The sequence below is a fragment of the Lynx canadensis genome, chromosome C2 (genome assembly GCF_007474595.2).
Source record: "Lynx canadensis isolate LIC74 chromosome C2, mLynCan4.pri.v2, whole genome shotgun sequence".
In the NCBI taxonomy this organism is placed as follows: domain Eukaryota; kingdom Metazoa; phylum Chordata; class Mammalia; order Carnivora; family Felidae; genus Lynx; species Lynx canadensis.
Genome location: NC_044311.2, coordinates 43,972,666 through 44,116,844, shown reverse-complemented (window position 1 = coordinate 44,116,844; position 144,179 = coordinate 43,972,666). Strand labels below are relative to the sequence as shown.

Sequence of the window (144,179 nt, the reverse complement as noted above, 5' to 3'; positions counted from 1 at the left end):
CTCAGCAATTAGACCCAGAGTTCAGATGTCAACAGCAGTTTTATTTCAATGGAGCCATCTGAAAGTGCTGAGATAAAAGCATTTTTTTTCTAACTCCTATCTGAGAATCAATAGTTGAGTTTTGATTTATTTAATCAGAGTCAGGTTTAAACAAAACTATGCTCATATAGAAAAGACCCACTCTCTGTCCCATGTTTGTAAGAAAGTCACCTTGAAAATACTTTCTTTAGCCATGGGGCTCAAGTAGTAGTTTCTCCTGTGAGAGAGGGAGCAAAGAGTAGAAAAGCTGTAACTTTTAAACAGTAATCTCCATCTCTATAAAAAGAATTGTTAGAACAAAAATGGCCTTCTTTCTACAACAAGCAAAATTCCTTCTTCTTCAATTTGTCTTATCCACCAGGAAAGTGATCATGTCAGGAATTGTGGAGTGTTAAAGGGAAAGTAAATTAAAACTATCACGAAGTAGAAATACTTATTCGTGGTCAGGCAATCAATATGTCCTTGAGGAAGTTAAGAGCCCATGTAGTCCCACAAACGGACAGTAATAAGTTCTTAAGAAGTATTAGAAGATGAACAAAATGTAACCAATGTGGCAGGGTGACTCTCTTTTCCAGCTCGGAGTAGTGAGCTTCCCTCACCTATCAAAGTGGGAGGCGATCACACTTCTGGTTTTATGATCTCTCGTGCCCAAGTGTCTTCACTGGCCCCTCCCAGGTCTGTTCTCTGTCTCTCTGTCTCTCCATCTCTCTGTCCCTCTCTCGTCTTGCTGATAACCAAAGGTGATTCCATACAAAAAGAACAAATAAATACTAGACTATTTCAAGCCTTTCCTCATCAAGCCCTGAAATTAACGGTGGAGATCACACTAGTCCTGTCCCAGCTGCCCTCCAGCAGGCCGCAGCCACATACGCACACACTTTAGAATGCGTGCATAGTGAAGTCTCAGCATCAGTGCCTTGTATCAAAGGGAATTTTCCTATACATGGTGGATTGGAAGCCCTTTAAACTGCTGATGACCTCGATTATGGTAAGCAGACAAAGGATGTGATCAAGCCCAACACAGTCCATGCGCTTGGGAAAAGTCCAGGGAGAAAATATGCAAATGACTTTGGACAAGGAGTTAGACTGCTTTAGTTGTAAGAAACCTCATATTCTTTGTGTTATGGGAGATTTAGGTAATTTTCAAGATGAATTTTCAATATATGCAACTTTCATCTAACGTGATGACTTTAGAAATCAGTCTGCCCCTCCCCATCTGTCATCCCCATCCATCTTTATGATGTCCTTCCCCCATGCCCTACCCCACTGTTTCAAAGTTATTTATTAAAGGGGTGGGTAAATAGCAAATGGGTATTTCAGAACAGGAAAACAAACATTAAAATGCTTGCAGACTGAGAGAGTTTTGTGCCTTATTAAAAAAATAAGCTCTCCTAGGGGTTTTTATTTTACTTTTCTAAAATATATTTATTTTATTTTTAGAGAGAGAGAGTGCATGAGTGGGGTGAGGGTCAGAGGGGGAGAGAGAGAGAGATAGAAGAAGAAGAAGCAAGGCTTGATCCCATGACCCTGAGATCATGACCTGAGCCAAAATCAAGAGTCAGATGGATGCTCAACAGACTAAGACACCCAGGTCCCCCCTAAGGACTTTTAAAGGTCTTTAAAGGATGGGTGTCCTAAGATCTACCTGTTCTCCCACCTGTTTTTCTGTCCTCAAATCTCTTCCCCAGGCTCACGTACAGCTCTTCTCTCCTTCAAGTCTCTCATTCTAATGATGCCACTCTGTCCTTCAAAAAACCCTACTGTGCCCCACCCCTCCAGCGCCCCACTGGTGCCTCAGCATTTCTTTGCATCCCTATTGCTCGTCTCCAAAGGATATGGCCTCATGCCATGAATGAGGATGAATGCTAGTCTCTCACTCCCATGCTGGCTCCCCTCCAATTAGAATGTGTTCCCATGGTGCAAAGCATTGCATTTCTGTAGAGGTACTTATTTGCTTTAGTGGCATAGGTTTGACCTATTTGTAAGCAAAGTTTTTACTTTTTACTTTTTTATTTTTTTATTAAAAAAATTTTTTTGATGTTTATTTATTTTTGAGAGAGACTGTGAGTTGGGGAGGGGCAGGGAGAGAGAGATAGACAGAATCTGAAGCAGTCTCCAGGCTCTGAACTGTCAGCACAGAACCTGACGTGGGGCTTGAACTAATGAACTGTGAGATCATGACCTGAGCTGAAGTTGGACGCCCAACTGACTGAGGCACCCAGGCGTCCTTTTACTTTTTATTTTTTTAAAGAGCTTGTGATGATGCCATCAAATAAGAACTTAATCCACAGGAAACAATTATTTTTTTAAGTTCATTTATTTTCATTTTAGAGAGAGAGAGAGCGAGCATGCACAAGACGGGGAGGGGCAGAGAGAAAGAGGAAGAGAGAACCCAAAGCAGGCTCCACGCTGTCAGCACAGAGCCTGACATGGGGCTCAAACTCACAAACCCTGAGATCATGACCTGAGCTGAAGTCAGACGCTTAATTGACTGAGCCACCCAGGCATCCCTCCCAGGAAACAAATTTTAAGTACTCAAAAGAGAGAGTTAAAATGGAACAGTGTTTTCTACCTGTGCTTGAAGTTTGAAGTGAGAGATTAGTGACCTTAAGTGGAAGTTTAGAATCATTGTAGTCACAGAATTCAGAGCACAAGTACTCATTTTATATGGGCTCAGCAAGAGGCAAGGAGAGAGAAAGACTGCAACACAGGTCAGTGCTTGTTATTTGCACAGTTAGGACCAGACCCAGAACCAGAGGAGACAGTTGGGGAAGCCAACTTCCTCAAAGACTACAATCTTGCATTCCCATCACATTGCCTTCCGGAAGGACAAACAAATGAAGAAACCGTGATTTCCCCCATAAGCCCTAAAAATCCTCAGGCTGCTTTTCTGCTCTTTCCCTATACAAATCTCCATGGTGGAAAATACTTTAGATTCCAGTTAGACCTAGGAACACATAGTCACAGTGTAGGAAGACACATATGTTTTACTGCTGCTAAAAATAAGTAGAGCAAGCCACACCTCAAGATAACTAGGAAACAGGGAGTTTAATCACCTCAATGTTTTCTAAGAAAAGCTAATTACTTCCTTCTCTTTAATTGCTTATTTGTAGCCTTCACTTACTACAGAAGGTTGGATTTTAAAATGTCATGGGGCTTGGCTGGCAGAATGTGCCACATGAAACAAGATGGTTTGAATGGAAAAATCTTTCTAATCAAGATCTGAGAGAAAAGTGTGTCGAAAACACAGAGACACAAAATTGGCGGCCTGCAGATCCCAAAGCGTAAGCTAAGACTTTAGCTTATTCTTGAGTGATTTGAATGTAGTTATAAAAGCCAAAGTCTTTATTTTGGGAGAGGTGGTACTATTTTTAATAAAATTCTAAATTATCTTTGATCTTATTACTCCCGGTTGAGAAGTTTGTGCTATTGAACAGAATCAAAGTAGACATATTAAAACTTTAAGATGCAAGGATATTTTTTTTGGTGGGGGGGCTTCTATTGTTTAATAGTAGAATCTTCCTGTCACATATATTCTGTGTTCCTTCCAAAGAAACATCCATAGGACATTACAAATGTAGAGAAACTATGGTTCTACACATCAAAACTAGCATACAGAATTGCTACCGTATATTTTCAGTATCTTCAGGAAATTTATTGTATGTGGCAGATTTCAATTATATGTAGCATAAGGCTACTTACTGTGAGTTAGTCATATACTTGCATGCCACCCAATATTAAGTCATAATTTCTAGAGCTAAAACTCTGTACCAGAGGCTGAACCCTTGTGACACTGCAGCATTCTTATTTTGGAAGTGCCATGATTTGATCTATAATGATAAAACTAAGTGTGATTCGTGCACTGGAAAGTAGCTGGCTCTCCTATCCAGCTTGGAAGTCTGTTCCACTCCTCATGTGAAGTACACATGAGGGACTAGGGAAAGAACCAGTGGAAAAATTAAATGAGTTGACAACATGTATAAGAAAAGATAAAGAGTTGAGATGGTTAGGCTCAAAGATGAGAAGGCTAAATAGGAAGTAAAATTTTATGAAGGCTCTATCATTTTGTTGTTGTCTGTACTGGGATAGTCACTTTGTTTTTGCACAACTGTGTGCCTCCTGAAAGCCATGGTTCAAGGAAACTACCATCTTGCTCTGGGGCCTTATAGAAGCAGATTATTACAGCTGTGTTGTATTGTGACATCAAGTGCCAAGAATGATGGGGGCCTTAATATGCAAGAATAGATGTAAAGCAATCTACTGGCTTGAATAATGATTTTGCAGTGGCTTAATGGATTTCATGTCTAAGTTTGGGCTGTTTCATGTTCATTGCCATCAGTATTACTGAATACCTACTAAGTGCATAGCATTTGGGGAATGTCATACTGTCATTTAGCCATCCATTAAATGAATATATTAAAGGAATATATAAAATGCCAACATTTACTGAGCATTTTTCTTTATGTTTTTTATTTCATATGTATTAACCCAGTTAATAATTGTAATTACCTTGTGCAATAGGTACTATCATTATTCCCATTTTATGGATTAAAAAACTAGAAAGGCTAAATAACTAAATTACTAAATTACTTCCCTAAACTCACATGAATAGTAAATGGCATAATCTGGATTCAAACACAGATATTCTAGGGGCGCCTGGGTGGCTCAGTCGGTTGAGCGTCCGACTTTGGCTCAGGTTATGATCTCACAGTTTGTGGGTTCGAGCCCCATGTCTGGCTCTGTGCTGACAGCTCAGAGCCTGGAGCCTGCTTCCGATTCTGTGTCTCCCTCTCTCTCTGCCCCTCCCCCACTCACACTCTGTCTCTCTTTCCTTCAAAAATAAATAAACATTAAAAAAAAATTAAAAAAAAAAAACCAAACACAGGTATTCTAAATCTAATACTTGTACTCCTAACCACTCAGCTATATGTGATTTTTTTTAATGTTTATTTATTTTTGAGAGAGAGACACAGTGTGAGCTGGGGAGGGACAGAGAGAGAGGGGGAGACAGAGACTCTGAAGCAGGCTTCAGGCTCTGAGCTGTCAGCACAGAGCCCGGCATGGGGCCCAAACTCCTAAACCCCAAGATCATGACCTGAGCCAAAGATGGACACTTAACCAACCGAGCCACCCAGGTGCCCCTATATGATTTTTTTTAAGTATATATAGAAAGCCATTGAAAATTTTACAAACAGAATTTGATAAAATGTAGATGAAGTGTAGATGACTGTTCTGAAAGCTGATATTAATTAATAATTGTGAGGAAAGAATCTGTGAATTATCTTTTGAATAACCAACAATTACCTGTTTTTTTCTCTTTTTTCCCCCCCAATAACCTTTGTGATTCTTGTTTTACTTGTGAGACATAGTCTTTGTGTTTTGAAACAAAATATCCTACCCTCTTCTATAGTTATGTTAAAGGGTGGCAATGTCTATCAGTGTAAATGTCATAGAACATGGAAGTGTTACGGACTGGGTGGAGATGACTCTGACATTAGTGTAAAACCGCAGTGGGCACATCACACGACTTCCTGGGATAATAAGGTTTAGAGATGAGACCTCAGAAGACCATCCTTATAGATAGAAATTCAAAATGGTCATAATAAATTGTGAGATTACTCAGTACTCTCTATTTTTAGAAATCCTTTTCACTTTCCTACTATAGTAGTCTGTGAATTTTATCCATCTTGACATCCTTGCGCTGTTAAAGCAATAGTAAGGCGAGAAAACACAAAGCATATAGAATACAAGCAGATATCCAACAAAACCAGCAATTCACATTATGTCATATATATTTAACTTTCTTGTTTTGGGAATGAAATAAAATTTCATGAATACAGTTGCATCCCCTTTAACGTTTTCTGCACTCCTAATTCTCTTTTTCGTTTTCCAGAGTGACTGCTATCACAAATATGGTAGGTATCTTTTAGGTCTATGCTTTCAAATATTTTTCTGTTTTTATATGTAATAATGAATAACATATACAATCTTCTGATTTGTAACACTTTACATAAATATGTTATACATCTATTTTTGCACCTTCCTTTTTTTATTCAATATTGCTTTTTTTAAAATTTATTTTGGGAGGGAGAGAGAGAGCACAAGCAAGTGAGGGGTGGAGAGAGAGGGAGAGACAGAATCCCAAGCAGGCTCTGCACCATCAGCATAGAGCCCAATGTGGGGCTTGAACTCACAAACCATGAGATCATGACTTGAGACGAAATCAAGAGTCAGATGCTTAAACAACGGAGCCACACAAGTGCCCCATTCAATATTACTTTTTAAGATATCATTATGATAATATAGAGTTCATTCATTTTAATTGCTGTATGAGATTGCCACATGAATAAAACACATTTTATTAATGCATTTCCTTAGCCATGGAAATATAGAATGCATCTAATTTCTTTTTTAAAAATTGTATTTATAAACAGTTTTGCCCTGAGTTCTTTATCCTTTTGCACAAATGAGGGAACTTTCTAGAGTATATAATTAGAAATGGGTAGGCCAGGGAATAAGATATGTGCAATTTCGATCTTGTTAAAAATTGTCAGGAATGCTGAGTGGCTCAGTTGGTTAAACATCTGACTCTGGGTCAGGTCATGACCTCGCGGCTCATGAGTTCAAGCCCTGCTTCAGGCTCTGTGCTGACAGCTCAGAGCCTGGAGCCTGCTTCAAGATCTGTGTGTCCCTCTCTATGCTCCCCGACTTGTGCTCTGTCTCTCTCTCTCAAAAATAAACATTAAAGAATTTTTTTTTAATTGGCAACTTGTTATCCAAAGTGGCTGATCTAATTTATGCTCTCATCATAAGTATATCAAAATTCTTGTTTACCCAGCGTTACTCATATTTTCAAGATTTTGTCAATCCGGTGGAGAGAAAATGGTATCTCAGAGCCTAACTACATTTTCAAGTGAATATAAAACCACCACAGAATTAACACTATTATATTTACAAAGTATTATGAGGTAGGAAGTTAGAATTTCAATTCCCTTTTGCTCAGATTTTCCCATGCTTTGCATTCTGATGATTTTTGACAAACTATAAGGAGACATATTAATTCTCTGCTAAGAACATCTGTAAATGACTATTCAGCTAGAAGTAGTAGTAAAAAATGCAGGATAGAACTCAAAAATTTTCAAGTGGAAAAAAGTAAAATATGTTACTTGTGCAAACATTAGAAGATGCAGAATGCAATGAAGAGGAGAATGGCAACCACTTATAACCCTCCATCCAAGATAAGCACTGAGAGCATTTTTCAGGTTTGGTTTTGTTTTGTTTTTCCTAGCCATATAAATGCATGGAAAAGTTGTTTTTTTTTTTTCTCACAAAATTTGTATCATGAGCATGTTCTTTTTAAATCTATATTTCCTTTTTTTTCTTTTTTTTTAATTTAAATTCAAGTTAATTACCATACAATATAGTCTTGACTTCAGGAGTAGAACCCAGTGATTCATCTCTTACATATAACTCTCAGTACTCATCCCAAAAAGTGCCCTTCTTAAGGCCTATCATCCATTAAACCCATCCCCCCCCACCTTAAATCTGTATTTTCAATTGAACAGTGATTGTACTGTGAGCATTTCCCATTTCATTATCTTTAAAAAAAACTTTTTTTTATGTTTATTTGTGTGTGTTAGAGAGAGAGACAGAGTGTGAGCAGGGAAGGGGCAGAGAGAGAGGGAGACACAGAATCCCAAGCAGGCTCCAGGCTGCCAGCACAGAGCCCGACGTGGGGCTCGAACTCACAAACCATGAGTTCATGACCTGAGCCAAAGTCAGATGCTTAACCCACTGAGCCATACAGGCGCCCCTTTCCATTTCATTAAGTTATCTTACGAGACGTTGTCTTTAATGACTGCATACTTCTCCATCAGGCGCAGGTAACATTTTATGTAATAAATCCCTTAGTGTTAGACATCTCTGCTTTTTCCTCAGGATAAGTTTCTAGAAAAGGCATGAATGGTTTAAAGAAGGAGTCAGCAGACTTCTTCTGCAAAGAGCCAATAAGTATTTTAGGCTTTGCGGGACTCTCTGTCATAGCTATCGTAACATGGAAACAACCGTAGGTAATATGTAAATAAACGAGCATGGCTGTGTTCCAATAAAACTTTATTATGAACACTGACATTTGAACTTTGTGTAATTTTCACGTGTCACAAAAAGTTATGTTCTTTTGATTTTTTTAACCACTTAAAAATGTAGAAACCATTCTTAGCTTGTGGGCTGTTATGGAAATGATGGCTGTGGTTTGCCACAGATCTTGATCTCAGAAGATTCTACTAGAACATCAGAACTGGGTGAACCCTTACGAATGAATGAGTACAACTTCTTCCCTTTTTTTAAGCTTATTTATTTATTTTGTGAGAGAGAGAGAGCACTTACACGAGTGCATACATGTGTGCATAAGCACAGGAGGGGCAGAGAGAGAGAGAGAGAGAGAGAGAGAGAGAGAATGAATCCCAAGCAGACTCCACACTGTCAGCACAATGCCCGGCTCAGGACTTCATCTCACAACTGTGAGATCATGACCCGAGCCAAAATCAAGAGTCAAGTCATTTAACCGACTAAAGCACCCAGGCACCCTAGTTCTTCCTTTTAAACATTAGAAAATGAGGTTTAGAGAATGTAATTGACTTAGTTGTCTGCATTATTTATGCACACATAGAAAATCAATAGTACATGTCAGAAGAAAATAATTTCATTACATAATTTGAAAGAACACCAATCCCAAACCACTTAAATAGATATTCCAAAGTGAATGAAGGATGCACAGGATCTCTCTGTTATTTCTTACAACTGTATATGAATCTACACTTATCTCAAGGAAAATTTCAATAAAGAAAGATATATTTCAGTGAAAGAAAATCAAATTTTCTAGAAGCCACATCCTGCTCTAGGAAGAAATCAGGAAACAATCTTTCCCCCAAATAGCATTTCTGAATGTTTCATTAGCGATCATTTAATTTCTTGATATAGAAACCGATGCCTGCAAGAGTTAATGATATAGAAATCACAATACCAACGACCGTGCCAAACAAATTCACGTCCACTTAGAAATAAATGTGCCAGAGAACTTGAAATGTTCTTTATACATTCGGCTCTATAAAGTCTGCTACAGCGAAGTTTTACAGCTAGCTAACTCTTGTCTTTAAGGATAAACCTGGTCATTGAGGGCCACTCTTAGGGCTCTTGGAGCCAACAGGGATATCTCTGCACTGTTGTCACTATTAGTGGTCCAGGCATTTGCACCACAGTAGCGGCCAGTCATGTCTACAGTGGGGCCCACCCCAATTCCCAGCCATCTGTAATGGAAAGAAAATATCAGATCCTCATCACTATTGGGGCATCTCTTGTAGAGCACATAGGCTTGTGTTGGAGCTCCCAATGGTCAGATATAGTTTGGAATTTTAAAATAATACATCAAAGTAGGAAGAGGGCTGTGTGATTGCGGATTTCCTAGCATCCAGCTGCACAGATTTCACTCTATCCCCTTCTTTTTAATGGCTGCCTTTGTGTTCAACCCCATCTGCCACTCCTCTAGTCCAGACAACCTGTTGTATTTTTTCCAGAGCAGCGTGTCTAATTGCATGTTCTACAGTGATGGGAACGCTCTGTTTCTGTACTAATAAGAGAGTCACTAGCCACATGAGGCTTTTGAGCACCTGAGTGTGGCTGGTGGCACTGAGGATGTTTAATTGTATTTAATTCGATATCATTTTAGTTAGTTTAACTTTAAACTTAATTAGCCACATTTGGCTAGCGGCTACCCCACTGGACAGCTCAGCTCCAGAGAATTAGCCTCCGGCGGAAGTGGGATAAATTCAATTTCTGAGGTGTTTACACAGCTTTGATCCCATCTTGCTTATTTCAGTCTTGCCCCTTTACCCCACCTCCAGAGACAGCTCGTGACATGTATTTGTGGGAATTTGCGAGATTCCATGGTATAAATTGCCTTGGTTCTCAGATTTCCTATGGCAGGCTCATTATCACAGGTGGAATTGTGTCCTCCCAAAGTTTTTATGTTGAAGTCCTTCTTCTTGTATCTCAGAATGTGACTTTATTTGGAAATAGGGTCTTTGTAGCTATAATTAGTTAAGATGAGGTCATTGGGGGGGGGCGCCTGGGTGGCTCAGTTGCTTAAGCATCCAACTCTTGATTTTGGCTCAGGTCATGATCTCACAGTTCATGAGATTGAGCCCCACACTGGGCTCTGTGCAGACAACTCAGAGCCTGTTTGGGAGTCTCTCTTTCTCCCTCTCTCTCTGCCTGCCCCTCCCCCCCCCACTTCTCTCTCTCTCTCAAAATAAATAAATAAACATTAAAAAAAAAAAAGATGAGGTCATTAGGGTGGGCCCTATTCCAGTATGGCTGGTGTCTTTCTAGAAAGGAGGTATTTGTACTTAGGGACGTGGACACAGGGAAAATGCCATATGAAGATGAAGGCAGAGACTGGGTGATGCTTCCACAAGCCAAGGAACTCAAAGATTGCCAGAAAACCACCAGAAGCTGGGGGAGAGGCATGGAATAGATTCTCCTTTACAGCCCTCAGAAGGAACCCACCCTGCCCAAGCTCTGATGTCGGACTTTGGGCCTCCAGAACTGTGTGAAATAAATTTCTGTTATTTAAGCCATTCACCTTCTGGCACTTTGTTACAGCAGCCCTAGAAAGTGAAGACCCTCCAGGTTCAGTTTTCTCTCCGCCACTCGTCCTGCTTTAGAGCTTTCCTGCTTTTGTTGCAGTTACCTTTCCTATTCTCCACATCTTTGTGGGCATATATCTTAAAAAACCAAAAACCTTTACTGCTGTGTACGTGAGAATTTAGGAGGGGTGAGATCAGCTGTGTCCATTTGCCATTTTGCCTGAAAGTCTAGATTTTATTTTATTTTATTTTTTAAATTTCTTTAATGTTTATTTATTTAGAGAGAGAGACCTGGGGAAGGGCAGAGAGAGAGAGAGGAAGAGAAAGAATCCCAAGCAGGCTCCATGCTGTCAGCGCAGAGCCCAATGTGGGACTTGAACTCACGCATCGTGAGATCATGACCTGAGCCAAAATCAAGAGTTGGACACTTGACTGACTTAGCCATCCAGGCACCCCTTCCTGAAAGGCTGGACTTTAAAAATTCCTTTTTAACTAATTAGAAAGTAAATAAAAAATTTGAAAAAAATGCAAAATGAAAAAGAAGGGAAATAAAAAAAATTGCCCCCCCCCGCCAGTTTTGGATTCAAAAAATTCCTATTTGCAAGCATAAGCCCTGCTTTTCCCCCTCAGTATTTCCTTAAAGCAACAAGATGCCCTTGTTGAGAAAACAAATTAAAATTTCTCCCATGGGGCTCAGCACTGGTTGGAGGAAGAAAAGCAAATCATTTTTAGTGGAGACATGTCTCCACTAACATCTCTACTTTATTTAAAATAGATGAAGGAAGTTAAAACTCCAGATGTGTGTGGGTGGCCGGGAAGCGGGGAGAGTGGAACATTCATATTTTTGCCTACAGAAGATGCTATATCACCCAGGAAGGAGGTTCAGACCTGTAAATCTGATAAATGAGTGCTGCAGTGTCTGTTTAGACAGCAATTACAGAAAGATGGGAGTCAGGAAGAAAAGCAAGAATGTTACAAGCCATGTATTTATAAACTATTTGATGGAGGCAAGATTCCAGGTCAAATAAGAAATTAATGATTGAGTGTCTCAGATTCCATCTTGGAGAGTTCAGCAATCATAGCAACAAGGATTCTCCAGGGTGGAATGAACTGAGCTCTTATTTTACATTTTATTTTATTTTTATTTATTTTTTATTTAGTTAAAATTTTTTTAATGTTTATTTATTTTTGAGAGAGAGAGAGAGAGACAGAGCACGAGCAGGGGAGGTACAGAGAGAGAGAGAGAGAGGGAAACACAGAATCTGAAACAGGCTCCAGGCTCTGTGCTGACAGCTCAGAGCCTGATGCGGGGCTTGAACTCACAGACTACGAGATCGTGACCTAAGCTGAAGTCGAACGCTCAACCAACTGAGCCACCCAGGCGCCCCTCTTATTTTACATTTAATTTTATTTTTTAATTTTTTTTAATCTTTTTTTTTTTTTTTTACATTTTTTATTTATTTTTGATAGAGAGAGACAGAGCACAAGCAGGGGAGGGGCAGAGAGAGACGGAGGCGCAGAATCCGAAACAGGCTCCAGGCTGGGAGCTGTCAGCACAGAGCCCGACCTGGGGCTCGAACCCACAAACCACGAGATCATGACCTGAGCTGAAGTCGGACACTTAGCCGACTGAGCCACCCAGGCGCCCCTTAATTACATATAAAAAATGAAAATCCAGGGGTGCCTGGGTGGCTCAGTTTGTTGAGCCTCTGACTTGGGTTCAGGTCATGGCTTCAGGGTTCCTGGGTTGAGCCCTGTGGTGTGCTCTCTGCCATCGGCACCAGGCCGCTTTGGATCCTGAGTCTCCCTCTCTGCCCTTCCCCTGGTCATGTGTGTGTGCTCTCTGTCTCAAAAATAAATAAACATTAAAAAAAAGAAATGAAAATCCATGAAGGATTCAAGAGAATTTTCTTTACCATCCTACCCTGTTCCCATCTCGCATGTAGCAAACTTTTTTTTTTTTTGCCAATTTTGTCTGAATAAATACCATAACAACTTCTGAATAATAGTAATATTGAAAGGTTATCTTTATTGAACATTTATATGTGACAGCATTTCAGTTATCTTCTGCTGATTGAGCCACCTCAAATGTGGTGGCTTAAAACAACATGAATTATTATTTCTTACCATTTGACTATTGGATGGACACTCATTTTGCTGGTCCTGCCTAGAATTTCCCATGTGGTTGCATTCAGCTGGCTGACTGCAGTTCTCTGTGTGGCTAACTTGGGCTTCCTCCTGGCATGACAGCCCAAGGGGAATCCTTTTAACAGCAAAGGCGTAGAAACTGCCTGTCCTCTTACGGCACTGGCTTAGGAGCCCCAGGATGTCATTTTCACGGCAGTGTGCCCATCATAAGCAAGTCACACTTAAAGTTTCAGTTGATTGCCAGGCTTGCTAAAGGCCATCTCTGTATTTAGATTTCAGTAGATTCACTATCTACAGATGCGTGGGTCAATATTTGTCTTATTATTCTTAATAGGGGAGAAAGTACTTTGAGTTCAATAATTATGGTGATATTTCAGAAGTGTCCTTAATACGTGTGCCAGCCAAATTAAGGGTTTTCACAGCAATAACTAAACATGCCACTTTCATCCCGCCAGCGTTTTTAAAAAAGCCTTCATGCAAACTTTAGATACTAGAAAAACAGTCAGCAAGCCAGCCCACGATTCAAGGGGAGGAGAAACAGACTGTGCTGCTTGGGGCAAGGAGCGGCTTGTGTGTACAGAGATGGGAGGAATTATTTGGAGACTGTCTACCAAAGGCATGCACTGGGTTTAATGCTTTACATGCGTTCTCTTGTTTAGTTTGCACTAAACAGACCTGTCACAGACGTGACACTACTTGCCTCGAATTCTTTAACGCCCAACCAAAGCCAGGGCTTCCCCCACACCAAGTATCTTGCCCTTTTCACCAACTTTGAACGTGAAAAGAACTCCAGAATTAGTTAGAGAGCCAGGGGTCTGAATCTCACTCTATTACTCGCTGGGAGCATTTCTTAGCTTTGAGTCGAGAGCACTTCATCTGTGAAGTGGGAATTATAGATAGAGTCTTGCCTCAAGGGCTCTGGCAATATAACATATAAGCCAAATATACAGTTGAAGGAACTGGAATATTAGGAATGAAGGCCAGTGGTTTTACAAATGAGGATTAAGGAATCAAGAATACTTTTCAGTGCCTCTCATTAGCATTTCTGTTAATGAATCATATCCATTGTTTATAAAGAGGACAAATAAAAATTGAGAGTGGTTTGGAAAGACAGTTCCAGTTATCTGTTGCTTTGTATTCAGCCACCCAAATTTTCAGGGCTTAAAACAATAGTTTATCGTTCCTCACAGATCTGTGGAGTTACTGGGTTAAGAATTCCCTGAGGATTTATTGTTATGGTACTTTTGGAAAACACAGTCTGCCACAAAGTCCTGCCTCGATTCGTTCATAACAGCCCAAAGCGACGTTTTTTATGAGCCCTATCCCTGTTGTCTAATCTGAGTTATTTTAGCAGATTCCACCACCTGTAATATCTTTGACGAGGAATGTTAACTACAGTAGTTCCAGTATGTTAACTACACTGGAATTTAAATAAAACTTAAAAAACAAAAAAGCATTAGGCACTATATAAGGTATTTCACAATCTAATTTTTGCAGGATCCTCAAAGGTTAGGAAAATATATACTGACCACAATACCCTACCACAAAAACACACACGCAATATAAATTTTGGGTTTGTATGGAACCTGAACAACTTTGTAACGTGCGCTACTCTAATTTGATAGAAAATATCAGAATAGTATATATGAGAAAATAAGATGACTTATAATGGTCTCTTTCTAATTCTAAAAGCTTCATTCCGTGTAAGTTTGATTTACATCAGAGACTATTTTAAGAATTTGTAAAAATACTAAATTATAGGGGCACCCGGGGGCCTCAGTCGGTTAAGCGCTTGACTTCTGATTTCGGCTCAGGTCATGATCTCGCAGTTCTTGAGTTCAAGCCCCGCACTGGGATTCTATCCCTCTCTCTCTGCTCCTCGCTGGTGTGTGCATGTGTGTGCTCTCTCTCTTTCAAAATAAATAAATAAACTTAAAAAATATACTAAATTATAATCAGTTTTATAGAGCAGCAGCACAAGAATTAGAGTATTGTCTCTTGTGTACTGCAAGCCATTCTGTAGATAGGGAAATAAGGAGCTAGAGAGAGACGTTTCATTAGGAACATTAGATTTGGGTATGTTTAGGAGAGAATCGTCAAAATAACGACGAGCTTGGAAATTATAGTAAATGAGTGCTTGAAGCAACTGGAATGTGGGCTTGGAGAATTTAGGGAACTATGCTTTTCTTCAAAGATTTAAAGGGATGTCATCTGCTGGGAAAGACATTTTGGGTAGTTGCGCCTGATGGAACTAGGTAGAAGTTACGAAGTTCAATGTAAAGATGTTAGGTCAATAAAAGGCATTTTCCAATAATTACAGCCCTTATTCAGGGCTAACGCTCCTGAAACATTGACAATTTCCATTACTAGAAATGCTTAAACAGAAGCCAGATTAGCATCTTGCCAGAGAAGTGGCAGGAGTGGTTCAGGCAAACTATTGAAGGAGAGGGTGGATGTGGGACTGGATGACTCTGGGAGGGTTTTAAATTTCAGATTTCTTTCTTTTTTCCTTCAATGACATTCTAAGGTTCCTGACAGCGCTAAGTTTCTACCAAGCAGCACATGGGAAAAAGACTCACCACATTTCTAACAAAAGTTCATGCAAATGTCTCAGTAAAACATTAAGATTCCAGTTGCTGAATGCTCAAAGGCCAGGAGTGGACAGTGTGCAAAAGACGAGGCATAAATAATTCATACGCTTTTAAAAAAATGTTCAGCCCCACTGGTAATAAAAGAAATGCAAATTTCACTATTCACAAGATACCATTTTTCATTTATTAAATTGGTGAAGGTAAGAAAAATAACATACAATTTTGATGGAAGTACAATGAGCAGTCTCAACATGATTGGTGAAAATAGAATTTTAGACTTTCCAAGAAGCAGATTAATAATGTGCATCCAAAGCATTTAAAATCTTGATGCCACTCTATATGAATATTTGGCCATGTTAAAGAATTATTATTATTAGATGTAATTATGGTGTTATAGTGAAGGCTAAAAACAAAAAGTCTTTTTTGTATTTTAGAATACATTTTGAAGTATTTACAGATGAAATAATGTCTAGAATTTGTTTCAAAATTATCCGTTGGAGATTGGGTGTGTTTGCATAGGAGTGTGGATGAAAAATGACTGGTTATATACCCATCATTGTTGAAGCTGGGAAATGGTTACATGGGGATTCGTTTTGCTATTTTCTCCATTTTTTTAATGTGTGTAAAAATTTCCACGATGAAAGTAAAAACAACAACAATAAAACCACTTCACCTCCTCCGACCTAAATAATTTTCCATTTAGGAATATATCCCAAGGAAGTAATCTGAATGGCGTACACAGTTTTATGCAGAGAACTAAATGTTTTCTAAACGTTCCCAGGCTCCTATTGTGCAGCGTCTCTCATCTGTGTAAACCATTCCGTGGCATCCCATTGCTGTCAGGATTAAAACCTGGCAGAACTTGAACCTACTTGCAAGGTTTGGAGCCTCTGATCTCTATTTACCTCCACTTGCCAGGTGCCCCAAAGCACCCTGGGACCCACCACTTAGCTTCTCTCAGGAAATACCCTCCCCTGCCCATCACCCTCCTTTAGGTCAACTCCTACTCCTACTTCAGAACCCCGGTCAATACTGCTTCTTTGGGGATGCATTGCTGCATTCCCCAGAAGGGGTTAGACCCTCTGTCCTGTGCTCTCACAGCACAATATATTCCTCCTTTTTAGCCCTCCTTTCAATTCAAATTAAGTAGCTAATTAGATAATTAGATACTAGCTGCTTAATGACCTCCCAGCCCCCCATCAGTGACCTCTACCCTCTTACTGTGTCTTCTAGAATTCCCAAATATAGCAAGGACTCAATAAGGACAGACTGAATCAATTGACTCACAAAATATATAATATAAACCCAATCCAGCCAACCAAACTCTGTGATTAGCTTTCACTCCTTGCTTATATTTCTGAGTGTTAAAACGGAATGGCAGGTTTTCCAAAGGCAATGGTAGGATGAGAGGCTTAATTTAAGAAAGGTGCCTCCTGCTCTTCTCTAGACTTCTGACGGTGAATATATCTTAGAACTGGTGGGTGCCTCCTTTGCCTTATGAGAAGACCACATCTCAAATGTCCCCCAAACCAAAATCACCTTCATTCATAGGACCACTTTGCACAGCAGTGCTTGACAGAGTAGAGAAAAACTTCAAAATGTCAGTACCTTATCAGGTAATACATGCCTGAGAGAGGTGAGATGATTGGGAGTAAAAAAGAGAAAACTTCAAACTGCACGGTGTGACTCTGGCTTTTATTTCATTAGCTCAGGAATATATGTTCTAGGGGCAGCTGCATTCTCTTAGGGCTTCTGGTCTAAGATAATGAGGTCAACCAATTTTACTCAAGGAGAGATGTTCCTCTTAATTAGGTAATGAGTAGGACTTTGCCATGATCTATATTAAATTAATTTAATTTCCAGAGCAAAAGAGTCTACTTCCTGGCTAGCTCACTTTCATAATCTAGACAGTGGAAATCAGGAGGCAATAGAAAAAAATGGCATCTCTAAATTCTCCTGCAATTCCTGGTGGTTCGCATATACGTGCTCGCTTACGTTTTAAGAGTCCAGGCCAGAATGCCCCTCGATCTGGATCTGTCTGATTGTTTCCCACGATTAGACTCAGATGAAATACCTCTTGGTAGAAATTCTATATGGATGATGGCAGGAGACACATGGTGTTCTTTCAGTCTCCCACCCCACTGCACACACGCTTTAAAAATAGACAACACTCAAATAACCGGAAGGCTAAGCCTTTGGGAATTCAAATGGACAGCTTTTTATTCTTTTATATTCTGATCAGGCCACAAACTCAAAGATTTTGTTTATTTCTGAATAAACAAAGATCTGGGCTCATCTCTGGCTTAGCTTTTTCCATTAAACACCATAATCTTTGGCTGGAGACCCTGGACATGCTCACCGTAAAGATTCCAAAGCACTTTTCAAAACTTCCCCCAACAGGGAGTCAATACTTCGGAAGAATTGCCCGTATGTTGCACAGAGGGAAATCTTAGACAAAGGCAGAGGATACGTGGCCAAAAGGACGTTCTCAATACAGAGCAATTATCTTGTTTTTCAGAGTGATGTTATTTGCTTTCATTCATTCATTCAAACAAATAATTATTGAACCAAGCCTGTCCTAATTGCTGGGTTATAGCTAATGAACTGAACCACGAAATCATCTTTCTCCTCCTACTCTAGCAAAAATGTTGCCTCTTTTAAAAAAAGTAAATGTTTGTGACAGATTAAAGATGTTTCCCTTTGAAATGAGTCATTGCTATTTCTGTACTTAGATAAATAAGTCCATAGGGGAAAAAAAGCTCCTGGAAGAATGTTGGTGCTTGTTAGCTTTTCTCATGAAAAGGCAGTTCTTTCAGCATTTGTATTTACCTGATTGGCATTTTCCTGTGTTTTTCCTGTGCTACCATGTTTCTGTGTAGCCATGAACTTGTATTAGTATTGTTACCTAAAAAACAATAAAGCTTTGCCCCTGGTGAGCTCCCAAAGCCCAAGCATGCTGGCCTGAGGCTGAATGGTGTAGATTAAAGGAAAGCCCTGGTATTTATGGGGGTGGGGGGAAGAAAGGCAAGCTTTGAAGCAAAGGCTTTCTCTGGAGGTCCTGTGGAATTGGAGAGATAAGGAAGTATATATATATATATATATATATATAGAGAGAGAGAGAGAGAGAGAGAGAGAGAGGAGAGAGAGAGAGAGACAGATATCCTCAGGCTCTAGTTCAGGTGAATATCACAAAGAGGCCACTTAAATTTTTATTTTTATTTGTCAATGAGCTATTATCTTTAGCTTTACCTTTATTGAGCAAATGAAGGCATGAAGATACCCTAGTATAGCTATGTATTTACTCACTTTCGGAGAAAATTCTAGTATGGAGTAAGGAGAGAAGAGGTAACCACATTACTGCCTAGCGTTCCATTTACCCTCCCAGAGACCCCATGAGAGAGTTAGTAGACTGATGGAGAACTGATAAAGGCCTGAACTGAGCATGTCTGGAGAAACTTCAAGTATGTGTCCTCATCAAATACAAAGGGGAGCCAGCATGAGAAGAGGAGAGTCAATCTGGAGATCATTGATTTGAACTGTTAGCTTACCTTGGAAGGTGTCTTAGTCCACAAGTGTGCCTGCAGGAGGTACACTGAGCCTGCGTTGGGCTGGACCCCGAGCTGGGTGCTGGGGTAAATGGTGCTAAGGCGTGTGCTCCTGCCCTCATGGGACTTCTGTTCCTAGAAAAGGGACAGATGATGCAGGGGTGTGACACAAATAAGCAATTTTGAATGTTTAAATATGAGAACCAAGCAGAAAGTGGGGGACAAGGAGCTACTGAGAACCAAAGGGGGAGGCCTCCGAGGCAAGACCATGGAGGCAAGATGCGAGTTGGATTAAAGGGTGAGAATGAGCAGCATTTGCTTGTGAACGACCAGGACTGCAGTACAATTGAGAGATGGCTTTTGTTTCTGCAAGAAGATCCCGAGTTTGCCTCCTATTTCCATTTTCTAGATTCTGAAAGCAAGCCGGCCAGGAAGTTTTCTCTTATACTTTAGCAACGTGAGAAGTCGAGAAAGGGGAGAATGAATTTTGTTTTGAACTCCAATTTTAGTACCATTTTAATTCATTGAAAGAATTCAAATCAAGCTCACTGATCAAAATCTGGTTGCTCATTCCTGTATTTGAAGCAACCACAATATGCCGTGAGACATCTCATGTTGGATTTTTATGCGGGAACAAGTACTTCTCCATCCATCAGCCATTGCTATGGGGATCCATCCCAGACATTTCTTCTCCACCTCATGGACAGATAAAAGCTACTGTGCCGTTTTTTATTGACTTCCCCATACCCATCTATAGCTAAGTTCCTTGGTAGCTTTGAATATTTGGAAGTTCATCATGCAAACACTAATTTATTTGATCACAGTAATACCTTTTTTTTTTTTTTTTTTTTTCTTCCATTGTTAAGTGGGTAGCTAATCACTTCATCTAGGTCCTTTATCAGAAAAACTGTCACTAGGCTATGACCAGACAATAATAATCACTTTCTGGTTCTCTTTGTAATATTTTATCACAGTTCCATAAAAAGATCAAAGTTAAGTCTACAGAGAGCAGAATTTAAGAGGGCTCATGGTTGTGGGGCTCCTGGGTGGCTCAGTTGGTTAAGCTTCTGACTTCAGCTCATGTCATGATCTCATGGTTCATGGGTTCGAGCCCCGTGTAGGTTTCTGTGCTGACAGCTCAGAGCTTGGAACCTGCTTCCGATTCTGTGTCTCCCTCTCTCTCTGCCCCTCCCCCGCTCATGCTCTGTCTCTCTCTGTCTCAAAAATAAATGAACGTTAAAAAAATAAAAAGAGGGCTCATGGTTGTAAGGATTTGATAAAGGTGCTGGAAAAGTAGAATCACAGTGTAACCTAACACAGGAAGACACTCTGCTTTGGCATCGCATTAGATGATCCCAAGAACGGAGCCATTTATGGGGTGCTTGCCGTGTATCAGGCCTGGGACTGAACACTGCACATGCATCCTTTCATTGAACTCCCATGAAAACCTGTAAGACCGAGCATTCCCGTTTCACAGAGAAAGAAACTGAAATTCAGAGAGGCGCCATGGTCCGCAGATGCCCTGCCAGCTAGTAACCAGGGACTGTGGGCTTTCTGACTCCAAAGCTCGTAGCCTTTCTTAATCACTATGAAATGCTGCTTTTCTTCCCATTTTAATTCACTGAAAGAATTAGACGTTTCATAGACAAACCACACAGTTCATCTGCTGCTCACCTCTCAACCCTTGGCATTCCATGAAGAAAGCGACTTTCTAGTGGCATTAGTGAAATGCCATACAATAATAATAGTAGAAAATCTTCAACGCCAGTGAGAAATAAGGAAAAGAATACCTGGGGTAAATACTGAAGCATGAAATAAGGATGCTGCTGCTGCTGCCTGCTGGCATTTAAAACATGTCCTCAACAGGGGCGCCTGGGTGGCGCAGTCGGTTAAGCGTCCGACTTCAGCCAAGTCACGATCTCGCGGTCCGTGAGTTCGAGCCCCGCATCGGGCTCTGGGCTGATGGCTCGGAGCCTGGAGCCTGTTTCCGATTCTGTGTCTCCCTCTCTCTCTGCCCCTCCCCCGTTCATGCTCTGTCTCTCTCTGTCCCAAAAATAAATAAAAAACGTTGAAAAAAAAATTTAAAACATGTCCTCAACAAAGAAGAACATATATAAATACTTACAGGTATTGTCATTCATCACTGCAACATGCAGATATAATATCATAATAACTATAGAGGTTTGGCTGTTCCCAGAAAAAAAATTACATATTTTGTGTTTATTTTTGTATTTTATTTAAAAATTTTTTAAATTAAAAACATAGGATCCAGATGGCAGGTAAATATTAACATATTTAATATTTTAAAATGTATTTCAAGTTAATAAAAACAGATGATCATAACAAACAAAAGAAAAAAAGGACCTGACTATTTCAGAGTGGAAATATACATGACTAATAAACCCATAAAAACGGCTAACCTTGAAGATAACCAAAGAAATGCAAATTAAAATCAATAACTCTGCATCCTATTTTCCCTATCAAATTGGCAAGGATGAAAAAACTGATAACACCACAGGTTGTAAAAATACGGTGAAGTGGGACTGATCTATTCCTGAAGGGAAAGGAATTGATATAATTTTTCTAGAAAGCATTCGGAATACATGTTTCATTAGCCCCAAAACTTAACAATCTACATAAGGGATTATTAGGTGTTAACATATTATTTTAAAACAATATTTAATGACGTACTAAAATGCTACAATATTAAGTGAAAGAGATCACATTACAAAAAGATCCGTTTTGTACCGAAAACACTTTGTATAAACATGTGGAAACCAGACTGGAAGCAGAAGCTGAAAGTGTGATGTACTATCCACAAGTGACGGGTGACAAGGAGATGCTCTTGTTCCCTGGAGTCTGGCTTCCTCTCTCGCCAGGCCCCAGTTTTCTCAGCCTTATCACATCTAAGATAGCCTGATCCAACCAGGATCTTTCCATTCCCAGGCTCCTTTCCCTGGGGCTGTAAACAGGCACAAGTATCCCCAACTTGAAAGACTCTTGCAGGCCCCTCTAGCCATGACTGTGTGTCCTTTCTGCTTTTGAACCCCAAACGTCCTTATTTTTCTCCTTAAATAATTTTCCTATTGAAGATGTATAGTCAATACATGATGAATCTTTAAAGTTGAAATTAAAAAAGATTTTTTTAAGTTTTAAATTTTATTTATTTATTTATTTATTTATTTATTTATTTATTTATGAGAGATAGAGACAGCATGAATGGGCAAGGGGCAGAGAGTAAGGGAGACACAGAATCTGAAGCAGGCTCTGCACTGAGCTGTTAGCACAGAGCCCCAGGTGGGGCTCGAAATCACAGACCATAAGATCATGACCTGAGCTGAAGTCGGTCGCTCAACAGACTGAGCCACCCAGGCGTGCCCCGATTTTTTTTTTTTTTTTTAAATGCTGCATGTTCTTTTCAAAAAGTTCCTGTGGTTTGTCTGTTCCTGGGTAAGGGCGGGGCTGACGTTTTTCTCCTCACATCCAGGCAAACCTGTTCCCTGCAACTTGCCCCTCCCGGAGCCCTGCTCCTCTCAGTTAAAACGATGCAGCCTGAGAAAGAAAAAAAAAATGAAGTCAGAAAATGAAAGTTACCTATAATCCTGCTACTCAGAGACGGACACAAGTAACATCTTGTGCAGATCTGTCCAGGGGTTTTCGTCATAGCCGAGCCTCTTGGAAAACTGGCCTTCCTTCGCTGTCTTCACTTCCTCATCTCTTTCTTGGTCCTCAATCTGCAGAGACATGGCCAGAGCCTCTCCCCCACCGTCCTAGGCAGGGTCAAAAATTACCCCTCTTTGGCCGTGTTCAGTGGATAACTTGTCTACTGGAGCTCTCTGCTGTGTTTAAATTTACTTCTCTGGCAACTCAACTTGCTTAGTGTCTTAAACTCCCATCTCTCCAGGTTCTCCTTGAACATCTCTGGTTCTCAAGGCCTTTTCATCCACTGCCCATCTCTGAAAACAGGAACACAGCTCCATCTTTGGCCAAATACTCTCCTCTCTCCGCAGGCCCTCCTTGGGCAATCTAAAACAAATTTTCATTTCAAATCATTGTCTCCATCCCGACCTGTGATTCAGCTCAGGCGCTACTTACTGCTTGGGTATAAATGGACTCAGCAGCCACTAGAGCAAAGAACAAAGGCTTTGGAGTTAGGTGTGCCTGGGTTTAAAACCCAGATCTGTCCTTTAGTATCTGTGTAAATAATGGCAAATGATTTAATGTCTCTATAACTCAGTTTACTCATTTACAAAATGGGCCTGATAATAGTAATTCCCTCATGAGGATGTCGTGTGGATTAAATTAAACGGTGCCTATAAAGCACTGGTGTAAAGGCTCAAAAGATTCAGTCACCGTTACTGTATTGTTCCAAAGGCATTTCAACCTTATCAGCTAAAACTGAATTACACTCCTTCTATCCAATACCCCAAGCCAAAGACTTAGAAGTCATCTTCCTGTAGTAAGAATGACATACACAGATTCCTGGGTCCCACTCCAGACTTACTACATCAGAATCTCCGGGGGTGTGGCTGGGAAGTTCGTATGTCTATCAACCTCCCCATTTGCTTCTCAGCAGAGAAGGGGAAATTTCTTTACGCTCCTCCCTCTCCTTCCCCATTTCGTACCAATATTCCCTACAGATATTCTCTCCATCCCTGCCACTTCTATCATACTTCAGGCCTTAATTCATCTCCAGCCCGACAACTGGTCTAGGCTTAATCTTATCCGTAGCCGATGTGCCACTGAGTGTCATTGGAAGTGGTCATCAGAGAGTCTCTCTCTCTCTCACTCTGATGAGAGGTTCACCACAGCCATCCTCCTCAGGAGCAAGCACCACTCTGAAACTCAGCCCTCGGGCCCAGTTGGTTGGGTCCCTGACTTAACTATTCCAACTCTGCCTTTCTGAGCTTGGCCCCAGCCCCTGAACTCCACAACTGGCAGGAGTCCTATAAAGTCAGAATGGATGTGTGGACTTATCAGGCCCACTGACTTCCAAGTGTGTAATTGCCCCCAGGTTCTGCTCTGCTCCCATGGGGCTGCCTGCCTGTTCAGACAACCATAATTAATATATAATATATGCATATAGATAATTGAGTGGCATGGATCATTAGAAACACCGACCCCAGCCAATTCTGTCACTTAGCTTAGTCATGTATGGTTTTTTGTTTTACTTTCCCGGAAACTAGGTCTGTGACTTTAGAAAACAGCAGATTGCACAAGTATCTGCTCAACTTGTGTAAAAGGTGGGGAGAGCCATGAGAAGGGAAGGGTTCGCAGGATGTTTAGCCACGAAATTAAGACAATGAACACCTACTACAAGCTTCTCACAGTATCTGAGTATTTGACACATAATAGCTTATGATCCCCCATCATGAGAATTGATCTCATGAGACGTGACAAGGGCCTGCGCTGTTTGAAAACTGTGCATTCCTTTCACAGTGGGAAAGCATGGCTAAGGAAAACTGATTCATAACTGTTAGCGTCCTCTTAAATGTTGAGATTCACTATGATTCAGAATCATGGAGCCAAACACTGCTTCTTGATCTGGTCTATTTTTAATAGCACATTGGTATATAACCCACATATCATAAGCTACCTGTATTTTAAAGGCAATCTGATAAGTCTTGACACATGTATACATCCACGGAACCACTACCACAACTGAGACAACAAACATTTCCATTTCCAAACAGATCTCCTTGTTCCTTTGTAATCCTTCTCCTACATCCCTCACCAGGAATCTGCGTTCTGTTAGTTTATTGGTTTGCATTTTCTAGAATTTTGTAAAAATGTTTCACATGGTATAGGCGCTTTTTAATCTGGCTTCCTTAACTCAGTATAATGATTTTGAGGTTTCTCCATGTTGCATATATCAAGAGTTCATTTCTTTTTTTTTTTAATTTTTTAATGTTTATTTTTGAGAGAGAGAGAGAGAGAGACAGTGTGTGAGTGGGGGAGGGGCAGAGAGAGAGAGAGAGAGAGAGAGAGAGAGAGAGAGACGGAGACATAGGATCTGAGGCCAGCTCCAGGCTCTGAGAGCCCAGCACGGGGCTCAAACTCCCTAGCTGCGAGATCATGACCTGAGCTGAAGTTGGATGCTTAACCGACTGAGCCACCCAGGCTCCCCAAGAGTTCATTTTTTTGTCACTGTATGTGCCATGATACAAAAAGCTAGGATTTGTCTATCCCTTCATCTGCTGATGGACACTGGGTTGTTTCTGGCAAACCACCACTGTAATTTTATTTCCTCAGAACCATCTCATAAGTCATTCTTTCTCCCCATTTTATAGATGATGGAATGGACACTCAGAGAGGCCAAGATGCATACACAGGAGTTGGAGCACAGCATCATAAATTGTTAGAATGTTTGAGCTGACCGGGTCATTAGGACACCTCTCTCTCATTTTAAAAACTTTTTGGTGTTGAGATTTGAACTGTGGTCAACAAGAATTAGCCGTTTCTCTTTATTCAGAGCGAAGTCAGCAAGTGCTTGTTTGTTAGCTAAATGCTGATAGCCTTTTATTGGAAATCAGTAACATGCTTAACATACCTCTATAGGGAATATTCTGGGATGTTCTATCAGCCTCAGGTGACCTCTTCCCATAGAAGCAGCAGCATCCGAGAGCTGACTTGTACAGGCTCACGAGAGCTGATTGTTAAACTTGCAGAAGATAAACAATGCAAGTATAAAAATTAAATAATATAAAAGTGCCTCTACCTGGGACACACAGCTTTCCTTTCCTCCCTCAGCTCATGGCTTTTCTGACCTCCCAAGTCTGGATCAGATGTCCTTCCTAAGGGCATCACAAGCGTCTTCTTTATAGCACTGCCACTGTCAGGTCAAGGGAGAGGAAACTGTTTATGCCTCATTCACAGTTGCATCCCAAGCCCTCAACAAATACTTAGGGAATGAGTGGATGAATGAATAACCACTGAGGCAGTAAGGGGGAAAAACCACCTGAGTGAATGAGGGCCCGCAGAAATTCTGCCCGCATTCTCTTCATTGGTCTTCATACAACTGTAGGAGACAGGAATTACTATCCCTATTTTACAAGCTCAGGAGGTAAAATGATATTAGAATCCAATGCTGACAGACTGAAAAAACTCTCTCTGCAATATTACTCTGTCCCGGGGCGCCTGGGTGGCTCAGTTGGTTAAGCAGCCGACTTCGGCTCAGGTCATGATCTCGCGGTCCGTGAGTTCGAGCCCCGCATCGGGCTCTGTGCTGACAGCTCAGAGCCTGGAGCCTGTTTCGGATTCTGTGTCTCTCTCTCTCTGACCCTCCCCCGTTCATGCTCTGTCTCTCTCTGTCTCAAAATAAATAAACATTAAAAAATTAAAAAAAAAATATTACTCTGTCCCTCCACAGTATCAGTCTCTCCCCAGTGCAAAGGCAAACACTGATAATTACCATGGCCTGTCATGGGTGTCTGTATCATCTTATTCTGTCTTCACAAACCACCCTAAGAAATGACGTAGATGGTGTAAGGAAATAGGACTGCCAGACTTCACCAGAAGTGAAGTTAAAAAGTGGCATAAATTTCCCAAAATGAAAAATCCCTCTGAGCAGGAGTAGGCTGAGAAGACTTTGTGGTGGAAAAGATTGGAGTTGATACTTGCAGAAAGGGTAGTATTGAGGTGGAATCAAAATTGTCAGGAGCAGGGCTTCCAGTCAGGGAGAGAGAAGTATGGCCTAAGTGAGGACAAACCGTGAGGAGGCCAGAAGACAACAGTGAAAGTTCATGATTAAGAGTTAGGAGGACACGGGGTGCCTGGGTGACTCAGTCGGTTCAGATCCCACTTCGGCGACTCCATCTCAGGTCATGATCTCACAGTTCATGAATTTGAGCCCCGTGTCCATCTCTCTGCTGTCAGCATGGAGCCTGCTTGGGATCCTCTCATTCCCCCTCTCTTGCTCTCTGCCCCTCTTCATGGCGCGCGCTCTCTCTCTCTCTCTCTCTGTCTCTCTCTCAAACATAAACACACACACACACACACAATCTCTCTCTCTCTCTCTCTCTCTCTCTCTCTCTCTCTCTCTCTCAAACATAAACACACACATACACAAGAGGAGGACACAAAGGTGCAGAAATTGTTTGGACCATGTTATGGAAAGTGTGGAAAAATAATGTCTCTGAAGTCATATTTTAAAGGAAGTTGGAATAATTTTGTAGACATGACTTGATTAAGGGTGTATTGGATCTTTCCTTTTCTTTAAAAATAGGATTTAGATGTGATTTATCTGACTTCCCTGAATATTTTACTTTAGCTAATTTCTGTTTTCCTTCATAAGAATCATGACTCATCTATCTGAGAGACAGAAACTGTGAGAAATGCGAAGCGGAAAGAACCTTTGAACTCTACTATTTCAGGGCAGAGCAGGACGTACGATTCCACTCCGTGGAAGACTTTCTGACTTCTTGGAGTGGAGAAAACGTTGGAGTCATGTGTGATTTGTGGAGCGAGACATTCTGAATAAATGAAATGGCTCAAGAGGGAAATTATGTTTTCCTCACTGTCCTTAATTGCTTCCAAACTCAGGTCAGAAGCTCTCAGCAAGGATCAGCAATGCGCTCCCGTGATTAATTTTTTTTTTCTTATAGTTGGCCTTTTTTCAAAATCCTTTTTTGCTCATGTTTTCAAAATTGGGTTTTCGTGGGATTCCTACGTGCTTTTCATTGGCATACTTTCTTTCATTCTCTTTACTTGCATGGAGATCTGCTACTGGAACACAGCTCTGCCTACCACCTGCTCTTTAATTAATGAGACTCAAGGGTATGTGACCTGTATCTACTGTAGATTTACAGTCCAGCCTTGCAGAGACAAAGGTTGACCAGTATTTCTTGACCTCCTCTTTGTGATAGAGCCATGCACCGAGGGAAGCTTTAGTAGAAGGATGCTTTAAATGCAGAAAGCCTGAGACCAGGTAGGAGCTGAGCATGTGTGCTCCTGAGGCCTGACTTCCATGGAAGGGCTCCCAGCTGGCTTGGTAACCCAGAAATTTCAGTCCCTGCACTTTAGACTCATTCCTGCCAGGAGACACTGCCCTGACTAGGGTGATTATCTTATTTATCATACAGACTGGGACATTAAAAAAAAATGTTTTTTTTTAATGTGTATTTATTCTTGAGAGAGACAGAGAGACAGAGCATGAGAGGGGGAGAAGCCGAGAGGGACAGAGACACAGAATCTGAAGCAGGCTCCAGGGTCTGAGCTGTCAGCACAGAGCCTGATGCGGGGCTCGAACTCACTAACCTCAAGATCATGACCTGAGCCGAAGTTGGATGCTTAACCAACTAAGCTACCCAGGCGCCCTGGGACATTTTTTTTTTTAAAGTTTATTTATTTTTGAGAGAGATGGAGAGAGAGAGAAAGAGAAAGAGAGAGAGAACGCAAGTGGGGAGGGGGGCAGAGAGAGAGGGAGACAGGATCTGAAGCAGGCTCCATGCTTTCAGTGCAGAGAATCTGACAAGGGGCTTGAACCCACAAACAGGGAGATCATGACCTAAGCTGAAGTCAGACCCTTAACCTACGGAGCCACCTAGGCACTCCAGTCTGGGACATTTTTAAGAATGAATGAGGAAAGCAAAAAAGAATAAAAGAGATTGTTAAAAATAATTAAAGCTATACAGTTTAAAAATTTTTTGAGTTACAAATTAGTTTTATTATAATATTGAACTTATAAGGTAGTTTTATTCAGAAGTGGTTTAATGAATATAGGTGCTGCGGAAATGTGGACATTTTCCATTTCATTCTATTGTGGTACAGAATACAAATTCAGGCAATTAAAAATAAAAGGCCCATCAAATATTTCTTCATGTTAAAAATAAAAAGCCCACAAACATTTCTTCAAGTCAAATAGTCCAAAGTATAGCTGTGGAATTTTAAAATTAAATCTTGTAAACCATTTAAAGTTTCCTTCTTTATTTTGTTCAGTTCTTCCCTTGTTTTTGTATGGCTTATTTTCATTATCTTCCTGTTTGCAAGCTTTATTTTCAACGATTGCAATTTGCTAGAATGGAAAAGCTGAAGTTTGGGAGTGCTCCATTCATCAGTTTCATTAGAGATTTGCAACTGATTTTGAACAAAATGCAACCAAAATTTAAAGGATACACTTACAAAAAATGTTCAATGCTATTATAGGGCACTTGTTAGACTCCAGTGTTTCTAAAATCTAATTAATATCGGACACAAAGAGTAAATTCACGGACTGCCAGACTAAAGTATTTTCTTGCTTCAACATCCGTATCTTCATGAAAATTATGTAGTTCAGTAATTTTATCTGTGTATTTGTAAAAATATTTGTAAATGTTGATAATACAGTTTCTGATACAATCGGTAGAATATCACAGCTTGTTTGAATGCATTTATGAATCATGTGCATGGCAATCAATTTCAGGACATTTCTGCCTCATAGTTTCAATTTACTAAGTGCATTGTTTTTTTTTCCACAAGTCTATATACCACCAAAATTTGTAAGCATATTGTGGCTGCAAAGAGCAATAATATAATCCTTCGTGTTGAACTCTGGAACTGAATTTATAAGAGCATTCACAATAATTGAGGATGTTTTACTTTCTTTTCTTTTCTTCATTTACATCTAAGTTAGCATATAGTGCAACAACAATTTCAGGAGTAGATTCCTTAATGCCCCTTATCCATTTAGCCCATGCCCCCCTCCCACAACCCCTCCAGTAACCCTGTTTCTTCTCCATATTTAAGAGTCTCTTATGTTTTGTCCCCTTCCCTGTTTTTATATTATTCTTGTTTCCCTTCCCTTGTGTTCATCTGTTTTGTGTCTTTAAGTCCTCATATGAGTGAAGTTATATGCTATTTGTCCTTCTCTGACTGACTAATTTCACTTAGCATAGTACCCTCTAGTTCCATCCACGTAGTTGCAAAGGGCAAGATTTCGTTCTTTTTGACTGCCGCGTAATACTCCATTGTGTGTATATATACCACATCTTCTTTATCCATTCATCCATTGATGGACGTTTGGGCTCTTTCCATACTTTGGCTATTGATGATAGTGCTACTATAAACATTGGGCTGCATGTATCCCTTTGAAACAGCACACCTGTATCCCATGGATAAATGCCTAGTAGTGCAATTGCTGGGTCGAAGGGTAGTTCTATTTTTAATTTTTTGAGGAACCTCCATACTGTTTTCCAGAGTGGCTACACCAGCTTGCATTGCCACCAGCAGTGCAAAAGAGATTCTCTTTCTCTGCATCCTTGTCAACATCTATTGTTGCCTGAGTTGTTAATGTTAGCCATTCTGAAGGATGTTTTACTTTCAACAAAATAAAATGCTAAAAGTTTCACTTTGATCGCAGGAAAAATTGAATGAAAACGTTCAACTATTAGAGTTAGCTGTATTTTTATGCCAATCACCTGATGACATTGATATAAAATTGGCATCATTTCATAGTTTGGCAAATTCTTTGTATACTAATGGAGTAATTTTCAGCTCTCACTTTACAAGTGTATGTACATGAGCAAACTTGGAGCTAAAGAAGAACAAAATTAAAATAGGACAGTGATCATTTGCTCTAAATCCAAAGACATGCTTCAAAAGGGGTTGTGTAGATAGACTTACTGAAGCTCTACCTGCTCAACTATTGTTATCAATTCCAATCTTCTTAAATTATTAACATTTGAGGTCGAATCTGATGATTTTCCAGGAGATTTATATCTCCATACTTTCGAGTGGTTAGTGATATCACTATGGTCCCATAAGTGATGGTAGATGTTTACATTTTGTGCAAGATTTAATTTCTTAACTAACTTTCTTGTGCAATGGAAATTTTGTACTTAGGTTTCCATTCAACTCATTTCCTTTAGGTCATTGCTATTGAAAGCATCTATTGAAAAATAAAAAAGCATTGTCAAACAATAAAATAAGTAGTCGTGGCTTTACACCATTCAGGAATTGGCCAAGGCACCACAGCATTCACATTACACAATGAGTTCTAGGCAGGACTGCTCACGTTCTGTTTCCTGGACGTAATCTGTACATACCTAACCCATAATTTGACATGTTTCCCAATAATCTGGTGAGTTGATGACTTGGTGACTTTGTACATCTACACAGAATGTCACAAGCTGATACACCAGGTGGCTGGCAGGGTCAGCAAGCAGAACATTTCTCCCACCACCACCTGAGACTGGAAGGGATTATTTGTCCCTAGCAACTCATGACTGCTACACTTCATTTTATCAGCGGGAGCCCTGCACGGTGGCCCTGACAAGGAAACATCAGCTCCCTTGCTTCTGGGAAGAGCTGGGAAAAAAGAAATGGGTCATTGCTGATTGTTTTCAGATCTTCCCATACATTAGAGTGAAAATTCAACGTCACCCAAGCATCTCATATGCTACTCACTGAGACTATGGCAGAAGCTGGATGTATAAAGTGGCCGTCTGCCCAACCCATTCTGGCTCATTTTAACGCAACTACTAATAAAAACACTTCCCTGAAAAATGAAGTACTTGAGACAAATGCTACACCAAAGTAATGCTGAGAATATAGATGCAACCTGGGACTCTTCTGAGCAAACTGGTACGTGCGATCACCCTAGCCTGACCCATTTTTTTCTCATTAGATTTGGCTACATGACACTGTCATCTGCCTGAGTTGTCATTAAAATAAACCCTCTCATATCATTATTCTTAAAGTAAAACAATTCACCGACTTGTGAGTTTATTTAACTTCTGGCACAGGACCTTTAGTAAAGCATTATTACTTTATCACTATCACACCCTGAAAAAAAAATCCCGATTTATGGCCCACAAGATCTTGTGTAGGAGCCCCTGCCCCTGAGTCTTCAGCCTCATCTTTTTCTCCTCCTACATCAGCACGCTCTGCCGTGCTTGCCTTCTTTCTATTCTTCAGATATACCAAGTCTTATCTGTCCTCAGAGCCCTTGGAGGCTGCGCTCTCTCCTTGGTTTGTCCTTCCTCCCACGATCCCAAGCTTGGCTCCTCCATGTGTTCCGGGGATGATCTCAGCTGAAGCATCACCTCTCTGGAGCGTTCCTCCCTGGCTGCCTTCCTAGAGGAGGTGTCCCTTGGTTTTTCTAAACCTCAGCTCATATTTGTCTCTTTCATAGCACTCGTTGCTTTTGGTTGTAGTTAGCTTTATTTTGGCTTATTTATTTTACTGACAGCCCTGCCCTGAGAATGTAAGACCATGCTCTTTTCATCTTCATAACCCCAGAGCTGAAAGGGTGTCCGGCACCAAACACTGAATAAATATTTATTGAATGTATAACATACATTAAGGTGCAAAACACATCAAAAGATCTACAACCAGTTGGGTCAAGTTTACTATATATGAAAATGTTGATTGTGATATCAAGTTTCTAAAAATGTCTTATTTTCATAATGATTTCTATTATGGATTGGCAAGTTAGCCCCAAGGGCCTCACTGTGCTCGCTGGAGAGGCACCTCCTCAACCTTTCAAGTCTGCAAACAAAAGGACAGGGTCTGATCTGCTCAAGTCCCATTTGCTGAGATGGTCCTGAGGACCTTAGCGTTCCTTCAAGTGTGTGGGGTTTAGATGCTGTAGAAAAGAAGGAATTTAAGTCTATCAACTTCCTTTCCATTTATACCTTCATAAACCTGGCCTTGTATGGAATTGTGGTTTGTGAACAAATGGCTGAAGTGCCTTTGTTAAACACAAGAATTTGTCGTGTTGTTTTCATACGCTGAAAACCACGGCTAACCTTATTTGCATTGTTTGATAAACGCGCTCTATTTCTCCCAGCATTTCTGCCCTGCAAATGTTCTGGTTTCTGGAAAAATTTACTCTAACTTTATTATGGCTTCTGTAAAATCAGAGGAACATGTTCCTATATTTTAACATTTAAAAAGATAACCTCTTCAATTTAACATTTAAAAAGATAACCTCCGTCCAATTGATGTCATAATCGTGAGTAAATCATTTGCAAAATAGTTTTAATGCCCCGCATTGTTTTCCAGGTACTCATTCCTTCTGCAAAAGGCTTCTTTACAAATAAAATATTCCATGTGTGATTTCAGCTAAGGGAGGTACACTTGTGAGAAAGTAGAGAGAGCTGTGTTAACTCTCCATGAATGAAGTTGACTACAAGGGAAAGAAACTCCTACCTCAAGTCACACACAAAAATCAGTTTCATTATTATAGTCCATAAGTTTTCAGCTCTAAGCAATCGCTCTGCCTGCCTAGGTATCCAAGGGAGCAATTGGATAATTTATAGGATATCCATGGTCTGGAGTACAATATAGCATTAAAACATCATATTGTAGAAAAATATTCAGTGACACAAAAAAACTGATATATTAAGAGAACAAAGCAGGAGATACAAGCATATGTGCAACATGAAGCCTTTTTTTTTTTCTTAATTTAAAAGGCAGAGAAATATTTATGTGGAGAAAAAAGACTGAATGGTAATGTCAATATGCCAAAATATTAACCCAGAAAGTTAATGTTGGCTTTCCCTGTGTGGTGGGAGTAAGAGTGATCCTCCCTCCCTCCTTCCCTCCCTTCCTTCCTTCTTTCCTTCCTTTCTCATTAAGATTAATGAAGAAAAGGAAGTAGGACAGAGAACAATTAGAATAAGAAAATGGTTAATTTTCTTCATTTAAAAATATACATGAACATGGTTTAAAAAAGTGAAAAAGTAGTGAGTGGGAGAGTAAATATCTCTTCCACGCACGTCTCCCTGCCCTCCACTTTTTTCCTCCCATGGGCACCTCTGTTAACACATTTTTTAATTTAAATATATCCTTTTTGTGAACAAATAGACATATATATTTTGTGTGTATATACTTCCTCCTCTTTTTTATACAGATGCTAGCATAATAAATCATTTTGCACCTTTATTAACAACTTATCATGAAAATTTCCCTTATATAGCACTACCTAGACTCTTTGCCGTTACTTAGTGTTCCATTGTCTGAACGTACTATAATTTATATAACCTTTTCCCCAGCCATGGGTGTTTAGGTCACTTCCAATCTTTGCTATTACTGATGTTTTTGTGACAAACATACCTCAACGTACATTTGCTCGTGCGTGCTTTTTAACACCTGCCAATCTGTATGTAAAAAAGTGAGCCAGTGGTTTTAATTAATTTACTTTCTCTTATTATGAACTAATCATGATATTCCAGCTGTATTATTTTAAAAGATATCTAAATTATTGTTTTAAAGTCCTCACAGGAAGGGAGATCATTACAAGGATGAAGGTCTGCTGGGTCTGGGTAAATGAATACCCAGAGTATGGATGCCAGCCGGGTTAGGGGTGGCTGACAAAAAGCATGAGTCTTGCTCTGCTCCCTTCTGGTCAATAATCCATTATGTCAATAACACATCAGAACTGACATCTTAGCTTATACTATTTGCCATACTTGTTCTGGATAGCTTGTAGTTAAATAAAATATAAAGGCAAAACCCTGAGCTATGGGACCCACATGACAACCAATTTAAAAGAGAAAATTCCAGCTCCATGAATCTCTGTAGGATTCACCCTGTGCCATAGAGCCAGTTTGACTTGTTTCCCTTTTTTCACAGAATTATTGGAGACATCCTAAGCTCCAGCAGCACCCAGCAGCACCTGCTTCCGGACACACATTTCAGGGGCTGCTGTCTTTTCTAGCTTTTCTCCCCTCCTCCTTGAGTATTCCCTTCACCTTCCAAATAAACAACTTGCATCCAAACCCGTGACTCAGGTCTTTTCTGGGGACCCAAACCAAGACACAAACCTTATCTTACTTAGTTTTTATAACGATCTGTGAAGTTGGTGTTAAAATTTTCATTTTACAGGTGAGAAAACCAAGTTAAGTAACTGAGTCAAGATAGAGAGTGGTAGCAAAAATTCTTTACCAGGTAGACATGTGCTTTTTTTGGTTTGTGTGTTTCCATCCCTTGAGTTCTTGCTCAAGGTAATAAACAGAGCACCTGACTTGAGAGGCTACAAACCTGGGGATGGGACCCGGCTGGAAAGCAAGGCCTGATACTGGTTGTTGGGGAGCAAACACATAGAGCACAGGAAGGTGCCACTCTTTTCTGTGATCCCAGGCTCCTGCTTTCATGCTCCTTCTGGTCTCATCTTCTCATCATAACCATCGCTAATGTAATGTCAAAGTAATTCCTTGGAGACATTAAACCTTTTAAGATGTGCAACTTTTGTCCTAGAAAGTGCAACTTTCAGAAATTCCATTTGGATGTAGATACCCCTACCTTGCATGGACAAACTCATCTGCCTCCAAATGAAATGCCCACAGCTCTCCTTGCTTAAATGGATTGGCTTATGGCTTTTCAATTCCTCTGAGTGGTCTGCTATCTACCTTTCTCATTACTCAGGATATTGACAACTGGGAAAATGCACACACTTGCTAACTGATGAGGACCCAAGAGCAAAGAATAGAGAAACAAATTTGACTCTGATATATTTTTTCTTCTTTCCTCCTTACACATCCAAGGAACTTTTACTCTGAAAAATTTGCTATGAATGAGCATAGGAGTTGGCTAGGTGGGGTCTCATGGACGTGCCTCATCGGGGCCTCTCATCCCTTCACACTGAACCCCACCTCACACCCATTATATAGAGCAGAGTAACTCCTTCAGACACAGTCAGTAGATACTACAAATGATATTTATTACTGTTTTTTTTGTAGTGATTAAATTTCATCATTAAAAAAAATTTTTTTTTGTTTATTTCTGAGAGACTGAGAGAGAGGATGAGCGGGGGAGGGGCAGAGAGAGAGGAGACAGAATCCGAAGCAGACTCCAGGCTCTGAGCTGTCAGCACAGGGCCTGACACGGGGCTGGAACCCATGTACCATAGGATCATGACCTGAGCTGAAGTTGGATGCTTAACTGACTGAGCCACCCAGGTGCCCCTCATGATTTTTTTTTAAGTTTATTTATTTATTTTGACAGAGAGAGAGAGAGAGAGAGAGAGAATCTCAAACAGACTCCGAGCTGTGAGTGTGGAGCTCAATGCGGGGCTTGATCTCCTGAACCATGAGATTATGACCTGAGCTGAAACTAAGAGTTGGACACTCAACTGACTGAGCCACCAGGCGCACCCAGAATTTCATGATTTTTATAATCTCTTTTCCCTAAGAAATTCAGAACATTGGGTACATCTAAATATGGTGATAAGATGACTCCCTCACAGTCCTTTACCCACAATCAAAGTACATTAGAGGCAATACTCATAGAAAAATTGTTTGAGACCCTGGGAAATTGAACAATTTCCTGTAATTTCTTAAGTGTTAACATGTTTTGGAATGATAAACTATTTGCGGGATAATTGCACCATTATAATGAAATGGACCTAAGTCATCTAAACTACATTGTGTTTCCATGCATTTAGGCCTTTTTTATCCAATATTATTCTACTATGTCTCAAAATCAAACACACACACATATACATATATATATAATATCTTACATATTATATTATATGTACACATATTATAATTATATTATATGTATACATATTATGATATCTTACATATATATATATCTTAGAGGAAATAGTTATAAGATCAAAGAATTACAGACATAACTATATAAAATGATTTGGAGATTGTCATTGTTGTAGACAGTCTAAGAAAATAATATTAGCTGATAGGCAATACTGAAGTGCAGAAAATGGTGCTGTGTACTAAAGACTACAGACAGATGCTCAACAAGTTCTTAAATTTTAACTTTTATGGAAAAATCAAGGAAAAAGTACAAATAGAATGATTATTACATTGAAAAGATGTCAAAGGGAGAAAATCATTTGGTTAACCATTCAGAGTTGTCCAGAATACATATATTCATCAGTGTCCCAGGATGAGCCCACTGATGAGCATAAGTATTTCTCGATGGTATGTTTGAATTTTCAAAAACTCCATTAGTTATTTTCATGTTGCTCAGGGGAAATCAGAGTCTGATGGAACTGGCTTGTATTAACTAAACTTACAAGGGCTTGATTGATAAAACAGGTTTCCAATGAACTAATTTGAGGTGGAAAAAAAATAGAGCTATTAAGAGGTCTGGAATTTCAATGTTCTCAGGAAGATATTTTCTCTTATTTGTAGGGAAGTCTACCAGAAGTCAAATAACTATGAAAAAATGCTTCGTAAAAACAAAGTCAGAATAAAGGGAGCTGGATCATCTTAATGAGAAATGCCATTATAAAGAGTCAATGAAAATTGAAACAATTTGGATAAAATGTGTCTTTTTCAGCGGCTCAAGCTGTATATTTTCAGCAGAACTTTAAACCTTCTCTTTTTAATACATTCTGGTGGGTAATTCTCAACTCCCCATAGAAAAACTTGCCTCTAAATTCTATTTTAAAGGTCATTTGTTGCTGATTTATTTGCTAGAGCCAACTATTTTGGTGTGGCTTGACTCTAATTTCTTTTATAACAAAGTCCTACCAGTATAATTAAGACAGGTTTCCCTCATAATATTTTTCTATCAGCTTTCACTTCTTTCATTAAACATCGTTATCTACTTCCCCTGCCAATGACCTTTACCTTTATTGTCATTTGAGTCATTATGCTACAGACTGGATGCTTTGGATGGAAATGCTGAAATATTATGTTCTAATGCAAACACAATGTTTTAGTTCCATTTTGGTGGCATTCAGGACTTCGTCATGACCAGCAAACAAGTTGGGAACCGAAGAGCAGGATTTCTGGGTGGTGGATCCTCCATCACTTTTCTCGATTATAAAAATCAAGTTAAGGAGGGACACCAAACAAACTATACTTCCCACATTTTCTATGAGCAGAATTCGATGGTTCAATTTTATGGGTGAATTTATTAGCAATAATATAGGCTTATCAGGAACAAGATAGCATGTTCTTTCTTCTCATGTTCATAGCTTTAGTGTCTACCAAGTGTCTGGAGAGGTAAGTGTCAGGAAACGATTCTCCGCGGATTTCTCGCATTTCTGCACATCTTTTGAATAGAGGCATTGTCGGGAGCGTCTCCCTCAACAGCATTAAGCAGGTGTGCTTACTGTTCAGGACAAAAGACCTGATTTCTCTAAGCTTAGCAATGCTCTCAAACGCAGACACTGAGTACTGCTCCTGCTGTAAGTAAGGCAGTCCTTTGTCTCTGACCTAGGAGTTTCACGACTCCTCCCAGCTTTCAAACTGTCAAAGTTAACTTGTTAACTTGAAAGTAGGGTAAGATCTCATACCCTTCATGGTTCTTGGGAAAAAGTGTTCAAAAAACAAAAAGTTTGTTGAATGAATGAATTAAAAAAGTGTTTAGGGAACTTCATACCCTTATGACTAATAAACAGTTACCCAGAGAAAGAGCCCAAGAACTTCTCTTGGCAAGGAGCTATTTCACAATATTTTTTCGTTAGAGTACCAGTGTGTGTTAGTCACCCTGTGTTTATTTTAGATATCAGTGTTGACTTAAAATTGTTGGCAGCAGTATGTTTGGAATTGGCTAAACACTGAGTTGTATGATGGGAACTGATTATTTATTCACGCATTACCTACTCATATAGGAACTATAGACTTTGGATAGTTTCTACTTTGCTTCTGCATCAGCGTCCCTAATGGATGAAGCCATAATTTTGGTACAGAGGGCTGAAGTTTTAATATCTCTTTCTAAAAATAATAACTAATTATCTTTAGAATGACACTTTCAGTGGGGACCCAAAATACTGACTTTAGTGTTTATTTTTCCATTTGCTTTAGAGGTGGATTTGTTTTTCTTTCTGTTTTAGAATGCCTGACAAAGGTGAGCCTGGAAACCCTTTACCAAAAAGAAGTGACCTAGTCTTCATTTTCTTTCTTTCTTTCTTTCTTTCTTTCTTTCTTTCTTTCTTTCTTTCTTTCTTTTTTTTATGTTTATTTATTTTTGAGAGAGACAGAGTGCAAGTGGGGGAATGGCAGAGAGAGAGGGAAACACAGAATCAGAAGCAGGCTCTAGGCTCTGAGCTGTCCTCACAGAGCCCGACCCGGGGTTCGAACTCACAAACTGTGCTATCATGACCTGAGCCGAAGTCAGACACTTGACTAAGTCACCCAGGCACCCGAAGAAGTGACCTGGTCTTTATACATGGCAGATGATCAAACTGCCACCTGTTCCCCTCCAGTTAATCATGACTCCAAGAACTTGAGCAGAGGGCTGGTGCCAGGCAGCTGGGGATCATGGGAGAAAATCACTTTCTGAAGGCATAGCTATCTTAGAAACTACACGGCATGCCAGGAGAGAAAATACTAGGATCCAGGAGACATAGGTTTGCTTCTAGACTTGCCAATTTTCTGTGATCCTGGGTCAGTCATGTGACCTCACAAAGTTATAGTTTTCCCAGTTGTAAAATGGTCACAATTATACCTACTCTGCTTATATCATAATAGTGTTTTGAGCATCAAATGAAATAGCTCAATGCTGGTAAGTAAGTGTAATAATTTATATTCTCAACATTTTGGTTATGAATTTAGAAGGGACTTGAAAGATCTACACAAATGGAGGTGTTATTAGTGAGGAGTATGTCTACTTTTAAGTTCTTCATTTTTTTTTTTAATTTTTTTTTCAACGTTTATTTATTTTTGGGACAGAGAGAGACAGAGCATGAACGGGGGAGGGGCAGAGAGAGAGGGAGACACAGAATCGGAAACAGGCTCCAGGCTCTGAGCCATCAGCCCAGAGCCCGACGTGGGGCTCGAACTCCCGGACCGCGAGATCGTGACCTGGCTGAAGTCGGACGCTTAACCGACTGCGCCACCCAGGCGCCCCTTAAGTTCTTCATTTTTATCTATCCATCTATCTATCTATCTATCTATCTATCTATCTATTTATTTTGCACTGAGCAAAATGTCACTGTCGGGAATCAAGCAAATATAGCCTTGAATACTACACACACATGATTAAACTGTTTAGACCATAGCAAAACTGACTTGTTCTTTGGACACTTTTTATGTGATAAATTGGATCAAAGCACTCAGAGTGGAATCAAAGCACCATTTGATAAAGACGTAGAAGTTGTGATTTCTTTCTGACTCATGAGGCTTTCTTACAGAAGTTAAAACTTGGGCAACTACCCTTGACCCAATTTGCCCCAGGAAGATCCTGAACAGGATAAAGAAAGGTTGTCTAACAGCTTGTTTATTTCTGTAATGAATCGGCTCCCTGGGTGCAGAGAGACTTTTCCCCATTCTCAGAGGAGGGGGACCAATGACACAGGGAGCTGGTCTTTGTGGTAGCAGTCACCATTGCCGTGATCACAAGTGTTCTTTTTTTTTTTTTTTTTTTTGCTTTTATTGTATCGCATGATAAAATAATCTTAAAACCAGTTTTTGTGGAAATATGGAACCAAATTCACAAATACACATTCACAGAGACACTTACAAAAGTGACAGAAGAAATATTCCTTTTTTTATAACTTAAAAACTAAGAAACCAAGTCATTTCCTTTTGCTTCTAGCGTTTACTCCTAAATGTGAAATATTCATCCTAATGTGAAGTTTTAATGATCCTGAGGAAAATAGAAATGGAACAATTTCCAGGGGGCTATTTTGAAAACTTCTTCAAGTTTGATCGTCAGGATCATGTGTAAATAGGTTACGGCCACTTTACAGTGTTGCCCTGTAAAACTGTAATCACCACTCTCATATTTCTTACGAGATAACTCTTTTCAAAATGGCTCTATGGCTTAACCGTAAGATAAAGTGGTGAATTACTTACGTAAAGATATATTATCTCAGATTGTGGATTCACCTATAACTTGTTGAAAATATCTTTATCGCACTGAGGCTACCATATGTGCCTCATGAATTGAAGATATGATGATGCCCTCAAGCATTCAGTATGTAATACAGTGTCTCTATTATGAATCATATTTCTGCTTCAAATATATACTGTGTTTTTGACACAAGGCCCTTAAATTGATCACCTTGTTGACCACCCACATACATTTTTAAAATAAATAGTTATCTTAGTCTTTAAAAAAAATTTTTTTTAATGTCCATCTATTTTTGAGAGAGAGAGAGAGAGAGAGAGCCAGTGGGGGATAGGCAGAGAGAGAGGGAGACACAGAATCGGAAGCAGGCTCCCGGCTCCGAGCTGTCAGCACCGAGCCCGACGCGGGCTCGAACTCACCGACCGCGGGATCATGACCTGAGCCAAAGTCGGATGGTCAGCCGACTGAACCACCCAGGCGCCCCTGTTTGCATTCATTTAACATAAACACGGAATACCTTTGTTTTTTCTTTTGGACAGCTAAAGCTTCTAAATATTTTTATGATGGAAAAATTCAAATGTACAAAGACAGAAAAAATAGTAGGATAAAACTTCATGCACTCATCATGCATCTTCAATAAATATTAACTAGTGGCCAATCTCATTTCATTCCAAAATACCGCAGCGTGTTTCTCTAAAAGGTACATGTAAATCTTAAAATAATAACCATTCCCTTGAAATGAGATATGGCTTCAGTATTTGTAGAGTTTGGTGGAGTATAGGCTGAAGAGCAAGAAGGGTTCCCTGGGATTTAACAATTTCGCCCACAAACATTTGTAGGTTTAAATATTTATTCCAAAACAGAAGGGCCATTGTATTCCCCGGTGGCTCTACAGTTGCAATTGGTTGGCACCTGCAAAGCCATTTCTAACATCCTCTCATTATTATTTATGGGTTGATGGATAATATGTATTTGGTTAAAGCGACCTGGGGGAGCTTTTCCTGTTCTCATAGAGGCTGGTGGGGCCGGGAGTGTTTATACAGTCACAAAGTAGCAGGGAGCGCAGCTCTGAGATGCTCCAGATGCAGGACAAAACGACTTTTCTCACGCTCTGTACCAGGTTCTGGCCAGTGACACCACTTCCTTAATGTGCTGTCAGTGATTTTGCCTTTTTCTGGCCCCAGTGTCTTGTACAACAGCGAGAAGAAGATATACAGGAGACCGTGTCCTCCATAAACGCGTGGTGGCCTTCCATTGTGTTTGCACTGCTCATCAGAACTTACAAAGCATTTCGGAGATGGTGTCACCTTTGACCATCACCATAACGTGGCTAGGTGGGTATTATTGTGCCGGTTTTATGGTGAGTGAACCAAAGATCAAAGTTAAGACACTTTTATCAAGGTCATGCAGGAGATGAGGCTGGGACCGAGCCCTCTGGAAGGAACATGGTTGTTGTGTTTTTCTGGGCTGTTTCTGGACTAAAGCTTTTATTTTTATTTCTTAAATAAATTCTGAAATTATAAAGGATAAAGGAAAAATGTGTGGAATGAGTTTACAGTGAAGCATTTTAAACTTATTTTTTTTTAAATGTCTTATTTATTCTTGAGAGAGAGAGAGAGAGAGAGAGAGAACAGGAGCAGGTGAGCAGCAGAGTGAGAGAGGGACACAGAATCTGAAGCAGGCTCCAGGCTCTGAGCTGTCAGCACAGAGCCCAATACAGGGCTTGAACTCATAGAGTATGAGATCATGACCTGAGTCGAAGTCGGACCCTTAACCAACTGAGCCACCCAAGCGCCCCTACAGTGAAGCATTTTAAAGGAACAAGGCAATAGTAGACCTTCTCTTCCTTCTTGTACCTCCTAACTGGAAACGAAGATGCCCTTTGTCTTCTCATGGAGGGATGGGTCTTATTAGGATGATCCCTATATTAACAGTAGAAATAGAGTCAATGTGTTGATTCCAGGGTAAAACAAGTGTTCTTTGGGTGCAGGGATAGAATTCAGCAGCCCATGCACTTGGATGAAGAAAAAATACTGTTTTTTTTTTTTTAAAGATTAAAAATATTTTAAGTGTATTTATTTATTTTGACAGAGACAGAAACAGCATGAGTGGGGGACCGGCAGAGAGAGAGGGAGACAGGGAATCCCAAGCAGGCTTGAACTCTCAGCATGGAGCCTCATGTGGGGCTCAAACTCACAAACCACGAGATCGTGACTTGAGCTGAAACCAAGAGTCAGATGCTTAACCAACTGAGCCTCCCAGGCACCCCTGAAGAAAAAATATTTTTTTAAAAATTTCTTGAGCCTCTAGTAGTCTCCACAATTATAAATGTAGATTCTGAATCACAATTATTAACTGTTCCTGTGAATCTGCCACCAGGAGAAATCAAAGACTTGTTCCTATCACATTAGGACTGTTGCAAATATCTTGAAATATCCTTTATACTCATCACTACTTCAAAATATGGTAGCTATGAGACCTGCAGCTGGATCTTTTTATTTAATGTGTTAATAAAGACACATATTATTTTTATTACGAAGTTTAGAAAGCCATTTTGATAATTGTATTTCTAGAACAGAGGGTTGCTGGAGGGGAGCTAGGCAGGGAGATGGGCTAAATGGGTGATGGACATTAAGGAGGGCACTTGTGATGAGCTCTGGGTATCATATGTCAGTGATGAATCCCTAAATTCTACTCCTGAAACTAATATTACACTATATGTTAATTAACTAGAATTTAAATAAAAACTTGAAACAAAAAAAATAGAAAAATTTTTGAATCTTGAGCAAAACATAAACATGTGGATTATCTATTTTCAGTGTAATCATATGTATTTTATTTTATGCATTTAGAAACAGTACTCTGAGAAGGGGTATAGGTATCACCATGTTGTCACAGGGGTGCGTGGTACAAGTACAAGTTTTAAAAACTTGCTTTGAAGGAACAAAAAAATCTTAAATTATTCCCAGGCAACAAAATTTTCAAAAAAATTTTGGAGGAAGGAACTAAGTTGAGGCACCAATTCCTCAGTCTCATTGCATTTTCTGTCTCTACTTGGCACACTGAATTCCTAAAAAACGTGTCAATTTGTGCCACAAACATTCGTAGAGAATGATGCTCCTTTGTCTTCATGGAGGAATGAACGGACTGCTAACACACATTAAGTTTGGTTCATGGGACACTTCCCAAAAGGAGAGATGGTTTAAGATGGAGAGTAAAGCAGAAGGGGGGGAATACCTGCATCAGGGAATTAGCCGAGGACAAAATCTTACATGATAGACCTTCTGCACTGAGTCTGAAAACCACATTTCTCTTCATGTGGGAAAGCATGTCATGACCTAACCTTTCTGTGTCCTCTCAACCAGAGGTAATCAAATTATGCATGAAATAATTTAATAATTTTATTTTCAGTTGGCAAGCACTAAATTTCATGTTAAATCTGTCCACATATGGGAAGATATTTGTGGCAGTAACATCTCCTATTATGTGCTATTCTCAGAATCTATTATATTACAATTCTTAACCTAGGTATGGAAGTGAAAAGGTCTAAGCCTCCGACTAATATAATTTGATGATTCATATATACCGGGAGGAATTCAGGACTTCCATATGATTTTTCTGATTAAACCCTCCTGATAGTGTAGTCTTTTACTTTGCTACTGGAAATCATTTCGCTTGGCTTGCTATTTCTTCTGACATATGTTCCAACTGAGCAGAATCTTTGAGAAATTAGATAACCATTAAGGACAGTATGTAGAGCATAATGTGTAGAAAGAGCAATAGGCAGAACCAATATGTGGTTGCTTCCTTTATAGCTTATATATTTTTTAAATTTTTTAATGTTTATTTATTTTTGAGAGAGATAGAGAGACAGAGCGTGAGGGGAGGGGGAGGGGCAGAGAGAGAGGAAGACACAGAATCTGAAGCAGGCTCCAGGTTCCGGGCTGTCAGCGCAGAGCCTGACGTGGGGCTCGAACCCACGAACTGTGAGATCATGACCTGAGCCAAAGTCAGACACTCAACCGACTGAGCCACCCAGGCGCCCCTATAGCTTATATTTTTATGATGCAAACTCTATGGTTCATAAATAGACCATATTTTTCATATCCCCAAAGATTTGCCCTGGTTCCTCTCCCAGGAACGTTATTCTGCTCTCATTTACCCTCTGCAAACTCAAGATCTGCTAAGTCATCATTTCTTGCAAAAACTTACCCTGATCCTTCCTCTCATTCCAGGTTGGGTTACCTGCCCCTCTGTACCATTAAAGTCCTCTGTCCTTCTAGAGACATGAACTGTTGTCACTTCCCCCTACCCATACCTTCCACTCTGTGCTCAACACTATGAACATCTGGAGGACTGGAATCCCACCTTTGAGTTATAGGCAAATATTAGGCACTCAATAATTTTTTGTAGAATTAATTGAAATAATAAGTTAATGTAGCCAACAAATAAGACTAATGAGACAGGAAACTTGAAGACTGAAGGGTGGATAGGTAAGGGTGGAGAGGCAAGTCAGTCCTAGGCAGTCTCATTTCCAAGATGCCAATAGAAGCGTGTGTGTGTGCGTGTGTGTGTGTGTGTGTGTGTGTGTGTGCGTGTGTGTGGTGTATGCACACATGCACAGGCATCCATGTTTGCATGGGAGTAGTGGTAGTACGGGGGAGGTGAGATTTATACTTGACTCTAGATACTTCCAATGTAGCCATACAAATGTCACACTGCCACTTTCCGACGTGCAAATGCTACATTTCTCTAAATCAGAGAAGTTGGTTCTCTACTTCCACCCACGTGACTGGCAGAAAAACTCAACCTCAGTCGTGTTTGGGAATTCTCTCTCCTCCTCCAGGGGTTCATGCAAGGATCTCCTGGTATTTGAGATGCCATACTCTGCAGAGTCCTGATCGCCTCCTCCGTTTGCTGTGACTCGTCAGTTTCCAAGGTATTGGTCAGGCAGTGTGTTCCAGGAAGACCTGGATGCTTGTCCTGCTGGTCCACTCCTCTACCACACACAGGCCCACAGAGGCCCTCAAGACCTCAGAGTCTCCAAAAAGACTGAGGAAAACCAGCCTTCCTTGATTAGGTGGTTTGTGTGCCTTCAGCTCCAAAGCCCTAACCTCCATGCTCTCCTCTGGGGAACACATTCTGGGGACATTTTTTGTACCAGGTGTAATCAGGGGAAAAAAGGAACTGGAAATGTCACTTGTTCCTTTCTTAACAACTCACCTGGCTACACAGTTTCTTCAGAAGCAACAGGAAGTTTTATCTCCCTCCTTCCTCCCGAAGTCCCCTGGCCCCCTCCCCAATCCACTGGCCATCCAGCCACTTTTTCTCTTTCAGTGTCGAAGAGCTCAAAGCACAGAGCCTTGGCAGTTGTCCCGGTTTTCTTCATCCTGTTCATGACTCCAAAGAAAACACATTTCTGACTCAAAAACAAGCCAGGGGTTTCTGTTGAGACCTCAAATATTTTCCCAGAGTCCGCCATGAAAATAAGGTTATGTTGTAATTTTTAAGTGATTTGTTCGACTTCTTGTGGCAAGACTCTGCTATAGTTTTGCTTGTCGTGCAAATAGCCTCGAGTCTGCTTCTAAACAAAATGTTTTCCAAAAACAAACGCAGGCTTCCCTCTGCTGACCCAGATCTCAAGGAGAATGAGCATTTGTTATCATAATGCTCCACACAAATACTTACAAACACAATTGTTTTGCAACTTGAATGCTGTTGGCAGTCAACACTCATACCAGTATTGTTACTTGGACTCAGCATTAATATTTTCTTCAGAATATTTTACTTTGGTAGTATAAATGTTCCCTATATTGCTGAAGACACACGAAAGAAGCGTGGTCATCAGTGTATTGTACTGAAACTTGGCTTCATTTCGAAAACGGTAGGAAATTCACGACAGAAGTTTTGGGAAGAAGAAATCTTTTAGTGATCTAATTCCATAATATTTGTGCTTTCTTACAAATAGTAGTAATTAGGCTGCACTTGTGACAACACTAAAAATCTACCCCATTCAATGAGTAAGACTCCGTTTTAAAATAAGTATATTATGAAACGTGAACAAGTAATATTGGAGACTAAAAACGCATAACTGGTGAACATTCATGTGCTTCTCTTCACTGCCCAGTAGGAATAATTCTGCCAGTGCCAGCTCGCTTCGTGAGCATTTGTGATGCAGCAGAAGTAGAGACGAGACCGCAGTGCCTGCTTTGAATTGGAATAGGCTAGATTTTACTTCTGGAATAGCAAATGCTAAAGGTATAAGGAAAGGCAAGAGCCAAGGAAGTCTTGGGAAGGTTTTTAAAATTTTTATTAAATTACTTTTTTTTAATTCTTATTTATTTTTGATAGAGAGCGAGGGAGCGAGCGCATGCGTGTGCAGGGGGAGGGGCAGAGAGAGGGAGACACAGAATCTGAAGCAGGTTCCTGGCTGTGAGCTGTCAGCACAGAGTCCGACACAGGGTTCGAACCCACTAACTGTGAGATCATGACCTGAGTCAAAGTTGGACGATTCACCGACAGAGCCACCCAGGCTCCCAGGAAGCCTTGGGAACGTTTTATTGGGGGTTTGGACAGAGTAAGAGGTTAAAATGATAAAACCTTCAGGGCTTCGCTCCAGGGCAGGCTGTGTGTGGTTCCAAAGACAGGGTGGGGACTGGACTTTGAGAAGTTCTGTTGTGGCTGTGTACAGCAACCCCCTTGACAGACGCTAGCAAGGAATTTTTAAATGCCGGGTTTTATTTAACTTTTGAATAGATGATACCATCACAACATTCAAAAATTAAATGTAGTATGAACTGCATCAGGGAAAAAAGTCTCCCTAACACTCCAGGCCCTCAACCACCCAGTTCACATCCCTGGAGGCCACCAATATTTCCAGCTGCTTGCCTGTCTTCCAGAGGTATTTTACACACATACAAGCAGATAGGCATTTATATTATATAATGCCCCCCCCCCCACTTTTTATACAAGTGGTAGAACACTGCACACATTGTTCTGAGTGCTGCTTTACTGTCTTTCTTCACAATATTTGGGATATTGTTTCATTTTATTAAAGAGATTTTTTTTTTTTTTTTTTTTTTTGCAGCTGCAAAGTATTCCACTATAGCAATGCACAAATATTGTTTAGCCAGGTCACACTTTTGGAAGCCTCCCATCCCATGTTATATATCACAGCAAGGCAATGCTGTTCAATGCAATGCAATGAACTGCTCTGTTCTTAATTTACTTTGTGCCATGCACCCCTTTGGTCACCAGGTAAAGCCGATGCATTTCTTCTCACCATAATGTATAAAACAAAATCCTTGAGATTAAAAGGAAATCAACTACACTGAAATACAGTTATCAAAATATTTTTTTTATTTAAAAATATGTGCACTTATTTATTAATGAGTTAAGACACAAGATCTAGTGGTGGGCCTAATAACTACTCTAATATCAAAATATGGACGAAATAAATGATATTGTAGAATGGCTGCAACAACTGAAGTATGCATAGAAGATCTGATTTTTACTGGTAACAAAGGCTCAGGTTGACACTATTGTGGCTTCCTGCCTACTTTCATAATGAAAGGAAATGATAAATTTCGGTTAGAGTTTAATGAAAACCAAAACACAATTTCTCCCCCTTCCAATCTGGTAAATCCCCTAGATTTTCCTGTGCAGCCCTTATCAAGAAGCCCTAGTGTATACATGCATCATTTTCTAAATATTCAAGTATCCTTGTATACATTTGTAAGTTGCCAGAAGTGTTTTAAATGAGCAGATATGAACACATTTGTCATTGAATGCCTGCTGTCAAACTGCCGGAAATACAGGCATTTCACCAGCATTAAAGGAAGGTGTGTGAGCAAGCATTTTCATCTTTGCCAATCTGAGAGATGAAAAACAGTATCCTGGTGTAGTTTTATTTTGGGTTTGTCTTATTAAAAGCAAACCTGAGCATCTTATCATATATTTAAGAGCCATTTCCTATCTGTTCACGTCTTTTGCTTACGGTTTTATCGGTTCCTTTGCAGGTTTGTTGCTGCATCTATCACCACGACGAGGATGTAAACAGCGCCCCCTGGAGTTAAGCACGGAGACCCTACTTACTGGTCAAGGTGAAGATTTACATTGCTATCCGTTGTATTTTTACCTCAGATTATTGTTTCTTTGAGTCATCCAAATAGATTAAAATAGAATGTGGAATCCTTAGGGCACTAGTCTTATTTAGGGAACAGTGTGGTCTAAGATGAAGTCTGAAAGAAGTCACAGCAATTTCATAAATGCAGTTATTGCTGGCAAGGGAAATGTCATGGAAAAGGTTTGATAGAATGTTTACTTCGACTTTTTTTTTCAACTCTGTAATTATGTACTATTTGTACGCAACAAACAAATGATAAGAATGAATACACGTGGTGAAAATTCAAATAATACAGAGGAGTATGAAAAGAACAGTAAAAGAATCTCTTTTCCCAGTGTCACTCCAACATCGGAATTTTAAGAACAATTACACTGGGGATGTTCCTTGAGCCCAAATTGTGATTTTGAAATACGTTTTCCCACTACAAAGATCCAGGGCTTCTGAGACAAATAACGGGTTCCAGGTCTAGGGCAGGAAATGTACAAAATGAGCCTGGTGCTTCATGTTATACCAGATAGCAAGAAGTTACCAAAGACTAGTAGATCATAGCAAAAGGACACAGGACTCAACTTGACCTGAGAGGGAACATCTTGAGCATCCGTACGGATAATAACTGCCATGGCCTGAAGTGCAAACCAGAATACTAGGCTGAAATAGTATACAAAATAAAAAATAATTGGTCACACTGGGGGGACAATTGGTCACACAGGGACACAGCAAAGGCCCAGCCAGGAGCATGACTTTGATAGGAAAACTAGCCAATCTAGAGCCTCTTCTCTCAGGTTCATGATTTCGGGAGGCCACATTTTTCTGCCTTGACCATCCCAGGTTGCCAGGCAACCCGGGACCATTCCTACAGCTGAGAGCTCACCGAAATTATTCAACCTAGCCACATTTTAAATTACTTAACCAGGCCTGCTTTGACTTGCCCTTAAGCTTCAATAAAGGTGGCCTAGGCTCTGCTGACTCCTGCCCCTCTGCCTTGTGTTTTTTCCAGGTGGCCCTGTGCTTCCCATCTCTAGGGTTGTGAGTATAATCTACTTTGTTTCCCCAAACTTCTTTGTCTCCTCTGGCCATATCCGACTGACCATCGCATAAAAGAACACAGAACACTGGATAAGACATCCCAGAATTATCTTGTGTTTCCCTTGCTTCAGTTCTAGAATCAACCATTTCTTCAAGGAGTCCTGATTCCTTTTATTGCAGAATGGTGTTTAGAAACCAATATCTGAGCACTAAGTATATTTTATGTACAGTGTACAATGCTTTTTGTCAATATTTGCTCTCATCTGACCAAGCCCACCAGGTTGGAGGCGGTATGATGTCGCGGTTAAGAGAGGGGGCTCTGGATTCAGACTGCCTGAATTCAAATCCTAGCCATCAGGTTCAAGGTTTGAGGACTTGGGAAAGTCATTTAAGCTCTTCAATTTTATCACCCGTATGATGATGTATAGTACCTACCTCAAAATGTTGTTGTGAAAATTTAGTGAGCTAGACAACTAAAGTTCTCAGACGTGCATGCATGACACACAGGAATTACTCAATTGATATTTGTGGAATGAATGATCCTCATTCATTGATCAGAAATTCTTTCAGAAGAATGAAAATGAGAGGAAAATTCTGATTCATATCCTTTCCAGAAAAATGAATAAAAAATGAATTTGTCAGAGATCCTTAAAAATGTTTTCCTTAAAAATTCCCCACAATAATTGTATTTTATTTTTTGAGAGAGAGAGAGAGCGCATGCGTGCGCACATGAGTGGAGGAGGGGCAGAAGGAGAGGGACAAGGAATTTTAAGCAGGCTCCATGAGCTAGATCTCACCACCAGGAGATCACGACCCCAGCCGAAGTCAAGAGTCAGACCCTTAACTGACTGATCCACCCAGGCGCCTCTCCCACCTCCAACAATAATGTTGTTGTTTTTTTTATGTTTTATTTGGTTTTGAGAGAGAGACAGACAGACAGACAGACAGAGCACGTACAGGGAGAGGGCAGAGAGAGAGGGAGACACAGAATCTGAAGCAGGGCTCAAACTCAGGAACCATGATATCATGACCTGAGCCGAAGTTGGACACTTAGCCTACTGAGCCACCCAGGTGCCCAATAATAAGTTTTAAATTATCTTTCATATATTGTGAGCAGTGAAAGGACATGCCTATGTAATGTCACATACATGATTTTAGGGAAAAAATGCTTTCCACTTGTCTATGTTCATGTTCTTTTTTCTAATTATAAAAAAAGTTGAAAGAAACACACAAGCCTGGTGCCAACGTAGATGTGATGCTGTATCTGGGCTTCTGATTCCTAAAAGTATCAAGTCATGGCAGAACACACCGGGAACCCTGGAAAGGCAGTCAGGAAGGTGGGGGAGGAGGGCGGTCTAGAAGGAGCAGGCCCTACAGTCATTCTCCCCAGTGTTGTCTTGAGGGGGCGTGAGAGCTGCCAGAACCTGCATGTGCAAAAAGAGATGCAAGGCAAAGCAGGGATTCCACATCCCCAGCTTGCTTTTAATAGCATTCCCTCCACAACTGGTATTTCTATCCCAGATTCCTGATTCAATGACTCATAGGGAGAGCCACTCTAAAGGATCTCACCAGAGAAGCTTATTTGGTTCCTACTGGGCAGGAATTAATGCATTACAGGTAGTCTAGATAATTTTTAGGCTTCAAGTTGGTGTTTTAGCCCCTTTGCAATTCTTGCTCAAGTCTTTTCCTCATCTTGTAAATCTGAAAAAGTAACTTCCAAACCACTTTTTTGAAAACCCATGACTCTGCAGAATCTTTTAGTCATTTGAAATGGGGCAGACTAATTATTTAACATAAAAATGGAATGGATTTCACATCAGCATTCCCATAGTAGGCTACTACTGTGTTTTTGTAACCTAACACAATGAAAGGCGTTGTCACTAGATGATTCAGCTGTTAGAATCTCAGCTCCCTTTCTGGGGAGGAAATTTGAGGCATGGCGTTTATATTAGATGCTAGGGTAGTGCTTACCCGGACAGTAATGCTTCAATTCTCCTCCATCAATGCCAGGCAGAGACTATGAACAAGGAGATAGGAAGTTAGGTCAACCAGCCACCTTGGCCAGAAGCAAGCAAGCATTGTAGCCAACCCAAATCTGTCATGTTTCCTTGGTATCTGTCTGTCCCTCTCACACACACAACACATGCACACACACACACACGGAGTCTCAATTGCTCCATTGCTGTAATGCCCTTCTCAGTAAAATTCCCTAGGGCAAAATCAACAGTTACCTGAGTTCTCAGCTCATTCAGTATCAGTGGGAAGCGTGCCATGTTGGACTTTGACTGACAGTCACAAAAAACCAGTTTGACTGAGAGTGGCAAGGCCACGAGGTCTGAGTGGAGTATTAACTCACCAACTTGGAATGGTTCCTTGGAGAACGCTCACATTGCCTCTTATTTATGCTTCAGCCTAAGTCTCCAAGAGTGTCGAAGTCATAGAAACGACTAAACAAATGTACAGCAGGAAGATTTGTTATTCAGAACTCAACCACACACACACACATAAAAGCTCCTCTGTCACCAGGGATCCCTGGAAAGTGGTATCTAAAAATCTGCTCTGAGTCGACTGCCTTCACTTCTCATCTGTGTGTGATCTTTGACTCCCAACTGATAGAAGCCCCATGGAACCAAATTCTAATTGGCATGAGAGCAAGAGGGGGAGAGTTTCACCCCCACTTTTCTGAAAAAAGGCAAGCATATTTTTTTATCTAAGGTCCAAGGCCAGGTGGGGGAATCCTTTTCCACATTAGACTGGAGTAAAGAAAATGAAAATAAGCTTTATTGTTTCTTTCCTGTACTCAGTGTAGGAAAAAAATTACTCTTTTTTTTTTGTTTTTACTTTTAATTGTGCTCATATCTTAATTGTTGACAGTTCTATTTTGCTACAGGAAAACCAAGTTTATTGAATACCACCATAGCCTTAGTACTGTGCCCACCAGAGTTCTGATAATTTCACTCAGATTGGTGTAAAGTCTTCCTATTTGAAAAACACTGGATTGATTTTTAGAAAGATTTAAAAAAAATTTTTTTTAATCTTTATTTTTGAGAGAGAGAGAGAGAGAGAGAGAGAGACAGAATGCAGGCAGAAGAGGAACAGAGAGAGAAGGAGACACAGAATCCAAAGCAGGCTCCAGGCTCTGAGCTGTCAGCACAGAGCCCAATGCAGGGCTCAAACTCATGCAGTGAGATCATGACCTGAGCCGAAGTTGGAGGCTTAACTGACTGAGCCACCCAGGTGCCCCCAGATTGATTTTAAAATCATTTATCTAATTAAAGTAGAGCCCAAATGATTGGTGTCTTGGAATTGTGTGATTCAGAAATATCAAATAAAAAATCCTGTAAGTCATTTTTCATGGGTGACAGTGTTGGGAAGTAGTATAAATAAGCCAAATGTGTGAAGGAAGAATATGAGTGTCTGAGTCAGAGAGATCCGAGTAGGAATCCAGAGCATGTCACCCGCCAGCCTTGTGACTTTAGCCTATGTACTTAACCCATCTGAGTCTCCCTTTCTTAACCTGGAAACGGCTCCACACAGAAGAGCTGTAAAGTTCAGTTACAACATGGGAGAAACTGACACATCTCTATTCTGCATACTATTTAATTGTCCTCTCTTCCTTCCCCTAAATGTACAGAAGCTGGATAACAGTTTTGTTTGTTTGTTTGTTTGTTTGTTTTTGTTTTTGCCATTCTCCCCAAAGGCAGCTGGGATCTGGGGAAGCAAAAGAATCACAGAGAACCACCTGGTTGACCAGGTTCAAAATACACAAGCAGAGGAATGAGTTTCCATGTTTAGGGTTTGTTTTTGTTTTGATTTAATCTGTGGCTTTGCTTCTGAACTGAAATTAATCTCTCTAGACCTCAGTGGTCTCATTTATAAAATTAGGAAGTCAGACCATCTACCTCAGTGGATTTCAACTTTGGCTGTGCAAATAGAATCACTTAGAGAGTTTTCTTCAAATGAGATTCCTGTCCCCACCCTTAGAGATTCCCTGTTTCCTTAGGGCTGAATCAGCGTGTGTGGTTTTAGAAACCCACAGGCCACTCTCCATTGAGACTCAGGTGATCTTTGAGGCCTTCCACCATTTCACGTGTCTGACTCTATTATAAAACCCAAGGAAAAGATACTCAAACTAGAAAACAAGTATTCATGTGCTGATTGTCACAGGCATGTTCTGGAAGTCCTCAGCTCCCCTATCCCTCAAGGGAGCAAGCCAGCCCTTTGGAGCAGCCAGACCCACATCTTGAGCTTCAGACCATGGGGCAGGCATCCCAGGAGCTACCCTTGTCTGAACATGACAATGAGACCTAGGAGATTCCCTGGCTTGATGAGGGGGTAAATGGCCACTGTGAGATGCTGAACTACCAACTACCAGATGGGGATGGGAGCACGGAAGGAAAGGGCAATGCAGGTGAAGGTGAACTCTGGTTTAATCTTGGGCCAAGAAGCATATTTATTTTATTTTATTATTTTTTTTGAGAGAGTGGGAGTGTGTGTGCATGCCTACATGTGCAAGTGGGGAGGGGCAGAGAGAGAGAGGGAGAGAAAGAATCCCAGGTAGGCCCTGCTGTGTCAGTGCAGAGCCCCATGTGGGGCTCGAACCCATGAACTGTGAGATCGTGATCTGAGTGGAAACCAAAGAGTTGGACGCTTAATGGATTGAGCCACCCAGGCGTCCCAAGAAGCTTATTTTTAACCCAAGAATAAAATTAGCCACAGTCTAAAGTGAGGAGAGAGCCAGGAGATTGTAGCTAAGATGACTTAACACTGCTCCTTCTCTCCACCTTTCTTTTCCTGCAGTTGTATGTCCTGATTATAGTTTCAAATAAAGCACAGCTCCCAGCCTCTCTGCCTGGTCCTATGCTCATGTTTCCTTTAGAATGCCTGTTCCTCCATCTACATGGGTGCAGAGATGGCTCCCAGCAGCCATGTTTATTCAGTCCCCACGTATGTGAGCGCATCCTTGTCCAGTGTAACTCCCTTCCTTCAGAATCTGAGGTTGATGAGTCTCTTGAACAGAGAAAAATGTAAACTTGGTAACTGCCAGTAGCCATATTCTTTTGTGTGGACTGTGAAAGAGACAAATGAGTCTGCATTAAGAAGAATGAAGTTACAGACAGAAGAGTCAAAAAGAGGCCAAGATGGAAAGTAAAGACATTCTGGATTTCCTATGGAGTTTGGTTCCCCCTGTCCATCTGCATTCTTACTTTTTAGTTCATAATTAATGTCCCTTTGGTTAGGGCAGCTAGAACTGGCTTCTGCTACTTATATAGTTGACCCTTGAACAGCCATGGGTTTCAACTCCATGGATTCACTTATACTTGAATTTTCTTTTGATAAATATAGTACAATATTGATAAATATTGATTTTCTATTGATAAATTTCTATTGATAAAATTTTCTATTGATAAATATAGTACAAAATTGCAAATGTATTTTCTCTTCCTTACGATTTTCTTAATAACATTTTCTTCCTCCAAGCTTACTTTATTATAAAAATACAGCATATAATACATATAACACAAAATATGTATTAATTGACTATTTATGTTATTAGTAAGCTAGTGCTCAACAGTGGCTATTAGTATTTTAGAGAGTTAAAAGTTATATGTGAATTTTCAATTGTATGGGGTGTCAGCACCCCAAGTCCTGTGTTGTCCAAGAGCCAGCTATAATAAAAAAAAAAAAAAAAGCTCTAACAGGTATGGTTACTATGTATGGATCATTATATTTTTCATGTCCAAATGAGTGAGAAACTAGCATTTTCCCAATAAGGAAGGGCAAAGCACATTTGGAAAAAAGCAACCAGGAGGCAGGAGGTCTGGGTTTAAATCTTCCTCTTAGAATCCCACAACCATATAGAATCATAGACTATTGACATTAGTTCTTAAAGGAAACTGATTTCCACTGCCCACTAGCTAGATGATACTGGGAAGAGTTTTTAACGCTTGTGAACTTAACTATAAAGTGGCCATAAAGATTCTGTAAAGGGGTGAGAGCTGAACCATTCACTCTACTGAGGCTTCTTCCAACATTTAAAACTACGATATTATCAAAAGGAGTTTCCCCTGGAATTATTCTTGAAGCCACATTCTGCACATCAAATGGTTAGGAGAGCTAACCATAAGGAGCCATACCAGCTGCTGTTATAAATGACAGGTAAAACTGAACATTTAAAAATGTAAATGTAATAAGTGCCTATTGTGCCCAGCTTTCCATAAGACATTTTGGCTTTGCTTAAAAGCAAATAACCTTAGAACTGAACGTATTCAGCTCCCCTATTTATTTGAACAAAATTTAGCAAGTACTTATTGAGAGCTAGCGAAATGCCTGCGACTGTGCCTGCTGTTGTATCCTCAAAGGAAAGATAACCTGCTCTCTGGGACCTCTGCCGAGCCGGGGAGGCTGATGAGAATGCTCACTAGTATATAGTGATCTGATTGGTGCCGAATGGGGGTGTGTCCAAGGACGATGTGGGAGTGACCAGCAGGTCTAGGAGGCCGGCAGGGGTGTGGTAGAAAGTGTCATGGAAAAAGTGATGAGTTCAGCCAAGGGAACAAAGCTGGGTGGGGTGGGCTACTGTGAGAAGGAAGATCAGGGCCTTTCTGGCAGTGGGGCAGCACGCCCAAAACACGGGGTTGACAACCACTGTCCAGAGCTCAGAGGCCTGCAGTCCTAGGATGAAGTAAAGAACACTCTTTTCAAAGGTGTTGGTGCATTGGGGCTAATTCTAGAGAGAATGATGGAGATAGAAGTGACCTTTTCTTTTAACGTTTATTTATTTATTTTGAGAGAGAAAGCATGAGCCGGGGAGGGGCATAGAGAGAGGGAGAGAGAATCCCAAGCAGTCTCTGCGCTGGAAGAGCAGGGCCCGACGTGGGGCTCGAACTCACAAACTGTGAGATAATGACCTGAGCTGAAATCAAGAGTTGGTTGCCTAACCAACTGAGCCACCCAAGCACCCCAAAAGTGAACTTTTAATATAACTGTGGGAGCTCCAGTGTCTAAAAATTAGTCACAAATGATAATAAAGGGATCCAGTACATAATGGAGTAATGGAATCCTAGAGAAGTAGATATATCATAAAGGGAGTAGAGACATCTTGCCTGGGACAGGGGGCTGATGAAAATAGCAATAACAAGTAACATTTATTGAGTTATTACTAAATGCCAGGTGCTTCATGCTTTGCAAACATTGACTCACTTTATACATCACAACTCTGTGATGTAGGTTCTATTATTATCCTGTCTCAGGAGGCCGTCTCCCTCCCTCGTCTATTCCCCTTTCCTGCACTTATCACCACCTAATGAACAAGGTATTATATTTATTTAATATGATTTTGTATGTGTCTCTCATTTTCTGATAGAACAGACTCTCCTTAGGGCAGAGATTTTTGTTTCTTTTGTTTCCTGCTGTATACCCAAAACTTAGAAGACACAGTAGGAGCTCAATAAATATTGGTGAACAAAGAATGATAGAAACTGAGGTACAGAATGGTTAATGCCACCTCAGTCAGTTAAGCTTCTGACTTTGGCTTAGGTCATGATCTCGTGGTTTGTGAGTTCGAGCCCCACGTTGGGCTCTGTGCTGACAGCTCGGAGCCTGGAGCCTGCTTCAGATTCTCTCTCTCTCTCTCTCTCTCTCTCTCTCTCTCTCTCTCTGTGTGTGTGTGTGTGTGTGTGTGTGTGTGTGCCCCTACCCTGCTCATATTCTGTCTCTGTCTCTCTCTCTCAAAAATAAATAAACATTAAAAAAAAATTTTTTTAAAGACATTGATTCACGTATTTATTCAATTTTTCAGCAAATATTTACTGAGTACCTACCACACACCAGGCATTGTTCCAAGCCCTGGGAAACAACGGCGGGTGAGGCAGAAAGGGTTCTGCACAGACAATAGAAAAGGAAACTAGTGAATACATAGGTTAACTTCAGGGATGATAAATTCTTGGATGATAACAGAGCAGCACGATGTGATGAAAAGTAACTGGGGGAGGGTGCATAATGTCATTAGATGGGGTCTTTGGAGAGGGCCTCTTTGAGGGGATGTGTAAGCAGAATCCTTCAGCAGGAAGCTCCAGAAGGCAATGCTTAGAGCAAGGAGGACAGGGAGGCCCGGGAGGGAGGGGGGTTGGGGGGAGGGCCCGGGGGGGGGGATTTGGAGAGTGGGATGAAACCCAGAACGTGCCCATGGAGATGGCAGCTCTGTATAGGAAACTGAGAGTTCACCGCCAGGAGAAAAAAGCCAGGGTCATCTGTGGGACAGAGTCTGGCTAGGACCAGAACCAAGTAGTTAAACAATTGTCCAGAAAAGCATATCTGATTATTAAACGAGGAGCCCAAACCAGAAAAGACCCTGGTTTAGGTTCCCAGATGAGGGGCAGAAGCAGAGGGTACCATGCAGAATGACAGGAGTGTGGGCAAGGTGGACAGACTCCATATTACAAGTGAAGCCTGAAAGTGGCCTACATCGAGTGGCACTTTGTCCCCCCACCATTCATGCATATGCTGTATGTCTGTCTAGAGCTGTGGGGCCAGTGGAGGTGACAGTGGCCTCAGGGAACATGTAATACAAACGGTATTTACCCGGCCTGTGGACCAGTGATCCCCAACCTGAGCTAACATAAGACTCATTTGGAGTACTTGTAAAAACTTCAGATGACTGGGCCTCATCCCTAGAAATTCCTGTTTATTCTGTTGAGGGTGGACCAGGTATCTGCATCTGTGATGCAAATGGTCTCCAGACAGGATTCATCCGGAGAAATGTGGAAGAGAATCCACTAATGGGCTTCAGGGAGTCCATGAAACCCTGAAAGTGAGTGAAAAATGTGTGTGCTTGCATACATACACATTCTCTGGGCAGGGAGAGAATCCATACCATCACAAGAGTCTCAAAACTTAAGACCCACTGGTCCATTCCTGTCCCACACTTTAGAGAGGAGGAACCAGAGTCCCAGGAATGTGATGACTTCCCTGATCCACAAAACTGGAAAACGGCAGAGGTAGGCTGTCACTGCAGACTTTTTGCATGACCCTCACTCTCTTCTCCACACTCTGTTGATCGTAGGGGTGGGGGAGAAGGGCAAAGGTGATTAAGCACTCAGGAGCAAAGTCGTCAAACGATTGCTCACCCTCATTTTGGCCCCAGGTGGGGTGGATCAGCAAGAGAGGAGGTTTGCAATGATGATGCCGTAACAAAGGGCCCAGGCATTCACCTGTATGCCTCCCCAGGCCTTGCTATCTGTGGAATCTCCTCTCCATTAGGACCTAAAGCCAGGGACAGAGGGTGCATGTGCCCAGTTGTTGGATGCACGGTGGAAACAGAGCAACGTTCTTGTGAAGATCTGCCCCCCTATGCCCGAGCAGCTGGGCAGTTCCAGGCTTCTCCACCTACAGTCAGTTTTCCATCCCTCTACTTCCTCAGGCCAGTCTGGATCATGACCCCACCTTTGTGAGTATGTTCCTCCCAGTCCAGATTCTATGTGACTAACCCCAGCTCGCCTCCTCTAATTTGGTATGCATCCTGCCCTCCAGTGTTGGCCTAAATCCTTCAGACTCTGGTCTCAGCCTGAGCTGCTGGATTCGACAGCCTTGCTCACCTTCCTCTTCTGAACTAACAGTACCCCATCTTGGACTTCTGCCTCTTTTCTGCACTCACTATCCTGTCCCGGACACACGTCCCCTCCAGTCCTGGCCCCACCTGGCCACCCCGTCCTTCCCCAGCCTACCTGGCTTGCACAAGCTGCTCTTCAAGGGCTAGACTTACAGTCCGACCCCTCCTTCTGTAAGATGGAAGTAACACCCTTTCCCTGTCTTCACATGTAAGCCTGCAACAGCTGGTTCAGGAGCTGGCTGGGTAGACCACAGGTAGACCCGGGCCCTGATCAACAACCCTGGCTCTCCGGCTCATTCTGCATTCTCTCCGTCCTGTTTCCCTGCTCTGCTTGCCGAGTCCCTTTCTCTTCTGTCTCTTTCTTCTTCCTTCCTGTCTTTTTCTTTCTATCCTTCTCCCATGCTTTAGGCCTCCCTTGGCCTTTCCTGGCATTGCTTTGCCTGAGAATAATACTCAGGAATAGACAGGTGCCTGAGCCCTTTGTGTTGACTAACGCCACCTTTGTTTTGGTACCAGATTTGTTTTGGAGGCAGATATCCAGGAAAGCTGGACAGTCGGATCGGTCCTGCAGAGCAGGCAGTAGGCAGAGGAAAGAAGCCTGCTTGGTAATTTTCCCAACAGCCACCTCAAATCTGTGGGTGATGGCTTTTAGACACCTTACCTTTAACAGACAAGGAGACAACCGCAGAGCTCAGGAGACTTGCCCCAGGTCTGGAATTAAGTCAGTGCAGCAGGGGAAGTGAACACAGAGCCCTCACACTGGAAGCTGTCCAGACAGCTGCATGGAGCAGGATCACAGCTCGCTGCCTTTCAAAGCCTCAACCGGCACGGTCACACTACGGACACTTGACAGTTACTGGAAAGTTGTATTACGCGTTCCTGTCAATTCTTCATCCTGTGAAGGAGTAGCACTGTGAATTTCTCGGTGAAGATTAATCATTTTCTTTCTTGCTTAAGACTGAGGCTGTTTCCCACATCCCTACCCTGGTTTCGCTTGTCTCAAGGATTTCATTGCAAGGGCGGGACATTCCCCCTACCTCCCCCCACCCCAACCAGAGCCCGCAATCAGGACCAATGAAAGCCAAGTACCTCACCGCCTCCCCCTCCCCCAACCCGGTGACTAAGAACTGAGTATTTAAGAGGTTGCAGGAATGGGCTGAGAACTGCTTTTGCTTTCTCCACAGACAGGCATACTCTCTTCTGACTTGGCCATCACTGAGCTGCAGAGTGAAGAGGGAAATCCTCGCAGCCTCTGCCACCACCATGTGTTATGGAAAATGTGCACGGTGCATCGGACATTCTCTGGTGTGGCTGGCCATCCTCTGCATTGTAGCTAATATTTTGCTTTACTTTCCAAATGGGGAAACAAAATATGCCTCCGAAAACCATCTCAGCCGCTTCGTGTGGTTCTTTTCTGGCATCGTAGGAGGGGGCTTGCTGGTAAGTTGTTCAGAATTATTACAAGCTTAAAAAAGTCTCTTCCGTTAAAGAGGTGTTTTCATGGAAAGTTTTCTACAATGCCTATTTCCAAAGCCAGTTATTTTTGTTCATCTTCTTTTGAAAGCAGATTGCACAAAAGTTGAGCTACGTCTAGTGTATTAATTTTATCAGACGTTTTACAAAGTCCTCTTTCAATCAACAGCGAACTACCTTTTTGCTAAGCTCTCTCACTTTACAGCTAGAAAACAGATATTAGCTTTTCAATCAGATCTGAGAGTGTCTAGAGTTTCTAGAACTGAGGTGGGTAGGCATTTAACATTTGCCCTAGGGAGCTGGGAGGGCGTCACTGGTTCTCTGTCTAAATCAACAGTTTTGGATCCAAATTATCTGCTGTTTATTCTCAGACATCTGTGACAGGAAAAATTATCAATTATGAGCGTATTGCTACTTAAAAAGAAGGATACATTTTCTCCTTTATGTAATCCTGGGTGTGGTGTCTAGGAAAAATCCTCCCGTTAGCAGCAGATCAGGATCTGAAGCTAACAGCGGAATGTGTTGTTTTTTCCAAGGTTTGTTTTTAATTGAAGTGAGAGGAATTTGCCTGCCAACCTGGGAGCTGAAAGTATTAGCTTCAACCACAGCACGGAAAGAATGTGGACAAACTCGAGCTTGCCACTTTAAATGCTGGGATTGAGAAGTTTAAAAAGACATTTTGTGGAATTGCTCATACCACACAGAATATTTTTCTTAGTCAAGAAAAGACCTGAAAACATTTAAATTTAATGCACTAATTATGGTATGGCAAATCGGCTTTGAATTTAAGTATTGTTACCATGTTAACAACGGTTTGTCCTTAATATAATGTCACCCTTGTTTAGGCTTCTTTTGATCAAACTCAGAGTATTTCGTACTTACTTTATTTAAGGAGCTTTATTGTGAAGCAACAACCATACAATCGCATCATCAAAGAAACGGTTTTTATATATTATATGGTGCTTTCATCTCTCCCACTTACAAAAACGTTTCAATTATTATATTAAAGACTTGTATCATCTATGTGTACAAGGGGGGAAAAAACGAATTAAAGGCAGGGTTTAACAGAAACAGAGTTTGCCTCTGGGACTACGTGAGGGAACTCTTGTGGAAGAAACATATTTATGGGTTATTATTCTATCCCTCACCCTAAAGAATGCATTGACACATTACATGAAAACAAGCAGATATTTCATTTAGAGGTGTTGTTTTTTTCCCCCTCATAGTTTTACATTCTTTGTGATACTGGGCCGACCTAACCCAAAGCCATTCCACATTGTCAGAAAGCAAGGTATTTTACCAAAAGATGCTTAGCCTGACCCTCATGACAGGCTTTAATGTGGGGAAAGATGGTGATTTTAATCTGATTGTTTTCTAACCAGATGTTCCTGCCGGCATTCGTATTCATTGGGTTGGAGCAGGACGACTGTTGTGGCTGCTGTGGCCATGAAAACTGTGGCAAGAGATGCGCGGTAGGTGCTCCAGCTCGGTTGGTGAAAAGGGTCCCTGGGAGGCAGGTGCGACTCTCGGGCTCACTTCTGCCGTCTCTCCTTTCCCTAGATGCTTTCTTCCGTCCTGGCGGCCCTCATTGGGATTGCAGGGTCTGGCTACTGCGTCATCGTGGCAGCCCTGGGCTTGGCCGAAGGGCCAGTATGTCGTGATTCTCTTGACCAGTGGAACTACACCTTTGCCAACACCGATGGACAGTAAGTCATTCATTGTTCCCTGTCCGACCACACATTCTTGTCCACCGCATGGTATAGGGGCAATCCCATCGAGTTGGAAAGGCATCAATTATCCACGTATCCGTGCACTCAGCCAGGCGGTGACTCAGGCACCAGGCAGTGGTGTCAGAGGGTGGATGCCCAGTCTCTGACCTGGAGAAGCTCTAAGTGCTTTTAAATGGATTCACTGATTCAGCCCTCATGATACTCTAGGAGTTGACTTCCACTCTTGCTCCTGTTTTACAGATGAGGAAAAAGAGGCACAGAGAGCTGAAGTAATTTATCCAAAGGCACATTCCTAGGACATGACAGCCAGGCAGCTGGGCTGTAGAGTTCGGGCTTATGTAGTGTGTGCACTATACCAAAACAATTGGCTGGTTTTACTATTTTATAAGAAAATATTGTGGAATCCTTACATACTATGGATGGAAAGCATCTGAATTTAACCAACTCCCCGATTGATCATACTATCCTCATACACACACTCACAATATAACATAATCGCTATGTACAACAAACCCTTTATTTAAAGTGATCAGGCGGGGCACCTGGGTGGCTCAGTGCATTAATTGTCCACCTACAACTCAGGTCATGATCTCACTGTTGGTGAGTTCGAGTCCCGCCTCAGGCTCTGTGCTGACAGCTGGGGGCCTGGAGCCTGCTTCAGATTCTTTGTCTCCCTCTCTCTCTGCCCCTCCCCTGCTTGGACTCTGTTTCTCTCTCTCTCTCTCTCTCTCTCTCTCTCTCTCCCAAAAATAAATAAACATTAAAAAAAATTTTTTTAAATAATAAAAATTAAAAGAAAAGTAAAGTGATCAGGCTACATAAGACAGTCTTATACATGATCTTAGCGTCAGGATAATTTAAGCTCCGTTGTTTTATGTCGGTACTTATTTCTTATCTATTACTGAGAAAAGAACAGAAATAGCTCATAGAAACTGATGTACATGACAGCAAATGAATGACATCCTTCGTTGAATTTTGAAAGGCTTCGTTATGAGATTCATGAGTGGAAATAATATGAATAATGAATTTCAATTGCCCTTACCCTATCGAGACTGTCCCCCATGAATTGTATAGCATACAGTGAGTTTGTAAAATTGTGAACGTGGAATTATGTGGACCTGGATTTTATCTCAGCTCTGCATTTCTCCCTCAGCAACCAGGAAACAGTGAACTGAGCTCTGTGTTTCTCAGTTACTTTGTAAAATAAAACCAATGGCAGTTGTCATAGGATAAATGAGATAATAAATGTAAAGTATTTATCACACAAGCTGACACACTCTGAGGCTGGCCTCTGTTGGCTGTTAATATTATCTGCTAACTGACAATGAATACAACCCAATAGTAGCCTCTGAACAAATGTTAGCTTTACGGGGGTTTGAAATTTGGGTGGCCAGTATAGTTATGGATCGTGATTCAACTTTGTTCAGAACATACTGAAAGTGTGAGTGGAAATTGGCTATATATGCACAGACATTCAAGCTACTGCACAAACCCACCTCCAAAAAAGATCATGATGGATGAAGCTGGAATGCAAGGAGAAGTGAGAATATCACTCAGCATTTTACAGCTGTTTGATTCTATGCCCCTCCCACCAGCCACCCCAGCTTCTGTAAGAAGCCTTCTGCTTCTATATCATTCCTCACTTCAACCTGTCCAGGGATTTCAATATGAGGAATAGCTAATGGTCACAAGCCAGTGATTAATTGCTCAATAGCCAGATGGGGACAAAGGAATTTTTTACATTGTGTCCTAAAATTACAACTTCCCCCCACCTCCTGATATGCAGAAAGATGGGGTCATAAGGACAGAATTCTTTTTTTTTAACCAACACATTGAGTTTCTGATTGGCTCAATGAACCATTCAAAGTTAGGTCTCTAATTCTAAGCCCCTTTGTTCTGCTGTGGTAGGAAGAAGTGATAAGAAAAGATTTATACCAGACCTCTTTGTGGGATTAAGTCAGTTGTAGATTTTCCCACGATTGAATCCTATTTCATTAAGAATCCAAATACTTTATGATGTAGCAAAGGCTGAAAGTCTACAAGAGCAATCAGAGATAGAATTTTTCAGACTGTAAGAATATCCAGGTACTTAGAAAGTCTCCTAAGTTGTATATATACGTGTATATGACTTCTGTGTGTGTGTGTGTGTGTGTGTGTGTGTAGTCAAATGTGACTTCAGTGTGGTTTGCTAACATTTCACAGAGTGACTTCAGATTATTTATCGTTCAATTACTTTTAAAATGTGTTCAGTACCTACTAGGTACTAGATACTGATCTAGGGTCTATATATATAATGATGAAAGGTCTGGTTCCGGACTTCATGGAGCTCAGACTTGTGGAATAGTTACGTAAGCAGGTACTCTCCTGGCCTAGGGGAGATGCCCTTCCTCACACTTGGTCTTCCTGATCAGTGTACTGGTTACATTGAGATTGCATATTGTCTCCTCCCTTAGTTGCTATGCTCTTCCAAGGCAGAACCCATGCCATGTTCACCATTATATCCCCAGCCCTGGCTTGAGGTCTAACTCACAGTGAGTGCTCAATAATCTTTGTTGAATTTTATGTTTATCATTGCAGCAAGATCTGAATTTGTCACTTTGTGAAATGACAGACTAGAAAAATTTGACACAGGTCATTGAATTAATTTCCTTTTTTCTGAACAAAAAAGCACCACACAGAAAGTTGCTTATGAGACATCCCCTTAGATGTGGTCATATATCAGAAGTTTCTTCTTTTCATCCACAGGTACCTTCTGGATACCTCCACATGGTCCCAGTGCATAGAACCCAAGCATATTGTAGAATGGAACGTCTCTCTGTTTTCCATCCTCTTGGCCCTGGGTGGAATTGAATTCATCTTATGTCTCATTCAAGTAATAAATGGTGTGATGGGAGGCATATGTGGCTATTGCTGCTCTCGCCAACAGGTAAGAGCTGTGAAGATGTCACAGCCTGGCCCTGGGGTATTCAATTACTGTAACACACTGTTATTTTCATCATAAAGAAAAAAAAGGCAAAATCAGATTCTGCTCCAACTACCAACGTTTGTTCCTATATCATCTTTGTGGCAAAGCATTTACAGCATTCAATTTTGCTTTCAGTAATAAGCTTCCTGAATATCATAGTTGCTGGGTTATCTTTTTTTTTATAGTTGGCTCTGTGTATATAGGAAAATGCTGCCCGTACCCAAAGTTTCCTTTCAAGAGCAAACTCACTGCCCCTTTCACTACCCCTGCTCTGGCCAAAGAGACACAATTTTGCTTGCTCTCGTGTTCCCAACTAGTATATGCAAATAGTGGTCAATGTTCATTGCACCAGGCACGGAGCTAAACTCACATTTCAGAAGAGACTATGAGTCAGACATTAAGCAGTATGTCTAAGAAGTAGGAAGTAACAGGCTTCAAACCCTAGGTCATTTTATGCGAGCTCCTGCTCTCAACCTGTCCGCAACACTTGCTGTTCTGTTGGATTTTCTACAATGCCTTCTAATAAGGAGTCACAAAAATACCCAAACAGCTAAGCACAGAGAATCACTAATAACCTTTGAATAGCAGCTCATGAAAAAAACCTTTCATGGTGAAAGAAAACCAGGAAGCACTTGTTTCCTGGGGATATGATTTCAGAGAGAAGTATGCATTTGTTAGTAGCGGGGAAAGTTCTTGTTTCTATATCCTCCTAAAAAAAAAAAAAACAAAACACATAGTAATGAATTGATGGAAGTCCAGCTTTGGTCCAATTTTGGGAGGTTAGTTTTATGTCTTATTCTGTAAAACAGGATTAGGTAAACAGAAACTTATTTAATTTATATTTTCCTAATCATTTACTCCTTTGGTTCAAGGTCTCTTAACTGTCTTTTAAAATAAGACAAAATCTAATTAAAACTGAAAGCATGTGGCTACCATGAAAAACCTTGCTATGAATAAAAGGAAACTTTCTAATTTTTGAGGGGACGTTAAAAGAAAAATCTAGTTTTCCTTATCAGGCAAGTACAGCAAGATTAATAATTTCCTTGGGAGCCTGCCAAATTTCCAAGAAAACAGCGCAGTGGGAAACCTTCAATATGAAGTTGTTTCCAGGCAGTATGGTTGGGGAGAGGCAGAGGAGAGTCCTTTCAGACTTACTCTAATGTGACCTATCTTTAGCCTTGGATTTCATACAAGGCAGAGTTTAAATTAGGTGAGGCCCCTTTGGACATCAGCACTTGTGCATTTTGGGGACAGGCATAATATGTCAATGACCAAAATTGCTGTAGTGATTTGCCAGAGTGACCCTCTTCTCTGAGCGGGGGTGGGGAGCAAGTAGTCCCACGGGATTTCCCGTCTGAGTCACCAAAGAGATGGCTTTTTCACAGACACCACAGTGCAGATCTGCTATTTTTGTTTCTAAGACAAAAGACGCTTTCAGAGGGCAAGGTTTTTAGTGTAGATGAGTCAAATCTGTAACTTGGTAGCACTTAATTGGGAAGGTTACCCACATTGAGCCCACTCCTGTGTGAAACTCCCATGGCATTATCTCTTAAATCCCTAAGATTAAAAGCCTACCCCAAACGCATTCAAAGCCAAGCAAACACCAGTAAGCTGTGGTTTCCATGGCCCTTTCCTGCAGCTTTTCCTAAGAGAGGACAATGGATCTGGTTTGTTTAGGAAACATTTCAGGAACATTGTCCAAGCTCTCAGTGTTGTTGGCCAAAAGCTCTGGGTAGTGGAGATCAGCCCACTTTATGTTTGCTTAAAACAGGAATTTTTAGGACTAACATGGCATTGTTGTTTGTTTAGCCTGATTGTAACGTAATGCATATTTCATTTTCTTTACAGCGATACGACTGCTAAAAGAACCACCCTACGACAGAACCACGATCTTCCTTTATTTCATTGTAATTTATATATTTTACTTGTATTAATTTGTAAAACTTTGTACTAGTGTATCATACTCCGTATATTCTACTTTTATAAATGTGTATAAAAGCTGGCATCTTCATGTGATGTCAGTGTTTGAGCGTAGCAAACTGTTTTTTTAGGAATGAGAAAATCCACGAGGTAATTTACAGACTGAATGACGGTCGGTCCTCAGCATAGCTGAGACAAACTCTGGCCTGAGTGATGTTTTTTAGAAACATTATAAGGATAAGTATCACACTCCAATTACTATTATCTATGCCTGGGTTTATTAAAGGAAAGATTTCTAATTGCTTTTTTTAAGATCGTGAAGGAGAAAATCCAAAAACTTGAAAAGATGTGTCTTTTTTCACTGTTTATATGGTGTTTCCCATTCATATGCCTGCAAATCTCTGGCAAGAGGCCTTTTTGAAGTGTTTCATGTTTCATAAGAGACAGACTCTTGCCCAGAGAGGGAGGGCTGGTTGAGAGTGCCCTGAGCTAAAGGAAGGCATCAAAACATGCAATGCTGCCGAGAGTACTGGCAGGTCCTAAGTTTCTCTAACAGGTAGAACACTTTTTGTCCTTCAGAGACAAGCACCAAGGATCATGTATTGACAAAGAAAAAGGCCTGGATAGTTGGATGAGGAAAAGATGGGAAACGGACTAAAGCAGTTTCATCAGCATTATGGGAAAATGGGGCAGGGGGAGGAAGGGCAGAAGGACCATGGGGAAACACCCCCCAACTTTGATGGTTTAAATACAACAAAATAAAGTATCCACTACAAGTTTTTTTTCTTGTTTAGTTTCACTGTCCTTTGTTTAAGGTTCCCCCTTTTGGGGTGCCTGGGTGGCTCGGTCAGTTAAGCGTCCGACTCTTGATTTTGGCTCAGGTTATGATCTCACGGTTGTTGAGTTCGAGCCCTGCATCGGGCTCTGTGCTGATGGTGCATTTGCTTGAGATTCTCTCTCTCTCCCCCCCCCCCCCGCCCCTCCTTTACTCATGTGCATGCTGTGCATGTGTGCTCTCGCTCTTTCTCTCTCAAAATAAATAAATAAGCTTAAAACTTTTCTCCCTATATATATATATATATATATATATATATATATATATTTTTTTTTTTTTTTTTTTTTTTTTTTTTTTTTTACAGCCTGAGGGGTGTGCAGCCCTTATTGCTTAGGGCTTTGTGTCTTCTGGGTTTTTTATCCCACTTTCTCTCCCTCATCCTCTCCTTCTTCTACGTTTCTCTGTTCTCCGTGCATTGCTGTTGCTGTGCCATTACCTTGGGGTCATTACACCACTTAGGTCCTTTCTACTGGATGCCCGAGGCATCAGGCTCCTGGGGAGGGTAACAGACATTTTCTCCCTTGATATTTTATATCTGTTATACAGAGTTGGGCCCTTTCAAGAGACAGGATTCCCTGATCTATTGGGAATTATCTTCAGAAGTTTTCTGCTTTTCGTGTTTATTGGTCTGGGAAATAGATGAGTTAATAAAGGAGCTTCTTAGGCTGTTGGACAGCAGAGTCCCTCCTGTGTGCTGGGTGCCCTACAGTGGCTTCCCGACGGAACGGTTCTAATCTTTTCTGTGCTTCTGTCTCCCTCTGGCAGTCCTATGAAGACTACGGACTTCTTTGAAGAATGCCATATAAAAGTGCATAAAATAAAGCATGATCTTTAATCGAATTGTGATATTTCATCAAAATGTTTTTGATAAAATATTGTGATATTTTTATCAAAATATTTTTGAAAATTATAATACAGTTTACCTGACAGCCAGCTCCATCACACCAGCCTCTGTAGACAGGAAGGCAGGCAGTGGTCTAGGGGGTGGGCCTGACAACTGTACTTTTGATACAGAAGTAACATATAATTTATATATTGTTTATAATCATATATGCTTTGTATTGTTAATCAAAGCATGATCAGCATTGCTGATACTACTGTGAATTGTTTCATGTAGTCATAACAAAGGAAATACTATATTTTCCTTACAGGTTAGTAAAAACATTGGCATTTTTTTTTTCTCTCTGGAGTTTAACACCCCTTCTCCCAGGTATCTATCCCTGGGCCTCTTGGGAATTCTTGGGCACCAGATTAAGAGCCCCTGAAAGAGAAAATCCAAACAAGAGGCATAATGATCAGGTATAAGCACCTCTTTTTCTTAAGTCTATCCTCAAGGCAACAACAATAATAATGATTAATCATGATAGTAACAATAGCAACCATTTATTGAGTTCCTTCGATGGGTCAGTTACTATACTTAGTTTCTACACATATTATTTCACTGAAATCTCTCAGCATTCCTAGGAAGTGTTTCTTGTCTCCACTGTACAGAGTCAAAGCTCAGAGAAGTTAAGTAATATGCCCAAGGCATATTATGATATAACTTCAGGTCACTCTAACATGAAAACCCATGCTTTGCTGGTTTCTGTCCTTGGCCCCCTCTTCCTCCTCTGTTACTCCTGCCCAGGTGCTGGGGTCTTGTCTCCTCCAACACTGACTCAGCCTCTCCACTCACCCAAGGGGGGCTTTGACAGGTCCCTGTGACCCTCAGTCATCCCACCCCAGAGCTGAAGTTTGAGTGACTCAAAGTTTTCCCTAGTTTGTAAATTCTTTAATAGTAGACATTGCCATTTTCCAGAGGAAATAGCAAAATAAATCACCTTCTACCCTAGTTTATTTATATTTATAGCTCACATGGTGGGTCTATAATATTCCAAACCCTTCAATTTGGCTGGAAATTCCCTCAGAGATTGTATCAAAACAGGTTATTATATCACCTGGCAACATAAAAGCAATACAATTACTGTAGAATCTGAGTCACCTGAATAGCACACATGGCCCAAAGGTTAGATAGTTCCCTCCGAGTATAAATTTACCATAGTTGCCAAATTTATAAATAACTTGCTAGATATAGGGAATCTCTTGAAGTAAAGTCTGAGGAAATTGATGGAGCATTACCTTCACCACAATTTGTTTCTTGTATGTATGTGAGACCCTTTTGACTATGTTTCCTCTGATGCTTACCCACCATGGGAATAGGTATGGGATTTGGTGCAACTTTTCAGAAAAGCAACAATCTGTAAGGTCTGCATATCCTTTTTAACCCAGTGTATGTGTGTATGTGTCTATCTGTCTATTCTCTCTATCTACCTATCTATCATCTGTCTACCTACCGTCTACCTCCCTATCTATCTATCTATCATCTATCTATATATCTATAACTTCTAGTAATTTATTTTAGGAAAATCATTAAGGATATTTGATTTTAGCCTTGCAGATGCCACCACCCGGAGCCCCCTGAGCCTCCCAGCCACAGTCAACTCCATCTAGTTCTTCAACATTGCTATGGATGGCGAGCTCTTGGGTCAAATCTCCATCGAGCTGTTTGCAGACAAAGTTCCCAAGATAGTAGAAAACTTTCATGCTCTGAGCACTGGGGAGAAAGGATTTGGTTATAAATTTTCCTGCTGTCACAGGATTATTCCAGGATTTATGTGCCAGGTGACTTGACTTCATAATCCATAATGGCAAGTCCATCTGTGGGGAGAAATGTGATGATGAGAATTTCATTCTGGATCGCACAGGTCTTGGTATCTTGTCCATGACAAATGCTGGACCCAACACAGTTCTCAATTTTTCACCTGCACTGCCACACCTGAGTGGTTGGGTGGTCGGCATGTGGTTTTTGGCAAAGTGAAAGAGAGCACGAATATTTGGAAGTATAGACTGCTTTGGGTCCAGTAATGGCAACACAGCAAGAAGATCACCAGTGCTGATTGTGGACAAATCTAATAATTTGGCTTGTGTTTTATCTTAACCACCAGCCCATTCCTTCTGTAGCTCAGGAGGGCATCCCTTCACCCCAATCAACTAGAAATATCCTATAATCTTTGTGATTTCACTGCAGTTCTATGGGTTCCATATTTTCCTTATTCCCCTCCAAGTGTAGCTTGATTGCAAAGTTAAATTTATGATTATGAAATAAAACCTAAACAAATAAACAAAAAGATGTTCAGTTCCAGGGATAATTTTGGGAGTAGTATTTATACCAAGAAAAATAACAAGAGCCTAAATGTCCAACAAGGAACTGGTTTGGTAAAATGTCAGCACAATAAAATTTTATTTATATTTATATTTATATTTATATTTATATTTATATTTATTATATATATGCACTAAAAAGTAATTTTGGTTAGATTCTGGGTGATTTTTGTCTTGATTCATTTTGCCTATCTATACCTACTAAAGTTTTACAATAAACACATATTACATTTGGAAAGAAAGCAAAAATGAGAAAACAAATATTCATTCCTGAAATCATTCAGGGAGTCGTCCACAGTCTTTGAAGGAAAATCCCCAAGTGTATGAGAAAACCATTGTTCCTTTCGGTGGACAGAGGAGTCATTCTTCAGTGAACTCTGGAGAATAATTGTGCAGGAAATTAGCTGAAGGGCTGGGCCAGGTGAGACAGGCAGTAACCACAGGCTAAAAATATTGTGGGGAGGCCATAATTCCCACTCTGTGTTTGGGAAATGTAAGTACGTGGTGTCTACTTAGTCTAGCTACCAAATAAGATTTTTATAAATATCAGCTACATATCTGTTTTTCCATTCTTAAAAATGAAAGCAATGAAATGCTTTTACTTTGAGAATTGGCCTTTTATCAGGGCTTTTTGTAGCACGGCTTGAATTTTCCTCATTTTCCTCTTCTGAGATGAGAGGGATGGTCAACAATGGGGTTATAGGACATGGTCCAGCCTGGTTTGTGGAGATGATTCACAGCACATCATGTAGAGAAATTGTCACCCACCCCAGGCTAGTAAAAATGGTCCTTCCTCCCCTTTTAACACAAAATAATTTTTGTGTTTGTTCATCTTTGTCAATTTAGATACTTTTTAAAAAAGTGAGCCAGGTTGGGATCTCACAGAATACTTAACTCCCTATTGTTTAAGGCAATCCCTTGGCTAAAGTAGATGTTCTAAAACTACACTCAGTTCTGTCAATAATCTCTGACACCTAGGTTAAGTTTTTAACTTTTTAAACTTTTATTGAAATGTAAATTTTTTACATGTAGTAAAATGCACACAAAAATGTGTAGCTCAGTGAATTTTTTTAAATTTCAATTCATTTTTGAGAGAGACAGAGAGAGCATGAGGGGGGGGGCAGAGAGAGAGGGAGACACAGAATCCAAAGTAGGCTCCAGGCTCTGAGCTATCAGCACAGAGCCCAACGTGGGGCTCGAACTCATGAACCCCAAGATCATGACTTCAGCCGAAGCCAGATGCTTAGCAGACTGAGCCACCCAGGTGCCCCTACCTCAGTGAATTTTTACATATGTTTATACACATGTAACCACCATCTAGATCAAGATGTAGGACTCCCAGCACTCAGACAACTCTCTCGTGTCCTCTCCGAGACAGTATGTACCTACCATCACCACACACACTCAGAGTAACTACAGTTCTGATTTCTATCACCATAGATTAGTTCTGTCTGTGCTTGAACTTTATAGAAATTGAATAATAAAGCATGCTTTCCTTGTGTCTGGTTTTTCTCACTGAACGTTATGTTGTTGAATGTTGACTCCTGAAATATCAGCAGAACGATCTGTTCATGAGACAACGCTGAATGTATTGCTTACGGCCATCAGGGAGAATACCACCTTGAAAGAACTTTCATTGGAGGGAGAAGGAAAAGACTGAATTTGAGATTTTGATTCTGGTTCAGGTGAGTCTTTCAGTGTGAAGACTTGAACAGGATTTGTAGGAATTCTATCATTTAGGACTGTGGGAAAGCATGGCAAGGATTTAGAGGTGAAAGGTTCAAAGACTCCTGAGATATGAACTCTTGATGTTTTCTATTGAAGAGATGATGGGGTCTTTTGGGAAGTTCTATAATGAAAACTAAAGTTATTTGCCTGGGCAAGAGTATCCTGGAATAGTAAAGCTATATTAATGAAGACTATTGAGTAATAAAATCATGGTAATATAGACAGTAAGCTGTGGAGCAGTTTATGGTTTTAGTCCTCAGTGTCCAAGTGGGGGTTGGAAGGTAGGTGGTTTCAATTTGTAATAATTTTGGTATTCATCTGTGTTGTCTTATGTAGCAGGAGTTTGTTCTTGTCCTTTGCTGTATAGTGTTCCATTATTTGAAAATAATACAGTTTATTTACTCTGATTCTATTAATGGATATTTGGGGTGTTTCTAGCTTTTGTGTCTTTGGAAATATGTTCTTATGATCATTCTTGTACGTGTTTTTTTGGTGCATATAGTACAAGTGTTGGTTTGTTTGCTTTTGCCTTGGTAAGGACTCATACTGCCAATAGAGGTTCTTTTGTTGTGCTCTAGTTAGCATCCTAGGGAGCCCAGAGTTTCTCCCTGGCCCAGCACCCCGAAGGTTTGGCTCATCTCTTCATCCAAGGGATTTTCAATCAGTCACGAGTTCAGTATATCTGAACTGACCACTACGTGCCCTGTCCTGTACAAGGTGCTGACGACCCAGCTGTAAACAATATTTTACAAGCTCTAGTAGGCAGAGTCCTTGACCATGTGGCTCACCATGGTATTCATGGCTCCTAGAATAATGCCCGGCAGGTAGCAGGTACTCAATGATCAGTGGGTCAGCAAATCTGGTCTGCTGCCTGTTTTCGTAAATAATGTTTTGTGGAAAGACAGCCATGCTTATTTGTTTACATAGTGTCTATGGTTTCCTTCCTGCTGCAGTGGCAGAATGGATAATTGTGAAAGTTAACTTATGTTCCCACAAGACCTGAAATATTTACTATCTAAATCTTTACTGAAAGAGTTTGCTGACGTCTAGTCTAGCTGGCCATTTGTCTCACTGAAAATTGACACTTCCATTACAACAGGAGAAGAATGGGTATTTTTGTTATTTTTAAGCTTATTATAGAAATTAAAAAAACATTTTAATAAGTAGAGAGAGAAAAAAATGAAATTGGTTTACCGGCCAACCAGCTAGAAGAATGGATACTAGGGAATATATTAGTTTCCTAGGGATGCCATAACAAAGTACCACAAACTGGGTAGCTCAGAGCAACAGAAGCTTATTTTCCCCCAGTTCTGGAGGCCAGAAGTCCAACATCAATGTGTCAGCAAAGCCATGCTCCCACTGAAGTTGCTAGGGAAGGATTTGTTTCAGGACTCTCCCCTAGCTTCTGAAAGTCTCAGGCATTCCCTCCACTTGTAAAAGGACATCCTTTCCCTGTGTCTCTTCATGTAGACTTGTCTCTGTGCATATCTATATCTGTGTCCAAATTTCCCATTCTTAGAAGGACACTAGTTGAATTGCATTAGGGTCCACCCTAATAACCTCTTGATTAATTTGATTACCTCTGTAAAAACTGTATTTCCAAATACAGTCACATTCTGAGGTACTAGGTATTAGGACTTCAACATATCTTTCTTGAGGGGACACAATTCAGCCCACAACAGAGGAAATACTAGCTGTCTCTGGGACTTCATTAGCATCTTCTAAACTAAACAGATGTCCTATGAGACCTCTTTGGAAAAAGTCTGGGAAATAGTACACACAAGACAAATCTTCCTGAAGATTCACCACACCCATTAACATTCCATAAACTCTGAGAAGTCTTCTTGTAAAACCTGTTTAACTCAAAACTTCCCAAATTATTTAACTCACAGACCCTAGGGCTGCAGCTTTGGAAAGAAAGTAAATAGCAGATAAGAAGAGAATCACGGATTTGGAAACATGATAAACCTGTAAAGGGACAATAGATGATAGAGGTCAGAGGAAATTTTTAATGATGACCAGGAACTTAGGATGAAAGAAAAAAAAATTCTCAATATAATTAGCTGCTGCCTGTTCAATGTACAGAAACTCTGATGTGCTTTATCTACATCTGCTGTTCTTGAATAGCTATGCAGGGTTACCACTCTTCTGGATCTTGCTCCACTTCCCTAGGAGAATATTATGTGTCCTTCAAGGACCCCAGCTCCCTAGGTTTGTAAGGAGTGCTGATTTCCAATGTCACAATTTTGGAAACGAAAGTTTCTACTGTAACTGTCTTGGCCTCCAAGCGGGAGATGTCTCTGAGTGGGACAGACAATAGAATTTCAGAGATATAAGTAACTTAATTATAAGTCATTTCATCCCTCCATAGTTTAGGGTCAAAGCCAGATCTTCTACCAACTCCATTTCCAAGTCCCAATGTGTTTATCGTGGGGTGTGCTTGTATGTGAATGTGGGCACTGGTATATGTAACCTACAAACCCTTGCAAAGACTGAGAAGAAACTTCCCTCTGCATTTACCTATGCATCCTCTTGTGCATGGGTGTAGAGGTATGGGGAGCAAGGACATGCCACGGATGTGAGGCAGGCAAAGCTTGAGGTTAGAAAGAGACAGAAATGAAATGACATATTAGTAACCAGTTTCTGCAAAGGCAAGTTGGATGATTCAGTCTTTAGCACCTCTGGCTAGAGGGTTAGGGTGTCCTGTGAGTCAGGTAATCTGTGAGCAATTAGGCGTTTCTTTGGCCCAGGGAAGCGTCACACTAGAGGCAATGGTGAGTCTCATCTTGAATAATGAGAGAAGTATTCATATTCACATCTTCAGGACTCCCTATGCAGATGAGAACATCAGGGTTTGGAAGCTTGTAGATGTGCTAGGTGGGAGAACTGCACCCAGATACAGAGAAAGTATGAGGAGGGCTGCAGAGGCTCCCGTGACCTTCCCTGAGCACCGCACTTTTCTTGGCTCCACACCTTTTACTCTCCCATCACCTCTGCTTCTGAGGGTAAAGCAAACTAAATGAAATGGTTTCCATAGACCACAAGGGGGTGGTTCTATTTTCCTTTCTGAAGTTCTTTTTTTCTTTGAAATTCATCCCCCCTTTTATTAAAAACAAATTTTTTTTAAGTTTGTTTATTTTGAGAGAGAGAACATGAGTTTGAGCGGGGTGGGATAGAGAGAGGGAGAGAGAAAGAATCCCAATCAGGCTCCATGTTGTCAACTTGGAGCCCAGTGTGGGGCTTGAACTCATGAACCGTGAGATCTGACCTGAGCTGAAATTGAGTCAGCCACTTAACCAACTGAGTCACCGAGATGCCCCTCACTCCCCCTTTAATGCCTCAGGGAATTAAATGACAACTGGACTCTGACTTTGACTTTTACCAAATAACAAGCACATTTGAATAACTAAAGGTCCACAGAAATTTGATCAGCCAAAGGACCATGCAGAACAGGTGTTGGTTTTCACTCAGGAACCTGGGATTTGGGTTATGACTGGTGATCTTGGAGAAGTCATTTTTTTCTCTCTGAGCCTCAATTTCCTAATTTGCAAAGTGGAGATAATAATGTAATCTCTAACTGCCTATCAGGATTAGGATGGTCAAACTAGATCCTATATGAGATCATTGTAATTTATAAAATTTTGTGTCATATTATTGTTATTTTGTCCATGAATAAAAGGATTAAAATAGTAGTTCCATTCTATTATCACTCTCATTAATTCTTGCCTCATCATCATCTTCCTCACCCAAGTCATGAACTCTGGGATTCAGGAGCCACCCAACATGTGAAGACTTTGCATATAACTTCTTCTTGCTTTGAAATTTAGAACAGGAGCTCAACTCTGTATGTTAAAATCACCCAGCAACTAGGCACCAATATCTCTCATGATCATAGAGGTAAGAATTCTCAACAATCTAGTAGCAAATCAAATCTTAACAATGTATAAAAAGAATTATCTATCACAGCTAAGTGGGATTTAGCTCATGAATGCAAGTCTGGTTCAACATTTAAAAATCAATTAATGTAATCTGCCACATGAACAGACTAAAAAAGAAGAAAAATTACATCTCATACCAATATATGGACAAAATCCAACACCCATTCATGATAACAAAACAAAACAAAACAAAACAACTCTTGTCAAACTAGGAATAGAGGGAATTTCCTCAACTTCATAAAGAATATCTACAAAAATCCACAGCTAACATCTTACTTAAGTGAATAACTAGAGTGTTTTCTGCTAAGATCAAGAGCAAAGCAAGTATGTCCCCTCTCATCACTCCTTTTCAACATCATACTGGAAGTCTTAGCTAATATAACAAAACAAAACAAAAATGATATAAAAGGCATACAGATTGGGAAAGAAGAAATAAGCTGGTTTTGTTTACAGCCGACATGATTGTCTCTGTAGGAAATCCAAAAGAATCAACAAAAAAACTCCTAGAACTAATAAATGATTTTAGAAAGTCGCTCACTGATCTGTAGCAAGAAGGGCAAATTTCTGGAATATATGCTGCAAACTCACTTGTCCTGTCACCCATGGTAGACCTCACTGACCTTTCCCAAACTCTTTCCCACTGAGCCCAGACATGGCCTTAGGATCCTTCTCAGCCCATCAGGTGGGCATCCAATAATTGATCAGAGTTTGCCAGTGGAATCCCCTTTGTCATCTCTGCTTTATAGATTCACCCCATCTCCAAACCAGGGTCGGCTTTGCTGGATCTTCTTCCCCCTAGTCCTGCCTCCTTCTCCATGACTTGAAAAGTTTGGTGTTTTCACAGGAAAGCTCTCCAACAGAGGCTGAACAGACTCTGTGACAGCTGCTCAGGCTCTAGGACAAAGCTGTACCTTCACACTGTGCTTAGTCTTTAGCTCTCAAGGACTTTCTGCAAACATTAACTCATTTATTTGAAAAGTCTGGGGCTATGAGGACTAATGAGATAATGCTGATGAAACACTCTGTGTTCCCAAGATGAAAGACAGCAGGCTATTCATATAAAAGGCATTTTTAGAGGCTACTGAAAATTCTCACAGGGGTTGCTGCCTTTTTTGCTTTGCTGTGAATATCGTTTAAGGCCAGGAGACAAGGCCTCACTACTGTTCTTTAGAGAAGGCTCGGTGATGTGGGAGGGGTAGCGGTGAGAACAGCTTGGTAGCACTCCTGCATCTATCACTTTCTAGTTTTATTATCTTAAGCAAGTTTCTTAATGTCTCTTAGCTTATTTTCCCTCCTATGTCCAATGGGAATGATAACGTCTGGTTCAGATAATGTATGTGAGAATAGACACTTGATGTCAGCTCTTCTAAGGAGTTGGGCCAGCTTGGGCTGATTTTATAGAGCCACACAAGCAGTATATTTGCACTTTAGTAAGAGGAAATGTAGAGGATGGTGATGATTAAAAATCCAGAAAAGAGCCTTTCTCTGACTAACACGAGAATTAGGAGTGCTCAACTCTTTTAGAAATTCCCCTTATTGATCTTTAATTAAAAACAAGAGCCATGATGAGCCCAGCATGGCTCTAGAAGTCAGGTTGTATCCATTCAGACAGCTGACCTCTCTATTCAAAACATACTAAGTGGTTACTCCACACCAAGCTAAATAATGGGGATGAAAAACAAAGCTGTCATTTTCCCAATGTGTGAGAAGAAATCCCTGCTGCAAAATACAGATAACACATTTCATTAATTCTAAGATGCACATTTTCATCACACTGTAACATACCTGAAATTGGAGTGCATCTTAGACCTATCACAGTTTAAATAACAGCACTTCCTTCTTTTATTAATGCATCACAGAATAAATGGAGCATCTTGCAAATGATGACATCAGATTCAGTGAAATACAGCAATAGCTATCTCTCAGGACTATTTGCGGGTTAAAGGGAGTAAATTGGAAAAGCACCTGTATTTATGATCTACTGCTTCATAGCAGATAACCCCAAAATTTAGCAGCTTAAAGCAATAAACTTTTTTTTTTCCTCATGGTTTCGGTGGCCAGGAATCCAGGAGCAGTTTAACTCAGGTTCTAGGTCAGGGTTGCTTATGAGGCTGCAAAGGGAACTGGGTCTACTGTCATCTGAGGTTTGACTGGGCATGGAGGATCCACTTCCAAGATCATTCATGAAGCTGTCAGCTGGAGGCTTTAGTCTCTGCAATGTAGCCTTCTCCATTGAGCTGCTTATGACAAGGCATCTGACTGATCCTAGAGTCAGTGGGGTGTGTGTGTGTGTATGTGTGAAAGAGAGACACAGAGACAGAGAGAGAAAGGCCCAAGATGAAAAGATTGAAGCTGCAGGTGTTTATACCTAGTCTTGGAAGTTACATACTGTCTCTTCTGCCACATTCTGTTGGTTACACAGACCAACACTGGCACAAGATAGGAGGGTGAGGAACACTGGGTGCCATCTTGGAGACTGACTATCATAGTACCTAACACACTGAAGGATGAAAAGAAAGTCAGAAATAAATATTAGTTTTTCTCCCTGTGTAGTACTCTCCTTTTTACCTCATATAAATTCTGTTGGAAGAGATTGGGTCTTCATTTGGGTTAATACCACCATCCAACTCATACTTTCAGTTTGCACAGCTATCTAGCTGGAGTGGCAAATGTAATGAAAGTGAAAAGATGTCAAAGAGAAGTTTCTGTGTTTGACAACTTGGTGTGGCTGGGGATGGAGACCTTCCCTTCTGGCTTGTGTTCAAAATGGAGAATCTTAGGGTTTTACTGATCTCTCTTTATAAAAAAAATGCATCCAAATTTAGAGGCTAATCATCCAAGAGAACTCAGCCACCTTAGGGCTTCTCACCTTCATAGAGGGATGGTTTGGCACCACATGATGGCCTAAATACAAGAGCTCACAGGATCTCAGACCTAGAATCTTTTGTTAGGAAGTAAGGAAACTGGCTAAGCAAATCATCATTTGCCAGTGTAGTGAAAAAAATAAACAGATGATTGTAAAATTCTGGAGCCATCAAATCCTGATTTCCAAGTATTATTGGAAATAAGAAGCCTGGTTATTCACAAATGATTTTAGAGCAGGCCTGGATACTGTCCCATGTACCCTAAGTCTATGGTTCTGGAAGTGTGGTTCTGGCCCAGCATCATCAGCGTCACTTGGGAACTGGTTTAAAATGCAAATTCTCAGTCCTCACTTCAGATCTGCTGAATCAGCCCACATGGGAGTGGAGCCCAGTGAGGCTTCTGTGTTTTAATAAGCAGGTGATTCTGATGCTTACTCAAGTTTGGGAACCACTGCTCATTGTAAAATCCTTTCCTTTGATGTAAGATATATCCCAACTGTCCCTCCATCTGCCCTCCACACACACACACAAAGCAAAAACTAAATTACAGTGTTTGGGGATGCACTTGGGTAATACAATTATGAAGAAAAGTAAGGAAATGATTACTGTAAAATCAGGAGAGTGGTTACTTTTGGAGAAAAGGGAGGGAGATATGGGTTGTGTAGGAAGGCGCACATGGAGGGCTTCTGGGATAGGAATGTTACCCATTTGAAGGAGTGTGGGATCACCCACTATGTGTCCAGCATGTGCTTTAGGAAGGTAGAGACAATGCAAATATGATGGCTGGGGATGGACACATTCACACCCCTAGTTCCAGCACAGAGTAGCAGTGCTATTCTTGTCATAAAAGTAGAGTCTCAAACAAATGAAACCCAGTAAAATATAGTGGTTTTCCCACACCAGCAATCAATTTTCCAATACTCTGAACATCAACAGTTGCCTGACATTTTTCTCTAATTTAATTCTGATTCTAATTACCTGGAGTTAGTGTCCGATTCCACAGATTTAAGAGCTCAGTCCCATAAGACTGTGTGATCTATGTATCTCCTGGCTGGGACAGCCATGCCTGGGGATGATATGACCTGATAAGATGGATGCTGGCTTCACTATACATAGATTTGGTGGGAACCCCTTATTGGGTTACTTTGCACCCAAGATGGAGAGAGGGACAGGGAAAGTGTAGAGCAGAGTGAGGTGACTCCAAAGACCAGCAGCAGTTTGAACTCAGCAATCGTTGGAGAAAGATGTGTGTTCAGTGTGGAAGCAGATATTGAGGAGTCCACCTTAACCATTCGCTTTGACTTATTTCTATCTCCCATCCAGCTGCTACTTAATCCCTTGGCCCTCCTAGCCTGGTAGTATCTTCAGAAATGGAGATGCAGGGTAGTGTTGCAGAAAGAGCACTAGACTAGGGGTCAGGGCTTTCATCCCAGGTTTGCCCCCTGACTTGAGTAAGTTCACTCCCTTCTCAATGCCCGTGACATTAGACCAGACCATATATAAGCAGATTATAGTAAAAACACGCACAGGGCTGGAATTGGAATTGGAAGGATAAAATACCTCTAAGGGCATTGGATGTATTTCCCATCATGCAGATATTATATTACAGATCTATAACTTCATTGAAAAATAAAGATGATAGAATGAAAATGTATTTGGTATTATTTTATCGTAGCTTTGTAACAGGAGTTAATCTTTCTTGTATCTCTTTGTTTCTTTAGTGAGAGAAGTGGAAGTTACTTTTCCTAGTGCCAGGGTAGAAAATGGCTACGTGGACTTCCCCAGGGGAGTTTTCCCTTAGGAGGATACATATCAATTTACACTGTAGAAGACAGGTAAGTAAAGGGTGAGGAGCCCTGAACATCCAGGGAAAGATGAAATAGAGAGGCCCTTTATGTTTGGAGAGTTGGGGGGTAGGGGATAGGTGGTGGAACTAATGCCGCCACTCCACCTCTTGGGGATCACTGGAGTGAAAGGACTGAGAGAATTCTGTAGACAGTGGAATCCATTCCGACTCAGAGATTTAGGGGCCAGCTCTGCGTGTACAGAGACTAAAAGAGCTGGGTTGAAAGGGTGGCCATATGAGGGCCTCTGACAGAGCCGGGTGCTGCAGGGCACTGTCCCTGAAGAGCCCTTATGGCCCCTTCAGAACAGAGCATGCTATGGGCTCCTCACAGCAGAGGAATCATTTTAAGGTGAACCAACTGGTCTTCAACAGCGACACCATGTGGCTGAGAGAAGTAAAGACAGCACTGGACTTGAAAGATCCAGGGTCAGCCTGCACCCAAAGAAACAGTGGGTGTACGTAGGTCAGGAGGAAGACTGACCTTTTTATTACTAGACTAGGTAAGGACTACAGTGATTTTGTTTGGTATTGGTACTTTGAGTTTTGGGAGCAGTTCATACTAGTTAAATACATTCTATGATAAATGTTAAAAATAGATTTTACATTTCTGGAAATGTAACTACATCCAGAAATGATTACATTTCGGGAATCTGTAACTACAATGTTTGACTTTTGCAGGTTTTGCTGGAGCCTCTGAGCATCACACTGCAGACTACTGAACACAAGCATTGTTTGGTTTCCTCTTTCACTGCACGGTGTCCAACCTGTTTTTTGAAAAGGAAGAGGGAGAATGGAGGACTCAATTTTTGAATTTCAAATGAGATTACATCGGGGTCATTACATTTTTCTCTAAGGTACCTTTCAGCTCAAATGTCTATAGTTGTATATGGAACTTTTTAATGTTTTAAGAATCTCCTGGAAAAGTTATTCATGCTACTCACTGTGGACTTCTAGTTGATCAAATGTTTCATTTCGCTTCCAGCTGAATAGCACAGTATTGGTTTCTCAAAGCATTTATTTGTAAATGTATTAGGAATAAGACTGTGTTAACTAGTCAAATGGGTATAGTCCATGTGGTTTAGAGTGTCATTCATTCAAACAAATAGGTAATGTGTGAGTCCCACTGTGTGTCAGGCATTGTTCTGGTCATGGAAGATAGAATGGTATAGAACAGAACATGGCACCTCCCTCAAGGAGTCTCCCTGGCTAGAGAGAATCACAAGATGCTCTAAGAGCAGAGAGGAGGAAGATCTGAGCCAGTCTCAGTTGCCAGCACTGATTTTGAGGGGCATAAAGGCACAGATAGATGAATGCCAACAACCAAGCATAGAACCAGCCCATGGAATCAATAATTTACATGTAGGCGGGGCTGCTCAGAAGTTGTAGTTGAATGTTGGAATCAAGACTACTTGGGTTTGAATCCCAATTCCACCACTTAGCAGCTATATAATTTTGGGTATGTCACTAAAGCCCCAAGTACCCCTAGTTCCTTACCTGTGAATTGGAGAGAATACCTACCTCAGGAGAAGTTTAAATTAGAGAATATTGGTAAAGTGTAATGTTGAGCAGCATTGCTGTATAAATTGAGCTTTATTTTAATAATAATAATAAATCAAAAATTTGTAGACCAATCAGATCATCAGTGAATTTTTGTTATATTTAAATCAGGATTGACCCATTTAATAAAGACTTGCTGGTTTAGACCAGATGAGATTTACCATATTTCTCTAATGCTCTCGATATTGACCTTGGCTGCATATCAGAGTCACCTGAAGAATCTTAAAGCTGATGCCTGGACTTCAACCCCAGAGTCTGATGCATTCAGTCTGGAGTATGCTTTGGGCTTCAGGGTTTTTAATCATGCAGCCCAGGTCTAGCTGAATATGGAAAGTGAGCAGATCTGTCCTTGGGTCACAGGCAACCAAGGCAGTTACTGATGACTTTCCCCTTATATACCTGCATTCTGAGCTAGAAGTTGTATTGGAAACAACCAGTGGGAGAGGGAGTCACCTCCACCAACTGGTGCTAAAAATTGACAGAGGCACCTGTACTTCTAACCCCATGAGGCATTTGTTAGTCCTAACTGTACCAGGACGTGTTCCTCAGCCAGCAGCTATGGGATGCCTGGAACAGATGCAGTTAGAAAGGTGGATTCCAGGGACAGCTTTGCTATAGCCCAGGCAAGAGACTATTGACAAATCATTCTTCTTGTTCCATCTCGGTTTTGTTATCTGTGTCTGTTTATAGAGACGAGAATATTCTTTCCACATGCCCATAGACCTGTTCTTAGGTCCATGAGTTATGCTGGTAAAGCACTTTGCAAGTCATAAAATACTGTATGAATGAAATAAAATACCCAGTAGAGATTAGACATTGCACTTTTTGAAACTAAAAACTGCTATTTTGTATAGTTTCTGCTGTCCAGAGCTAAGTTTTTAAATACCTTATACAAAGCTGTGATGATTGAGACCATTTTCTTTAGCAATTCTATGTCCTAGGTTTCACAAAAACAAAACAGCAGTGAATTCTATTTTCTATTCTAATCAATAATTTATCGTGATAAACCTTTTGCAAAACACCATCTAAGGTGTGGGCCTACAGGGTAAAATGACTTCTTTTTTTTATGGAAAAGTAATTACTGTAATGAGTTTTTATTATGTGTGAGGCTCCGTAAAGGAAATCTAATTCAAATGGAGTCAGAGAGCTGAAGGTAGAGCTCTCAAACCAAACCACTGGCTGCAGCCCTTGTATTCCCAACAGGAAGAAACTTATACTTTACAACCCCAGCAGGAAGAAAGATTTTCACCTTACGTAGCAACAGCCAAGCCAATGAGAGACTGTTGCAATTCAGCCAATGAGAAGCCACTACCCTTTGAACTCCCAGTTTATTCAGATGGACTTTTTTGTTTATAACAGCCTCTCCCAACTCCCCCAACTTTCCTCTATAGAAGAGCATTCCTCTCCTTTGTTCTCTGAACTTGGAGTATGGTTTTGGCATAGCTTGCCTGTCCTGAGTTGAAATTCTCTGCTATTCCCAAATAAACCCATTTTTTGCTGGTAAAATAACTGTCTTTTTTTTTTAAAGTTAACATATGCAAATATAAAGCACTTGGGGCCATGCAATTTTATTGAGGATAAAAAGTAACCAGAATTCAAATTAAGGGTTCTAATTAGTAATGTAAATTAGCAACATAAATTAGTGAGGGGTTTTTTTTTGTTTTGTTTTGGTTTGGTTTTTGGGATTTTTTTTTTTTTAGTAGAATTATTTCCTTTCAGGTTATGGAGACATTAGAAAACATTTATTTTTCTTAAAAAACACAATTCAACTAAGTAAATTTTAAAGATCTTACTAACTTTATTCAGAGATTCATGAACCTGGCAGCACCCAAGCTACCAAATTAAAAGGAGCCCCGAGTAGTTGTACAATTCAAGAGGGCTGATAGACCAAAGTGAGCAGGAACAGAAAGTTACACTGGGCAAAAGCAGATTGGTTATTGCAAGGTTACCTTCCTTACAGCTAAGGGACATGTTGGAGCTGGGTCAGGTTAGCTGCGCTGAGCAGACAAGCACTGATTGGTTGACCTGGGCCTTTCTTTCTTGGGAGGGCTGAACGTAGAAACTTAGTTAAAAGTTTTGGTTTGCTGACATCAGACTGAATGTGAGTGACTCCACCTTGAGCCCAAACTGGTCACGTTACCACCTTCCTAAATCTGATTTGGACCGCCTAGCAAATACGCATTGTTGTATGTTCTTCCAGAGCTGTGTGTGCTGTGCTGTGAGCAGCTAGATGCCGATGTGGAGCTGGTAGGTAGGGACCACTGGAGAAATCTGCAGGCTGATCTCTTAATCTCATGCTGCAGGACAAGGTTATATGAAAAAGACAACTTTTCTATGGAAAAGTTAAAAGTATGTTGAGAGGCAGCCTAAAGTACAGATTCCATCCAGAGTCACATTGCCCCCTTTGAATCCCAGCTTCAATTTTTACCAAGTGTGTGACTTCGGGCAAGTACTTTAACCTCTCTGTGCCTCAGTTTCATCTTCTATTAGATGGAGGTAATAGTAGTAACTACATCATTAGGTTGTTATGAAGATTAAATGAGTTAATAAAGGTAAAATGATTAAAACAGTAGCTGGGACATAAAAAACATCATATAAGTTTTAAGTAAAATACACTTTTAACCCAGTGTTACAGCATCTGTAATTTACTCTAAGGCATATTGGTATAGACAAACTATAGGAGTATAAATAAACTTTATTCTACATCTTCGTGGTGAAAAATTAACAATGAAATGCCCAATTTGAGAATCTACTTTCTGAGGATGGTTAGAGCAGAGCTTTGAATATTGCCAGACAAATCTATATCAGAAGGTAAGTGATTTGATTTAGTGTTAAAAAGAAAAAAATAGCGGGGTGCCTGGGTGGCTCAGTTGGTTAAGCGTCCAACTTTGGCTCAGGCCAGGATCTTGTGGTTCCTGATTTCAGCCCTGCGTCCGGCTCTGTGCTGACAGCTCAGAGCCTGGAGCCTGCTTCGTATTCTGTGTCTCCCTCTCTCTCTGCTCCTTCCCTGTTCATGCTCACTTGTGCTCTCTCTCTCTCAAAAATAAACATTTAAAAAAAAAGAAATGGTAACAGCAAAAAAGAAATTTGTTGAATAATATGCTTCATACACTGTCATTTACATTTATTCAAATGTACTGTCAAGTACATTTATTCACTGAACATATATTTATTAAGAATCCACTACATTCCAAGTACAGTGAGAGGCGTGAGATACACATTGGTCTAAAATGGACGTGAAGCCTGCCCTTTGGGGCTTCAAGATGAGACCTAAAGGATGAGGTGGTGCCCACCAGCCAAGGCAGGTGGGGATAGAGTTCCAGGCAGTGGGAACAGCAAGGACAGGACCTGAGGGCAGGATACTCAGCAGGTTTGGGCAAACGAAAGGCAACTTGGGTGGTCGGATAGTGGGGGGCAAGAGGATAGCAAGCAGCAGATGACTCTCTGGGAGTGTTCTGCTTGATCTTCCCAAAGCACTGGACCTATTGAACCTTGAAATTGTATCCCCCTTGATTTCCACGTTGCCTCTACCACTTGATTTTCTCCCTTCTTATACAAGGTTGAATAGTGTTCCCCAAATTCATATCTACTCAGAATATGACCTTATTTAGAAATAGGGTCTTTGCTGATGTAATTAGGCAAATGATTACATGGATTACATGGATTACATGGATTAGAGTGGGCCCTAAATCCAAGGATAGGTGTTCTTATAAGAGGCCCATGTGAAGACGCATAGAGAGATGAAGGCCACGTTATTACAGAGCCAAGATTGGAGTGACGCAGCACAAGCCAAGGACCGCCAAGAATTGCCACTACCACCACTGCTGGCATATAGGCATGGAAAAGTCTCCCTCAGAACCTCCAAGGAACCAAACCTGCTGGCACCTGAATTCAGACCTCTAGTTTCCCAAACTGTGAGACAGTAAGTTTCTATTGTTTTAAACCACCTGGTTTGTGGTAATTTGTTATGGCAGCCCTAGGAAACTAACATACATCTCTTTGACTGTACATTCTCAGTCCTTTTCCTGGTTTCTCCTTCCCGTTCATACCCTTGGTGTGATCCAAGGCTTCTATCCTTGTTGATACTCACTCCTTACATCCTGTCCTTGGCACCTATTGGCAAACAGCCTTACTCTCCACCCAAGGCAAACAGGAAAGAAGTCTGGGAGTTAGCCAATAGGGTTTCCTCTATTTCAGCTTCCACATTCAGTTAGTCACCAAGTCCCATGAATACTGCACGCTTTTTAAAAATTATTTTTCAAGAAGAATGGGTGGGTAATACTTGCATGTGATTTTAAAAGATATAACATGAATAGATAAATACACAGACCAATGGAACAGACTAGACATTCCAAAATAGATCCAAACATATATAGAAATTTATTAAAGAATAAAGATAGTCACTAGAAAAAAATATTTACTTAAAAAACTGGTGTAGGGGGGGCACCTGGGTGGCTCAGTCAGTTAAATGTCTGACTTTGGCTCAGGTCATAAACTCATGCTTTGTGGGTTCAAGCCCCACAGAGGGATCTGTGCTGACAGCTTAGAGCCTGGAGCCTGCTTCGGATTCTTGTCTCCCTCTCTCTCTGCTCCTCCCCACTCGTGCTCTGTCTCTCCCTCTATCTCAAAAATAAATATTAAAAAAAAATTTTTTAATGGTGTAGGGACAACTGGATAGCCATTTCAAAAAAAAGATAAAATTAAATCTTTTGTATTTTTTTAAATTTTATTTTTTATTTTTTAAAACTTACATCCAAATTAGTTAGCATATAGTGAAACAATGATTTTAGGAGTAGATTCCTTAATGCCCCTTACCCATTGAGCCATCCCCCCTCCCACAACCCCTCCAACAACCCTCAGTTTGTGCTCCATATTTATGAGTCTCTTTTGTCCCCCTCCCTGTTTTTATATTATTTTTGTTTCCCTTCCCTTATATTCATCTGTTTTGTCTCTTAAAGTCCTCATATGAGTAAAGTCATATGATATTTGTCTTTCTCTGACTAATTTTACTTAGGATAATACCCTCCAGTTCCATCCACGTAGTTGCAAATGACAAGATTTCATTCTTTTTGATTGCCGAGTAATACTCCATTGTATATATATACCACTTCTTCGTTATCCATTCATCCATCAATGGACATTTCGGCTCTTTCCATATTTTGGCTATTGTTGATAGTGCTGCTATAAACATGGGGGTGCATGTGCCCCTTCGAAACAGTACACCTGTATCCCGTGGATAAATGCCCGGTCATGCAATTGCTGGGTCATAGGGTAGTTCTATTTTTAATTTTTTGAGGAAACTCCATACTGTTTTCCAGAGTGGCTGCACCAGTTTGCATTCCCACCAGCAGGGCAAAAGAGATCCTCTTTCTCTGCATCCTCGCCAACATCTGTTGTCCCCTGCATTGTTAATGTTAGCCATTCTGACAGGTGTGAGGTGGTATCTCATTGTGGTTTTGATTTGTATTTCCCTGATGATGAGTGATGTGGAGCATTTTTTCATGTGTCAGTTGGCCATCTGGATGTCTTCCTTGGAGAAGTGTCTATTCATGTCTTTTGCCCATTTCTTCACTGGATTATTTGTTTTTTGGCTGTTGAGTTTGAGAAGTTCTTTATAGATTTTGGATACTAATCCTTTATCTGATATGTCATTTGCAAATATCTTCTCCCATTCTGTCAGTTGTCTTCTAGTTATGCTGATTGTTTCCTTCACTGTGCAGAAGCTTTTTATTTTGATGAGGTCCTAATAGTTCATTTTTGCTTTTGTTTCCCTTGCCTCTGGAGACGTGTTGAGTAAGAAGTTGCTGTGGCTAAGATCAAAGAGGTTTTTGCTTGCTTTCTCCTCAAGGATTTTGATGGCTTCCTGTCTTACATATAGGTCTTTCATCCATCTTGAGTTTCTTTTTGAGTTATTATTTTCTTACAAGAAAGTGGTCCAGGTTCATTCTTCTGCATGTCGCTGTCCAGTTTTCCCAGTCCCACTTGCTGAAGAGACTGTCTTTATTCCATTGGATACTCTTTCCTGCTTTGTCAAAGATTAATTGGCCATACGTTTGTAGGTCCATTTCTGGGTTCTCTATTCTGTTCCATTGATCTGAGTGTCTGTTCTTGTGCCAGTACCATACTGTCTTGATGATTACAACTTTGTAGTATAGCTTGAAGTCTGGGATTGTGATGCCTCCTGCTTTGGTTTTCTTTTTAAAGATTGCTTTGGCTATTCAGGGTCTTTTCTCATTCCATACAAATTTAAGGATTGTTTGTTCTAGCTCTGTGAAGAATGCTGGTGTTATTTTGATAGGGATTGCATTGAATGTGTAGATTGCTTCGGGTAGTATTGACATTTTAACAATATTTGTTCTTCCTATTCAGGAGCATGGAATCTTTTTCCATTTTTTTGTGTCTTCTTCAATTTCTTTCATAAGCTTTCTATAGTTATTCAGTGTATAGATTTTCCATCTCTTTGGTTAGATTTATTCTGAGGTATTTTATGGGTTTTTTTTGTGCAACTGTAAATGGGATCAATTCCTTGATTTCTCTTTCTGTCACTTAATTGTTGGTGGAATCTTTTGGGTTTTCCATGTAGAGTATCATGTCATCTGCGAAGAGTGAAAGTTTGACCTCCTCCTGGCCAATTTGGATGCCTTTTATTTCTTTGTGTTGTCTGACTGCAGAGGCTAAGACTTCTAATACTGTGTTGAATAACAGTAGTGACAGTGGACATCCCTGTCTTGTTCCTGACCTTTGGGGGAAAGCTCTCAGTTTTTCCCCATTGAGGATGATATTAGCGTTGGGTCATTCATATATGGCTTTTATGATCTCGAGGTATGATGCTTCTATCCCTACTTTCTTAAGGGTTTTTACCAAAAAAGGATGCTGTAAAAACTAAATCTTTATCTCATACCATGGACCAGAATAAATTCCAAATGAATCAGTAATCTAAATGCAAAAAAAAAAAAAAAAAAGCATGAAAGAAAACATAACCGGGTTTGGAAAGAACTTCTTAAAGCTATAAAACAAGATCCCAAAGCAACAATAGAAAATCTTGATAAATTCAACTACATATACATATATATATATATATATATATATATATATTTTTTTTTTTTTTTTTTTTTTTTTGGCAAGGCATACAACATCACAAAGAAAGCCAAAAGGCAAATGACAAATTGGTGGAAAATACTTGCCACTTACATTGGGACTAATCTTTTTAATATATAAAGAGTGCTTAAAAGTAAAAAAGAATGGAATGTAAGACCTGACACAAAAATGGACAAAATCATAAACAGACAATATGAGAAAGGGATATACAGTTGACCCTTTTTTTTTAATGATTATTTTTGAGAGAGAGAGAGAGAGACAGAGTATGAGAGGGGGAGGGGCAGAGAGAGAGGGAGACACAGAATCCAAAGCAGGTTCCAGGCTTCAAGCTGTCAGCACAGAGCTCTCTGCGGGGCTCGAACCCATGAACCGTGAGATTATGACCTGAGTCAAAGTGCCACACTTAACCGACTAAACAACCCAGCCACCCCATAGTTGACTCTTAAATATGTAAAAAGATGTTGACATTTACTCAGAATAAAAGCAAATTAAAATTATACAGAGATATAATTTCTCACCTACCAGATTGACAACAATTCAAAAACTTGGTAATATACTCTGTTGGTGAGGCTGTGGGGAAATAAACACTGCCATACAATGCCCATGGGACTGCAAAATGATACAGTCCAGGGTGAAGGGAATTGGACAATTCTTAATAATAATTATGTATTTACTCAGGAAAACCACTTCTAGGAAATTACCTTGAAAGGGAACTTTCATAAATATGAAAGAATGTGTGTACAATATTCCTCATTACAATATGACTTGTAATAGTAAGATAGTGGAAACAATCCATATGACCACCAATAAATTAAACTGTGGTACAGCTACAGGAGTACTATGCAGTCATAATTTTAAAAATATGAAATATTTCTATAACCTGATATGGAGTGGTTTCCAGTATGATATTATTAAGTGAAAAAAATGAGGTGTAAAAAACAAGGAAACATAATATAAATATATATTTATATATATACATACATATAAATATATATTTATTTATTTATATATGTACACATATATATGTTTTTGCTTATTTTTTGCAAAAAAAAAAAAGGGAACACAAGAAGGATAAAACCAAGACTAATGAAAATATCTACTTCTGGGGATGGTAGGAACAGAGTGAAGAAAATGGATGAGGGTGGCATTTCTTTCCTTTTTGTATTGTTCTGATTTTTGAACCAAGTAAAAGTGGTCCATAAAACAATTCAATAAAATGTAATAAAAAGATTTTTTTTAATCAAAACCTAAAATCAAATATAAAAAGAAACACATGAATCTCTATCAAATTACTATCAAGATTTCTTTGCACTCCCTTTTGTTCTCATGTATCTTAGTAAAGACGTACAGAGGACTGTGTTCAAAGTTATTTGAATTACCCTGTTCTGTACTTTACACAGTACCATGATTGCCCGTCCTTGGTGTCCTTAATTGTAAAGAAAAAAGGAGATTACAAAACATCTAAACTCTACTTCATAGATTTAAGATGGTATTAACATTAGAATTGAGATTCTCAAGCTATTTTGTATATACAATATTGTAGAATACAGCAAAAAGGTAAATATGTGAATGCAATTAGGAGCCAAGATTTTCAGAGTGGTCATGTAGAATATTCTTGGTCTTAGAAGATGCCTACTGAAGTTTTTCCAGTGAAGTTCATGATGTCTACAACTTTCTTTTAAATGATTCAGAAATAAAAAACATGTGAGAAACATAGAGCAAAGAGAGCAAAATATGAGCAATTGACGAATCTAGCTGAAGAATAGTGATCTTTGGATAATTCTAATTTTTTCAATTTTTCTAAGTTCAAAATTGCAATAAAAATTTTAGAACAAGCAATATATCTCATTGGCATTTTATAAAACACGTTTTGCTATTAACTCTAATCAGAAATACATCATTTATAGCAATAAAAGTAAGCTAGATTTTTGCTCCATTAAAAATCAGCAGGGGTGCCTGGGTGGCTCAGTCCACTGAGCATCCTACTTCGGCTCAGGTCATGATGAGTTCGAGCCTTGCATCAGGCTCTGTGCTGACAGCTCAGAGCCTGGAGCCTGCTTTGGATTCTGTGTCTGCCTCTCTCTCTGCCCCTCCCCCCCACTCATGCTCTGTCTCTCTCTGTCTCAAAAATAAATATAAACATTTAAAAAAATTTAAAGAATCAGCAGTAAAATATCAAGGGCTTAGAAAATCAAAGGTTTATTTCTTGTTCATGCCATCTACCCATCACCCAGTCTGTGCAAGAGGAGAAAGAGAACTGTGGAAGGTCTCCCACAAATAATGAATTGCTTGACTAGAAATGGCACACACAACTCATTAATCACATGACCTAACTCACCCCTATAGGGAGTGAGACATTGGGAAATATCTGATGAGCAGTATAAATGATTATCATCTCGCTCGTTCACTATGTTTCATGCCACAGTAAACATTGATAGATGTGAGAAATTAATACAATGTAGAGATTAAGAACACAGGTTCTGCAGCCAGATTACCAGCTACTAGCACAATCACTTGCTAGCTAATCCTGGGCAAGTTACTTAATCTCTTTGTGCCTCATTTTCTTCAGGTGTAAAAATTGGGCCTAATAATAAGTAACTGAGGAAAGATTAGGTAAGTTAACATAGTTAAAGCATTTAGAACAATGGCTGACATATAACTATCATCAACATTATTATTTTATAGTATGAAACTCAAGATAATGCATTAAAGAAATTTCGCAATGTCCCTCCTCCAAAGCAAACAGTGCAAAGATTTACAGTGAAAAGTGAGTTACTCTCTCACATCTGAGCCTCATCAATCAGTTTTTCTCCCCAGATATGATTGTTACCAGCTGTGGCATTTATTGGCTGGAATTTATTGCCTTCCAGCTCCCATCTCCCCATCATCTCTCTGCTTCTGATAAATGAAGTATCTTTCCTTGCCCCCTGACAGAATGTTAAGCTTTGCCAGTAGAGGACACTGGTGGGACTCTGGAGGAAAGATGGGCTTCTCTTCCTGGTTCTGGTGGGTTTTCTGTTCTTGCACGCGTGGCTGGGAAGGTGTGTGGGAGACCCAGTGATGGTGGGGGCCCTAGCTGCCTTCCCCAGGGCCAGCTCAGCAACGCTCCTGTAAGCTGTTTATTTCCTGGCAGGTTTCCACCATGGCCAGCTAGTGGCCCAGCCAGCTTCTCATCAAGTTCAACAGCACTCTCCGTGGCAGTTTCCCAGAGAATTCCATCAGTAACCCCCAGCAAGTGATTTCTTTCCTACCAGCCGCAGATGACTGGTTCCTCACTGGAGGTATTTCCAGCTTGTCAGCCCTGGATTGTCAACCAGCTCTGACTCAAGACAACCCAGCAAAATACTGCACCATGGCAGGGAAGGGGCTTCTTTTCTTTTCTCCAAGGAGGTCTCTGGGTCCAGCCTTGAGACTTCATCTTCCAAGTTCCTTCCTTTCTTGGGAACTCTTTCTCAGCTCTAAGAGTTCCCTTATTATCATTTAGTAAACTACCTGTAAATAACCACTTTTTCTCCAAGAACAATTTTGTGATTTATTCAGAAGACTGGCTTCCAGATCACTGTGGACAAGACCCAACTTGGCTGGAAGACACAGTCCTTGGCAGAACCACACGGACAGCTCAGATGGCCAAATTTTATTCTCAGAAAGGATCAGAGATGAAAATACTCTGATTTCCCTAACACCTTGTTTCAGTAGCCAGGAGGGTGTAACTCTTGTATTGAAAAGCAAATCGTTTCAAGAAAAAAATTCCACTATAGGGACGTTCTATAATATATGCAATTATGCCATGCAAATTCAACAATAGGCATCCAGCAGAATAGTAAAAACAATAATAACATGATAATAAGAGAAAATACTGGGTAAATGAATGAAAGTGCCAGGCAAGCTTTTACCTGCCATTCTTCTCCCAGGGTGGACTTGGAGGCCATTCTGTAAGCCTCTGCCTCTGAGTGCCTCTGTGCCCCAAGCATGAGTCCAGTGCTTAAATATCTACTGTTTTCATATAATATATCTTCTAAAAGCTGGCCAGCTTCTTCATCTGGTGTTCAACTGAACAAACAATAACCTTCTCCAACACCATAGAAAACCTGGCTGCTCTGGACTAATGGAAAAAACACAACAGTCTCCAATTTAATGTCTCTCAAGGGTTTTCACAGGTCATTTCTGACCATAGAAATGTGTGTTCCTCTCCAGAGTTCCACGAACTATAGAGCTGCCCTACCACATCAGATAGGACTACCCTGGAGCCTCAAAGCTGACCAGAGTCAGGTTTGGTCCATATTGTCAAGGCAAATATTTTCTGGAAGCCAGGACTAACCCTATGACTGGGTTCAGTAGGGGCCACCATGGAGGTAAGATTAAAGGCAAGTCAATCTTAACCATGCTATACCCCTTTTCTCATTCCCTTGACACTTGCCCCCCTGTAAAAAAAAATGAAAAGAAAAAGCCCTAGAGAAAACATTTTTAATCTGATTGTGCTACCTGAATGAGATAGCTCTTTAATCCTCAGTAGACTAGCAACAATCAGTTTATTCCCTTAGCCAACAGCCCGCTAAAGATTGGGGGTTGGGGATTCACAGATCCGGAAGGCTCAGCATCTTGGGGAACACCGAATCAGTTCTTTCTCTCAGCTTCTTCCCCACTGCATACAAACTTCCATTGCCCACAGAATGATGTCCAGTTTCAAGAATCTTTGTCTGCTGGACCAGGACGAGCTGAGTCCCCCAAGCAGGGTCTGGTTCTCACTCACCTGCAGGTATGCCCAGCACTGAGCACAGTTAATGGCACATAAGCCAAATGGAGCTCATGAATGAATGGCAACTGAGTGAAAATGTAACCCATAGAAAACACAGGCACCATATGTGCAAGTCTTGGTACAGTCTCATGTCAAAGTAAAAAAACAAAAAATTAACTGGAGAGCCCTTTATTATTTTTTTAAGTTTGTTTATATTGAGAGAGAAAGAGACAGCATGAGTGGGGAAGGGGCAGAGAGAGGGGGAGGGAGGGAAAATCCCAAGCAGGCTCTGTGCTGCCAGAGCAGAGCCTGTTGCAGGGCTTGAATCCATGAAACCGTGAGATCATGACCTGAGCCAAAACCAAGAGTCAGATGCTTAACTGACTGAGTCACCCAGGCACCCCAACTGGAGAGCCCTATACATCTTTGCCAAGTTTCTCAAGGAATACCAAAAAACTCTGTTTATAATGTAAAACAAACTTATGAACTTATATCTCACCTCCATGGCAGCTGGCCCCAAATCTCTCTCAAATTACCCCCCATTTTCTTAACTTTCCTCATTCCCTTCCCAAGTCCCTTTCCAAACACAGCTTCCACTCTTTCCTAGAAGTACAGAGTAGCTGCTTAAAAACGCAAGCTCTGGGGCTTACCTTGATGGTTTCAAATTTCTGTCACCATTTAACTGGAACCGGTGCTTGGCATGTGGTAAGTGCTCAATAAATGCAACTGGTTATTTAAATCCTACTGGCTTCTCCAATATCTTTTCTTTCCTTCTTCTTTTTTTTTTTTTTAACTTGGCCTCTTTTTCCATTAATACAAAAGAAATGTCTATTAGTTTTCCAGGGCTTCCCAAACAAATCGCCACAAACGTGGTGGCTTAAAACAACGGGAATTTATTCTCTTGCATCTCTGGAGGCCAGAAGTCCAAAGTCAAGGTGTTGGTAGGGCTGTTCCTCTCCAGAGCTCTAGGGGAGACTCTGTTCTTTGCTTCTTCAAGCTCTCATGGGCTTTCAGCATCCCCCGGTTTGTAGCTGCATCACTCCAACAGCTGCCTCTGTCTCCACATGGCTTTCTCCTGTGTGTATCTCCTCTGCGTGTCCACGGGAGTTTTGTCATTGAGTTTAAGGCCCACCCAGATGATACAAGATGATCTCATTTCAAGAATTCAACCTGCTGTGAAATGACCCTGGGTCCTTCCTCTTGTGGGTAGTGAGTGGGGAAGGACTGGATATACCTGTGATTTAATTTTTTTTCTTTTACCCTTGTCATGATGAAGATATCAAATCAGCAGCCAGCATCAACTACTTGGGAACCTGGGATGAAGCCCTGCATTCAGCCGAACACGATTCAAAGTGATCTTCCAGGGCCATGAAGAGGTTCTGGAACGCCATAGCTGCCCGGTGGAGGAAGCGCTCCAGAAGTTGCCTGCAGGGTTGCGTGCAGGAACACGCAGTACCCGAAAGCACCGCAGGAGCCGTTGGGCAAGCAGCCGTCCCAGTGGTACTGCTTTGTGCCAGGCAAGTTGATGTTACAGCAGCCATGCCTTTCTTTCACAAATGTAGTCTAGCTCATCTGTGATGAGGTGCTTCCCTTGGATGGAGTCCCGGCACCAGGAAGACTGCTGCTACCCAAGTGAAAACGAACTTTCTACAGAATGGGTGGTCATGGTCTTGAACCTGGAGGAGATTCCAATCTCTCACTGCCCTCTCCTCCTGCCTGAAGGTGCTGGTGAGGAAGTGGAGAGACAGCGCCAGAAGACCAGGGTCAGAACCTACCTCTTCCAGAGGAGCCAGTGCCACACCGGCTGACTATTCAAATTATTGGGTCATTACTGTCTCCTGAATGGACCCTGACAGATAAAACAGCTTCTGGTCATAGTCTTCCAGAGATATTCTATGGCTGTGCTGTGTGTGTGTGTGTGTGTGTGTGTGTGTCTGTCTGTGTGTGTCTGTGTGTATGTGTGTGTGACATTTCTTTTGTTGCATAATTAGCAATATTCTGTACAATGTTTTCTTTTTCTTTTTAAATTTCTTTTAATGTTTATTTTTGAGAGAGAAAGAGAGAAAAAAAAAAGAGAGAGAGAGAGTGGGGGAGGGGAAGACAGAGGGAGACACAGAATCTGAAGCAGTTTCTAGGCTCTGAGCTGTCAGTACAGAGCATGACGCTGGACTCGAACTCACCTACTATGAGATCATGATGAAAACCTAAGTCCTAAGCTTAACCGTCTGAGCCACCCGGTGCCCCAGTTTTTTTTTCTTTCTTTCTTTTTTTATAACTTGCCATCATTGCATATAGGCACACATATATTTGTCTCATGTTTAACAACTACATAGTATTCTGTTGTACAGATATGTCATCATTTACTTAACCATTTTCCTATTGGAAAATTAGATTATTTCCACTCTTTTCTCCTTACAAATACTACAGTAGTATTTTTTTTTTATTAAGAGAGAGGGTGAAAGTAAGCAAGGGCAGAGAGAGAGGGGGCTCACCTGAAGCGGGACTCATGTTCTCCAGAACCCAGGCCTGAGCTCACCCAATAGGGGGCTCATGCTCACAAACCAGGATATCATAACCTGAGTGGAAGTCAGATGTTTAACAACTGAGCCACCCAGGCACCCGCACAGTAGTATTCTTTTTTTTGGATGATAGGTTTTTTTTTTAATTTATATTTTATTTTTTTAATTTACATCCAAATTAGCACATAGTGCAACAATGATTTCAGGAGTAGATTCCTTAATGCCCCTTACACATTTATCCCATTCCACCCCCCCCACAAGCCCTCCAGTACCCTGTTTGTTCTCCATATTTAAGAGTCTCTTTTGTTTTTTCCCCCTCCCTGTTTTTATATTATTTTTGCTTCGTTTCCCTTGTGTTCATCTGTTCTGTGTCTTAAAGACCTCATATGAGTGAAGTCATGTGAATTTGTATTTCTCTGACTGACTAATTTCACTTAGCATAATACCCTCTAGTTCCATCCACGTAGTTGTGAATGACAAGGTTTAATTCTTTTTGATTACAGAGTAATACTCCATTGTATATATATATACCACTTCTTCATTATCCATTCATCCATCAATGGACATTTCGGCTCTTTCCATACTTTGGCTATTGCTGATAGTGCTGCTATAAACATTGGGGTGCATGTGCCCCTTCAAAACAGCACACCTGTATCCTGTGGATAAACACCTAGTCATGCAATTGCTGGATCGTAGGGTCGCTCTATTTTTAGTTTTTTGAGGAACCTCCATACTGTTTTCCAGAGTGGCTGCACCAGTTTGCATTCCCACCAGCAGGGCAAAAGAGATCCTCTTTCTCTGCATCCTCACCAACATCTGTTGTTCCCTGTGTTGTTAATGTTAGCCATTCTGACAGGTGTGAGGTGGTATCTCATTGTGGTTTTGATTTGTATTTCCCTGATGATGAGTGATGTGGAGCATTTTTTCATGTGTCAGTTGGCCACCTGGATGTCTCCTTTGGAGAAGTGTCTATTCATGTCTTTTGCCCATTTCTTCACTGGATTATTTGATTTTTGGGTGTTGAGTTTTATAAATTCTTTATAGATTTTGGATACTACCCCTTTATCTGATATGTGGTTTGCAAATATCTTCTCCCATTCTGTCGGTTGCCTTTTAGTTTTGCTGATTGTTTCCTTCACTGTGCAGAAGCTTTTTATTTTGATGAGGTCCTAACAGTTCATTTTTGCTTTTGTTTCTCTTGCCTCTGGAGACATGTTGAGTAAGAAGTTGCTGTGGCCAAGATCAAAGAGATTTTTGCCTTCTTTCTCCTCAAGGATTTTGATGGCTTCCTGTCTTACATTTAGGTCTTTCACCCATTTTGAGTTTATTTTTGTATATGGTGTAAGAAAGTGGTCCAGGTTCATTCTTCTGCATGTCGCTGTCCAGTTTTCCCAGTCCCACTTGCTGAAGAGACTGTCTTTATTCCATTGGATATTCTTTCCTGCTTTGTCAAAGGCTAGTTGGCCATATGTTTGTGGGTCCATGTCTGGGTTCTCTATTCTGTTCCATTGATTTGAGTGTCTGTTCTTGTGCCAGTACCATACTGTCTTGATGATTATAGCTTTGTAGTATAGCTTGAAGTCCGAGACTATGATGACTCCTGCTTTGGTTTTCTTTTTCAAGATTGCTTTGGCTATTTGGGTCTTTTCTGGTTCCATACAAATTTTAGGATTGTTTGTTCTAGCTCTGTGAAGAATGCTGGTGTTATTTTGATAGGGATTGCATTGAATATGTAGATTGCTTTGGGTAGTATTGACATTTTAACAATATTTGTTCTTCCTATTCAGGAGCATGGAATCTTTTTCCATTTTTTTGTGTCTTCTTCAATTTCTTTCATAAGCTTTCTATAGTTATTCAGTGTATAGATTTTCCACCTCTTTGGTTAGATTTATTCCTAGGTGTTTTATGGTCTTTTGTGCAACTGTAAATGGGATTGATTCCTTGATTTCTCTTTCTGTTGCTTCATTACTAGTGTATAGGAATGCTACCGATTTCTGTGCATTGATTTTATATACTGCAACTTTGCTGAATTCATGAATCGATTCTAGCAGTTTTTTGGTTGAATCTTTTGGGTTTTCCCTATAGAGTATCATGTCATCTGAGAAGAGTGAAGGCTGACCTCCTCCTGGCTGATTTGGATGCCTTTTATTTCTTTGTGTTGTCTGACTGCAGATGTTAAGACTTCCAATACTGTGTTGAATAACAGTGGTGAGAGCGGACATCCCTGTGTTGCTCCTGACCTTAGGGGGAAAGCGCTCAGTTTTTCTCCATTCAGGATGATATTAGCATTGGGTCTTTCATATATGGCTTTTATGATCTCGAGGTATGATCCTTCTATCCCTACTATCTTGAGGATTTTTATCAAGAAAGGATGTTGTATTTCGTTAAATGCTTTCTCTGCATCTATTGAGAGGATCATCTGGTTCTTGTCTTGTCTTTTATTGATGTGATGAATTACATTGATTGTTTTTGTGGATATTGAACCAGCCCTGCATCCCAGGTATAAATCCCACTTAGTCGTGGTGATTAATTTTTTTAATGTATTGTTGGAGCCGGTTGGCCAATATCTTTTTGAGGATTTTTGCATCCATGTTCATAAGGGAAATTGGTCTATAGTTGTCTGTTTTAATGGGGTCTTTGTCTGGTTTTGGAATCAAAGTAATGCTGGCTTCATAGAAAGAGTTTGGAAAATTTCCTTCCATTTCTATTTTTTGGAACAGCTTTAAGAGAATAGGTGTTAACTCTTCCTTAAATGTTTGGTAGAATTCCCCTGGAAAGCCATCTGGCCCTGGACTCTGTTTTTTGGGGAGATTTTTGATTACTAATTCAATTTCTTTCCTGGTTATGGGTCTATTCAAATTTTCTATTTCTTCCTGTTTCAGTTTTGGTAGTGCATATGTTTCTATGAATTTTTCCATTTCTTCCAGATTGCCCATTTTATTGGTGTATAATTGCTCATAATATTCTCTTCTTATTGTTTTTATTTCTGCTGTGTTGGTTGTGATTTCTCCTCTTTCATTCTTGATTTTATTTATTTGGGTCCTTTCCTTTTTCTTTTTGATCAAACTGGGTAGGGGTTTATCAATTTTGTTAATTCCTTCAAAGTACCAGCTTCTGGTTTCATTGATCTGTTCTACTGGGTTTTTTTGGCTTCAATAGCATTGATTTCTGTTCTAATCTTTATTATTTCCTGACTTCTGCTGTTTTTGGGTTTTATTTGCTGTTCCTTTCTCAGCTTTTTATGGTGTAAAGTTACGTTGTGTATGTGAGACCTTTCTTCCTTCTTTAGGAAGGCCTGGATTGCTATATACGTCCCTCTTATGGCTGCCTTTTTTGTGTCCTATAGGTTTTGGGCTGTGGTGTTATCATTTTCATTGGTTTCCATGCACTTTTCAATTTCCTCTTTAACTTCTTGGTTAGCCCATTCATTCTTTAGTAGGATGTTCTTTAGTCTCCAAGTATTTGTTATTTTTTCAATTTTTTTCCTGTGGTTGATTTTGAGTTTCATAGTGTTGTGGTCTGAAAATATGCATGGTATGATCTTGATCTTTTCATACTTTCTGAGGGCTGATCACATCCCAGCATGTGATCTATTCTGGAGAATATTCCATGTGCACTGGAGGAGAATGTATATTCCGCTGCTTTAGGATGAAATGTTCTGAATATATCTGTTCAGTCCATCTGGTCCAGTGTGTCATTCAAAGCCATTGTTTCCTTGTTGATTTTCTGTTTAGATGGTCTGTTCGATGTTGTACATGAGATGTTGAAGTCCCCTACTATTATGGTATTATTATCAATGAGTTTCTTCATGTTTGTGATTAATTGATGTATATATTTGGGTGTGCCACATTTGGAGCATAAATGTTTACAACTGTTAGGTCTTCTTGGTGGATAGACCCCTTAACTATGATATAATGCCCTTCCTCATCTCTTGTTACAGTCTTTATTTTAAAGTCTAGATTGTCTGATAAAAGTATGGCTACTCCAGCTTTCTTTTGTGGACCATTAGCATGATAGATGGTTCTCCATCCCGTTACTTTCAATCTGAAGGTGTCTTTAAGTCTCAACTGGGTCTCTTGTAAACAGCGTATAGATGGATCTTGTTTTCTTATCCATTCTGTTACCCTATGTCTTTTGACTGGAGCATTTAGATCATTGACATTTAGAGTGAGTACTGAAGATATGAGTTTATTGCCATTATGTTGCTTGTAGAGTTGGAGTTTCTGGTGGTGTTCTCTGGTCCTTTCTAGTCTTTGTTGCTTTTGGTATTTATTTATGTATGTATTTAATTTATTTGTTTAGTTTTTTCTCCCCTCAGAGAGTCCCCCTTAATATTTCTTGCAGGGCTGGTTTAGTGGTCCTGAACTCCTTTAATTTTTGTTTGCTGGGGAACTTCTAATCTCTCCTTCTATTTGGAATGACATCCTTGCTGGAGAAAGAATTCTTGGCTGCATATTTTTCCAATTCAGCCCATTGAATATATCCTGCCACTCCTTTTTGACCTGCCAAGTTTCTGTGGATAGGTCTTCTGCAAACCTGATCTGTCTTCCCATGTAGATTAAGGACTTTTTTCCCTTTGCTGCTTTCATGATTCTTTCCTTGCCTGAGTCTTTTGTAAATTTGACTATGATATGTCTTGCTGATGGTCTATTTTTGTTGAATCTTATGGGAGTCCTCTGTGCTTCCTGGATTTTGATGTCTATGTCTTTCCCCAGGTTAGGAAAGTTTTCTGCTATGATTTGCTCACATAACCCTTCTACCCCTTTTTCTCTCTTTTCATCTTTTTGGGACCCTTATGATTCTGATGTTGTTCCTTTTTAGTCAGTCATTGATTTCTCTAATTCTTAAATCATGGCCATTTGCCTTAGTCTCCCTCTTTTTTTCTGCTTCATCATTCTCCATTGTTCTCCACATAGCTGATTCTCTGCTCTTCCTCATACATCTTTGTCACCGTGGCATCCTTTCTAGATTGAAGCTTGGTTATAGCGTTTTTTGTTTCATCCTGACTAGATTTTACCTCTTTTATATAGGCAGAAAAGAGTTTTAATCAATTTTTGACTCCAGCTAGTATTCATATTATCGCAATTCTAAATTCTGGTTCAGACATCTTGCTTGTAACTGTGTTGGTTAAGTCCCTGGCTTTCCTTTCTTCCTGCTCTATCTTTTGGGGTGAATTCCTTCGTGTTGTCTTTTTGAAGGGAGAAAAGGAATTGATAAGGTAAAAAAAATTAAAATTAAAATATTAGAAACAACACACACACACACAAGTGAAATAAATGATGCTAGATCCTAGGTGTGTTTTAGTCTGGGTGTTGAAAGGGGTTTGATAGATTAGAGAAAAAAGGGGAAAGAAAAAAAAGGAAATCATTTGAAAATTTGAAAAAATACATACACTGAAATAGAATAAAATGAAATGATGGAAGTAAAATAGAGGTTGAACAAATTTACACAAAAGTAAAAAATATAGTAGGAAAAAATTTAAAGAAAAATATTTAATAAAAATTGAAAATAATAATAAATTTTTTCTGTTTCTGTATTTAAGAATAAAAAAGGAAATTGAAAGGATGGATCAGCGAACAGACTGAAATACTATTGAAATTACTTTGTTTTCCCCTAGAAGTCAAACTATGAAGCCATTTATAGTCCGGAGACTAAGCAGCTGGAAGGATTTGTGTTCCTGAAGAGCGAGGTCGGCCCAGTTGGGCGGGGCTTAGTGTAACAGCTCTACTCTCCACTAGATGGCGCTGCTTAGCTTACTGAGGTGGATTGTTGCGGTGGCGCTTGTAGGTGTGTGTGCGCATGCACAGGAGTGGTAAATATGGCGTCACCCAGCCTCTAGTATCAAAATTCTGTTCTCTTGGATCAGCAATCGCGCACCCGTCCTTTGTTTCAGCTTTCCTCCACTCCTCGTTTTTACACTTTCCGTGACCAAGCCCCAGGTAGTACCTCTCTCCCGAGTTTTGTCTCAGATGCGGCTGTTTTCCCCGGCCTCTTACTTCTGAGGGACTGTGGCTTTGAACTGTTCCGCCCCTCTGCGGAGGGTCTCACCAAGCAATGGCCGGGTGCCGGCCGCACCCAGGAACGTTCACAGGACCATGCTGCTTGCCGGTGACCACTGTGTCTGGGTGCCAGCCCGCCTCAGAAAAAGTTCACGCGATTGTGTGGCAGCCGCATTTCAGGGATTATGGCAAATCACAACACACATCTGGCAGCAGGCTTCGCCCTCAACGACCTTGTCCCAGCACCAGCAAATGTGGTTGTTCTCCCGGGTCCACTGGGACCTTTGCCTGTGGCGGTCTACACAGCCTCTACCAGATGTCCTCCCAGCAGGGGAACCGCCTCTCCCCATGTGGCCTGAAGACCCTGGACTTCACTCTGCTCCCGGGGATTTGCCCTTCTCACCAGAGCACCACCAGGTATTGAGCTGCAGAGTTTCAGACTCTGCGCTCCCCTGTTTTTAGAGTCTTAATGGAATTTAAACCCTCTCCTTTCTCCCTTTTTAGTTTAGTCTCTGTGGCTGTTTCCAATTTTCCACTTTCTCTCCAGCTGCTTTTGGGGGGGGGGTGCTTTTCCTGTACTCTCCCTCCCACCCCGGTCTCCGTCCTCTCTCTGCAAGCAAAAACAGCTCTCTGCCCTCCGCAGCTTCTCTCTGCCCCAGTTCACCTTTCCGTGCTGCGTTCCTGCTGAGTTCTGTGGTTCAGGTTGTGCAGATTGTTGTGTTAATCTTCGGATCAGTTTTCTAGGTGTGCAGGATGGTTTAGTGTTGGTCTGGTTGTATTTCATGGATGTGAGAGGCAAAAAAAAACTTCCATGCTGTTCTGCTCTCTTGGCTCCTCCCCCCACCCCCAGTAGTATTCTTATTTGCGAGGTCCATATGCCCACGTGCAAGCATATTTTATCTGGAAAATCATTTCCTGGAAAAGATTCTACCTTCTTAAATTCTCTCCAAACTATCTCCATGCTGACTTCTTCCACCATATCACAGGTATTTTTCATTAAAAAAAAATAATAATATATATATATTTAGTGTTTTTTATTAATTAGAATTAAGAAAGCATTTTGCATGTAAAATCCATGAAAAACATAATCCAGGGAAAATTATCATCAGATATTTGAGACAGGAATGCCTACACACACACACACACACACACTTTTTCCCAGAATTTAAGTTTCTTCTTGAGAATCCATTATGCACTTTCTAAAGTTAATAACATTTTCCTCATACTTGCATCAAACTGACTGCTAAAATAATAACATAAAAACAGATGAAAATATTTTAGTACATTCTGAATTCCACCTATATATAACTTGATTGATCATTTTATTCTTGTAGCAGTTAACTGGCTGTATTAGGTGCTGTCTCTGACATTTACACTTCTTGTATTAGTGTATCTGTTTTCTTGATCACCAAAATATCTTTCACTTTGCTTTTTCCTATTCTTTATCCATTCAATCTTCATGTCCTATTTTTCTTTTTTATTTACCTTTTTAAAAAATATTTATTTTTGAGAGAGAGAGAAACTGAGCAGGGGAGGGGCATAGGGAGAGAGAGAGAGAGGGACAGAGGATCTGAGGTGGGCTCTGTACTTATAGCAGACAGCCCAATTTGGGACTCAAACTCACAAATCATGAGACCATGACCTGGGCCGAAGTTGGACACTTAACTGAGTCACCCAGGTGCCGCATTATTTTCCTTTTTTTGAATTGAGGTATACTGAGATATAATTTCTATCCAGTGAAATTCACACTATTAGGTGCACAGTTTTGATAAATATATGTAGCTCTGTAACCACCACCATGATAAAAATACTATATAAAATATTTTCCCATACCCAGAAAGTTCCATGTGCCCCTTTGTAGGCAACTCCTTCCCATACCCTAGCACCTGGTAACTATTGGTCTGATTTCTGTATCAATGGCTTTGACTTTACCAGAATGTCCTATCCATGAATCATACAGTGTGTAGTTTGACTTCTTTCACTTAGCATAAGGCTTTTGAAATTCATCCGTGTTGTAGTATCGGTTTATTCCTTTTTATTACACGGTGTTTTGTTTATGAATGTACACTTTACCAGTTTACTAGTCAATACTCCCAAGTTTGGTGATTATGACTAATGTTGCTCTAAACATTCCTGTCAGAGCATTTGTGTGGACTCCTGTTTTAGTTTTCTTGAGTAAATACCTAGTAGGAAAATGACTGGGTTGAATCATAAGTATATATTTAATTTTGTAAGAAATCGCCAAACCCTTTTCCAAAGTGGCTTGCTTGGCATCCTCCCCAACATTTGGCCTTTTTTATTTCTGATGGAATTACTGCACTTGTCTCTGCAATGATCTCTTAGTTCTATGCCTTCCAAACTCTGATCCGTCCCTCAAATGAGCCTCTAAAATGCTCTCCACTCTTAAGTGGCCTGACTTCCTGGAGATAAAGTCCAAACTTTTCAGCCTGACACACACAAGGGTCTTCAAGCGCTGAGGTCCTTCCTCACCCACCCTCCCTGCCACATTCATTTCCACTCAGGCAGCTGGACACTGGCTCCAAGTTGCAGAGTTGGCCCCTCTTTCCTAACTCAGTGCTTCTGGGTAGCCTAATGCAGCTGTTTGGGCAGAGCATTTATTTGCTATTTTGAATTCCCAGCATGAATACACTCCATGAATTTTGGGTAAATTTATCCAACTGAGTGTGTCTACCAGGTACTTTTTTTTTCCAACTATTTTTTATGAAAATTTTCAAAAACTCGAGAAAGTTGAAAAACTAGTACAATGAACATCCAGATTCAGTTCAACAGTTGTTCACATTCTGTTATGTTTGATCCCTTTATCTATCTACCATGCATTCATTTTTCCTCCCCCTGCCCTCCTCTCTCCTCCCCTTCTGATTTCCCTCCCCTCCCCTCCCCGCTCCCCTCCTCCCCCTCCCTCCTTCTTCTTCTTCTTCTTCTTCTTCTTCTTCTGCTTCTGCTTCTGCTTCTGCTTCTGCTTCTGCTTCTCCTCCTCCTCTTTCTCCTTTTCCTCCTCTTCCTACTTTTGCTAAGCCGTTTCAGATTTCAGATGTTTGCTAAACCATTAGCAAAATACACTTCAAGTGTATGTATCTCCTAAAAATTAGAGCAACCTCATTTGTAACTACACCATTACTTTACCCAAAATAAATTTAAACCCCTTCTAATACTGTCTAATACTCTCTGTATTCAGAGTTTTGTAATTATCCTCAAGATATATTTCACCTCATTTTCCAAGCCAAGCTCCAATCAAGCATCATACAATGCATTTATCTACCAGTGAATGTTTAACTTTGATTGAGTCTCATTTTGCCCAACTACCCGTTTCTTAACCTTGGTGACTCAATTCTTTCCCTGCCCTTTTAAGAAATCTCCCATGAACCCCCAGTTCCATTCAAGTTCCCTTTGCCTTGCTGTACTTGCATGAAGCCTATGCTTAAATCTACTGGAGATTTGACATTTTGTATCACAAACCTTTTGTTGAACTTTTCTATTTCCCCAATTAGACTCTGAGCAGAGTGCATGTTGAGGGCAAAAAATGGGTGTTCTTTGCCTTCCTGCTAGATGACAATTGCTCAATACACATTTAAAGACTAAACGATGGAATACAGTTCTTTAATCCCTCCCTGTGAAGAGCTGCAATAAATAAATGGACACTGAGGCCTGGGGCCAGGAAGAAGAGGGAAAAGGGCAGGTAAGATAAAGGTTTTAGAGGTCATTCCAAACATAGAATACTGCTTGGAGAGCTTTGAATATGAATTGTATACTTCTTCCCCTCTCTCAGTAGGTGAAAACTAGGTGTTTACCTTTAACTAGAGATAAACATAGAGTCTACCAGTCCCATAAATACTTTTGGCCAGATAATTCTCGAGAAAGAATTATAAACACAAAAATCAAGGCTACTGCAAGCCAGTGGTCCATTTCTGTTTACACAGCTGTTCTGCTGCTTTTAATGTATTTTTAAGGAAACATCCACTCCCAGTGGGTCCCTAGATTGGGCCATGACTAACACTTTATGCCCCTGGTCACTGAAGAAAATCACAATTCATCCACTTTGAACTTTAGGGATGAAGTTTCTCCCTGAATATTAGCCTTTTCGGCAGTTAAATTTTCATCTTTGTGGCAAACTTTTTTCAGTAAACTTGTTTGAGATATTTCCTTCTTCTCCACTTCCCATCATCTGTAGGATTACTTTCAGGATCCCACGTTAACTTTGATTCCAAAGTGACTCAGAAGCTGCACACCAAGACTATTTTAGGTGGAGTGTTTCCTCCTGAGTCACCTTGTCCCCTGGTAGCAAGCATCCTGCGGATTTCCTCAGCTCTGCGTGGAGAACAGGAAGCCAACGCCAGAAGCAGCCAATAAGCACAGCAGCCAGAGACTCTTCCTGGTTCCTGGAGAACCAGCAAGAAAATCCTGATTTAGTAAGAATTCCTTGGCAAGAAAATTGGGAGTTTACTGGAGACAAATGGCTTCAGGAATATTTTTTTTTTTTTTTTATGAGTACACATTTTTTTCAGGAGGCAGGTTATAAAAGAGTGTTCTTAGAAATGAACTTAAGTACATTTTTTTTTTTTTTAGTTGTCCAGGGAGACTTCATTAGATGTTTGTATTAATGGGATAACCAAAATAAGGACATTACTCAACTCCCCCTTTGACAATTTTTAAAATGTTTATTTATTTACTTTGAGAGAGCAGAGCGTGTGCGGGAGTGGGGGAGGGGCAGAGAGACAGGGAGAGAGAGAATCCCAAGCAGGCTCCGCACTGTCAACACAGAGCCCTACATGGTCACTTAACTGACAGAGCCACCCGGGCGCCCCTCCCTTTTAAATAATTTTATCAAGTTTTCCAGACTGTCATATTCTCTTCATTCACTTCTGTCACTTTTACTGAACAATCTTCCAGATGACAATTAGCCCTGCACTTCCTCAAGTCTTCATAACTACCTGTGACATAAAAACATCACTGGAGACATCTTTCTGGGCTTGACTAAGACTGGGGAATATTAGTCATGCCCTTCCATGTTAGTGTTGCCCTTCCATGACCCTGTCTCCACAGCAGACATCAATAATCGATCTAACTAACCTATCTGGCCTGTGTATCTCTCTAACTGAAACCAGCGTGTCTTTAAAATAATATTGTAGGCAGCCACTACCAACGAATCAGAATATCCAAATTCAAAACCCATTTGCAATGAAGAGGGGATTGATGCACAGAAGTGTATCAGGCAAGGGTAGGTGAAGAGTCCAAAGAATATAAAAGTCTTGGACTTAACGTCTAATAGTTGAGCAAGTTTAAATTTTTTTTCTTAGATCCATTTTTTTTCACATGCAAAATGAGATTAATAATGCCTTTGCCTTAGTGCCGTTGAGCTCATTTTTTGTTTTAATGTATGTCAGAGCTTCTAACACTGTTTCTAGCTCAAAAAAGAGATATTCATTAGATACCAATTCATTATTTTGAGGGACACCCTGTTTAGGGGTGACCATTCAGCTCAGACACTAAAATTTACTGGAAGCAATAGCATTGAAACAAGATAGAAATTGGTCAACGGTTTCTATTCTCTGTAAACTTAAAAAAAAAGGTATTCCTAGTTACTCCTCTTCAAAGTGAAAAATATGAACAATAAAAACCTTTACAAAATCTCAACTAAACCTTCTTTTTTCCAATCCTCTTGCCTCCCACCCTGCCTCACCACTCACTCCCATGGCCACACCTTGTGTTAATCTGCTGGGGCTGTTATAACAAAATACCACAGACTAGTGGGTTTAAGCGACAGAAATTTATTTTCTCACAGTAATGGAAGACAGAAGTCCCAAATCAAGATGTTGATAGGTTTGCTTTCTCCTGAGACCTCTCTCCTTGGCTTACAGATGGCTGCCTTCTTTTGTCCGATGAAGGTCTTTTCTCTGTGCACCTGGGTATCTCTTTGTGTGTTCAAATTTCCTCCTTTTATAAGGACACACGTCAGATTGGATTAGGGCCCATCCTACCAACCTTGTTTTAACTTAATTACCACTTTAAAGGCCCTATCTCCCAAATATAGTCACAATCTGAGGTTATAAGATTTAGTGCTTCAACATATGAATTTTGAGGGGACACAATTCAGTATATAATACACTGTTAGACTTTATCTTCATCAATTTTGGAAACATCTTAATCTCAAATTCCAGTATCCCACTTCTCAATCACTAAATTCTATCTTTCTACCACTTTCTCTTTCTGCTACCCCAAACCAGTAATTCTTCAGCCACACTGGGACACAATCTCCAAATCCAACCTTTTTTATTTGAACTGTTCTTCACATTCTCTTATGTCCTTACTTGCCGTCTTTCTTGCACTAAGTTCCACAGTCCATCAATGTAATCACTCTCTTACATACATTCTTGAGTCCTTTGCCCCTCTCTCCTCATGGTACTTGTCTAGCAGAGTACCAATCCTGGTGATTCCAGCTTTCTTTCTACTCTCCCCGCACCTCTGGAGCTAAAAACTTCACTAGAAAAAACACTCAGTTATGTTGCCTAGTCTCACCATAAATTCATGACCTCATTGGGCCCTCCCTGCCTGCTGGTGATCCTGCCACATTGCTGTAGACTATTCACCATCCTAGGCAACTGTTTCATACCTTTTTCTCTCTCTCCAAACCTTTAATAGTCTCTCCCACTCTCATTCTTGGCTGATAAACCTGCTTCCTGTTTCACTGAGAAAACAAAAGCAATCAGAAATTCCCACTGCTTTCAATCCCATCTGTTCAGTCTTCCCTTCTGTGAGTAGGACTGAAGTGTCCAGGCTGTTAAGACCAGCTCCTCTATCCATGTGTATGCTCCCACCCCTTCTCATTTACTCGAGGACACGTTCCAACAATTCTCTCCTTTCTCTCTTGCATCATCAAACCCTACCTCCCCTCCCCCACTCTCAACAAGAACATGCCCATCAACGTACGGACATGCTATAATTTTTCTCATTAAAATTTTCCCTTGACTTCCACTTTACCTCCAGCTATTGCCTCATTTTTCTGCTCTCCTTGGAGTAAAACTCCAAAAGAGCTCCCTTTGACTCTCTTTCCAATTCCTCTCTTTCCATTCTCTCATGAACCCATTCCAGTTACACTCCCATGTCTATTGTACCACCAGAGTTTCTCTTATCAAGGTCATTGGTGACCTCCACGTTGTTAAATCCAATAGCCAACTCTCAGTCCTCCCATATTACTTGCTCTATAGGCAGCATTTGACTCACTTGATTACTGTTTCCTAAGCTAGAAACTCAACTTCTAGGATAAGCTTCTGGTTTTTCTTCTAACTCACTGGCCACTTCCCAGTCTCCTTTGCTGGCTCCCTGTCATTCCCTCAAACTGAAGTCACTGGACTACCCAGGACTCAGTCCTTGGGCCTCTTTTCTGTCTACACTTATTCTTGTACTGTTTTATGGCTTTAAATACCATTCAAATGCTGACAACTGTCATATACTCCATCCCACATCTCTCCCCTAAACTTCATATTTGTATATTTACTGCCTAATTGACATCTCCACTTGGATTTTAATAGGTATCTCAGCACTTGGAATGTCTGAAACTTACCACCTCATCTTCCCCCTCCCAAACCTGCTCAACCTGTTGTTTTGTTCATTTCAGTTAATGACAATTTCATTTTTCCAGTTGCTTGGGCCTTGAACCACGTAGTCCTCTTTTTTTTTTTTTTAATTTTTTAAAATGTTTTTTATTTATTTTTGAGAGAGAGAGAGAGAGAGAGAGAGAGAGAACGAGTGGGGGAGGGGCAGAGAGAGAGAGGAAGACACATAATCCAAAGCAGGCTCCAGGTTCTGAGTTGTCAGCACAGAGCCCAACGCAGGGCTTGAACTTGTGAACCACCAGGTCATGACCTGAGTTGAAGTCAGATGCTTAACTGAATGAGCCACCCAGGCACCCCCCCCCCCCATATAGTCATCTTTGATGCCTCTTTTTCTCTTATACTCAATCCAGTCTGTCACCAAATACTGTTGATTCTGTCTTAAAAACATGCAGGGGCACCTGGCTGGCTCAGTCAGTAGAGCATGCGACTCTTGATCTCAGGGTAATGAGTTTGAACTCCACATTGGGTGTAGAGGTTACTTAAAATAAAATCCTTAAAAAAATACATACAGAATCCAACCTTTTCTTACCATCTCTGCTACTTCTGTCATGGTCTAAGCCACTATTGTCTCTTACCTGGATTATTGACATGACTTCAGAACTCATCTCCTTTCTTTCAGCTGGATCCTTTACAACCTATTCACAACACAGCAGCCCTGGTGAGCCTTTTAATATAGCAAGTCATTTTCCTACTCAAAACTAATCTCAGATGTTACTACTTTTCCCCTCTTGCACTTGGCTCCAGCCACAGTGATCTCTTTGCCAGAATTAACTTCTACCTCGGGGTTTTTGCACACTTGCCATTCTCTCTGCCTAGAATGCTTTCCCCCAATTTCCCTGTATGTCTCACACTCTCTGCTTCCTTCAAATCTTTACTCAGATGTCACCTTCCCAGTAAAGTCTTTCCTGACCACTCTGTTTGAAATGATATCCCCAACCCCATTCTCTGGCACTCCTACTTGTCCTTTTCTTGATTTATTTTAGCCACACTTATCATTACCTGACAAGCTGTATTTTTTTTTTTTTTTTTTTTTTTTTTTTTGTTAGTCTTCCCACAGTAGAACATAAGCTCTACAAGGACAAGGATTTTGGACTGTTGTGCTCATGGATCCATCTCTCCCCACCTCTTAGAACAGTGCCTAGCACATAGGAGGTGCTCAATAAATATTCAGCCAGAACTGTTGCTTTCCCCATCATCTTAAGAGTTCGAGTTAATATGATTTTAGTTTGCTTCTATGTCCCTGGGGAAAAAAAAAAGATTTAATGACCAGACTTTGTGATACACTTTGCTGGAGAACACTGTACAAAACAGAATACAACAAAACAAAACAAAACAAAATCACATTTACCAGGGGGTACCAAGTAATCTCTTTGGAACCCATCATAGAATAAGACTGTTAGTTTCTAGGTTTGTTTTATTTGAATCCAAAAGTGGTTCAAATATCTCAGTTTTTGAAAATAAGCACTGTTTAAATATAATATAATTTAAACTTATTTATATAAAAATAAGTTTTTATTCTCTTGAGTTAAAAGTATATATATTGCTAGAATATTAATACTCTCTGGAGGACACCAGAAAATTACTGTAAACACTCTGGGATCAAGATTTTAAGAGCTCATGATACAGATATTATTTGGGTACCAAGAGAAGATAAATAAACAGACTTTACTTCTGATCTCTATACTATTTTGACAATTAAGTCCCTCTAACTTCCCTTCTTCTTCTTCTTCTTCTTCTTCTTCTTCTTCTTCTTCTTCTTCTTCTTCTTCTTCTTCTAATGTTTATTTATTTTTGAGAGAGAGAGAGAGCATGTGCATGTGTGTGCACAAGTAGGGGAGGGGCAAAGAATCGGGGAGAGAGGATCCCAAGTAGGCTCTGAGCTGACAGTAGCAAGCCCCATGGTGGCTCAAATTCATGAACCATAAGATCATGACCTGAACTGAAGTTGGATGCTCAATGAACTGAGCCACACAGGTGCCCCATTTCTTTTTATTATTACTGGTGGCTCCTACTTATTTCCTATTCCTTCCATATCACCTGACACTGTGGGTTGCACACATAATCTTGTTTAATCTCCACATTATTCTTCTGAGGAAGGTAACTTTTTTTTTTTTAATTCCCATTTCATAGATGAGGAAGTTGAGATTAAGAAAGTTAAGTTGAGCACGGTTCTGACATTACCAATAAAGGAGCGGCAACGAGGCCGGGCAATCCTTGAGTTCCTTACCACCATTGTCTACATCATTTTTAACATATTAGTGTCAGAATTCCTTCCCTTAATCCTTTCCTCATGCCATCCAAATTGGAGGAGATCTGTGACTCTTTCAATTTAAGACAATCATTTGGAATGGAGAATTCTTAAATCCTTGTTTCAAACTTATTGCTCATAAAGTCTTAAATTACCCAAATTCTTTTACCCATTTTCCTAAACAGTAAGAAAGATATGAATTTAATTCTGTTATTATTTTTCAGAGAGATAGTAATAACAGGTATGAACTCTTAGAAGGAAAGCTTTACTGGTATTACAACAGTAAACTCACCAACAGTGTTATCTTGTTTTTCTCACTCACCAGCCTGTCTCTTTCTTTGTTCTTTTTGTGGTCCCTACAGTTTGAACAAAGTTTGGTGATAGCACAAAATAAAGAACATTGAATAAAAGGCTGGTATATAAAGTCAGGATATTTGAGCAAGCGCACCACATACTATGCTATGATATAAACTCACTTGTTCACTGTTGGATGAAATTTGCCAGATTCAGTTCCAACCCCCACAACCCCAACTTCCTTCTTAAAATTATGCTCAGGGTTAAGTCTTCAGTTTTCTAATCCGGAGGAAAATGACTTATTTTAAAATGCAGTAAAAACACCGCATTCCTTTGGCACAGGATGAAGACCAGCTCAGCTCTTCAGCCGTTGATCATTGTCTATTGTTCTCCAAACAGTAAACCACTATTTCACACCAAGAGACTGTGAGCGGCAGTTCTGGCTGAGTCGTGGGCTTCTCATGAATATGAAGTAAAGGGCTCTGACCCAGAAAGTGGTAGGTAATCTCAAAGAGAAAAAAGAAAAAAAAAAAAAAAAGGACAGGTAGGAAGAAAATTAGGTTTTATGTAATTCTACACTCTTGAAATCTCCTGCAGGTTCTGAGCAGGGTAAAATGGGGTCTCGGAAATGTGGAGGCTGCCTAAGTGGTCTGCTGATTCCACTTGCACTTTGGAGTATAATTGTGAATATATTACTGTATTTCCCAAATGGGCAAACTTCCTATGCATCCAGCAATAAACTCACCAACTACGTGTGGTATTTTGAAGGAATCTGTTTCTCAGGTGTCATGGTAAGTGTGACTTTGGAGACTTGGGATTGCAAAGGGGGATGTTTTTACTAAGAATTGTCTTGTTCCTAGCAGAAATGATGAATAATGGAAAAATCATTCTACTAATCCTGGGTTTGGGATTTGGAAGATGGGTGGGGGTAGAGAGGCTGGTAGTCCGTGAGGACTTGGGAGGGCAGCTTTGTTTTCGGTAAGCTGCCCATTTATGTCACTCATGCAATGTAGGAAATTAGTCCTAATGAAAGTTTGTGGGACGCTGGCTTTAGAAATATTATGTCCTCATGAACCCTGTGTGTAAGCTGTTTAATTTCCAGTGGCATTGCTCTTTTCCAGAATAGTTTCTATCTGCCCTCACAATTTCTCTAGATTGGAGAGGTATGAAGACCATGTGGAAATAGAGATTTGGAGATTCAGACAAATTTGCATTCAGATATAAGTTCTGCCATTTGTGTCATGAGACCTTGAGCAAGTTACTCAATGTCTTTGAGCCTCAGTATCCTATTTGGAAAATGGGAGTAATGGCATTTACTTTTTAGGGTAATTGTGGGGATTCAATAAAATCTCATGAATGAAGGGCCCAGGATGGAGGCTGATATGTAGTAGGGAGTCAGTGAATATTGTGATTATAAATATTCGATGATGGGCCACATTACCATTAAATAATCTTATATCTTGCCCCTAATAATGGAGCATGTTTTTGAAAACTAAATTGAGTTATTTACAGTAAGCATCCATGAGTGTTTTCCTGATGACTTTGTACTCTTTAAAAACAAACTGACAGTAAATCATGTTGGCAACTTAGAGGAAAAAACACTTTTCCTGACTATGTCATATCTAAAAACAGCACATTGTGCACTGTAAGCTTATCATACTTCCAATAACATAAAAAGAAAATGCATTATAATTTATCTCTACATCTTTGTGGGTGTTTATTATGGTATTTAGATAGCTATAATGAAAGGCAGTTTTCGTTTGGTTACTATTTTGAATAGCAAGGTAGTCAACTTTAAAGTATTAACACCCAATGCTATTAAAGTTGCTATGTGATAGGTACATAGTGAGTGTTTGGTGATCAGACTACAAATAGATGCAAACCGTTTGGAGAAGATCTTGATATGCTATATTAAGATACATGAAAATGTCTGAAAATTCATTCTGAGGAAATAATCCATAATAAGGAAATTGATGCACAGATATTTCTGGCAGCAAATAATTAGTAGGAGCACCCTAGCATAGAGTTGGCCAAGTAAACTGTGGTACATTCACTTCATATGGTGATGAAAATTATAATTGCGAAGATGTAATAACATGGAAAGTGCATATTATTTGGTGTTAGGCAAAAAAAGATACAAAAAATGTGAATAGATTACGATTGCATCTAAGTAAAATATATACATGTGGTAAAACACTGGGAGTAAATACATAAAAGACATGTGAGGGTGGTGGGATTTGGGGTAATTTTCCTTTAGTATGCTTGAGCCCTGTGTTTCAGTTATTTAGTTATTCAGTTTTTTACAATGAAAAAAAGAAAGGAGTTTCTCTTTCAACACGGGCAATGCCTGTGTTTCTCTTTTGACACAGGGTTCCTGGGTCCAGGTCTAATGATTTCTAATAACATTGGAATGAAGCCTGTTACCAAACCTGATGAACCGTGCCTTCTCTCACCATTGTTTCCCTCGATATGTAATTGTAATAAATGGACCAGTTGTATGGCATCACTAAGATTAAACCAGAATCTGCTAATATCTGTGATACCTAATGGTTTTGAAAGGAGGAGAATATAGGACTCTTTTGTTTATATTCCGTATAAAATTTAAAACTTGGAAAAAGAACTTGTTCTCTATTTTCCATGGTCAAGGAATTCTTGAAAAACATTATTCTTCCTGCATTGAATCCTTTTTGGAGAAAGAAGAGGAATATAGATAAATAAATAAACAGACAAATGAAAGCTGAAGGAATTTGGAAACTGGAAATGTTGAGTACACATAGTAAAATAACAATGAACTCAGCTTCAAGATTCAGTCCTGAACATTGAGAGTGAAGGATAGGTAGAGAATTTTCCAGAAGCAATTCATGGTCCATACCTGCCCAAATCAGGAATTGTAACAATAAAGAAATCTATGTTCTTTCCAGAACTTGAGCCCTTTGCCTAAGATACCAAGAAAAGGAAGTAGAATACATTGAACTCTCCCAGACTAAAGACAAAGCACACTCGAAAATTTGAACCTTAGATGGTTTGAATGCTTAGGGAAATTAAACCGACTTTACTTTGAACTAAGACATGTAGTTTCAATTTATTTTCTTTTTTTTTTTTAATTTTTTTTCATGTTTGTTTATTTTTGAGAGAGAGAGAGAGAGAGAGAGAGGGAGAGACAGAGAGCATGAGCGGGGGAGGGGCAGAAACAGAGAGGGAGACAGAATCCAAAGCAGGCTCCAGGCTCTGAGCTGTCAGCACAGAGCCCAATGTGGGGCTTAAACTTACAAACTGTGAGTGAGATCATGACCTGAGCAGAAGTCTGACGCTTAACAGATCACCCAGGCATCCCAAGACCTGTAGTTTCAGATTAACTATGCTTCTTACCTGCATTCCCAGAGGGCAGTAAATGGAGAGAGTCTGGCAAACAGCAAAGTCTGGTGAATGATTTTCCTTTGACCTCCACAACCGAGTCAGTGAGAAATGTGGGTTTGCTGCCCAGGGTGGTATTCCTATGTCCATACCATTTACTGCTTAATCATTAACTTTTGATGACTGATAATCAGGATAATAATAGCTATCATTTATCAATCATTTACTATAAATCAAGCACTATGTTCAAAATTTTACATACATTACCTCATAACAACCCAAAGAAGTGAGTCTCCAAAACCATTTTATAGGGAAGGACTCTCAAATTTGCACCGCTAGAAAATGGCAGACCTGGGATTCAAACCTGGGTCCCCTTGGCCCCAGAGTCCCTACTCTAAATCACTGTGCTCTGATTATGACTAGTATTCCATTTCTGATATCTCCTCTCTTTCCTACTACAGATGCTTATAGTAGCAGCAGTTCTTCTTGTACTGGAGAATGATAATAACTGTAAATGTTGCCAGAGTGAAAACTGCAGCAAAAAATACATGGTAAGAGCAATAGTACTTTGAGGATGGTTGAGGGAGCCCAGGCTCACTCAGACACATGAAAATATTGACACTATTATACCCTCTCCATGCTCCTTTCAATTCAGAGCCCAAGAGTTTCCTCAAAAAAATTATCTTTCATTTTGTTTACAGTCTTTCCTCCACCTTTGCCCTGCTGATGTTCTTCCAGAAGTTCATGATTTAAAGATACACAAAATTAGAAAATAATACTACCTTTTCCTAACTGGGTTTCTGTGAGTTTATTTTTTTTCCCTTTTCTACTTCATTGAGGACAAATTTGCATAAAATAAATAGTATCCATTAAAATTGTACATTACTATGAGTTTTGACAGCCAAATACACTCATGAAACCACCATCACCATCAAGACACAGAACACTTCGCATCAGCCCCAAGAGACTCACCTTTGATCTGCTTTATATCATAATTAGCTTGCACTCAATGTAAATAGAATCATGCAGTATCTGTCTCTTGTATCTGGCTTCTTTCAGCATAATGATTAGATTTATCCACGTGTTAGGTATATGTGATGTATGTTTTTTGAACTGGGTCTTTAAAAATAATTTAAATAAAATCAAGAGAGAATAATACAACCAAATTTTCTAAGCCTGTGTTCAACAGGCAGGTGCTAGGCTCCTACATTTCCATCATTGTCCTTCTCCTCCTCAAGGTTAGCTTTGAATCTTATTTGCACAGCACTTTATAGTTTTTTCACACTTATCCAGTGAATTAGATGATTGTTATCCATACTTTCTATGAGTTATCTGTGGCTCAAAGGGAACATGTGATGTATTAACTAAAAAGAACTTAATAGAGGCCTGGCAGGCATATCTTGCAATGGCAGTTGCCCACCTTGGCTGAACATTGCAATCATCTGAGGGCTTGGAGTTGGAATCCCACCTCCAGACACACTGACCTAGTTGGTCCAAGGTACAATCAGATTTTAATGTGCAGCCAAGATGGCATGGCTGGCTTTCTTTGACAGATGCCTTTGGATGACTAAAGTAGCTGCTAAATTTAGAACTGTGCTCCTGGTGGAGAAGAACTGAAAACTTGAAATGCACTCTGTGCACGTGCATGCACATATGCGCTGTGTGTATGTGTTTTCTTAACCAACTGACTCGGCATCCCCCTGTAGCTGCTGGTATTATGCTTATGGAAACGCTTGCAAAATGGCTTAGGTGAAGCAGTAGATTCAGGTAAACATTAACCTATGATACTCAGGGAATCTCTAGAAAACAAACCATGTGCCATTAAGTTTGTAATAAAAATAAATGTGTCCATTTTGCCTTGACTCACTTTTAGCATCTCCGGCACAAATGGATGCTATAAACAGTGTGGAGTCTGGACAAGGTCTTAAAATGAAATTGAATGAGATGACTGGCATCTCAAAGGGAAGAGCAGGGGGAAGGGAGGAAGCATTCCCTGGATTCTCTGCTTGGCTCTTTCAAGGTAGGCTCTCGAATAGGGTCCCAGTTTATATGCCCCCGGGAGTCAATACCTGATGGAAAAGAGAGAAGTTAGCCTGGTAGCCATTAGAGCAAGATTTCTATTTAAGGAAGAGAGGAAGCTGCTACTGAAGTCCAGCCAAAGTTATCACGACAACACTGGGCAACGTTTCTCCGTTGTCAATAGAAAGTAGAAATACAGAGTTTTATGTAAAACTTCTCAGTTATGTTGGTAACTAATTGTCATTTAAATTAAATAAAGCACATCTTGCAGGCTAAATGTGAGTCTGCACCAGTTTGCAACTGCTGAAGTTCTGTGATGGAAATTGATTCACTTTACAGTGGAGAAAAAGTTTTCCTCAAGTTTCCTTCCTCCTTAACAAAAACATACCTCCATTACTCTTTATTTATTAACCAAAACACATGCCTTTTTTTTAAAAACAAAACACATCCTTCCTTTTTTGTATACAGAGTTCTATACTACTACTTATAGTAGTTTTTTTGTGTGTGTGGTTTTAATTACATATATTCACTAGAATTCTTAACTCTTAGAAACCTTAATTGCAAGGGAAAACCAGGAAGTAAGCAATTGTGAAGTGTTGTATATCAACATTCAGTTGATTGGCAAATTCATGAATATGCTATTTCATAATTCCTTTAGTTTGCCATTAATAAAACATATGCTTTGATTTTTATTTTATTCTATCTTTGGCAAAGGGCTGGAATAAACTTGTGGTCATGATTTGATTAGCATTATTTTTTTTAATTTAATTAATTTTTTAAAATTTATATCGAAGTTAGTTAGCATATAGTGCAATAAAGATTTCAGGGTAGATTCCTTAATGCCCCTTACCCATTTAACCCATCCCCCCTCCCACAACCCCTCCAGTAACCCTCTGTTTGTTCTCCATATTTAAGAGTCTCTTCTGTTTTGTCCCCCTCCCTGTCTTTATATTATTTTTGCTTCTTTTCCCTTATGTTCATCTGTTATGTATCTTAAAGTCCTTGTATAAGTGAAGTCATATGATACTTGTCTTTCTCTGACTAATTTCACTTAGCATAATACCCCCTAGTTCCAACAACATAGTTGCAAATGGCAAGATTGTGTTCTTTTTGATTGCCAAGAAATACTCCGTTGTGTATATATACTACCTCTTCTTCATCCATTCATCCATTCGATGGACATTTGGGCTCTTTCCATACTTTGGCTATTGTTGATAGTGCTGCTATAAACATGGGGGTGCATGTGTCCCTTCAAAACAGCACACCTGTATCCTTTGGATAAATACCTAGTAGTGCAATTGCTGGGTCATAGGGTTGTTCTATTTTTAATTTTTTGAGGAAACTCCATACTATTTTCCAGAGTGGCTAGACCAATTTGCATTCCCACCAACAGGGCAAAAGAAATCCTCTTTCTCCGCATCCTTGCCAACACCTGTGGTTGCCTGGGTTGTTAATGTTAGCCATTCTGACAGGTGTGAGGTGGTATCTCATTGTGGTGTTGATTTGTATTTCCCTGATGATGAATGATGTGGAGCATTTTTTCATGTGTCAGTTGGCCATCTGGATGTCTTCTTTGGAGAAGTGTCTATTTATGTCTTTTGCCCATTTCCTCACTGGATTATTTGATTTTTGGGTGTTGAGTTCAAGAAGTTCTTTATAGATTTCAGATACTAACCCTTTATCTGATATGTGGTTTGCAAATATCTTCTCTCATTCCGTCGGTTGCCTTCTAGTTATGCTGATTGTTTCCTTCGCTGTGCAGAAGGTTTTTATTTTGATGAGGTCCCAATAGTTCACTTTTGCTTTTGTTTCCCTTGCCTCTGGAGATGTGTTGAGTAAGAAGTTCCTACAGCCAAAAAGAGGTTTTTGCCTGCTTTCTCCTTGAGGGTTCTGATGGCTTCCTGTCTTACATTTAGGTCTTTCACCAATTTTGAGTTTACTTTTGTGTATGGTGTAAGAAAGTGGTCCAGGTTCATTCTTCTGCATGTCGCTGTCCAGTTTTCCCAGTCCCACTTGCTGAAGAGACTGTCTTTATTCCATTGGATATTCTTTCCTGCTTTGTCAAAGATTAGTTGGCCATATGTTTGTGGGTCCATGTCTGGGTTCTCTATTCTGTTCCATTGATCTGAGTGTCTGTTTTTGTGCCAGTACCATACTGTCTTGATGATTACAGCTTTGTAATACATCTTGAAGTCCGGGACTGTGATGCCTCCTGCTTTGGTTTTCTTTTTCAAGATTGCTTTGGCTATTTGGGTCTTTTCTGTTCCATACAAATTTTAGGATTGTTTGTTCTAGCTCTGTGAAGAATGCTGGTGTTATTTTGATAGGGATTGCATTGAATATGTAGATTGCTTTGGGTAGTATTGACATTTTAACAATATTTGTTCTTCCTATTCAGGAGCATGGAATCTTTTTCCATTTTTTTGTGTCTTCTTCAATTTCTTTCATAAGCTTTCTATAGTTATTCAGTGTATAGATTTTCCACCTCTTTGGTTAGATTTATTCCTAGGTATTTTATGGTTTTTGGTGCAACTGTAAATGGGATCGATTCCTTGATTGCTCTTTCTGTAGCTTCATTATTGGTGCATAGGAACGCAACCAATTTCTGTACATTGATTTTATATCCTGAAAACTTTGCTGAATTCAAGGATCAGGTCTAGTAGTTTTTTGGTGGTATTTTTTGGATTTTCTATATTAGAGTATCATGTCATCTGGGAAGGGTGAAAGTTTGACCTCCTCCTGGCCGATTTAGATGCCTTTTATTTCTTTGTGTTGTCTGATTGCTGAGGCTAAGACTCCCAATACTGTGTTGAATAACAATGGTGAGAGTGGACATCCCTGTCTTGCTCCTGACCTTAGGGGGAAAGCACTCAGTTTTTCCCCATTGAGGATGATATTAGCATTGGGTCTTTCATGTATGGCTTTTATGATCTTGAGGTATGATCCTTCTACCCCTTCTTTCTTAAAAGTTTTTATCAAGAAAGGATGCTGTATTTTGTTAAATGCTTTCTCTGCATCTATTGAGAGGATCATGTGTTTCTTGTCCTTTCTTTTATTGCTGTGATGAATCACATTGATTGTTTTGCAGATATTGAACCAGCCCTGCATCCCAGATATAAATTCCACTTGGTTGTGGGATTTTTTTAATGTATTGTTGGAGCCAGTTGGCTAATATCTTGTTGAGGATTTTTGCATCCATGTTCATAAGGGAAATTGGTCTGTAGTTCTCCTTTTTAGTGGGGTCTGTGTCTGGTTTTGGAATCAAGGTAATGCTGGCTTCATAGAAAGAGTTTGGAAATTTTCCTTCCATTTCTATTTTTGGAACAGCTTCAAGAGAATAGGTGTTAAGTCATCCTTAAATATTTGGTAAAATTCCCCTGGAAAGCCAGCTGGCCCTGGACTCTTGTTTTATGGGAGATTTTTGATTACTAATCGATTTCTTTACTGGTTATGGGTCTGGTCAAATTTTCTATTTCATCCTGTTTCAGTTTTGGTAGTGTATATGTTTCTAGGAATTTGTCCATTTCTTCCAGATTGCCTATTTATTGGCATATAACTGCTCATAGTATTCTCTTCTTATTGTTTTTATTTCTGCTGTGTTGGTTGTGATCTTTCCTCTTTCATTCTTGATTTTATTTGTTTGGGTCCTTTTCTTTCTCTTTTTGATCAAACTGGCTAGTGGTTTATCAGTTTTGTTAATTCTTTCAAAGAACAAGCTCCTGGTTTCATTGATCTCTTCTGGGTTTGTTTGTTTGTTTGTTTGTTTGTTTGTTTTTGTTTTGATAGCATTGATTTCTGCTGTAATCTTTATTATTTCCTGACTTCTGCTGGTTTTGGGTTTTATATGCTGTTCTTTTCTCATCTCCTAAAGGTGTAAGGTTACGTTGTGTATGTGAGACCTTTCTTCCTTCTTTAGGAAGACCTGGATTGCTATATACTTCCCTCTTATGACTGCCTTTTTTGTGTCGCATAGGTTTTGGGATGTGGTGTTATCTTTTCCATTGGTTTCCATGTACTTTTCAATTTCCTCTTTAATTTCTTGTTTAGCCCATTCTTTCTTTAATAGGATGTTCTTTAGTCTCCAAGTATTTGTTATCTTTCCAAATTTTTTCTTGTAGTTGATTTCAAGTTTCACAGCATTGTGGTCTGAAAATATGCATGGTACAATCTCGTTCTTTTTGTACTTGTTGAGGGATGATTTGTGTCCAGTATGTGATCTATTCCAGAGAACGTTCCATGTGCACTGGAGAAAAATGTATATTCCACTGCTTTAGGATGAAATGTTCTGAATATTTCTGTTCAGTCCATCTGGTCCAGTGTGTCATTCAAAGCCATTGTTTCCTTGTTGATTTCCTGTTTAGATGATCTGCCCATTGCTATAAGTGGGGTGTTGAAGTCCCCTACTATTATGGTATTATTATCAATGAGTTTCTTCATGTTTGTGATTAATTGATGTATATATTTGGGTGTGCCACATTTGGAGCATAAATGTTTACAATTTTTAGGTTTTCTTGGTGGCTGCACCCCTTAACTATGATATAATATCCTTCTTCATCTTTTGTTACACTCTTTATTTTAAAGTCTAGATTGTCTGATATAAGTATGGTACTCCAGCTTTCTTTTGTCGACCATTAGTACGATAGATGGTTCTCCATCCCCTTACTTTCAATCTGAAGGTGTCATTAGGTCTACAGTGGCTCTCTTGTAAACAGCATATAACTGGATCTTGTTTTCTTATCCATTCTGTTACCCTATGTCTTTTAACTGGAGCATTTAGTCCATTGATGTTTAGAGTGAGTACTGAAAGATATGAATTTATTGCCATTATGATGCTTGTAGAGTTAGAGTTTCTGGTGGTGTTCTCTGGTCCTTTCTAGTCTTTGTTGCTTTGGTCTTTTTTTCTTTTCCTATCCTTTCTTTTTTCTTTCTTTCTTTCTTTCTTTCTTTCTTTCTTTCTTTCTTTCTTTCTTTCTTTCTTTTCTGTCTTCTCTCCCCTCAGAGATTCACCCTTAAATTTTCTTTCAGGGCTGGTTTAGTGGCCATGAACTCCTTTAATTTTCATTTGTCTGGGAAACTTTTAATCTCTCCTTCTATTTGGAATGATATCCTTGCTGGAGAAAGAATTCTTGGCTGCATATTTTTCCGATTCAGCACATTGAATATATCCTGCCACTCCTTTCTGGCTTGCCAAGTTTCTGTGGATAGGTCTTCTGCAAACCTGATCTGTCTTCCCTTGTAGATTAAGGACTTTTTTCCCTTTGCTGCTTTCATGATTCTTTCCTTGCCCGAGTCTTTTGTAAATTTGACTATGATATGCCTTGCTGATGGTCTATTTTTGTTGAATCTTATGGGAGTCCTCTGTGCTTCCTGGATTTTGATGTCTGTCTTTCCCCAGGTTAGGAAAGTTTTCTGCTATGATTTGCTCACACAACCTTTCTACCCCTTTTTCTCTTTATCTTCTGTTACCCCTGTGATTCTGATGATGTTCCTTTCTAATGAGTCACTGATTTCTCTAATTGTCAGATCGTGCTCTTTTGCCTTAGTCTCCCTCTTTTTTCCACTTCATTTGTTCTCCGTAAGTTTGTCCTCTATATCACTGTTTCACTGTTCTGCCTCATGCATCCTGCTGCTGTGGCATCCATTCGAGATTACAGCTCAGGTATAGCATTTTTAAATTTCATACTGACTAGAGTTTACTACTTTTGTCATTGTAGACAGGGATTTTAATCTATTTTTGACCCCAGCTAGTATTCTTATTGTTGTGATTCTAAATTCTGGTTCAGACATCTTGCTTGTATCTGTGTTGGTTAAGTGCCTGGCTGCCATTTCTTTCTGCTCTTTCTTTTGGGGTGAATTCCTTCACTTCAACATTTTGAAGGAAGAAAAGGAATTAATAAGGTAAAAAAATAAAATTAAAAAATTAAAAACACCCCCCCCACACACACAAAAGAATCAAATAAACAATGTTAGATCCTAGGTGTGTTTTGGTCTGGTTGTTAAAAGGAGTTTTATTGATTAGAGAAAAAAGGGGGGGGGGAGGAAAACGTTTGAAAATTTGAAAAAACGAATACACTGAAATAAAATGAAATGATGAACGTAAAATAGAATTTGAAAAATTCACAAAAAAGTAAAGAATACAGTAGAAAAAAATAAAGAAAAATATCTTTAATGAAAATTAAAAATAAAAAATTTTTTTCTCTTTCTGTATTCAAGAAAAAGAAAAGAAATGAAAAAGAGAAAAAAAATCAAATAGATGGACCAGTGAACATACTAAAATGCGATTAACATTGCATCGTTTTCCCCTAGAAGTCAAACTATGAAGCAATTTATAGTCCATGAACTAAGCAGGCAGAGAGATTTGTGTTCCTGAAGAGCAAGGTTTGCCCAGTTGTGTGGGGCTTAGTATAATGGCTCCATCCTCCACTAGATGGCGCTGCTTAGCTTACTGGGGTGGATTGTTGTGGCGCTTGTAGATGTATATGCCCATGCACGGGAGAGGTGAAAATGGCATCACCCAGCTACCCAGACTTTGGGGAGAAGTCTGTTCTCCCTGATCAGCAATTGCGCACCTGTCCTTTGTCTCCAGCTTCCATTCACTCCCCGCTTTTACACTGTCCGTAACCAAGCGCGGTCAGGTTGCCAGGAGGCACTTCCCTCCTGAATTTTATCTCAGATGCAGCTGTGTCTCTCGACACCTCACTTCTGAGGGACTGCGGCTTTGACCTGTTCAGACCTTCTGGGGGAGCGTTCACAGAGCAATGGCCAGGTGATGACCCCACCCAGGAACGTTCATGGACCATGCTTCTGCCAATGCCCAGAGACTGCAGCTGGGTGCCAGCCCGCCCTAGAAAATGTTCATGCAACCGTGTAGCAGCAGCGTTTCAGGGATTATGGAAAATCTCAACACATGGCTGGCACCAGGCTTCACTGTTAACAACCTTGTTCCAGCACCAGCAAATGTAGTTGCTCTCCAGGATCTCCGGACACCTTTGCCTGTGAGGCCGTGGGGGAGGGCACACAGCCTCCACCATATGTCCTCCTAGCAGGGGAACCGCCTCTTTTCTGTGGCCTGAGGACCTTGCTCTCTGCTCCTGGGGATTCGTCCTTCCCACCAGAGCACCACCTGGTATCCACTGCGGAGTTTCAAACTCTGTGCTCCCCTTGTTTATAGAGTCTTAGTGGAATTTAAACCCTCTCCTTTCTCCTTTCTCCCTTTTTAGTTCAGTCCCTGCGGCTGTTTGCACTTTTTCTCCTGCTGCTTTTCACGGGTGGTGCTTTTCCCATACTCTCTCCCCCTCCCTCTGGAAGCAAAAACAGCTCCCTGCCCTCCACGGCTTCTATCTCCCCCAGTTCACCTCTCCATGCAGCGTATCTGCTGAGTTCTGTGGTTTGGGTTGTGCAGTTATTGTGTTAAACCTCAAATCAGTTTTCTAGATGTGCAGGGTGGTTTAGTATTGATCTGTATTTCATGGATGCAAGATGCAAAAAAAAACTTCCATGCTGTTCCCCCATCTTGGCTCCTCCTCTGCTATTTTATAATATCTAAAGCATATGTTTGCTCATAGTGTGATTTTTCAGTGTGGCACAAGACATTTACTAACAGACCCAAATATCTTTAGTTCCTCCCTAATAGAAAGAGAAAAGTAGGTAAACTTATGTTCAGTAAGCAATGTTTCAGTAACTTAGTTTGCAAGTGATGTACCTATTCAATGAATTACCATCATTTAACTTGACTTAGTGTAACTTTAAGGTTTTAAGTTAGCAAAAAGATTTTGGAAGCTAATTTAAAACCGATGTATTTTATAAAACCTAATCATTATTGAAAAATTCAGTATTAAACTTTTATCACATATGTATTTAACTTGCTCTGAACACTTAGGCCACTTAGATTACTCATGAAGATTTCCTGACACAATAGACAAAGTTAGCTATCATTTTAAGTTATTTTCTGGTTGACAAATTTTGTGAATTATATATATATTAGGCAAGCTTCAAACACCATAGAAATGAAACACCTAAAAAGTTGAACATGCATTTTCTCTCTTTCTCTCAACTGCTGTGCTTGACATACATTCAGCAATTTATTTTTACTGTAGGCTTTTGTTTTAGGTTGAATTTATGGTTCTATATTCTTAAACACACAGTAGAGATAACATAAGTTTCTTTGACTAGTAATCCTAGATAGAAAAAAATTGTATGACTGTGTTATGTTTAATGATGACAACTCTAAAGATATGCTTGTTAGGTTTTGTCCCCAACAATTTTTAAACTGGCTTTATTTACCAAGGATTATCCCAGATCTTGTGAACTTAAATTTTTTTTAGATTAGTCTCTGTGTTTCTGAGAGTTTTAAGAATACTTAAGTTATATGAGAACTCATTTATCTCTACTCCAATTAGAATAGAACCCTTTTGAGAGATTTTATAAATTGTTTCGGTAATATCATCTGAAGGTAGGAAAATATCACACATCTGTAACTTACACATATAGACATAAAGAAACATATAGACAGACACAGAGATTGTACAGCCTTTGTTTTGATACAAAACTCACTAGTTTATAAAAGAGTCCATATTGTGTTTCTGGTAGAAGAAATCATGGCTACCAGCTCAGTTAGCTGTAGCTTTTTACTAACATTTGTGGAGAAGACTGTTAAGATTTTTATCTGCCCTTGACAAATCATTTTATGAAGTCTGTGGACTAGATTTGGGGTGAAGGAATTTCTATAGCAGTTTTTTTTTAAACTCCTCCCCTACCTCCAGGCCCTCCCTCCCCCACCCCTTCAGTCCCAGGCAATTGGGAGCAGTGTTTTAATTATCTCCTGGGATGTTTACATTTCAAAGACATGGTAAGAGTTATAGCTCCCAGGGATAGAGAATATAGATTCCCTTTCAGAAGGAGTTTGGGGGCATATTTGTCTATTATTAAGAGGTCTAGAATAATTACTATTTAGATTTTTTCCTCTTTTACTGAAGCTTGGGGCAATTCTGTTTCCAATGTCCTGATCTTTTACAACATCTACAGGCATTTCGAGATGAATAGGTTTGGGAATTGGTAAGGATAGATAGGTGGAACTTTGAATTGCTTTTAGCTTCTAGTTCCATAAAGACTAGATTTGTAGGGCAAGGAGAATTGGTTTTTAATTACTGAAGGAATTGGGTCACAGCCTGAATGTTATCAAGGGACTGGCCCACCCATCCAACTACATTATCTTCAATTTGCTTCTTTATATCAGGAAGACGAATTTCAACTAAGATGGAAGTAAAAAAATTTCTGTGTTCTAGATTTACAGTGGTGTATCTTTCTAATATTTTCAAAATTATTTCACAAAGCCTTCAGCATCCTTTCTTTCCCTCTGAGGGCCCCATTTCAGCTTAGGAGAGACAGCCTTGATTTTAAGTGTCTATCAGGATCTGAATATGAATTTTCAGTTTGGCCAACTTCTGACCATAGAGCCCCTTAAAAAAATTGTTTCAAATATTTAAACCAAAAGTAAGTCCATCACGTAACTCAAAACCAAAAGTAAGTCTATCAAGTGACTCAAAACCAAAACCAATACTTAACCATGAATATAAAAGATGTCCCCAAAGAGGATGCAAAAGATACAGTCCTCGCAAGATCCAGAACCACTCCCAAAGGCAGCAATAGCAAAGACATAGACACCTCCTCCTGAGAGCTGGTGGACAGTTGGTAGAATGCTAGCCACAAGGGGGGTGCAACCCAATTTCTGTATGGCGTATTCTTGGGGGCCCGATCTGACAGTTCGTCATCTCCAAGAACTGACGCCTGCCTGACAGGCAGAAAGCCAAGCCAAGTTCTCAGAACTCAAATAAGAGACAAACAGGAAAGTGATAGCTGTTCCTGGGAGGGAAAGGATCAATAACTAATGGATGACTTGAAACCAGATTTTAACCAGAGTTACAATCCAAAGAACCAATTCTGACTGTTTTTCTCCTGCCAATCTGAGTCTGAAAAGGAAAAGACTCCTACCACCTTTACTCGACCAGTCCCCCACAGGCAGAGATCCAAACAACTGACATGGCAAGAATTCTGTGGATTTTGTCAGAGATCCAGGATCTCTAACTGTAGCTCCTGAATTGAGCAAGGTGTCCCTGGCCAGTGTGCCCTGTGTTGGGTGCCAGAAACTGTGGGGGAGAAAAGTTTTACTCAGCTCTCTTACGGTTCCCGGCTCAGTCTGAAAATTAAAACTGACAGATTAACCAGAGAAAGGCATACACATTTTATTAAGATTTTACGTGTACATGGGAGCCTTCACAAGAGAATGAAGACCTGAAGAAGTCAGAGTAGCAAGTTTCTATGCCTTTTACATAAAGGAACAGCAGTGAATTTGTGAAGAATTGGTAGGGGCACCTGGGTGGCTCAGTCGGTTGGGCAACTGACTTCGGCTCAGGTCATGATCTCACGGTTTGTGGGTTTGAGCCCCGTGTCGGGCTCTGTGCTGACAGCTCAGAGCCTGGAGCCTGCTTCAGATTCTGTGTCTCCCTCTCTCTCTTCCTCCCCTGCTCGTTCTCTGTCTCTCTCTGTCTCTCAAAAATAAATAAATGTTTAAAAAAATTTTTTTTAAAGAATTGGCAAGAGTGGGGGGTTTGGGCTAGGGGTAGTAAGTGGTGAAGAAGTAACTTGGAAGATAAGGGTTAGTTTATCAAGGTTTGTTTATACAGGTTTCTTGGCCCCAAATTCCCTGTCTCTGCTGATAAGAATGTCTTCCTTCTTCCTGGTACAGAGAGGGTAATAAAACATGGCAGGTTTATGACCTGTTTCAGCGAAGAAGGGCAAAGAGGTTGGGAGCGGTCAGAGTGACCATCCTGCTTCCGCCATTTTCTTGAACTCCTTCAGTTTAAGGTATTCACTATGCTAAGGTGCCATGTTTTGGGGGTGATCTGAGCCCTGTTAACTTATTGCTTGCTCTTCATTCTTCTGTGGAGCCTCATTTTCTACCAAAATGCTGTAGGTTGTTATCCCTGGAAGCAACTGTCAGCTAAATCAAGGTACTTGGAATAATAGATAATATTTTAATTATATTTACACTTTTCAAATAATTTTTATATCCACTCTGTCCTTTAATTTTGAAACAGTCCTGTTACGGAGTTACTATAATCATCTATATCATTTACATTTTATAGAAGATGAAACTGTAACTCAGAGAGATTCTAATTCTGGATTTATTTTGAGGCTTATCTGGGTTGTGTAATGGTATGCACTCATTAGACTGTAACTTATATATGTACACACACATACGTATTATTCTATGGTTGCCAGTTTCCCCAAATGAAAAAGTTCTTCACTGATCTTTCCAGTGAATGTCTTAAGAGCACATTTGGTAAACAAGGAGCTCAATCTTTTGAGAACATCCTTCTTCCTTTTTGGAAGACTGCATCAGTGAATAGGTAAATTTTCTTTATAAAGTGTAACAAACAGTACTCTACTGTTAAAAAAAAGGGTAAGTGTGTTTATCGCATCCCATGATGGGGCAACATTCTATTAAAGTCAATATGAAAAATATAATTTGAAAGATATTTTAATCATATGTGAAGACATCAGTGAAATAATACCAAATAGGTAAAAAGCAGAATTGTTCTTTTCTTATGTTTTTAAAGTATATTTTTCTGATTTTCCATAATGAGCATGTATTAATGTTATTAATCAGTAAAATAATGCTAACTTACTTGAAATATATATGATTTGAGATTACTTTTGTTCCAAAAAAAATCACAGGGTTGTTTTGCTCAGTTTTCCTGGTTTCAGTTTTTGAGTTTATTGTTAACTAGCTTGGCTGTTCTACTCTCACCTGAAAGCAACATTTCTAAAACTAGATTAAATTGTCTCCCAAACCAAACTACCCTTCTTGGCATCCCTATTTCTGTCCTTTTTGTTCAAGTTCCAAACTCTGGAATTTTTTTTTTCAGTCCATCTCCAGCTACCTATTTCCATCCCAATGTCTTTTCTTTAGCTCATCTCTTTGTCACCTCAATTTAAAGTTGTCTCCACATGGAATCCTTATCTTGGGCTCTGTCCCTTCCAGCTAGCATGCTGTCACTGCCAGAGCCATCTTTCAAAATTATGTATTTGCTCACGTCACTTCCTTGCTCAAAAACCAAGTACATGGCTTGTTGGAAAAAGAGCTATTCTGGGTCTTTATCAATTCAAAATGAACTTGGTACATTTTGTTTCAGGAAGCAAGGAGGTTCTCAAGGAATGATAGGGGTATCTCAAAGGGTACAGGAATTGACTTAATAAGATGTTCCCACTTCCATACTTGGACCAAATGAGCATCTAAAAGAATAATAACAGTTATTAATTAAACACGTTGAATTAGAAAATCTGTGAGTCCACAATAATAGGAAGTTAAAAATGCAGAAGAAACGATAGAATTAGAGAAGCAGCACCCTGCAATCAATCACTGTGATAACTGGTAATCAGTGGATATGAGGATCATCAGTGGATGGTAAATCCATTAGTTGAAATGTCCTTAGGGAATAGCATATGACACAGTCTCAAAGTATTACTGCACAAATTACTAGTTGCAAGGTGGCATATGTTTATAGATCTGAAAAACATCACCTTAACCAAAAGATCAAAAGCATCACCAATTGTAGTGAGAGGCCCATAATGTATGCACATCCATTAGGTGTTCTTGACAAAATGTTGAACCTAAGTTTGGTTGTGAGGAAGCAATCAGAAAACCCCAGGTTGTGGGACATTCTATAAGGCAACTTGCTGGTATTCTTCAAAAACAGTTTAATATTCTAAAAAACTAAAAGGCAGCAAGACTAATGTAGATTAAAGGAAACTAAAGAGATGTAACCCTGTGTGAATTTTCATTGGGTCCTGTACAAAAAAGTAAAAAACAGTTGCAGAATAGTAGAATATCTTTATTTTGGGGAGATATGTACTGATGTGTTTAGGTGTGAGATATCACAATATCCACAACCTATTTTCAAGGGGTAAAGCAACAAAAATGTGTAAATAAATAAATATATGTGCATGTATATGTGCATATACATACAGAAAAAGGGAGAGCAAGCAAAAATGGTAACATATTCACAGAAGGTGAGTCTAGATAAAGAGTATACAGAGGTATATTGACTATGCATTCAGCCTTTTGGTAGATTAAAAAAAATTAATGAAATGCCACTGGATATAACAAGTTGCACTCATTTTGTAAGCAACTCAAGGGCTGAGTCATGTCCAATAACCTCATTTCCCCAGCATTAGCACCCCATGTCAATCTGGTCTTCATAAACTTCTCCCCTCTGATGCTTGATAGGACCCCTCTCTTAGGTCAGACCAGTCTACTTATGCTTACAACTCTGCTTGTACCCATCCACCTATGAATACTGCTCATTCTCTCTACTCAAATGAAAACGTTCTCCTCCTCATCAATACCATCCTCACCTGAACATAAATATGGTCACCTAGGCTGACACCTGCTGTTTCCCCCTCATATTTATATAAGTGAAGATATTCACATATCATCCTCACATGAGAAAAGCAATGGTCATAGCTTGATTCTTAGAGAACCCACGCTACCTAGAAAATAACGTCTTCAATAAAGAAATATAGGTTGATTGATCACACACCTTCACTGCATTAATGTACGATCATTATTTTGATATCGAAATTCCATAAGAAAGGAACAAATTTACTAAATTAACTAGTTTCCTCTGTGGAATGCTGAGCAAAAAGTCATTTTAAAAACTTATTTTAAACATTAGGTGCTTTTGAATTAAGTGTTTCCATTTTTATGTGGACATTTGGTACTACACAGTCTGCAGTAGGCATGGATGAGTAGGGGAAGGTACCTATCTGATCATTTATCCACAATATCTCCTTGTCTCATCCTATAGCATTAACCGTCTTCTTCTATGTTTAATTTAGACACTGCTGTCAATGATTTTTTCTTCCCTTGGAATTGCTTTCTCTGGATACTGCCTGGTCATATCTGCTCTGGGCCTTGTTCAGGGTCCATACTGCCGCACTCTTGATGGCTGGGAGTACGCCTTTGAAGGCACTGCTGGACGGTAAGGAATAATTCTCCAAATCAAGAGGCTCAGAAAACCAGAAACACCTGGCCTCATGCTCCTGCTCACTTTCCATGATAACTTTGGGGTTCCATGTGGGTACATTAGTGCAGAATTTTCCTATTAGTTTAATAACACACAGACCAATTTCTTCCTACACAGATCTCTGGTTAGATGCAGGGTTTTTTTTGCCAGTCTTTTAATGTCCTATGCATTCACTATTTTGAGGCTGATGTGGAGATATCCAAATGAAAGGTGTGTTTTTCCTATACTTCAGAACAAAGCTTTGTGGTTATTGTGGTCTGGCAACTGTTGGAGCCTGGGACTTGAGTGGTTCTAGCAACTCAATCTTGTTTTGTGGCCAATTTGGATGTGTGGTCCATTACAGATGGGAAGGGGCTTGGCTGGGAAAGAATCACAGTACCCATGGATGGTGTTACCATGCTATGCCATCAAGGACAACACAGAGATAGAACTGGGCAGGGTGAGCAGCAAAGTGCAATGAGATCCAGGGACATGACCAGGTGTAGGAGTTTATGGAGGAGCCAGGAGATTATCCAGCATGTATTGAAGAAGAGTCTAGGGCGGTAGCCTTACTTAGAGGGCTGGTGGTGCAGTCAGGTGTTGAGGAACCCAATCCTAGATCGAAGAACACCTCACACTGACATTGAGCCTACCAGCACCTGGTTTATTGACCTGCCAGCACCTGTAGAAACAGCTCTAGAGGAAGCAGGCCCCAGTCGAAGATATAGGAGAGGTTCATTGAATCTCTCCCTGTCTCATCGTGTGCTCAGAATTCTAATGGTATAAATTGAGGGAGTGTCAGTATCACTCCATAGGGAAGTTACAGTTTCTTCTCAACACCATATGACTGGGTCTATTGTTCAAGGCCCACATTCATTTGAAGGCTTACATGCTCACCTAGGCCTGCATTGCAAAGCTACTTCTGTGCCCATAGTCGCCTTCATTCATTCTGAAGCTTCTAGTGCCACGTGCTTGAGCAGAGCTCTCTTTCAGGTCAGGGGAACTAGAAAATAACTCTGAGCACTCTTGTGGGACACAAGGGGCTTAGGAAAGGGGACCTAATGTAGAAAGTCCCACTGGGTGCAAAAAATCACTTTTTGTGCCATCATCCCCTGAACTTTCCTCCACACCCAAACCAACGAAGACTTCCCTTTCAAAGCAAGAACCTCAGACTTCTCACATGCCTCTCCATTACTCTTTAAAGTTGCCCTTGATAGTCATATTCATCCAATCCCAACTATATACAAATATTTGGAGGTAAAACATCGGCAGCCATGAAGGGAAGTTAAGTCTCTGGTCTCCTAAAGAAATTTCTAAGGCTTGGCAAATTCTGGGTGAAACAAGTGTTAATGTTGAAATTCTACAAATCAGTTATTGATTTGCACATTTATGCAACAAATATTTATTGAGCACCTACTATGTTCAGGTCTTGAATTAGGTGCTAGAGAGTCAAAGATAAATTACATAGGTTTACTTCCCTCTAGGAGCTCAGACAGACCTTACCGAATAGAATGCTAAGATGGGAGCTTTTTTGTAGCAGACGGTCTTCAATGCTTATACATCTGGGTTCAAGTCTTCTATATGCTACTTACAAAATCTATGACTTAAACAAATACCCCTAAGCCTCTGTAAATGGGAGATCATGATCATTTCTATCTCATAGAACTCACAATTAAATGGAAGGAAAGCACAAATTAGATTTCATAAATGCTTAAGACATGCCAGCTTTTATTACTAACATCATTACCCTGTGTAATCTTTTATGCTACATGAGGTCTTCCACCTGCCCAGGTGGGGTGGGGTGGGGGGCAGTAGATACAGCCACTGACATGGTGACTGGTAAGGATCCTGAATCAGTTTCATTCAACAGGTATTTGTTGATCTTTGCCATGTACCAGGTACTGCTTTAGGTCTTAGACCTGGCTATTCAGGGGTGCATAAATCACAATGAGGCTCTCAGAGTACACAGTTTAGTGAGGGAATAGATATAGATACAGATAAGATAAAATTACAATATAATAAAGTAAAAGTTGTGATAGAGTCGTATATGGAGGTTGTGGAGGAAAGGACTATCAGAAAAAGTGTCTCTATTCCTTCCAGACCCTGCTAATGCACTTACGAGCCTGTGGTTTACACAAAGAATAAATAGCACCATAGTCTGGGAGAAAAATCAAAGCCCTGCAAATCACCTTGCTTAAAAGTGTTGGGTGATCTGTGCATAGCATATACTGGGAACAGTCTAGAGTAAGGATCTTGAAAGGATTAGCTTCCCTAGTGGCTGAGACTGAGTTAAGAGTATGAGGGTGTATGAAATGGGTCTAGGGTAATAGTAACAGAAAATTACATCTGTACCATGCTTTACAGGCTCCAAAGCATTTTTTACACACTTTTCAACAAATATTCATAATAACCCTAGGGTTAGATATATTAAGCTCATTGTCCAAATGAGCCTCTAGAGGTCAGAGAGGTAAAGTCTCTTGCTCAAGATCCTACAGATTCAGGAGTTCCATATTGAATACTCTTTGCCACTTGAGACCTAAGGGCCATTAGCAACATCAGGAAATTCTCAGAGTGCTTCTGAGTGTCCTGGAGCATAGAGAGTAGGAAATAAAGAGAGGAAACAGAGAACGAAAGAAATAGGAGAGAAATGGAGGGGGTAGAAGGAAAAACTAAGAGAAGAGAGAAGTCATGGTGGTAGTGTTCCTCAAAATGCAGAATTCATCTCTTTCTACCACAGATGCTAATGCTCAAGGCCACTTGTCCAGTACCCAGGTTGCCTTACTTGCTGTCTTAAGGAAAAGCATATTGCTGTTGACAAGACATTTATAAACAACTCTGCCATATAAATAGGTTCGATTATTTTTGTTTGGGGAATTTTCTGAGGAGGCCAGTTTTCCCCTTTGATTCAGTTGAACAGTGTCACCCTTAGGACAAGTGCTGATACCCATAGCATATCTGGAAGTGAGCATAAGTCAGCAGGGTAGATTCAGCATGGTTTTAAGATTATCTTCATAGTGGTTTAATTCTCACAATCTAGTGCAAAACTAAACTAATTGAACCTTTCAATCTTTTGCATTCCCACCTCAGAATCTAAATCTTAGCAGCAGTCAAGCAGCAATGTTCTAAAGTCACCCTGTGGACTCCAAACCAGGAACAGTAGTATCACTGGGAACTTGAAAAATCTTGGGGCGCCTGGATGGCTCAGTCAGTTAGGTGTCTGACTCTTGATTTCGGCTCAGGGCATGATTTCATGGTTTGTGAGATCGAATGCTTTGTTGGGCTCTGCTGGGACAGTGTGGAACTCTCTACTTCTCATTGCCCCTCCCCCACTCGCTGCCTTTCACACGTGCACGCTCTCTCTCAAAATAAATAAAAACCAATTAAAAAAAGAAAAAAGAAAAAAGAAAAAGAAATGAAAAATCTTAAGCCCCATCCAGACATTCCAAATCAGAAATTCTGGGGTGTATCTCTGTAACCTGCATTTTCAGAAGCCCTCCAGATAATCCTGATCTATGCTCAAGTTTGAAAACCAGTTTGAAAGGTCTTTGGGACAGGGTCTAGGAATTTATAGCAGCATTTACCTTTGCTATTTTGCCACATGTGTGATTTTTGTATCTAGCACAAGCTCAGCTTTGTCTCTGACAGCCCAGGCTAACTTCTGGACTTTTAGGGAAATGAACGATCTTCAACTTTCTTGGTATTGACACATGCTGCCTTTTGTTACTAGTGAACTTATCCATATGTGCTTGCCTTCTAACTGAACTAAAATGGTCTCTGAGGCAAGCATCATGTTTAAATAAGCATAGCCCAATGCTATGCATACTATATATTCTATATATATATATATATATATATATATATATATGAATGATTTTTTAAATGTATTAATTCACATTTAATAATATTATGTATTTTAATCATATATATTAATTTCCCAAACAGACCAAACATCTGTGGCCTTCTTGCTTGGACCAATCTTGCTGACCATATCCCTCCTCTCTGTCAGTTTCCTTACAGATTCCAGCATCTGGATTCAGTGCCTGGAACCTGCACATGTAGTGGAGTGGAATATCATTTTATTTTCCATTCTCATAGCACTCAGTGGGCTTCAGGTGATTGTTTGCCTCATCAGAGTAGTCACTCAGTTATCCAAGATACTGTGTGGAAACTATTCAGTCATCATCCAGGTAATAGATCATTAGTGGCACCTGTACGTCTTCCATTTTACCCCCACTGTCCAAGATTCAGTGACTCTTATTAAATGGTTTTTACACTCCCATCATTTTCTTTCCCTTCCTACTGCCCTCATCTTTACTCAAACTTTAATATTTCATTTTTTTTTATATTCCAATGTGTCTCTTGGCTTGCCTATATGAAATGAATCAATGGAATAGTTATAAAATCTGCACTCAGTGTTTAGTGGTGAAAACAGCAGAAGTGTTTTGCATGAGCAACATTTCAGTGTTCTGTGTAGAAATAACCCAAAGCACAGAGAAGTCTTACTGTTTATTGAGAATTTCCCTGTTCATAAGATAACTGAAGGCTCATAACATTATCCCATTGAAATAATTTCTCTTCTGAATGCTGCTACATTAACCTAATAACTATTCTTTATACTGAATCATTAGCAATTGATTTTAAAGGAGAGAAATCTGTTTTTATCCCTTCAAAACTGCTTCTGCTTTATCTACTAAAATATTGATGTTAATTTAGTTTGGTTGAAACTACTAAAACTACCCGGCAAGTCCCAAGTGAACAGAAATCATGAGTGAGTAATCTTGCGTCATATTTAAAAATAACGTACACCCTTCCTGGTAGTTTCAAATAGATATTTTCCAAATTCATCATGTTTTGAATATGAACTATAATTTTAAGTTGCTACCTGGATTATGGATCATTAATCAAGCCAAATTTACTACTTTACTCACTTTATTTTTCTTTTTTCATAGCCTGGAATTATTTGAATAAGGACAAGAATGTTTTCCATTATCAAGATATGCCATCTGTTTTTCTCATATCTACTGTATAGACTTAAGGGCAATATTCCAGTGATGATGTTTTCTCCATTTGGTGTTTGTTGTGCCTGCTTATGAAATTTATATTCCTCACTGAATGTGCCAACTATGCTACCTTTCCATTTAGAATATTTTTCTAAGCAATATGTGTCAGGATCTTCAGAAATGTTTATACCCTTTGGTCAAACAAATCCATTTCCAATAATCCATACTATGGAAATAAATAAGAATAGAAGATAAAACTTTATGCAAATATAAATAATACAACATTATTTAATATTCTGGAAAATTAGAAATATCCAACAGTCTAACTTTAGGGGAAGAATTAAATAAAGAGTAGTATATTCGTTGTAATATTATAAAGTCATTACAAAATATGTCACACAATCATTACAAATTACATTTTTAAGATTATGAATATGTTAATTTACAAAACAGATTATAAATTCATGTTTATAATATATGTATAACCACCTAAAGTAAACACCAAATAATCAAAATTTACAATAAAAACTAAATCTAGAAGGATTTTCAGAAAAATGTCAGCTGTCATTGACTTGGATCATAGGTGACCCTTCCTACTTTTCTATATTTTCCAAATTTTCTTTATTATGTTTTATCATTAAAATACATTTTTAAAACTCATATTTTTACTATTAAGATTTTTTGCTTTTTTCTGTTTAAAGATACTGCGTTTTTCATGTTTTCCTACCTTGAGTATCTACAATATATCATAAAGTAGTACTTAATGTTCAGTAAGGAAAGTAGTGAGGTAGAAAAGACAAAAAAAGTTTTATATAAGCCTATATAATCTTACTGAGCTGTTAGCCTAATTTTCTCATTCCTGATGATGAGTGTGGTGGGCTACAAGAGGTAGCCTTGAAATAAATGATCAGTTGAGGATATGCTCATTGGTTAAAGAAAGTGACCATTGATCAGTTGATACCTATATTATGGGCAGTTACCACTACTTGCATTTATAGAAAAAAAATTAAGTAAAACATTTAGAAACTTTCTACCTATACTTACCATGACTTCTTGGAGAACAGCAGCCATGTTTTATATTTCCCATCATCCATAGGACATAGCATAAAGTGGGCATAGTAGACACTCACTGTTGGATATTCATGTCAGGCCCTTCTGCCTTTCATCGTTGCTCTGCTGAACACCTGTCTCCAACATAGGCCCACCAGGCCATAACACTTCTGCCACTTGCCCATTGCTCTCCTCCATGAACACTGTCAACAATACTCTGTCAACACTTGCTCTGTGCCAAAGCTGGGCAGTAGCCTGGAGCAAAGGGGAAAATGCTTCTCTCTTTGGTGCCTGCTCTGCCTACATCCTCCTTTGAGGGCAGCCACCCTGTCCACAGCCTTTGCTGATGTAAGTAAGCCTCCTGAAAGCAAGCCATGTTGTATATCAGATGACCTCCATGCCCTGGACCCAGCAGAAGGAATTGGGATGGGCACCCAAGCCGTGGGCAGCCTGTTGTTACCGTACTAGCTTTGACTGAGCCACGAGTGAAACACTATCCAAATGAGATTGGTGGTCATTCTTGCTTGAGAATCTCAACTAGGAAGCCAAGAATGAAGCAACCCAGTCACTGCTTTCAGGAAAATAATTAAAGGATGAGAAAGGATGCCAAAATACTGAGAGTATCTGATTACTCCACCAAGCCCATAAACTTGTCATATCCAGCACGCTCTTTTCTTAGGTCTCCCAGTGACTCCTCAGTCCTCTTGTAAACAGACTTCTGGAAGGTCAACCCCACCAGTTTGTCAGACACGTTCAGACTGTCTCAGTCTTATTCAGATTCAATACAGCCTCATACCTTGAGTGGACCATGAGCAGACAGACGTCAGCTGAACGACTCCCCCACAGAACTGGAAACATTGTCTAAGAACAGGGGTGCAGCCAAATGCAGTACAGTGTATGTATTATTAAATTATTAACACAGCCATTCAAAATTTTGTTTTTATTTATTTTTTTAATGTTTTATTTATATTTGAGAGAGCACAAGCAGGGGAGGGGCAGAGAGAGGGGGACAGAGGATCTGAAGCAGGCTCTGCTCTGACAGCAATGAGGCGATGTGGGGCTTGAACTCACGAACTGTGAGATCTTGGCCTGAGACAAAGTCGGATGCTCAACCAACTGAGCCACCCAGGTGCCTCCCCCAATTTTGTTTTTAAAGAGCATTTGCTAATGACATACTTTCAAAGAAAAAAGCTGGATACAAATCTATGTGGGAAGTTTGAGCTCAAATTTTTAAATAACCATCTGATTACATGCAGACATGTATAAAATTTCAGATACAGACCAAAAAAGACAGGAACAATACCTAAATGTTAACAGTTAAGAATTATCCCCTAATGATGGGATTATGACTTATGTTTTTTTTTATTTGAAATTTTCATTTGAAAATGTATTTCTTAAATAATGAGAAAAAAAATCTCATTTGAAAAGAAAGTATCCTCTCATCCTATCTGTAAAATCTGTTTAAGGAGCTGAGAATAGAGAAACCCTAAACATGAAGGCATGTGTGTGATAGCCTTTTTTTTTTTTTTTTTTTTTTTTACTCTTTTCATTTTCTAATTCTCAGAGAGACTGACTATTGCTAGCTAATTTTAATTAGGAATGAATTCTGCTTTATACATTTATGCTTTTATATTTGCAATTTCTCTCTTATTTCCTTTGCTTCAATCTCAATGTAATTTTTCTAACTTCTTAAATTCAATGCCTAGCTTATCAATTTTCAATCTTTCTTTTTCTCTTCTTAAGCATCTAAGACTTCGTACTTTTTCTGTAAGTACCACTTTGGTTGCATCTTCCAAGTTTTGAAATGTTGTATTTTCATTACTTAGTTATAAATATTTTCTACTTTTCTTTATGATCTTTCCCTGTCTATGTGTTTTTAAATGTGCTTTTAAAATTTCCAATTATGTGAGTTTGGGCTTTTTTTTTTTTAATTGATTTCCATCTTAGTTATATCGTGATTATACAATGTGGTGTATATGATTCTGATACTTTGAACATTTTTAAAACATGTTTTATGGTTACTATTTGTAAATATTTTATTTACTTTTTTTAATTTTATTTTTTATTTTTTAAAATTTACATCCAAATTAGTTAGTGTATGGTGCAACAATGATTTCAGGAGTAGATTCCTTTATGTACTTTAAAAGTATATGTTTATCCAAATATTGGGTTCAAGATTCAATAGTGTCCATTAGGAGAAGTTGTTAATTTTGTCGTTCAGATCCTTGGTTTCTTTTCGGCTGTTTGCTTGATCTATAGTATCTATGAAGATTAAATGGGTGTATGTATGTATACTAATTTGTATAATCTTATTTACATATTATATATAATATAAATATAGAATCTATTTATTATATATTATTTATCATATAATATTATAATTAATTATATATTAATACATTAGTATATTATAATTATATATTATATTATATATTTATTATATTATTATATATTATTATGTTATATATTATTAATATATTATCTATATATTATATTATATTATTATATATAATAATTATATTATATATTATTATATAGATATATAATAAGTAAATATATAAATACACACACATCTCAGAAAACAGTGTTTGGCACATGGATACAATTTATAAGTAGTCTATAACGTAGTGGCTTAAAAAATTTTTTTTAATGTTTATTCATTTTTGAGAGACAGAGTGTGAGTGGGGCAAGGGGCAGACGGAGATAGGGAGACACAGAATCTGAAGCAGCCTCCAGGCTCCAAGCTGTCAGCACAGAGACCAGCACTGGGCTCAAACTCACGAACTGAGAGATCATGACCTGAGCCAAAGTCAGACGCTTAACCAACTGAGCCAACCAGGCGCCACTATAATGTAGTGGTTTAAAGATGTACTCTGGAGTCAGAATGCTCAGATTCAAATCTGGGCTCTGCCTTATTAGCTGTGTGATCCTGGTCAGGTTTATTTAAGGCATTTGTGCCTCTGTTTCTGAATTTGTAAAGTAGGAATAAGAACAGAGTTGTGTACATTTTGAGTTGGTACATATAAAGCTCTTAGAACCAGGGTGACTCAGAACACAGTGTAGTTGGAGCAGATTTGCAATGGCTAGGACCTGGAAATACCACAGATACAACAGAATGGGAAGGGAGTGAAGAAAGGTCCTAAGGTTCTAGGGAGAGAATAGGGTCAGAAGTCTGGGGAGGGAAAGGTAAAGTAGGCAAAGGTAAGAGGCAGGCATTGCTAGGCTAGACAAAGTGCAAGAGAGGCGAGCACTTCATTTTGTCGTTTTGATGCATGTTTGGAGAGTATAAACATAATAGCCATCAGAATCTGATTCCTAAAACCCTAATCTCTGGTGTATATACTTCCATCCCACTGAAAAGGTACAAGTAGGGGGTGTCTGGGTGGCTCAGTAGGTTAAACATCTACTCTTTATCTCAGCTCAGGTCTTTATTTCAGCTCAAGTCTTGATCTCAGGGTTGTGAGTTCAAGCCCCAAGTTGGGTTCCATGCTGGGCATAAAGCCTACTTAAAAAAAAAAGCTACAAGGAAAGGGTACAATTATGAAAACTACAACTATTTATATTTAGAATGACTGCTGCTAGTTCTGCTTCCTGCTTTGTGAGATGAAGCTGGGAATTAGGGACAAGATTCCAGTCCCAGAGGAACTGGGATACCTGTAGGAAACCAAGGTAAGAAGTCAAGGTTGAGTGTGTGTAATTGGGCAGATAGGGCAGGACACACAAACCTGGCTACTAAAATCCTTTTACTAGATGTGGTGCCTGGCTACCCTGGCCAGAGCCAGCCTATGTCTGACCCAAGGAACAAAACCAGTTCAAATCAAATGTTTTTTTATGCATTAATATGAAACCACACACATGCACACACACACACACACACACACACACACACACACACAGAATCTGATTTCACTCCTGCCTGAAATCACACTAAATTTATAATAAAGGTTTTTTTAAAGACATAAACCAACAAATATTCAGAGATTAGGGGAGACAACAGCAATAAAATTACAGAAGCTACAAAGCATACTGATAAAACATAACTGACAAAACCAACTTAAAAAAATATGAAAATCCCAAGCTTTAGGAGTAGGGGTGGTAAGCTGACAGCCAGCATAATTTACATGTCAGAATCTTCAAAAGACTCCCAGATGGATAGCACCAGATACATCTGGAACTGAGAGTAAAGGAGGACCAACGAGAAGGATTGGTTGAGTCCCTGTATCCCTCTCTATGTCACTGGAAAAGGGCAGACACTTGAAAGTTTATCCTCTGGAAAGGGTAAAATAGAGGGTCTCTGAGTTCACCAAAGAGATGGATATTACACCCAAACTAGAGAGATTAAGTGACTGTTACATCCTGAATGAGGGATACTGAGACACACCTGCCCCAAAGCCCTTTTAATCCACTCAGATCTCAGAGTAACTATTAGCCAGAACTTTCCCTTCCAAGTTGGAGCCTCTTGTAGGGAGTCTGGCCAGTGCAAGAGGGAAAACTTAGATACTAACTGTGGTAGGCTGAATAATAACCCCCCAGAGTGTCCATGTCCTAATCCCAGGGGACTGTGAATATGTTACCCAGAAATGGACTTTGCAGATGTCATTAAATTAAGGATTTTAAAAAGGGGAGATTATCCTGGATTACCCAGGTAAACTCAACATAATCACAAAGGTCATTGTAAGAGGGAGACAAGTATCA

At 39.9% G+C, this 144,179-nt stretch overlaps 2 protein-coding genes, 1 long non-coding RNA gene, 1 other non-coding gene and 1 pseudogene across 8 annotated transcripts; 3 read left to right on the top strand and 2 right to left on the bottom strand.

The window, feature by feature from the left end:
- Window positions 1–44,609: 44,609 nt before the first annotated feature.
- TRNAQ-UUG lies at window positions 44,610–44,694 on the bottom strand. The gene has a single exon. It is a non-coding gene; the product is annotated as a tRNA-Gln (tRNA).
- Window positions 44,695–58,736: 14,042 nt separating this feature from the next.
- Window positions 58,737–68,283, top strand: TM4SF1 (transmembrane 4 L six family member 1). 3 transcript variants are annotated; one of them, XM_032594676.1, is made up of 8 exons: window positions 58,737–58,803; window positions 59,066–59,252; window positions 59,931–60,339; window positions 60,599–60,854; window positions 62,270–62,359; window positions 62,448–62,593; window positions 65,363–65,543; window positions 67,431–68,283. In XM_032594676.1, exons 4-8 carry the CDS (start codon window positions 60,678–60,680, stop codon window positions 67,443–67,445), a joined length of 609 nt encoding a protein of 202 aa, XP_032450567.1. In that variant the 5' UTR covers window positions 58,737–58,803; window positions 59,066–59,252; window positions 59,931–60,339; window positions 60,599–60,677; the 3' UTR covers window positions 67,446–68,283. The 3 variants fall into 3 exon arrangements, with proteins under 3 accessions (XP_032450567.1, XP_030185466.1, XP_030185467.1); XM_030329606.2 differs by lacking the exons at window positions 58,737–58,803; window positions 59,066–59,252 and having other exon boundaries at window positions 59,880–60,339; XM_030329607.1 differs by lacking the exons at window positions 58,737–58,803; window positions 59,066–59,252; window positions 59,931–60,339 and having other exon boundaries at window positions 60,426–60,854.
- A 4,502-nt stretch (window positions 68,284–72,785) lies between these two features.
- LOC115524074 lies at window positions 72,786–95,347 on the top strand. Its single transcript, XR_003971936.1, has 4 exons — window positions 72,786–73,223; window positions 81,790–81,903; window positions 82,593–82,768; window positions 94,764–95,347. It is a non-coding gene; the product is annotated as an uncharacterized LOC115524074 (long non-coding RNA).
- Window positions 95,348–95,690: 343 nt separating this feature from the next.
- LOC115522824 lies at window positions 95,691–97,676 on the bottom strand (annotated as a pseudogene).
- A 10,434-nt stretch (window positions 97,677–108,110) lies between these two features.
- On the top strand, window positions 108,111–139,085 carry TM4SF18 (transmembrane 4 L six family member 18). Of its 3 annotated transcripts, XM_030330298.2 has the most exons (7): window positions 108,111–108,249; window positions 114,395–114,492; window positions 114,593–114,786; window positions 117,811–117,900; window positions 133,268–133,410; window positions 137,441–137,621; window positions 138,384–139,085. In XM_030330298.2, exons 3-7 carry the CDS (start codon window positions 114,610–114,612, stop codon window positions 138,396–138,398), a joined length of 606 nt encoding a protein of 201 aa, XP_030186158.1. In that variant the 5' UTR covers window positions 108,111–108,249; window positions 114,395–114,492; window positions 114,593–114,609; the 3' UTR covers window positions 138,399–139,085. The 3 variants fall into 3 exon arrangements, with proteins under 3 accessions (XP_030186158.1, XP_030186160.1, XP_030186157.1); XM_030330297.1 differs by lacking the exon at window positions 108,111–108,249 and having other exon boundaries at window positions 114,244–114,492; XM_030330300.1 differs by lacking the exons at window positions 108,111–108,249; window positions 117,811–117,900 and having other exon boundaries at window positions 114,242–114,492.
- Window positions 139,086–144,179: the final 5,094 nt, after the last annotated feature.

What these genes read in the sequence shown, in the direction of transcription:
- TM4SF18 (XM_030330298.2), top strand. Translation starts at nt 114,610, where the DNA reads ATGGGGTCTCGGAAATGTGGAGGCTGCCTAAGTGGTCTGCTGATTCCA. An exon ending in TCTGTTTCTCAGGTGTCATG is followed by an intron (nt 114,787 to 117,810) that starts GTAAGTGTGACT and finishes TTCCTACTACAG; the next exon opens with ATGCTTATAGTAGCAGCAGT. An exon ending in TTTGAAGGCACTGCTGGACG is followed by an intron (nt 133,411 to 137,440) that starts GTAAGGAATAAT and finishes CCTCTCTGTCAG; the next exon opens with TTTCCTTACAGATTCCAGCA.
- TM4SF1 (XM_032594676.1), top strand. Translation starts at nt 60,678, where the DNA reads ATGTGTTATGGAAAATGTGCACGGTGCATCGGACATTCTCTGGTGTGG. An exon ending in ACTGTGGCAAGAGATGCGCG is followed by an intron (nt 62,360 to 62,447) that starts GTAGGTGCTCCA and finishes TCCTTTCCCTAG; the next exon opens with ATGCTTTCTTCCGTCCTGGC. An exon ending in TTTGCCAACACCGATGGACA is followed by an intron (nt 62,594 to 65,362) that starts GTAAGTCATTCA and finishes TTTCATCCACAG; the next exon opens with GTACCTTCTGGATACCTCCA.